This window comes from Xenopus laevis, chromosome 7S, assembly GCF_017654675.1.
Source record: "Xenopus laevis strain J_2021 chromosome 7S, Xenopus_laevis_v10.1, whole genome shotgun sequence".
NCBI lineage: Eukaryota > Metazoa > Chordata > Amphibia > Anura > Pipidae > Xenopus > Xenopus laevis.
Genome location: NC_054384.1, coordinates 50,920,220 through 51,049,066, shown reverse-complemented (window position 1 = coordinate 51,049,066; position 128,847 = coordinate 50,920,220). Strand labels below are relative to the sequence as shown.

Sequence of the window (128,847 nt, the reverse complement as noted above, 5' to 3'; positions counted from 1 at the left end):
GGTCTGTAGAATATAACAATAACTAATACTTTATTTATAAACTGTTATTTTAACATACATTCATTAACAGTTATCATGTATACTCCCTGTATTACATTCACAGATAGCACATATTTGATCCAGGGACTAGTCAGGAAGGAATTGTTCCCCCTCTGAGGAAAATTGTCTAGGTTTCAAATGGGGCTTTTTGCCTTCCTCTTACGCAGGTTAAAATAGAGTTAAAAGCTTGAACTTGATGTATGTGTCTTTTTTCAACCTAACTTACTATGTTACTATGTTAACTAGGTGAAATTTAAACTACATTTCAGTAACATCTTGAGAGCCTAAGATAGGAAATGTTAAGTCAATTGTGCCAATAAGTGAACTAGCTACATTCTACAATTTGCTGCCATTGCTTATTTACTGTTATATATTATTTTTACAATCACATATGTATTAAATGAGGTAAATAAAGTACACACACACACATACATTTGTTATATGATGAAGAAAAATTACTTAAATTATTACTTAAATTACAAACTATTATTTTAAATGTAGTTCTACCATCAACTAAATTATGGATTACTGTAAGTTTGCACATGACTTTTTCATTTAAAAATACTTTTTTCTATTTGTCATACTTAGTTCTTGGATCTTTTTTGACTTTAGAACTTACAGGAGGCTAAATGATTGCTGGGTAAGTCCTGACATCTGAAACACTTTTATCAGGTGAGGCATATTTTCACTTTACACTTACTTCAACCTTCAGTACTCTTCAAACATGGTCATAATAGAAATGAACTTATTAAATCAGACTTTCCCACCAGTTATTTACTCTGAATACAAAATTTCTGTTAATTAAATAGATAGTTACTAAAACCACGTGCAGCGATAAAGTAGAAATCATTATGAAGGGATTGTAACCTGTCCTTGATCTATTTTTTCTATTATAGAAGAGGAGGCTGTGTAAAAATAAAACATGTTTTATTTGTTTCATTTATAATATGAATCAATAATAAAATAAAAAAAGTTTTTTTGTATATTTCAAGCCTGTTTGTTAAACAAATTCAATCCAATTATAATAAGAACAAATAGAACTTCCAAAGATCCTTTAAGAAAACATATCCTGCCTGTAAGGAAAATGAGTGATTCACAGAGCAGAAGATAGGGATTCTATTGCACAGACTATAGACAGTCCCTATGAATTAATAGACCAGACCCCCTGGGAAGTTACAACAGAGGGGATGCAGAGACTGAGAGCAATGGGATGTATGTCTGGTATCACTCCCGTTCCTTTACCTGACAGAGGGGTGAGACATGTAGTGGTTGACTGGGGGGGGTCCTGACATGGCTGCTTTTACACCATTGATTAAAAGAAAATTGCTTATCACAGCCCCAGAACAGTTAAAAGCCCCTCTTTTCACTATGTTGAGTGCTTTAGAAGCAAAAGAAGGAAGTACAATTTATGATGCGGCTGTGCTCTTGGGTCTAATGGGAGAAATGAATGTTGACAGAAGTGAAAGGAAACAGCAACGGAGTTTAGCTAAGGGGGGCCAGGAGGGGCATACATGTGTTAAAATTACTCGCAGACAAATGTTTCTAGATTTGCTAAACAGTGGGGTTCCATATTGATGGAAAGGAGACTACATTTCTGCTCGCTATGTGGAGGGAACTAACAGCAAAGGGGAAGTTGAGGCCAGCCAAACCTAAAAAGGTTGCCCTCAGTGATGTTGAAGAATTAACTCCGTCATCTCCTCCTATAATTGACTTAGATGAGGAGTTGAGCCCAACCCCATTAACTCTTCCCTCCACATTGCCATATGCAGAGTGTAAGAATCTGTTAGATGACATGAAACACACCGAAGGGAATTGGTGGCAGTTGCCACAGCCAATAGACTGAAGGGGTGGCAGATTCCCAGGGCCTGCCATAACAAAAATCAATGCTAAGAAACCTGGGGATCCATGCCCTTACATACCAGTCACTTTATATTGGCAGGGACACAACTCATTCCAAGGTACAACTCAGCCAGACCAACAAAATGCAGTTGCAATGACTAAAGGGTTGGGAGGCAAAGCTGCTGTTGCTGTACCTGTTGGAATGCAATTATGTAAAAGTCTTATTTTTGAAGCACAAATCTTTATTTTCTTAGTACCAGATAATATTGTGGGAATTAATATTTTTAACCCTTTCCCTGCCAGCCGTTTTGTCCTAGATGCGAACATCTACTGCCAAGCAGTTTTTAGATATTTTGCACTCTTTCACTTTAAGGGCCTTTCTTGGGGCGGTCTTTTAGTTTACCCAGGAAAACAATATATTGTTTTTTTCAGGACAACCTGAACTTTCAAAATATGCAAGAATTTTGGTGTAGTTCTACTTCTGTAAAAAAATATAGGCTTCTAAGTGTCCAATAAAATGAAAAAATTCATGTTTCACAAAGAACAATCACATATATCAGAAACATCATTTATTTTATGTACGAGAACACAGCCAATTTGGAAAGGTCTATGTCTCCTGAACGCGGCAATACCAAATATATATAGTTTTATGGAGATTTCTCACTTGTATAGATCAAAATCTAGAAGCAGTACACTACCAAATTTCCAAAGCACCGCTCCCCAAACGGCATACTTCTGATTTCAAGGCCAAACATTCCACTAACAGTAGGTTTACCCTAGAAAACTACCCATTATTAGAAAGAACAGATTCTGGTGAATCAAAAATGGGTAAATATATCGTTGTACTCCAAACTACCAAGTTGCAATTGTTTCCTAAAGTTATAATGTTTTATAGAAATTGGTGAATTTTTTGAAAAATGACCTCAAAGCTTCCAATCTACAGAATCATATCTTCCACACATCATTAGGTATCAATGTAAAGCACCCCAAATATGAAAGCCTGGGGTCCACTGAACAGTTTGATGCCCAATATGTATAGGTGTACCCAAGCATGTGGCATATAGGGGCCCTAAAATGTAGACACCTCATTTGAGCTATCGGTTCTGTAATTCCAGATACTGCAAAATCAACACATTTGCATCGTTTTGGGGGGGTGTAAAAGAAGAAAAAAGTAAGTTCACCCCAGAAAACCATATATTTTCGGAAATTACACATTCCCACGAATCTAAATTGGGTATGCATGTCTTTGTACTCCAAAGTACCAAGCCGCAAACCATTCCTAAATTTGGTGATTTGGGCGAAATTTACAAAAATCACCTCAAAATTTCTAGTCTGCAGCATTGTATTACCCACATACTTTTAGGTATCAAGAGAAATCACCCCAAATATGAAAGCCTAGGGTCCTCTGAACAGGTTGATGCCCAATATGTATAGGAGTACCCAAGCACGTGGCATACAGGGCCCCCAAAAGGAAGACCCCCATATGGTCTGTCATTTCAGATACTGCAAAATCAACACATTTACATAGTTTTGGGGGGGTGTAAAAGTAGAAAAAAGTAAGTTCACCCCAGAAAACCATATATTTTCGGAAAGTACACATTCCTACGAATCTAAATTGGGTATGCATGTCTTTGTAATCCAAAGTACCAAGCCGCAAACTATTGCTAAATTTGGTGATTTTGGCGACATTTCCAAAAATCACCTCAAAATTTCTACCCTGCAGCATTGTATTACCCACATACTTTTAGGTATCAAGAGAAATCACCCCAAATATGAAAGCCTAGGGTCCTCTGAACAGTTTGATGCCCAATATGTATAGGTGTACCCAAGCACATGGCATACAGGGGCCCCAAAAGGAAGACCCTCATATGGTCTGGCATTTCAGATACTGCAAAATCAACACATTTACATCATTTTGGGGGGGTCAAAAGTAGAAAAAAGTAAGTTCACCCCAGAAATCCATATATTTTCGTAAAGTACACATTCCCATGAATCTAAATTGGGTATGCATGTCTTTGTACTCCAAAGTACCAAGCCGCAAACCATTCCTAAATTTGGTGATTTTGGCGACATTTCCAAAAATCACCTTTTTTGGTCTGTCATTTCAGGTACAGCAAAATCAACACATTTACATTGTTTTTGGGGGGTCAAAAGTAGAAAAAAGTAAGTTCACCCCAGAAAACCATATATTTTCGTAAAGTACACATTCCCACGAATCGAAATTGGGTATGCATGTCTTTGTACTCCAAAGTACCAAGCCGCAAACCATTCCTAAATTTGGTGATTTTGGCAACATTTCCAAAAATCACCTCAAAATTTCTACCCTGCAGCATCGTATTACCCACATAGTTTTAGGTATCAACAGAAATCACCCCAAATATGAAAGCCTAGGGTCCTCTGAACAGTTAAATTGCCCAATATGTATAGGTGTACCCAAGCATGTGGCATACAGGGGCCCCAAAAGGAAGACCCCCATATGGTCTGTCATTTCAGGTACAGCAAAATCAACACATTTACATTGTTTTGGGGGGGCCAAAAGTAGAAAAAAGTAAGTTCACCCCAGAAAACCATATATTTTCGGAAAGAAACATTCCCACGAATCTAAATTGGGTATGCATGTCTTTGTACTCCAAAGTACCAAGCCGCAAACCATTCCTAAATTTGGTAATTTTGGCAACTTTTCCAAAAATCACCTCAAAATTTCTACCCTGCAGCATCATATTACCCACATACTTTTAGGTATCAAGAAAAATCACCCTAAATATGAAAGCTTAGGGTCCTCTGAACAGTTTGATGCCAAATATGTATAGGTGTACCTAAGCATGTGGCATATAGGAGCCTAAAATGAAGACCCCCCCCTCATATGGTCTGTCATTTCAGGTACTGCAAAATCAACACATTTGCATCGTTTTGGGGGCGGCAAAGTTAGAAAAAAATAAGTTCACCCCAGAAAGCCATATATTTTCGGAAAGTACACATTCCCACGAATCTAAATTGGGTATGCACGTCTTTGTACTCCAAAGTACCAAGCCGCAAACCATTCCTAAATTTGGTGATTTTGCTGACATTTCCAAAAATCACCTAAAAATTTCTACCCTGCAGCATCGTATTACCCACATACTTTTAGGTATTAAGAGAAATCACCCCAAATATGAAAGCCTAGGGTCCTCTGAACAGTTTGATGCCCAATATGTGTCTGTGTACCCAAGCATGTGGCATACAGGGGCCCCAAACGAAGACCCCCATATGGTCTGTCATTTCAGATACTGCAAAATCAACACATTTACATCGTTTTGGGGGGGCAAAAGTAGAAAAAAAAGTAGGTTCACCCCAGAAAACCATATATTTTCGGAAAGTACACATTCCCACGAATCTAAATTGGGTATGCATGTCTTTGTACTCCAAAGTACCAAGCCGCACACCATTCCTAAATTTGGTGATTTTGCTGACATTTCCAAAAATCACCTCAAAATTTCTACCCTGCAGCATCGTATTACCCACATAGTTTTAGGTATCAAGAGAAATCACCCCAAATATGAAAGCCTAGGGTCCTCTGAACAGTTTGATGCCCAATATGTATAGGTGTACCCAAGCATGTGGCATACAGGGGCCCCAAAAGGAAGACCCCCATATGGTCTGTCATTTCAGATACTGCAAAATCAACACATTTACATCATTTTGGGGGGGGCAAAAGTAGAAAAAAAGTAGGTTCACCCCAGAAAACCATATATTTTCGGAAAGTACACATTCCCACGAATCTAAATTGGGTATGCATGTCTTTGTACTCCAAAGTACCAAGCCGCAAACCATTCCTAAATTTGGTGATTTTGCTGACATTTCCAAAAATCACCTCAAAATTTCTACCCTGCAGCATCGTATTACCCACATAGTTTTAGGTATCAAGAGAAATCACCCCAAATATGAAAGCCTAGGGTCCTCTGAACAGTTTGATGCCCAATATGTATAGGTGTACCCAAGCACGTGGCATACAGGGGCCCCAAAAGGAAGACCCCCATATGGTCTGTCATTTCAGGTACAGCTAAATCAACACATTTACATTGTTTTGGGGGGGGGGGTCAAAAGTAAAAAAAAGTAAGTTCACCCCAGAAAACCATATATTTTCGGAAAGTACACATTCTCACGAATCTAAATTGGGTATGCATATCTTTGTACTCCAAAGTACCAAGCCGCAAACCATTCCTAAATTTGGTAATTATGGTGACATTTCCAAAAATCACCTCAAAATTTCTAACCTGCAGCATCATATAACCCACATACTTTTAGGTATCAAGATAAATCACCCCAAATATGAAAGCCTAGGGTCCTCTAAACAGTTTGATGCCCAATATGTATAGGTGTACACAAGCACGTGGCATACAGGGGCCCCAAAAGGAAGACCCCCATATGGTCTGTCATTTCAGGTACTGCAAAATCAACACATTTATATTGTTTCGGGGGGCCCAAAGTAGAAAAAATAGGTTCATCCCAGAAAACCATATATTTTCAGAAAGTACACATTCCCACGAATCTAAATTGGGTATGCATGTCTATGTACTCCAAAGTACCAAGCCGCAAACCATTCCTAAATTTGGTGATTTTGCTGACATTTCCAAAAATCACCTCAAAATTTCTAACTTGCAGCATCGTATTACCCACATACTTTTAGGTATCAAGAGAAATCACCCCGAATATGAAAGCATGGGGTCTTCTGAACAGTTTGATGCCCAATATATATTGGTGTACCCAAGCACGTGGCATACAGGGGCCCCAAAACGAAGACCCCCCCATATGGTCTGTCATTTCAGGTACCGCAAATGCAACCCATTTACATCATTTTGAGAGGGGCAAAGTTAGAAAAGAGTAATTTCACCCCAGAACACCATATATTTTTCGGAAAGTACACATTCCCCCGAATACAAATTGGGTATGCATGTTTTTGTACTCCAAAGTACCATACTGCAAAGCTACGCTAAATGCTGTGGTTTTTATGACATTTCTAAAAAATCACCTAAAAATATTGTAATTGGCTGCATTTTTCTCACCCAATTTCTTACATACAATTGTAAAACACCCTAAATATTGATGCCAAGGGTCTACTGAACAGTTTGATGCCCAATATGCAAAGATATACCAAAGCAGCTGGCATGTGCGGACCCCAAATACAAATAGTGCATATGAATTTTCTCGGCTGCCGATTCGCCTTCTGTGAACAAAGACCTTTGACTGCGCATTGTGTGCCACAAGACCCTCCTAACGGCACATGGACCCCCAAAACCATATATATTTGGAAAGTACACATTCTGACTAACCCAAATTTGCTAAAAATGTGTTTGTACTCCAAATGATCAAAGAGCAAATGACGCTAAAAAAATGTAAGGAACAACAATGAAAGCATAAAAATCCCAAAAATCAAATACAATTAGGCAAATCAATAAAATAACAAAATAACTGATCCAACGGTGTGGTTAGTGGTCAAAATGCTTGATCCACTAGTCACACTGGTAAAGCAACAGTTATTTAGGGAATAACAAGAAGGAAACTGGTAAACTGAAGAACTAAAAAAAAAAACTAACAAAGATCCTATAAGTGTGTGTTTGTGTATACATGTGTGTGTTTGTGTATACATGTGTGTACAGCTCTGACAAGTGTATAAGTGTGTGTATATCTGTATGTGACTCTGTAAAATACATAAAAAGCCAGTAAATTAAAAAAAAATATATACCTTTAGTTATATGTGTGCTGTGTATGTGTAAATGCATGTATGTATGTGTGATTGCATGTATGTGTGTGTGTAACTGTGTAAATAGAAGGGCACTTACAGTTTTTTGGAGAAGAAGGGATCAGAAGCAGATCTGCAGAGATCAACAGCAGGAAGTGCGTGGGCGGAGCTTCACACGAGGTCGGTCCAGGAAGAAGCAGCACAGTGGGAGCAGCATTCAGCACACAGGATCAGGTAAGAAGTCGGGTCCTGCGACAATTGCAGCACAGGACCCGACTGGCAGCCCCCTAGGCTAGTTGTTTAGGGGGTGGAGGGGCCAGGAGAACCTCTCTGCACTTTGATTTTTGCAGGAGTGCAGAGAGGCAGCTGATTAAAGAAAGAACGTAGCTCCTACGTTCTTGGCACTTGCAGCCTTTTTTTAAAATAACGTAGGAGCTACGTTCTTGGCAGGGAAAGGGTTAAGGTACAATATTTGGTTATATGGTTGGAAACATTTATTGTTGGAGTCAAGAGTTTCACTATAAATGCTGTAATGCCCATTGTGTATGACAACATTGAATGGACTCCAATTCACATATCACCTCCACCAAACCAAGTGAACCTGAAACAATGCCACCTTCCAGTTGGTCAAAAGGAGATTACAATGGCAACTGAGATGATGGTGGAGGTGAGAGTTTTCAGACTGGTAGTCAGTCTATTCAGTGCCCTAATGTGGCCAGTAAAAGAGACAGATAGCTATTGGTTTTTAACCATTGATTACAGAGAAGTGGATAAAGTAGAGTCTCTTTTGGCCGTATCAGTACAAGAAATGGTAACAGCCGTGGAACAAGTGACTGATGCATTTACCAGTTTGGTTACAAATCAAGGATTGGCTCAAAGTATGACTTTCATGACCATTATATGGACTGGTCCAATCAAAGTTATTCCACAGCTGGTTTTGGACTGTACACAGCACATCACTGGACTGTTTTGTTACTGGATACGTTATGTGCTACTGACTGTTTGTTCAGTTTACTTTGTTATAAGGAAAAAGACTGTTTTTCAGTTGTGGGAAAAGGACACAAGTGCTCTGCAAACTGCTATGGAAGAAAAACAATTCCTTGTACTGTACACTGCCCTGCAACCCGATGAAGGAACTATTATGGATGTACCTGTCACAATCGGGACTGATTTAGCAATATCTGGATGGGTAAATGGTAACGAAATGAACTTGTGTGCAGCTTTTTCAGAGAAACTCACTTTCCAGAAGTGGAAATTGTATCTACAAGTAAGGGGGGGAGTGTCAAGTAAATCTCAAGTGTCACAGCAGATGTCTGGATTAGTTGGATGCGATAACTTTGAGCAACCCGTACTGACACTTTCTCCATCTACCATAAAGGAAGCAGTGACATCGGAGGACTTCATTTTATTGTTTACAGATAGATCTGCCACTATTATTGCTGCCAGACAATGACACATCTGGACTACAGCTGCTTTCCAACCTACAGCCCATCCAACTGGAGTGGGTGGATCTAGTCAATATGCTGAATTAATGGCAGTAGTTTCTGTACTGGAGGAAACACAAGGTTTGTTGAATATATATACAGATGAATGGACAGTGTTCAAAGCTTTGACTGTGATACATATTATAGGCCAATGGATACATGAGCACTCTGGACATCAAGTGGTTCAAGGCGCTATGGACTATGCAAAGCATAAAGGAATACCTTTAATCACTGTACTTGCTAAAGACATTGTGCAACAATGCCCTGTATGTCAGAAAGTAAAGAAAAGATATTCATTACATAAACTTTCTAGAGTATATGGAACACTACTGACAATGGGACTAATTTTACTGGAGTATATTGGGTGTTTCTTATATCATATTATCCGCAAGACACAGGATTAACTGAATACATTAATGGTTTGTTAAAACAGCAGGTTAAACTTTTGGCTCCAACTCATACACTCAGGGGGGTGGAACAAGGTACTGTTATGGGTGGATAATGGGATCATGGAATATACTGCTGAGAGAAAATGTGTGTTTCAAGCTAGTAATGATAGTGTGGAATGGGAAACTGAACCTGTTTGTGAGAAAGGTCTCTTATATGTGCAGGGGGTTATGTAACATCTTTTTGGATGTGTGTGAAGAAGATACTAATCTTGTTTTATCTTCCAGCCTACTATGAATAGAGAGGTCAATATCCTAAAAACATGGCTGGCAAAATGGTTATACCTTTTCTGATGATTTGTGTGCTCTGATGTGATATAACGTTTGGTTTATGGCAAGAGAACTCGATTCTACAAATGCTTATACAGACTGCAAAGCAGCAAAATGAATCTAATTATTGGGGGCATTGTTAACATGGACTGAACTAAAGGACTCAGCTGTGGTGATCTGCGCTCAGCCTAATACTGTTTAGTTTGTAAAATGCATCAATCCTTTCATGTGGATGTGCCAATCATCCAAGGTAATCTGCACAGTCGATCAGCGAAAGGAGAGCACTTCAGATGCAGATTTACTGCTTAAACTTCTTTATTTATTTAACTGCCAGACACAACATGTTTCAGGCCATCACTTGAGAAAGGGCTGTGATGGCCTGAAACATGTCGTGTCTGGCAGTTAAATAAATAAAGAAGTTTAAGCAGTAAATCTGCATCTGAAGTGCTCTCCTTTCGCTGATCGACTGTGAACTAAAGGACTGTTCTTAATTTCTCTTCAGTGGTTAATGCTTCATGGATGGATTATTGGAAGTAAAATCATATGAAAACACTTGCTTATTGGACTATGAAAGAAACAAATTTGGTGGATAAACAAAGTTTTCCATAGAATAAGACACCAATTATTTACTACTGATGATATGATATGGACTTGGTTTGCATCTTGGACAGGGTGGGGCATGACATTCTGAACAAGTGGGTGCATGTACCTTCATCTCTGATAATGCGGATATCATTCTATGCCACATTGAGTAGGTTAAACTGTTGTAGGAAAAATCTAGAGCTATTGCTAAGGATGGTCAATTATTTATTTTATGCTTATGTTTGGCTTTTTCTATTATTTTGAAACTGATTTAATGTATCAAGGCTAGTACCATATCTGACAAGCGTCAGCTATTGCCCATATGTGCCAATGCTTTTGAATTGAATTCCTATCATACTTCTCTGTGAATCAAGGGGTGGAATGTAAGGAAAATGAGTGATTCACAGAGCAGAAGATAGAGAGAATAGAACAACACCTTAAAGATGGCGTCTAGAGCTTTTGGCAATTCAAGGAATGTGACACTGGTTAATGCTTGATTTTCACCATATATAGTATGCTAAGTGTAGTTTTTACCATATATAGTATGCTAGCTGCTAAAATGTATAAATCTTCTTATATCCTGTGTGGGGGAAACATATATAAAGCTTCATTTGGGGGGAGGCTCTTTGACTTCTGCCTGGACTTCAGAGTGCCTGGTTATGTTGGAATTGCTGCTGAGCCATTTTATGGAGGGGTCCCTCAGCTAAGTATCAATAAATCTCTTATGTTTGTTTTACTTGTGTGTGTCAGTTTAATCACTCTACAGACTGAACAAGAGCCCATCACAATACACTGCCTCTTTTACTTTATAGTAAGAAAATGTAAAATATATTACTTTAGCAGAGAGCAGAGACAGAAACTTTTTCAGAATGAATTTTGTGATATTTATTCCAGAAACAATATAAAGAAATTTTAATTTTAAAGATAAATCTCTCAGGTCAAAATTCTTTCTTGCCCCTAGCCTGAGATGCTCAATACAAAGGAGGACAATGGAATGCAAACAGAGCCAAGCCTATGATTGAACCACATGACTGGCAAATAACCAATAATACCCAGTTAAATGTTGCCTAACGTAAAAAAAAAAACTGTAGTAAATGATTACATCACATGAGGGGACTCTACACTAACATATGTAGTAACTTAAATCCAAAGTGAATAGAAGAATATAAACTGTCAATATAAATAATTAAATAAGAAGTGTATATTCCAAGTGGGACAGCACAAAAATACATTTTTCTTTTTTGATTATTCTTCTTAAAACTATTTCATATAAAATGCATCATCAAGAAATAAGACATTTTCTAAATATAATCAGTTAAGAATTCTGACCTGTTTCAGAAGTAATCAAGTAACTATTTACTATATGCTCAAGAAGATAGAAAGGCGGCACTCCGTTTAAAAAGAATGGTGGTTTATTGCAACAGGTCCCAAACCAACATCACCTGATGCGTTTCAGGAACAACTCCCTTAATCATAGGTTTACAAGTACAATTGTGTCACTTCCTTAAATAGGCCCTACAACAGCTGCCTTTCCAGGAATTGTATGGAAATACAATGTCAAAAACCATATATTATCTTCCCAATGTATCTTGTATTAAAGGAACAATGTAAATACCTAGATATAAAACACTCTTTAAGTAAATTACAAGTTTCTGCTGGAATAAGCGTAGGGGCAATATATTAAATACATAGTAAAAAGATGGAGCATAAAATGTGCCAGTATTAATACATATATGAATATATGTGGACTATTGTGAGTTAAAGGAGAAGGAAACCCCCTGGGCGCAAAAACACTCCCCCCTCCCCTGTGTTGCTTCCCCTCCCTCCTCCCCCCTGGCCTACCTGTCCCGCTGGGCAAATGCCCCTAACTTGTTACTTACCCCTCTGCGCAGGTCCAGTCCACAGAGTTCACAGACGCCATCTTCTTCCACACGATCTTCTTCCTGCTTTGACCGGCGTTTTTGGCGCATGTGCAGTAGGAGCATTTCGCCGGTACGGATCTACTGCGCATGCGCCACAAGTCACAAAGTTTTCCGATTTCACTTTGTGACTTTTGGCGCATGCGCAGTAGATCCATACCGGCGAAATGCTCCTACTGCGCATGCGCCGGTCAAAGCAGGAAGAAGATCGCTTGGAAGAAGATGGCGTCTGTGAACTCCGTGGACTGGACCTGCGCAGAGGGGTAAGTAACAAGTTAGGGGCATTTGCCCAGCGGGACAGGTAGGCCAGGAGGGAGGAGGGAAGGGAAGCAACACAGGGGAGGGGGGGGTTTGCACCCAGGGGGTTTCCTTCTCCTTTAACCTAGCTACAAGACCATTATGTTAGTGTTAATATTAAATGTTTTAGGGTGATCATAAACTGTCGCCTATCCCCTATATCAATATAAGTACATAAGGTCATGTCTCGTATTTAGACCTTTTGGTGTTCTGGTATCAAGTTCCAAAATCCAAAATACCACTCTTAAATTCAAGTGGCGCAAGGTATGACCTTCTCTCAGAGGAGTCTTCATCTGCTCTATAACCTTCACATCCAGGTCTTGTATGCCTCTAGGGGAACATAGTAAGAGGTAGTTTCAGACATGTAGAATTCAGTGGTAAGCTGGCAGAAAAACTGGACTTCACTCCAAAATAGATGCAAATTAAAAGTTAATTTGCATCTATTTTTGGTGTGAAGTCCATTTTTTGTGCCAGCTTACCACTGAATTCTACATAGAATGGAGCAACCCAAGTACTGTTTCATGCAACACTTGCATTCCAATAGATATACTATCCGCTTAGAGTTACAGTTATAAAATCCTTTGCCTTGATAGGTCAGACCTGTAGCATTAGATGTAAAACCACTGCTTATATCAATTACCCTACAGGTTTTACACTTTGCAGATCCACACTTAAATGTGCCTTCAGAGGAAAGCCAATCACCTCTCTGTTTGGGTACAGTCGAAGAGACTATGCTAGGTGCTAGTATATTGCCCAACGTGGGGGCTTTTTTGGACACAAATTTAATTTCATTGGAAGATAATACTTCATGTAGTTTTTCGTCACCACCCAAAATCGGGAGGTATCTCTTAACAACTTTGCAAATTTGGTTGTATTCTTCACTATACTCTATCACAAAATAAATTCTTTTATTTTGACGAAAATAAGTATTCTTATTTTGTTTATTTTTGTCTGTGTTTTTCCTTTCTGGGACTAACTTACTGGCTTTGTCGTTAGAGTTATTGATAAGGTCCTTAGAATAACCCCTTCTATGCAGTCTTTGAGACAGTTCTCTTGACTGTGAAAGGAGCCTGTCTGACTACAGTTTCTGTGATAACCTACAAATTGGCTATACAGAATTCTCCGCAGGGTGTGTTTTGGGTGGCAATTATTGGCTTTCAGTATAGTATTTCCTGCTGTGGGCTTATGGAAAATCTCAGATTCGATCCTTCCCTGGTCTCCATTAACTATTAGCTTCAAGTCCAAAAAGTTGATCTCATTAATGTGATATTCTAAAGAAAATTTTAAATTAAGCTTGTTGTCATTTAAATAATTTTGAAAATCCACTATCAAATCAAGGTGACCACCCCAATAAATTAGAGGTTGTCTATAAAGCGACCATATCAAATTATGTGACTACGATAGGGGTTATAACATCCAAGGATGCGTGACCGCTCCCACCAACCCATGTATAGGTTGGCATAGGTGGGGGCAAAAGATGCCCCCATGGCAGTCCCGCATCTCTGGAGATAGAAACCCCCATCAAAGTAAAAGAAATTATGAGTGAGTAAAAATTCCAAAGTCAATATAGTGAAATCAATGAAATCTTGTGTAAATTGGTATGACATATATATTTCTGCTATAGCACTCAAACGCATATTGTGTGGTACAGAAGAATATAAGGTCTTGACATCCATAGAAATCCAACAATAGTCACCTAGCCAGGTAATTTATTTTACTTTGGACAATTGGTGACCAGACTCTCTTAAGTAAGAGTGTAAGCATAAAACTAGGGGTTTAAGGCTAAAATCCACCCAATACTGGCCACAATGGGTCTTCCCTCTGGTGAAGTTAGCAGATTTGCGGATTTTGGGAAGGTGATGGAACATGGGGACCACTGGGGAGGGATACATGATGAAATAAGACATGTTATAAATATAATCAGTTAAGAATTCTATATTCCTCTCGGCATCTGTTTCTTTTTATTCTCTTATCATACAAGAGTGAGAAGTCTGATTTTGAATGCCAGTTGGCTCTAATATAGCCTTTGCGCGGTGCTCCCCTAAAACATGTACAAGGGCTGACTGTTTTAAAATCACTAGAAATCCTATCCCTCACATGCAGGATTTGTGCCAAAGTCAGTTATTTTGTTAGATTGTGTTTGTGCTGGAATCAGTTGTGTGAGCTCTAACACATGCTAGGAAAGGGCAAGTCCCCAAAAAGATACTTAGGCCTACGCTGTTACTCAAAATCAGACTCCCAACTCTTGCATAAAGATAGATGAATCTGATTTTATGTTTCAAATGGTCTCTCATTTGTGAGTAATTCTGTTTAAAACTTACATTAGTTGAAAGATTTGCTTTTGCTCCCTATATCCTTGAGCAGGTACAGTATGGCATACACAGGCAGAGTATGGCAGCCACAGTATGGAACACATAGGCACAGTAGGGCAGGCAGAATATGGCACACACAAGCAGAATATGGCACACATAGGTAGGGTAGAGCAGGCACAGGTAGAGTAGGGTAGAAGACAGGGAAACCTTTCAGGACCACATTAACAGTGACACAGCTCTGCTCTTACAGTGTGTCTGAGGTGTGAAGAGGTGAACAATGTGGGTGCTGACAGTCTGAGGGGTGATCAATGCAGGGTTTTAGAGGTGTGAACAAAGCAGCTCCGAACGGGTGTGAACAATACATAGAATTAGGCGAGGGCCACATGGGGGCCAAAAACAGGTAGGCAATGTGTGATTTTATTTCACATTTGGAATGAAACATGTTATTTGTGGACTTTTTATTTATTTATTAAATTGCTGAGATTAAATATATTTTAGTGTCACTGTTTTACATGTTCAATGAGCTAGAACCACTCATTCACTATAATGGTAGTTACAATAGCCCAGACAATTAGTTGTTTGTATAAAGATAACTGGTCCTGTAAATTCTTTGACATACTGTATAAAGAAATCTTTCTCTTCTGCAGTAAAGGGCAAAGAGCAGAGGCTCGCCATCCTGCACAGGCGGCCTCAGGGTGACACTTGTTTCATTTAAAAATATACAAGCAGTGAGAAAGATGGGTATAATCACTGCAGCACAAAAGGGTATGCATCAGATGTTCCTTAGTAATATCTCCTTTACTGCTAATTTGCATAAATGCATTACAAGGTTAGTTTTATATATGAAATTGTTATGAATCTTATAATTTAAAAGGAAAATACACTCCACCCCTTACAGTTCCACTAATATACCCAAATCCCAAAATTCCACATCACATTAGTTATAAAATGCTACTCACTTCCTCCTGAGTGTAATCTTAGGCCACACCTTGATTTGGGTTACTGATTTACTCTTTATTCAGGATAAAAAGGGCAACGTTTTCCCTGCTGAATTACTAAAAAGCTTCCCACTAATGGACAGAAGCTGTGTGAAACAATCTATGTCCTGCAGTGTCTGTTGTAGAAACACATTGATTTTTACCAGATACGAGTGAAAGGGTAAATGCCCCTAATGATGGTTGTGTTTATTGCGGGACACTCTCTTGTGAAACAGCCTTTAAATTATGTGTAGCATCCACTAAAATATTTAGAGGTGTTTCTTCTGTAATTGTGTACATTTATTAATGGAATACTGCATTGGCTATTAATGCCTTCAATTTAATCATGTGATTTCTGAGTATTTCCTTGATTGTTGTGTATATTAATATTTATATAACATTGCCTGTTCAGTGCAAACATAGTTTTAATGCCTATATTTAAGTACTTGTGACATCATAGGAAAAAGGGCTTCAAGCAATATTCAGGGGTGAACAGATTAAAACTAGGGCATAAACAGTCACACCAGGGCTTTTTCATATAGGAAACTTTGTAACAAATGTTGACATTATTAAGCCTGCCTATTTTCCAGTAATGATATAAGTTCAGAGGTATTAATACTATGAATATTTAACATTCATGCAATAAACAAGTACATAGTAATTAAAATGCTAAATTGTATGCAAATTGCTAACATTAAAAGTAATTTGTGTGCTGTGTTTTAGTAGGTGTGGATGAAAACTGTATAATGAATATATTGTTTAACGATATATCTGGCAATGAGGTCTGCAAGTAGGCGGTAAATTGCAAGAGAAGAAAGAGAGAAGCCACTTTCCAGGACCTAGAACTGTCTATCCAAAAGCCTATGTTGTTCTGCCTTCTGTGTATATTGCAAACATGTATTAAATATTAACTCTGATGTTGCATGACCCCAAAAATAACAGTCTAGACAGAAAGCAGACACCAAAAACCTATCAACAGCTGTTTGACTTTGGATATCCTGATCTATCTTGAGTGGGTCATCAGGCAAACTTTATTTTTAGTGGTGCATAAATTAATTAGGTGCATTTAATAACCAAAAAATCATTAGATTTCCCCTTTAATATCAAGGCAATGCGCCAGGGAAGCTCTTAATAGTTCAGAGGGCCATAACAGGCTATTATCCTTGTGTAATGCTATTACAGAACCAATTAGGTACCATTATGCTGTTTTGGCCTCTCTTTTTCTGTTTATGCGATGTGATCCAATCACTAGCCTCTGACTTGTTCCAGGCTTGGGTACCTCAGCGTTTGCATAGAGCCGGGAGCTCTTATCTATCTCTCCCTGCCTCCCTCCATTCCTCCCCTCCCAGCATCGCTGTTAGTCTCTGGTGCCCTTTAAAAAGTAATTGCTAGGGTCCCACTGCATAATATTTACAGGGGAAAGAGACCATAAATCCAGGGACCCCATGCTGTGAACAAAATCAAACTTTGTCTGTGCTGCAAAACGTATCTCCGCGATAAGCGCCCCTAAAATCACCCACACTGTCAATTAGAGGACTGATTGCTAGTTACGTGCCAGCAGCTCGGATCCTCTGGGCACCCAGAAAATCTCTGCCAGAGACAATAGGGGAAGAGGTGGGGTAGCTACGTTCACAGGGAAACAAGCTTTGGGGTCTATATTGTACTTCTCTCATATAAGGGTACCCCGATAACCTTCCTCTTATCCTCTTAAATGGCACAGTGGTCCACCCAGAACCCCCACTGTCATTGTCATAAACCCTCTTGTTACAGACAGGACGAAAAGGCTAACACACATTTCACTTAATAAGAAATGGTCCCTTTCTAATTTTAGAACCCAGCAGTAACATGTAACCAGGGAAACAACGATAATTCTAAACCCTCAAGATTTCCCCTCAAGTATCAACTCAACGATCAAGTCCAGTAGCTCCCCCTGGCCCAGAGCACCACAAGAGGAAGCCTTTGAAACTGCTTCTGTAGAAGTGACGTGCTGTACCTCGTGACTCATTTGTGGGACCTGGCAGACCTATCCACATTATTGACTGAACTGCGCGTTGCAAATAATCCGATTAGGGCCAATTATGCGTGAGATTATAAAGGCAAATTCTGGAAGGCAAAACGAGCAGTGCCAGTCGTATTCTCACAATTGCCTGTTCTTTAAGAGCCGGAGTCCTTCTACAGTTCAGCACTGCAAGTCGGACAGCGCCTTCTCCTCAGCTGCACTTGGGCTCCAATTTCTAATCCTAGAACCTAGTTCAGTCCATTATATTTTGTCCCACAGCGCCGAGCTGTGGTCCTACTTCATCTAAATTCTAACTCGTATTTCTGGACTAGCATATTCCTTATTACAGCCAGCTCCCTGCTCCTTTTGGTCACCACCTTCCAAGTTGTTTTATCTGCCGATTATTATCTGTCTAGAAGTAAACCAGTACTCAGTAGGTCACAGATCGACGTGCCGGTTAATTCCTATGTAGCCTTTTAGGAATCACTACTGCAAATCCAGCCATTGATTTCCAGCAAGCAAGTTCCTAGGCTCTGTACAATTTAGGAGCCTGAGTCCAACGCACTGCCTCCAGGTAACCAATTTTTGCTATTTACTTTAGGGTGAAGACACAGAGAGCTACTAGTAGCAGGTACTTGTCATGGCTACAAAATAGAAAATAGTGATAATTGGCTTTAAAGCAATTGGCAGTATTGTCTATGACATGGTATTTTGTAGCCACAAAAAAAGTAGCTCTGGAGCGAATTGATTGTGTGTGTTACATTCCCTGCTCTTGGGCGGGTTAGTACAGTGCACAGTCTGTATTAAATTGTGCAGCTTTGTATATATATATATATATATATATATATATATATATATATATATATATATATATATATATATATATATATATATATATATATATATATATTATCGTTTACTTGTTGTTTATATATTAAAGTAACCTAGGACAATTCTAAGAAACATATCTTACTTTAGATGAAATGATGAATCTTTCTTTGTTTTTGCAAACATTCTATAAACTAACATTGAGCTTCGGTGACACTGGGGTCTCTTTATACGAAATGTATCTTTGATTTTAACCAAGTTTGGGAAGCCATTCCTAACAATCTCATCAATTAATCACATCCATTTCCTCTCTAATCTTTCCCACTTTGACTCTCTGTTCTAAGCTATGGCACGATGCATCCCAAAGGCAACTTGTAGGATTTATTGGGACTATACCTGAGTTTAAGATATATATCCAAATATTTATTTATAAGGATGTGGTGCTTTATTTTGTATCTGCTGTAGTTTATGTCAGTATACACTTCAGTATTTATTTGGAACACGGGCCGGCAGATTAGATAAATACAGAGTACGGAGGACATTTTTGCTTTTTGCCAGGGTGCATTCCATTATAAAAGAAGTGGTTTTTGGGACTGCTTCCACAAACAAATGTTTTGACTAGTCTTGATTGTGCCTTGTGTCTAAAGTGAATTACAACATAGTGGAAACGTGCTCCTTTATTAGCGCCGCATCAAGATTTGTGTCACAACCTAGTATCAAGTCTGCTATATCGCAAAGTATATAAAAAAAAACTTTGGTCTCGCGTACCATTTATGTCTGAGTATGTCTGTAGAGGTTGTATCCAGTATGCAAATGATTGTGAGTCAGAACACTGTAAGCTTCTGTTCTCTGCTGCACACTCTTTTATGTTTACTAACTTTGTCCTTCTGTAATTTCTAGGTGCAGCTCGGGGAACATGTTTTATTTTCACTGCCCCCCTCATCTGGAAGGTGAGTCCTCAACTTTTTCATGCCTGCATCATGTACACTTTTTTCTCTTCTATAACAGTGACTTGTTTTACACGTTTTCAGTTAGGTACCGGCATAGATTTATTAACATAGACCCACAATCATACCCAGGCTACCCAGCATTGAATCTTTCCTACAATTCAACTGCTCAACCCAGCTTTACTCTATCCCGGTTAGGTAGATACCAACGTAGATTATTAGCACCTACCCACAAACACAGCCAACGCTGAACCCCTCGTTACTACATTCTGACCTGTGCTCTTGTGTTTAGCTGGTAGAGTTGCTGATTACTCATAGAGCTGTTTGTCCCTCTGTCGTACAAGGCTCTCTAATGTTGCATAAAATATGAAGCAAAGCTTTAGCGAGCCCTCCATTCTTTCCAGTAAAAGGCTGGGGGAGGTAAATGGATGTCTGCAGGGCGAAGTCTGCTTCTCCCACCTGCTCCCCGGAGCCTGAGGGCAGAGGAGCCAAATCTGGCTGCACAGATGTTCAGTGTCCGGGGCCCTGTCGGGCCCTCCCACATCTGACACTGACTGTGCCTCAAAACAACAATCTTTAATGAGGTTTGCAAACATCATGTAAACATGAAAAGATCCTAGAAGCCCTCCGGCGGTGGGGTCAGCAGCAAATAACCCACGGCACGCAAGGGGTTAAATTATTCGAAAATTAGCTATCCCATATCCTGCCATGGGCACTAACAGAAGAAAACAGCAAGCTGCTAATGAATAAACATTATCAATTATGGGCTTTAATTAAATATTTGGGCATTTAGAGAATGCGTGGACGGGTTTCTGTTATACAGAAGAATGTCCCAATTACAAGGACGTCTGTTTTTTTATTACTTGTATGCAACGATCCATTTCTACTGGTCGGGAAAAAGCTTTCACGTCGTTATTTCACGTATTTCACACGATATTTAGGCCCAGGAGACGCGAAAAGTACACATAGGCATTCAATAGGAGGATCTACATACAGTGAAGAATTATTCGTTTTGATACAATTAGGCGGTTGTTCGTAGATACACGTCCTTCTCGATCTCTTTCGTATAGTTTTTTTGTTTTTAATTAAATGAACGAAATATATAAAGATAAATACAGTTTCGCGCATTCTGCATGTCTATTTCTTCTATAAAAATACACCCTGGTGCATATTTGTATAGTGTTTTTATCCATCGATCTATCTGTATATACTGAAAGTCTGCTGGTTAAACCCATTTATTAATAGAAGTCGGTATGGGATTTTCTTTGAGTTGCCATTGTTCCGAATGTTATGGTGCAGTTTAGAAGTAAATGTCTGGTACTATATATCTATGGTTGAGAGGAGGTTCACTGGCATCCAGATCTAAATGAGAGATTAATGCAGAGAATCGCATATGGGGGGGGGGCGAGGTATTTATTTAATATTTAGGATGGGCATGAGGTGTATTTAAAATGTAGTGCCTTGAGGCTAAGGGGTGAACGCAGATGGGACATTCCAGTTTGCAGGCTTTTCTCTCAAAGTACAGAGTTAATGAGCGGCTAGTTACAAGTGGAAACACACTGTCTCATACAGTCAGAAAGAGAGATATTTCCACTTTTCTGTTATAATAATTTAGTTGTGCGACTATTCAAATTAACATAGACTGTTTTGTTGTTCTACATTCGAAAAGAACCTCTGACTGCTTTGGCCTGGCTTCTGTGGGCTGCAGAAAATGAAGCCACTGATCAGAGGGTTATCCTTTGCAGAACAGCTGGATATTCTGCAGTGAATGATGACCCGATGATACTTAACTAAGTACTATTGTTAGTTAACAATTTTTTTAAATTGAGCAGGCAGATTTGGATAGGTATCGGTGGTAGGTATTAGTGCTGATTACATGGAAATTTTGTAAAATAACAGATTTAAAATGTTAATTGGGGTTACCTGAGCTCACCCTCCTGCCCCCCCCTTCTCTCTCAGTAGGTTCGCCTCCTTTTGGGGCTCACTCTGCCTCAGAGTTTGACGATGGCTTTCTGCGCAGAAAACAACGGAGGAACCGAACCACATTCACACTGCAACAGGTACCTGCAACGATTTAGCAGCCAGCGATCCCCACTTTGCAATGGTGTGCCAGCGAAACAAAGACTTTCGGCTTTCAAGCGATCTTGGACGTCCAGTCCATAGATATTCATTCCATCTGAGCTCCCTGAGCTTGGCTGGAGGTCTGTTGATTTTTTAAACTAATTTAAACCTAACCCTTCATAGCTTTTAGATCTTACATTTCCTAAATGAAAGAAATTGTAAGAAACAACGTTCACTATATGTATAAATGGATTACAAACGATCACTGTTTTAAACATATTTGTATCTGTAATAACTACTGAAAGCAATTTCTAAGACTCAGACACAGTTTGAACATTGGACTCTCCTAGAGGTGCTGCTTACTCAAAAACCTAGGGGGCAGGCCTTTAAAGGGATACTGTCATGGGAAAAAAAAAATTTTTCAAAACGCATCAGTTAATAGTGCTGCTCCAGTAGAATTCTGCACTGTAATCCATTTCTCAAAAGAGCAAACAGATTTTTTTATATTCAATTTTGAAATCTGACATGGGGCTAGACATTTTGTCAATTTCCCAGCTGCCCCATGTCATGTGACTTGTGCCTGCACTTTAGAAGAGAAATGCTTTCTGGCAGGCAGCTGTTTTTCCTTCTCAATGTAACTGAATGTGTCTCAGTGGGACATGGGTTTTACCATTGAGTGCTGTTCTTAGATCTACCAGGCAGCTGTTATCTTGTGTTAGGGAGCTGCTATCTGGTTACCTTCCCATTGTTCTTTTGTTTGGCTGCTGGGGGGTAAAAGGGAGGGGGGTGATATCACTCCAACTTGCAGTACAGCAGTAAAGAGTGATTGAAGTTTAACAGAGCACAAGTCACATGACTTGGGGCAGCTGGGAAATTGACAATATGTCTAGCCCCATGTCAGATTTCAAAATTGAATGTAAAAAAATCTGTTTGCTCTTTTGAGAAATGGATTTCAGTGCAGAATTCTGCTGGAGCAGCGCTATTAACCGATTTATTTTGAAAAACAATTTTTTTACCATGACAGTATCCCTTTAACTACAGCTATCCTGAGGACTCCTAGCAAGAGGAATGAAAGTTCACTAGAAACATGTGTATAATGTTAATTTAGCCTAGAACATTTATACTTATAAAAATAACCTATATTCAAAAAGTCCTGTTATTGTTTTCTTGTAAGGGCTTTTTGGGGGCAGTTCATGAAAATCTAAGCTCCAAATAAACAAAACAAATTGGGGGATGTTGTTTAGAGAACAGTTAGAAAAGATAATTGAACACAGCATAGGTGAATGTCAGGTCAAATTAATCTTGCTTTGCACTTTTTGCATTAGTGGTGCTTTAAAAATATTGGATAGGTTTGTATTGCACAGGCACTACCCAGTCAGTGTATTTCAGGTGATTAGAAAAAACTTCAAAACTGGGCAAATGATCTAGGAGGGAATGAGCAAGACCAGACTCACAGGAGAAGTGCCCATGTCATTCTGCATGTTGCCATACTGGACAGGACTTTAACACTTTTTTTTACAAATGTGCAAATGTTGATTAAAATCCTGCTGGAATCTTCAATGTCATTTTACATTGCTTTCATACCTTTTCCTTTGCTGGTGATGCTAGGGGCTGAATATTAAAGGAACAGTAACACCAAAAAATCAAAGTGTTTCAAAGGAATGACAATATAAAGTACTGTTGTCCTGCATTGGTAAAACAGTGTGTTTACTTCAGCAACACTACTATTGTTTACATAAACAAGATGCTGTGTAGCCACGAGGGCAGCCATTCAAACACCGTGTATCCTGTGCCTTTTCTCCTTTTTCAGCTTTGAATGGCTGTCCCCATAACTACACAGCAGCTTGTTAATATAAACTATTGTAGAGTTTCTGAAGCAAATAAACCAGTTTTACCAGTAGAAGGAAACACTAGATTATATTACCATTCTTTTAAAACACTTTCTTTTTTTGTTGTTACTTGTCCTTTAATAAATAGGGGCCTGTTTATGAATATTCAATTTTTTTTTAATTTTTTTCATGAATCATATTGTTTCTCCAAAAATTATTGTTTTATTATTTATCTAAAACTTAAAAAAAAAAATCAGATTTATTAAGTGTAAAATCCTAATACAAAACTTCAGAAAGTAAAAGTGATCAAGGTCCTATAATAGTCCTATAGAAGAACTGTGATGATCCAATTGTACCTTTTATAGACATTCAGGTTTTCATATCTTTTAGTTTAGCTTTTTTTTTTCATTTGTACATTTTATACTCAAATCTTTTAATAAATTACAAGACATTCGTGATTTTAGAACATTTAATTGCAGTTTAAAAAAAAAAAACGCTAAAACCACTACAATACAATTGTTGAGGAATGGACCTTCCCAAGTACACAGGGTACACGGAAAAGGAGCAGACGTTCCTAGCAAATCACAACATCCAGAAAAATATTTGTGCAATTCTTGCCATTGTCATAACATTTCACTGAATCAGTGCTTACTATTTGCATTAACATGACAGATGCATATTACAATGATATTGGTTCTATTTACTCAGTTCTATAGATTTTCTATTTACTCAGTTCTTGATGTTTGGGAGACATTTTGTTGCCAGTTCTTTGCACCATACAAGCAGTGTTCTAAAAAGGGTAAAATTTGCCACATCTACAATATATGGCATCTTTTTTTTGTGTTCTATGAGCACTACTTTTCAATTGCTAGGGTATAAAGAGAGAGAGACTACACACACAGAAAACAGATTTCTGCCCATAAAAGAATGTACATTCTGCTTGTATGCAATTGGTCAAATTTAAAAACTATACTTTTCAGGGATAGGCAGCTGACACCATGGACATTTGGAACAGTTGGAACTATATTTGCATTACAAAATACAGTATCTGCAACAATGATTCATGTTTGATGTTTAAATGTTATATGTGATTCATTTGTCATGGAAAAATACTTGTGAACACATTCAGTGAAGACAAAAACTTTTTTTTAATGGAAAAACACCTGAAACTGAAAAGATAATACAAAGTAAATAACCGGGCATATATACATTGATTTATTAGAAGCCAGCAAGCTTATGATTAGGAAAGGGGTTGCAGGGGTAGTAAGTCTGGAACTCAAAGGTCCAGCATAAAGACTATGAAGATTTTCATTCATCCAGGTCATGGTATATCTAGTATAGGTAAATCTAAAAACAACTGGACGATTACTCAGCAAGTCCAGTTGTTTTTAGATTTACCTATACTAGATAGTCCAGCATAAAGGTTCACTACACAATACACAGCAGCTAATTCAGATGGTTCTAATCACTGGCCAATATATTTTTACTGTTAAATAATATAAATAATAGAGGTAGGAATAAGATGTACTGATCTTTTCTGACATTAAATTGTAAGCAAGATTGAAAAGTAAGGAACACTTCTATTAAGTGCATGTTGCTCATTAAATTAAATGCAGTCAGTGCAGCCCTTCTAGCTGTGATTTCTAGAAGTGTCATTGGTTTCTCACAAGACATGGTAATGTAACTGTGATACAAAACAATGTCCAACCAATGTCCAATTTCATAGTGCAGTAAGGGAAATAGTGCAGTCATTAAAAAAAACATCTGTTCCAGCACAATTATAGATTTTTTTTTTTACTTAAATGGCAAATATTAAAAGGAATGTTATAAACATTTTTCATTTATTGCAAATTATACATGCATTTAATATTTGCAGAAGATAGTGCAAGGTTGGTAGAAAACAAGAGGAAACGTTCCTGGTATATGCCACTTTTCTTGCTGCCAATCACCTGCTAGAGAGCAGAAGTAATGTAGAGCAATGTTAGCAGCCAGCATAATTAAGGAAAGAATATGTAGTTTATCTTTACCTTGTTAAAACCCACTCCCTGTAAAGCTCTCTTCCCTACCAATATCACCTTGTGCTGTTTGCTTTAAAATCTCCTTGTAATTAGCCGGGGAAAACCTTGCACTGCTAATATTCTGTCTGTTTCCTTGCAGCTGGAAGCCCTGGAAGCTGTGTTTGCCCAGACACACTATCCTGATGTGTTTACCAGAGAAGAACTTGCAATGAAAATTAACCTCACTGAAGCCAGAGTACAGGTACATAACACAGATTAAAGAGGAGCACGGTGGGAATGGAGGTCATTTGTCCTTAAAAAAACTGACAGTAAAAGCACTATATTTGCAGGAATTAATAATGTTGTGGTTTTTGCTTTGAGTTTAAAGCCATGTGGGCCTGAAGCACCTGACACAGTATGGGTTAAAGGCTGTTTCCATTAATGAATTAAATTATTAAAACATATAATAAATTGAGTTAAAGTCCAGCAAATATATCTAAAGAAGCTCTTTAATCTTCATTTAGATCTACTGATCTACTGCTTCAAATACCTGTAAATAAACCTTAAATGTTTTGCAGTGTCACATAGATTAGGCATTCAGGCTTCTACTGAATATGTAAGTCTGAATGGAATTGTTTTTGAATAATGCATAAAGATAGCTGATACATATATCAGCTGATACATGTTTGTGGGTTTAAACACTGCTTTGGTGCTGTTTTGCACTTAAATTATTTTGCTCATAGATTATTGGAAAATACAACAATTTAGAAAATATCAGGAATCACATGAGACTCATGTCTTAATAGTTTTTTTTTTAGTAGATTTAAGGTATTGTGATCCAAATTTCCTTCTTAGGATACCCTGGATCCCAAGCATTTTGGATCTATAAATAATATTTGGCCAAACCATTGTTACATAGTATTGGCACAGTGATGCAGCCTTTGTCTGCTGAACCTCTGCCTCTGCAGGCCCAGGTGTATAATCTGATCATGGGTCCCAAAGCTAAAGGTGGACCTTCCAAACAAGTGGATCTCACCCCGATATGCCCAACTTGAGTTGGATGATATCGGGCCGGTCACAATGAGCAAAATATGGTCAGATCGAGGATCACATCAACGAACTGATGTGGCACTCGATCTGCCTGGATTTTTAAACCTGCCCGGAAGCCCACCAGAGGGCTCCATATACTGCCCAATAACTTAATCGCTTAATACTTTAACGGTGGTATCAGTCTAATGTGGTCCTGTGTGTGGGTGGCCAAATCAAATGCAGGCTTCACCAAATGAGCGGATTGGGCAGTTTATGACAATTTGTGCAGGCCTATTTATTAAAAGTCAGATTTTAGTGGTTTAAGAGGTTCTCATAACCACAACTAAATTCACAAACTGTAAAACGATGATTGTCATTGAAATTATTAAAAGATCTGAATATATAAAAATGATGAACGATGCAGTAAAACATACTAATACCTCAAAAACCTCTAAAAATTTAAGTTTTTCAGAGAATTCCTAGCGGAAAAAAAATCTGAAAACCTCTAAAAGTCTGAACAAATTTAAAGTGGTCCAATAAGATGAGCACAGCTCCCATTGACTTCTATAGCACCTCAACAACTTTTATATGGTGAAGTTTGGTATTAAAGGCTTTTTTATGTTTTATTCACTTACTAAATTTAGCATTTTTAGAGTTTTTAACAACTATAAAAATAGCAATTTGATTGTTAGTAAATGGGCCCCAAAGTTTGCTTACATTGGCTGAACTAGGCTAACACTAGAAATGAAATATGCAAGCCCTACATTATTCTGGTATACGTCACATGTTTCATACAAGAATAACTGCTGCAAGGCTTCCTTTAGTATATGCATTGCTGTTACTATAATAGACAGCAAACCATCCTGTCTTTCCTCAGATGAATGCAGTTCTTTCAATACTTTTGGTAGTAAGACCCTCACCAAAGCCACAGATTGATCAGGCAGGGAGGGAGAGTTCTCAGTACTTTGTCTTGGCAAGCTTTCTTTTAGAGTCAGCAAGGGCATAGGGCACTGAACAACGAGGGGGTCATTTAAGTATAGAGCACAAAGATCTCCAATCATAAAACTTACAGCAAAGTGCATGGATTTTTTTACCTGAATATTGGGTTTTCTATCTATCATGCATGACTGGTTGTCTCATGCAATACAGTGTAGAATGCAAGATTTATATGTGCTTGCTTGACTTGCTGTTCACAAATTAGTTTAGGAAGTAAGATATAGGAATTTCATGGGCATATTCCTGCCTCTTTAGTTGTATGCTTCAGGGCAATTGTTTATTCTGAATCACTGCAATCACTGTTATTTAAGAGCAAATTACCATGCTCTGTCCGACTGGGCTAGAATTTTGAAAACTTATCGTAAAGTATTCATGCACATGTGCAGAGTCTTTGCATGCTGTGTCTTATGATAAATAAGAACGCAACTTCAAATGAATGTCTATAATTAAGTGTTTACACACACACAAAAATTGTCAGGACTATTTTTAGATTGAAAAAAAAAAATAGTATATGACCGTTAGGAGCACAATTCCTAATACCAACAGGTGGGGAACGTATCCACCTTTAAAAGCTCAAGATGGCATTGAAATCAAATAAATAACACTATTAGTATTAAGAATTCAGGCTGTCATGCTATTTTCAAATTGAGCTTTAAAAGACATTCTGTTGGAAAGGTGTGAAAAAACAACTTTCTTTTGATGCAACGAGTTTTGTGGCTTTTTGCACCTAGACCACCTATCGACTACGGTGAGCTATAAATTGATTACGTGATTTTTTACTAAATCTGCCTGTCTTTACACCCAGGCCTTTTTTACCATTTGGTATGATTCTTAGTCTTACCTTTATAATACTTTGTGTTTTTAAACCGTTCATGTCCTTTGGAGTAATTTAAACATCAAATGAATGCACAAAAATGCTGGTAACTGCTTTGATTGTACTCCACAAAATGTCTTCTTATAGAAAGTACATGTTCCTTTTGTTCATAATAATACTCAATGATCACACCAGTGTGCCATAGGTAACCCATTTTAAACAGGCCATAATTGGACGAGGATCCGATTTGGCATAAATTAATTGTGTAATTCTATGAAACACATATACTGAAGTCTGAGCTATGTGAATCTAGCAGAGTATTTCGTTAATGCACAACATTTGGTATCAAACTAATTTAAACTATTGATCAACTAAATAATGTTGCACTTTAAAGTATGGACTAGGCTGAATATCCAATGCTGAATTGTTCTGTTGAATGCTATAGCCTCTTTCTAATCTCCTGTTCTACCCTGGACATAATGTTGCTGTGGTTTCCCTTCTCTCCGACACGCTCTGGATATCAGTTCAGAGAGCACATTTGGCCACGAGAGCAAATGATGGCTATCTGTCACTTTCACCATGCACTTTAATAACATCAACATAATGTGGAATATTAAATTAGCTTGATTAATCGGTCATTCATAATTAACTAGTGATAATGTTCTACACTAATTTGTCTGCGTCTCTAAGGTATTGGATTGCAACAGAGACATCCATTTCCTTGCACTGAAAAAAAAGGAAGAGAAAGCAGTGGCTCTCAGAACAGGCTCAGCATTATTACAGATTTCTGCATACTGCGTCTGTTAGTCCTCTGTGTGTCCTGATTGTGCCATCACTGGTAGAACACTGTGTGGAGGGTTAAGAACATAATTTGTCATTTGTTTAGTAGTGTTCTTTGTTTTTTAATTCATAGATCTGTGTTTTTCCATGGCATTCTGCATATCTGGCATCTTTGTAGGTGACACAGTTCTTTGCAGTTTGCCAATCAGATTTCACATATAGTATCATCGCTATTAAATGGAAATTTCCATTTTTATAATATAGTGTCTTCTGCCTTTTAAATCAAAATATAATAAAAAAAATAACAAAGTTAGTATATCCAAACAGATACTTAAATTATTTTTATTGCACGGTGCCTCCGTGACATGTATCACATTTATGAAAAGTTGCATAGTAAGCACACTGTATGTGGTTGGAAAGAGGCATACAATAGATGACTAAATAACTGCCTGCCTGTATGTGATTCAAGTTGTTGTATGTGTTAATTTACACAATAGCGCACTGTGATGATTTAAATGTCCTCGGATCTTTTCAGATTCCTAGGTCAGTTACGTATATAATCTAAAGCTGCATCCTTTCCAGGAGTTCCCCAGTCACACAAATTGAGATAAATCAGATAATTAGTGCCATGTACAGGGGGTGGGGGGACAAGATATCAGAACAATAACAGAGTGGTCCTGTGTAAAGATTTAGATCCACATGGATCTACATGGCATTGGCAGCCATACATACATATGACATTTTGAAACTTAGAAATTGACTGTAATCTTAGATTCATGAAATTATATATGGGTAAGACAATCAGCCTTGGACAACATATTAAAAAATACACCCCAGTAAGTATACAACAAGCAGTCAGTGGAAGATTGCCAGTGCAGAAAGACTTTTAGTGGTGAATGTCTTAATTATTCTCCTTACATAAACAAATGAATTTCTGCTGCACCGATTGTATTTCTGTCCCTTTATGTTGAAATATGTAATGTTTTTAAACTAAGCTAGCAAGTTGGTTTCACTTAACAGAATCAAAAGATTAGGGGGGATGGTATTTCACTTTTTTATAATATTTGGAGCACTGTACAAATGGAAGGTTTAAAATACACATTAAAGGGGTTGTTCACCTTCTAAACACTTTTCAGTTGAGTTGTTTTCAAATTGTTCACCATAAACAAATTGCTTTCCATCTTTTATTTTTTACCATTCAACCAAAGTTTAAAGCTGAATGTTCCTGTCTCAGTGATCCAGGAGCAGATTCTGAACTGTTACAATTTGCTACATTTAGTTGATGCAATTAGTTGATACATTTCTCAGCAGTATCTGTGGAATATTAGCAACTATTGTATGAATTCTAACAGCTGCTTTTAATGAAATTCTGGGATTCTGCCCAGCAGGGACAACGATAACAAATGTATCAACTAAATGTATCAATTTTGCATAGTTAAAGAGTCGGCGACCCCCCCTCCCAGTACTGATTTAGAAGGTGAAAATGCAACTTTACACTTCAATATTAGAAAAACTGTCACAATTAGAAAATAGAAAGTAATTGGAAAAATTCTTTATTTCCGGTGAACTATCTGAAACCAACTGAACTGAAAAAGTGTTTGGAGGTGAACAACCCCTTTCTCTCAAAATACTTTCCTTCTTTTTACTCCTGAGCCTGTTTAAAGAGAACAGCTTAAACGTTGTGAAACAATTTAGAATTGTATTATATTATGATGAAACACAATGCTAGTACTAATAGCACAACTTCTTAAGAGGTTCTGCAGTAGCTGATGTCTCACGTGTACTTTGTGTACTGTATCCAGCTCATATTGGCAAGTCATTACATTTGCTGCTTGGTCTCAGATTTAAAGTTAAAAAAAAATTAATTTTGGCTCATAATAATCCTTTGCCCCTCGGTTACAAAGGTGCAGATTATGGAAATGGAATTCACATTTGGTTTGTGAATGAAGACCAGAGATGAAAAGAGGGGGCTTTAAAATTAGGACCCTCTCAGCCATTCAATGATGATTTATGTGTAACAGCTAACAGCCTTATGTTGTCAAACAGAACCCTAAATAGTGAAATGAACGGATTTCTCCACAGCCCGCCAGTGCAAAGTCATTAAAATATGATAATGAAAAATAACTCAATTAAAGATCCTTCTAGCTCTGACCTTCACTCAATTAAGAGACAAAGCTTCTGCTCAAGTGACCTAAATTTAGAATAAAGATTCTCATTACTCAGCGATTGCGGATGCGTGGGATTAAAGGCTACTTAAATATAATAACGAGAATCATTAATTACTGATAACTAATAAACACCCATACGATAAGAAGATATTGGAACACGGAATCCATGTAACCAATTCACTGCTGTAGCACACACATTACTACTACTACACAAAGGTCTGCCATTTTCTGATTTTTGGTAACAGTATTTTTAGATTTTACTTCCTCATTGTATTGCATCCTAAAATATACGAAAATAGAGTTTTCTCATCATGAAGTAACACAGACAGTTTGGGAGATATTCAGTAAAATTTTCACCTGAGATTTTGCTCATTGCATCACTTCTATTTTTACTCCCCACTGCATTCTTTACTGCCCTTTTTATTTCCATTTATTTACCCCAGTTTCTCCAAATGTGTAATGAGAGTTTAAAACCACCAGAAAAGAACAAAGTCTATTTTCATAGTTAAAAGCGCCCATTAACTTTGGTGTCAATCCTCTGTGCTCTATCTAGTGTCCTAGTTCATATGCAATACTAGTTTGGGGAACAGACCGTGCCACTTTAAAACTCATTTCTTAATTTCTCTATCATAATCCACTGTCTCCAGACAAGATTGCATTGGGCAAAGATAGACACCCTGGCTAGGGTATAGCGTACAGGCACATTTACTAATGGTCGAATATCGAGGGTTAATTAACGCTCGATATTCGACCGACAAAGTAAAATCCTTCGACTTCGAATATCGAAGTCGAAGTATCTACCACATTTCCTGAGATCGATCGATCAAAGGAAAAATTGTTTAATCAAATTAGAATCGAACGATTTTCCTTTGATCAGAAATTTGTTAGAAAGCCTATGGGGACCTATAGGTGGTGAAGTAGGGGGTCGAAGTTTTTTTTAAAGAGACAGTACTTCGACTATCGAAATGGTCGAATAGTCGAACGATTTTTAGTTCGAATCGTTCAATTCGAAGTCATAGTTGTAGTCAAAGGTTGAAGTAGCCAATTCGATGGTCGAAGTACCCAAAAAAAACATTCGAAATTCAAAGTATTTTTTCTTCTATTCCTTCACTCGAGCTAAGTAAATGTGCCCCGTAGTGTGGTTCTGAGGCATATGTCCCAGTTTATGTAGGAATATTGTGAGAAATATACTAACTCTTCTCGGTCTAAAAGTGATGTTTGCTCAAATGAAATAGTAAAGTAATATGATCCCAGATCAGTCAGGATTTCTAGTTTTAGTGAGTAGTAAGGCCCAACAAGAATGGACTATACAAAATTATCATATCCCTTTGTCCGTGAGATACAGGCCACGCCCACCCTCCCCCAGGGAAGACACATCTGCAAGGGCTCCCAGGGCAATGTTAAAATCTGCACCCATCCATGGTTTACAAGTCCCCTTCTGCCAACATCTCCCACACCAGCAGCCTAAAAGGGACATCCGCTGCCTAAAGGAGGAAAAACGGGCTCTCTAGCACACACCAGGCCCGGACTGACAATGTGCCCATACGGGCAATTGCCCGAGGGGCCGCTCTGTTTCTTGGTAAGTGGGCCGCTCCTGATCGTCCGGGAGTCAACTGATTACTGCCCGTGCAAGTCCCCTTCCCTCGCCCTTTTCACTGACTGTGTGAAGCAGTGAAACAGACCTCTCTGCAGCCGTGCTGTCTCCTGTTGTACTTCTCCTAATTATCCGCTCTCTGCTGGCAAGTCTGGCAGGCTGCAGACAGCAGACATGATCAGTGGATTGCAGAGTGTGCATCAATTAGAAACGGTCTGCTGTTTGCAGCCTGCCAGCAGAGAGCTCATAATTAGAAGTACAACAGGAGACAGCACGGCAGAAAGGTCTGTTTCACTGCTTCACACAGTCAGTGAAAAGGGCGAGGGAAGGGGACTTGCTTGGGCATTTCTCAGAGTACTGAAAATTACAAGTTGGCAATACAACAAAAAGGGTGTGGGGCTTGGGTGGGCTGAATTGTGAATCAGAACATTACTGTGTCTATTAAAAATCACATTTGAACATTTTGCCACCCACTCAGCTGGGAATCATGCATGTGTTAAAATGCTGGAACTGGCACTGTGTCCTTTAGGTGATTACTTATTTACTGTTCTCGATTCTCATGGAACTACAGCACTTAGTCTTTAGGAGTAGTTCAAACTTATAAAGATATAGCCAATGCAGCACTGCATAAAAGTAGACATTTGCCCACAATGATGTGGTGCCTAGGCATTCATGCCCCAACAAGACCTTCAGCACATGTAGTAGTTCTACAGAATCTGGATAGGGTTGCTACCTTTCAATAAAATTTGCACCGGCCGGTGCTGGGGGCAGTAAAAAGGGGTGGGATGTGATGTCAAAGGGGGTGGGAGTGATTGCAAATGGGGCGGAGTTGCGGCTTGCATTGGATGTGACATCAAAGGGGCGGGGCAAGACGTCAAAGGGGGCGGTGTGCAACTGTCCAGGCGCCGAAGAAAAGGTAGATTTTCTGCAGATTGGGGCAGGCCAAGGGCTTCAGTTAGGGATATTACAAATTTACCAGCAGCTACATTGCCGGTAAATTTGTAATACCGGCCTTGGCGGGTGTTTTACCGGCTAGGCCAGTAAAATACCGGCCAGGTGGCAACCCTAAATCTGGAAGGGGTAGCACAATAAACCCACACCAGGCCAGTAAACAAAAAGTAGACTTAAATACAACAAACCTTATGTGTTCTGTGCTACGATACTCATAATCATAGCTTACAATTAAATGTGCAACTGACTCATTGATAAATTTCTGAAAATCCCATAGGAAAGTGTAGAAGAGTAGAAAGTGGGTGAGTTGTTTTTTCACTAGCATATTCTAAGAAGCAATGTACCCCATACTGTAATGGTAAACTATTGAATCCTTGTCAATAAATGGCAAATCAACAAAATGGTTAATAAGGACACATTAGATTTGTGTGGTGCCAGTAAAAAATATGTTACTGTACTATAATGTAATAATAATAGTTTGTTAATGACTGTAATATTTTACATTAAGTACAGTTAAGCGAGAAAGGCAGCTCTTTATGCACATAATTTTTGCAGTTTTACCCCAATATATGTGTGAATGAGTACAAAACCATTGTGTGTTTACATGTGGGCTGCTTTGATTTTGTTTGCCCGGGCTGCTTTTTACTCCCAGTCCGGCCCTGGCACACACACAGAGCCGGAGAACAAAACGGGGCCTACCTCCTCGACAGAAGCCGGGGACTTGAGTTTGTACCCAGCACTGAGCTGGGGGCCTGAGCCTGAATATTGTGAATTCTAAGTGCCTTTTTGTGATATGTACTAGCTGGAGCCACGTCGTCTCGTCTCACTGTGTATTGGTATACTGCTGAGATGACAATAAAGTTTACTTCGACTTTGACATACAAAACGATAGCACTTAAAATGAACTAATTAAGAGGTCTGCTCTAGTGGTAGAAGGTCATTGGCAAATGCTTCTGAACTAGTAAAAAAACAATAATTGCTTTTATAAAACAGAGATATATTGCTCTAGTTGCTACTAGATAATATTTCTTTGTTAATTACTCATATTCTGGATACAAGTACCAATGTTTTCCACAACTTCCTTTACTAAAATAGGTGTGGTTCCAAAACCGCCGAGCAAAGTGGCGAAAAACTGAAAGGGGCAGCTGTGATCAAGAAGGAGCAAAGGAAACAGCCCCAGAAGTTATCACTGCTGGGAGAAATATCAGCCCCCCTTCTACAGTGGAGCCTGTGCGAGGAAAGAAAGAAACCTTGGAAGCACACCAAAGGTAAATTAAGTAGGGCTTTCTCAGGTACTCTCTCTGAACATGAAGGGATTCTGAAGATATAGGGGCAGAATTACTAAAGTGGCCGTAGCTAGCAAAAAGTCACCAGAAATCCTATCAGCAGGGATGCCTTTATTTTGCTTCCTTGTGCATTTTTAAAAATAAGTGGCCAGTTGGCCACTAGTGATGGGCGAATCTGTGGCGTTTCGCTTCACCGAATAATTAGCGAATTTTCACGGTAGTTTCGCGAATTTATTCGCCCACCACTAGTGGCCACTTCAATCATTTGCACCAACATCTCTAATAAATTCATATATAAGAGCTATATGAACCCCCCTATTCAAATTGACCTTACTGTAAGTGAACTAACAAAGTTTCGCTAGGCGGAAACAAATGTGAAATGATAGCTGTGACAAATTAATGCTAGTGAAACTTCACCAGGGTTCGGCTACAGAGACACAACTTTGCATTTTAATGAATTAGCGTAGTGGTAGTGAATTTGTGCCTGGCGAAGTTGTGTGAAGCCTTCGCAGGCGAAAATTCACCCTTTAGTGAATTTGCCCCATTTGCCTGGTGTTTCACACAGAGACCCAAACTGTCCCCCACAGCCCACTAAATAGTGGTTGTCCATGACATCTTACAGCAGCCCCTCTGGCATTTGCCAGAATCCACAGATTGCCATTCCAGGCCTAGGTTTTGTACTTGATTCTGGGGTGGAATTAGATGTGATAGAATAGGCAAGGTAACTGATGGCAGTCACTTTTGCCATATTACAACTATTCACTTTATATTTTATTCTGTGCTCTTAGGTGTCTGTCCCATGACCGAGATGTGGGTTCTGCAACTTCTTTTTTTCCCTCTTGCCTGCCTGGATCTCTCCTAAACACAGCAAGTTATGCTCAAGCTCTTTCACATGTGGCTTCTCTGAAGGGTAAGGTTCCATAGCTCAATCCTGGAGGCTAGAGTAGGCTAGAGTAAGTGCAGGTAATGGGGAACTTGCTTATGTCAGATGAATTCCAGGTTATTAACCAATTCCTGGTAGGATTCACATTACATTACAGTTTAAAACATTGTTTTTAAACTGCTGGGAAAGCCATGATGTGATTTTGTCTTTACAGCAAAACTTTTATTTATTTATTCTATTTTTAATTCAGCAAGAAGTGTATACCAAAGCACTAAAATCTGGCTCACTTTAAAATGGCTTATTAAGATGCTTTTCATGTCTTTCTTTTTGACTGGCACAGAGTTCAGCACTGTAGGCTTCTCTACAGACTATGTACTGTATATTACCATGCACCAATCTGTGCTGGTGGTGAGCAGGATGCACTGCTAATTTTGTGGTCTTTTATTAGAGATTTCCTGTCCTTGCCATAACTTATATCTAAAAGCATTGAGTGCCTGTGGATTTACTCAGTCCTTTCGCATTCTTTAATGGCTGGAAGCATCCCACGCCAATTAATTAATAGCAGGCGCTTATTAATTGAGCAGCAGTAGGACTTATACTCAAACAGTTTTTCTCAGACCTCAGACTGACTGTATAATGTAATGTGTTTGTCTCATACTATGTTGCTATATATGTAAAATTCTCAATCCTGGGAAAAAATAGTTTCCAAATACTATACAAGTACTCACTAAATTTTAATTGACAGCATTAAATTGCTGCCATGTCAGCAAGCTTACAGGATATACCTTTCCTGTGTGCTGCCTTGATATTTATACTATAGTGCACTTAGAATAGTCTGTTTTGCAACCCAAAAATTTATATAGCATAAGCAAATCATATAATGAGAATTATCTAATTTAGAAAATACTAGTCTCTCCATAGTGTCCAGACCCATATCTTAACAATGACTGATCTTTCCCAAGAAGGAAATTATGTCAGTAAGCTGCAGGACACATGGAGAAAGACAGCAGTTTTTTGGGAACTATATATATCATGAAAACAAAAACAAGTATATAAGCTTGATGTCATGAAAATAAGAAATGTCCTATGTATAGGATAATGAATTAAAATGATGTACTGTTCTGTTCTTGAAATGATCAAGGTACTCTTCTCTATTCGTCTGTCAGTAATATGTCTCTCCCTACATGCAGGCTCTGTGTTAGAGTTGTTTATACATCATCTAGGCAAAGGGAGCACAGGCCAATAATGTATTAGAGCTAAATTTCCATAAAAAAATATGACACATAGAGGGTTATGTAATAAAAGGCACTAAGTTTTCCCAGGAACAATAACCTATAGCAACCAATTAGCAGGTGACATTTACTGGTCACCTGTTTAAAAGCAACCTTTGCTTGGTTTACTGCAGTGCCTTTTATTACGTATGGGGGATAAAGCCTGTCTGTATAGAGACAGACTGCAGAGAGGTTATTGAAGAGTAACTTGAATATTTAAAAGACAGTACAATATGGTACCAGTATTAAATGTATGTTTGCAAAAGCAAGAAATCTGACAGGTAGAATGGTAGAGCTGGAAGTGCTGGTGCTGGAGGGAAAATATGACGTGACTGGTGTGGCTGAAACATGGCTGATTGAATAGCATGACTGGCCAGTTAATATCAGTGGCTATACTTCGTTTCGGAGGGACAGAGGCAATAGAAAAGGAGGAGGGATATGTCTGCTAGTTTGGGTAAAGTAATGATAATGGGGGATTTTTATTACCCAGATATTGACTGGAGCAACAGTACTGCCAGATCAGTTAATGGGAAAAAGTTTATAAACTTTTTGCATGACAATTTTATGGCACAGGTTGTTGAGGAGCCAACCGGAAAAAATGCTATTCTGGATCTAGTTATCTCAAATGACCCAGAACTTACAGCAAATGTGCAAGTCATTGAATCCCTGGGTAATAGTGACCATAATTTTATATCATTTAATAAATATACACTTGGACAACAAAAAACACGAATTTAAGAAAAGCTAATTTTTGTGCCTTGAGGGCTGCCCTTCAGAGCATTGATTGGGGCAACAGAAATGGATGTCATTTAAAATGATATTAAGGGGCAGATTTATCAATGTTCGAGGTGAATTTCCAAATGAAAAAAATTCGAATTTCAAGCTATTTTTTGTGTACTTCGACTAGGGAATAGTCCAAATTCGATTCGAATTTGAAAAAAACTAGAAAATTCGAATATCGAAATTTATCATGTACTGTCTCTTTAAAAATTCGACTTTGACCATTCGCCATCTAAAACCTGCTGAATTGCTGTTTTAGCCTATGTGGGACCTCCTAGAACCTATTTGGTGTCAATCAAAGTTTTTTTGGGAAAAACTTTGAATCAAATGCGCTATTCCTTCGATTCGAACGATTCAAATTCGCCCAAATACGGACCTATTTGATGGAAAACTGACCTATTTCAACCCAAAACAACATCGACTTAATTTCGGTTGGTCTTTTTGAATCCAGATTTCAAAGTTTTTTTAATTCCAAATTTGACCCTTAATAAATATGCCCCTAAATCATTACTGTTCTCAATTTATTCCCTTAAGGAGTAAATGTAGGAGCTCTAACAATCACCCTATGTGGCTTAATATAGAAGTAAAGAAGTTAATAGGACTATAATAAATGTTGTAAATCAGCAATCCAGAAGGCAAAGAAAGGAAGTGAAGAGTACATTGCGGCGAGTAACTAACCCCAAAAAGACTAAGACTAACTAAGACTAACCCCAAAAATATTTTTAAAATATTTTAATAAATATTAAGTAAAAAGATGCAGGTTGAGAGTGTTGCTTCATTAAATAATGGTACCAGTATGGTTGTAACAGATACAGAAAAAGCAAATGTGCTCAGTGTCGGACTGGGACACCAGGGGCCCACCCAAAAACATTAGACCAGGGGCCCACCAAAAAACCTTAGACCTCTCTCAGTACTATTATTCTTCCTCTCCTCACTCAACCTCTATTTTCCTAGTCTCTTTTCTTTACATACTATATATTATTCAATCTATTTAGCCTCTTTGTTCTCATAGAAATAAGAAATGACCATGAAATAGGCCAAATGTTTAGCAGCATGAGGACCAACTGACACCTGGGCCCATCGGGAGTTTTCCTGGTATCCCTGTGTGCCAGTCTGACACTGATGTGCTAAATCAGCTCTTTTCTTCAGTGTATACAATAGAGAAGTCTGAGTTCCCAGGCTCACTTCATAGCTGCACTGATGGTTCAGCTCAATCTAGTCAGTGGCTGACTCAGGATATGATCCATAAAGCTTTAATAAAAATGAATGTAAACAAGGCTCCAGGGCCTGATGGCATACACCCCCAGGTTCTAAGAGAGCTTTGTTCAGTTTTAGACCAGCCCCTATTTCTGATTTTCTCAGATTCGCTTTCATCTGGTATGGTACCTATGGATTGGAGAAAAGCTGATGTCATTCCAATATTTAAAAAGGGATTACGATACCAGCCTGGCAATTATAGGCCAGTAAATTTGACATCTGTGGTGGGCAAATTATTTGAAGGCTTGTTAAGGGATCACATTCAAAATGTTGTCCTAGTGAATAACATTATGAGCAGCAATCTGCATGGCTTTATGAAGGATAGGTCTTGTCAGACAAATTTGATTGCTTTTTATGAATAGGTAAGTAAGATGCTGGACAGTGGAGGGCAATAGATGTGATCTATTTGGATTTTGCCAAAGCGTTTGATACTGTACCCCACGAACGACTGCTTTCTAAACTAAGGCTCTTAGTGGGGTCCCTCAGGGCTCGCTATTTGGTACACTTTTATTTAACTTGTTCATTAATGACTTAGGGGAAGGTATTGTAAGTAATGTATCAGTGTTTGCAGATGACACAAAACTATCCAGTCCAATAAATTCAATCCAGGATGTGGCATCCTTGCAACAGGATCTCGACAAACTGGCAATCTGGACAGCTAAGTGGCAAATGAGATTCAATGTTGATAAATGTAAATACCCTAATGTAAATAAATGTAAATACCCTAAAGCTGCCCATAGGTGTAAAGATCTTTAAAAGATCTTTTCGTTATCATGAGACCACGATTATCTCGAAACGATCGTTTAAATGTATGATTTGTCCATCAACTAAAAAGACCATTTCAGGTGATATTGCTAGGAAAACTGAGGGTAGCTGCCTGCTTGGCCCTGCACTGGGACAGATACATTTTTTTTAACCTGGCCGATCAATTTTCTGACTGATGTCGGACAAAAAAATCGTATGATCGTTCGATTCCCACTAACTTCGCGATAATTTGACAGATTGGTCGGATTTCGTTAAAATCGGTCATTCAACAAAGAAAAATCTTTGCATCTATGGGGACATTTAATGGTACTGCACTAGGCAAATCCATTATGGAAAAGGACCTTGGAGTCCTTGTAGATGATAAGTTTGGCTGTAGCAAGCAATGCCAGTCAGCAGCATCAAGGGCAAATAAGGTCTTATTAATAGGGGCATTAAATCACATCAGGAAGCGGTCATTCTTCCACTTTATAGAGCACTGATAAGGCCCCATCTAGAATATGCCATACAATTTTGGTCTCCATCACTCAAACAGGACATTATTGTATTAGCAAAGTTACAGAGAAGGGCAACTAAGCTGGTAAAAGGTATGGAAAATCTTAGCTATGAGGAAAGACTGGTCAAATTGTTCACGCTGGAGAAGAGGCGTTTAAGGGGTGATATGATTATGTATAAATATATAAGGGGATCATATAATAATCTCTCTAATGCTTTATTTACCAGTAGGTCTTTCCAGCTGACACAAGGTCACCCATTCCGTTTAGATGAAAAGAGGTTCCGCCTAGATATTCGGAAGGGGTTTTTTACAGTGAGAGCTGTGAAGATGTGGAATTCTCTCCCTGAATCAGTTGTACAGGCTGATACATTTGATCAGGGGTCAGCAACCTTTACTATCAAAAGAGCCATTTTGCCCCTCTCCCACTAAAGAAAAATAGTCTGGAGCCGCAAAACATAACACAGCTTATAAACTTTTTTAACCTTTTTTTAATTTTAACTGTTACAACAACAAAATACAACAAACAGAAGTGCATTGTGTATATGCAGGGCTACTTTGAAATAAATTAAACACTGAATAGCCCTATTAAATGCTAGTGTTCTCATCTGTTTAATGTGACTTCTGTTTCTGAATCTCCATGATGATCGTCTCTCTCTTGTCTTGAGTGTGTGACCGCAGTAAGGACCATGATGAAATCATCTTGCTGTGGCTCCTGGGACGTCTATACAGCCCTCGCACCTGCTGGCGGCTTCTTGAGTGTGCTTACTGCGGTCGCACACTCAAGAAGCCACCAGCAGGTGCTAGGGCTGTAAATACGACCTGACAGGCAAAGCCGCAAGACTGAGCCGCAGCAAGCAGGATGAAGAGCCGCAGGTTCCCTACCCCTGCATTAGATAGTTTTAAGAAGGGGTTGGATGGCTTTCTAGCAAGTGAGGGAATACAGGGTTATGGAAGATAGCTCATTAGTACTCAGTACAAGTTGATCCATCCAGGCACTAGTTCGTTTGCCATTTTGGAGTCAGGAAGGAATTTTTTCCCCTTCTGCAAATTGGAGAGGCTTAGATGTTACCTTCCTCTGGATTAACTGGCAGTTAGGCAGGTTAAAAAAAGTTAAAAGGTTGAACTTGATGGACGTGTGTCTTTTTTCAACCTAACTTACTATGTTACAGCATTTGTAATAATAATAATAATAATGTGAGCAAATTTTAGTTAGGGTTGATATTTTATTAAATTGACCTTAGTGCAAGTATAAGTTTTTGTTAATGGAAGTTTGTTGCTAACCTAAATTTCAAATGACCATTAGCTCATCAGTATACAATAAAGTGCAGGATCTTGCAATCAAGATATTTTACCAAGAGCTCTAAATAACTGGATCTGGAGCAGTTTCACTAAGCATATTAATGGCTCAATATGGCAAGTATTATAAGATACGGAGGAGGACACTTGCGAAGCAAGTCATAACTGCTCATAGAGCTTTATTGGGGTCATGTCACCTTTCTCAAGCCTGCTTACACAAAGGAGCCTGCCAATTCAAAACTGTACAACTGGACAGGGTCCTAACTTTTTTTAAGAGCTCTGTATGTTCTTTGTATGACAATATCTTGCCCTCAGATATGTTAAAAAAGCTGCCCACTGCATGGAAAAAGTACACAGCACTACTAAAATATTTTGTTTCTATACAAATAACTTTAATTGTGGGTCACTATGACCCCACTTACAGTTTAAGTAAGAAACAGACATACAACTGAAATATGGTTGGAGAATGACTACTTGCTTGCTGTGGTGGTTCAGTTGTCGAGGGGCATACCTGGTTGTAAAAGTGAAAAAAAAGTGATTTATTTAGGTCACATAGAGGCAACCTTTCAGGCATTATCTTACCTTTTATCAAGGGGTTGATAAAGGGCAAAACAAGGCATGAAACATTACTTGTATGTGACCTAAATTAATATTTTTTTCCCCAGGAGTCCTGCAGTATTGCTTCTTCTACGGTATATACTTAACCTCTGGCACAAGGTTTTGACTTCTCAGTGCCCAATTCAGGATTAAAGCATGGTGGATGTATACACACACAAACCCAAATTTATGGCTAGGTCACAAATGCCCAGCCATGATTTTAATGCCAAAACACAGAATTTCCCCCATAACTCCAGCATCATTATGGTTGTCTTGGGAGTGGTGCCTAATGCAATTGTGTCAAAACTGATGCAGTTGCTGTCACATCTTTGATGTGTATCAGACCCAGTGTAGGACTGGGCCAGCGGGACACCGGTATAAAAACACATTGTGGGCCCCATCCGCCCAGACCCGGTCCTTTCGCGGAAGCTGTAAGCAGCTTCCAACCTCCCTCCGGCGAAAGGAGGGGGGTTGAAGTTCAGGGCGGAGGGCCAGAGGGTGCTTTTGCATCTGGGGTGGGGGCCAGGGGGTCCCCAGTCCGACGCTGATCGGACCCTTATATTCTCAATATTCTGAGTCCAGTTGGTGTCATTTTTAGCATTCACCAGATTGATGGGTGCTCTCTATTCTTTTGGCAGAACTTCAGAGTTTTATTGCAGGCTGCTGTGGTGCTACTACTTGTTTAGTCTGTCGTTCTCCTGTGTGAATAGACACAACTGTGGATAATTTGAAACAGGAAGCAGGAAGAAGGCAGCAGCCTGGTATTTTCTGCACAGCTGACTGTGGCCAAATTTGTGGACTTGCAACTCTGCATGCAGTCATAAATGACACCTATGATATTTTACCACTAAATCTTTATTCTAATATACTTTCTGATATTTGATAATTTTTGCTCTCCATGGATGTTCTCTGGTAGCACACAGGTTAAAAATCACTGCATGTCTTTCCAGCTGTGCTTCATCATTGCTGCTTTCAGACAGTGCTGGGGTTAGATGTATTTTCCATGCACTTTGGGGGCATGCCAAGGCTGTAGATTATTTGCTGGACTCGATGACGCAGGTGAATACTGGTCATTATAATTTCTTACTTTGGGCTCTGACAGATGAGCGTTTGAAGCTGCGCTCCCCTGCATTCCATTTTTATGCGTTCAGCCACAGGGGAGCGCAAGAGTAGACGCATTCAGTTTTTTCAATGGGGCTGTACTCACACAGGCACATGTAGGCGCCGAACGCAGGTTGAGACACAACATGCTGCATTTTTCCTGCGTTCGGAGCCTACATGCGCCTGTGTGAGTACAGCCCCATTGAAAAAAACTGAATGCGTCTACTCCTATGCTCCCCTTCGGTTGAACGCATAAAAACGGAACGCAGGGGAGCACAGCTTCAAACACTAGTCTGTAAAAGTCCTTAGTATAGTTAATTGTTGTAAGCACAGAGTTAAATTTAATCAATGCTCTGCTGGACTTTAGCTCAGCAGGGGTTAATAAGTGTTTCCAGTGGTCGATTTGTTTGCCTGTGTACAGCGCTTTGATCAGAGGTGGGGTGGTGAGATGAAGTAAAGTGGGGGACTCTTCCTGTCAGACTCTCAGAATTGATTCCCCCTCCCTACAGGGAAACTGGATTATTACATTAATTATTAATCTGTTCAGATGATCTCACCACGAGTTGTTCTGATTCAGCATTATATTCCCTGCTAATGGAGCAGTAAGCGTTTCCCTTCCAAAATTTCCAAAGCCACATGAGCAACAACATGTTTAAAATAATGTTTCAATTTTGCAAGGATTTATAGTCACCAGCAAGCCATACTTTAACACTTATTCTTTGAGCCATATTTTGAACATATTGTCAGTCTTCTTAGGATACAGTCCCTTAATATGTAGTTTGGACGTAGGCAGAATTTCTGAACATTTCTCAGAATTACTCCTCCCAATTCCTGTCCAGATGTAAGTAGGGTCGAAGGAAGTGATACATCTCTCTGCCATCAGTATGGTTATGATCTAGTCTGTGTCTCTTTACTTATCTTTGTCATTTGATTAAAAAAAAATGAGAACCTATTAAAACTGCCCTGAGGAGATTATTATTTTACTGATGAAATATAGTTGATAGATATTACACAGGCTATGTATGCAGTAAATCCAGATTATTATAGAAGCTTTAAGTATGATTTCTTTGAGGTTGCTTCAGTATAAAGTTATTATGTCTCTACACTACAGATGCTCCCTAACTACGGAACTTCACTTCCCTCCAAGGTGACCCAAAGCTGTGAGAGGGGGGACTGTCTAAAGCCATTTAGAGTGGTTAATTGGATTAAATTCTTATTTCATTTCCACTGTTTGCATGGAGGCTTAGCTTTCAAGCCAGTTCAGTTATACACATTTAGGGGGGTTATTTATTAAAGTCTGAAGCCAAAAACTCCTAAAACTATAAAATCCAAACTTTTAATGGAACAAAAAAAACCTTGAATTTTTCAAGATTTATTATACACAGAGGATCGAAAAGACCTACTGAGGTTGTATATAAGTCAGTGGGAGAGGTCCCTATTCTATTTGGAAGTTTCTGTGGTCTCCGCTGGAATTAGCCAAAAAATCTATCAAAACGTGAAAAAACTCGATTCATATTTTCACTAGATTTTTTCTTGTTTGTCCAATTAAATCATGCTTTTTTAAATAATAAACAAGGTCCATATCGTGGATTCTAGTTTAATTGGACTTTTTTATTAAAATACTCCTATAATGTCCTATATATACTTTTAAATACCACAGTATGGCTGTTAAAATAAGTTTAGAGTTTCATCATGTCTGTTAACATGGATTTAGCTGACTTATCTGTCTTTATTCAGGTGCATATATAAAGAGGCATACAGTATGCATTACAGTATGCATGTATTACACACAGAATTTTGTTTTCAAGCTATCTACTTGTAGTCCACTGCTGTGTTATATTATATCTGCAGCATAGAAGATTTACAGATTCAGACCTTACTTACTATGTTACTATGTAACTTACTATGTTACTATGTTTATTATTCAATGATCTACAGGATTTTACAATTAAACTAATATGATAATGCCCACCCTATTTAACAAGGCATGATCTCCTTTCTCTCTTGCAGGCAGTCCTTTGTGTTCTTGCTGCGTATCAGACCCCTTGGGTCTTTCCTTCTTACCCCCATACAGCTGCCAAAGTCATCGCACAGCCAGTGTAGCAGCCCTCCGAATGAAAGCACGGGAGCATTCGGAAGCAGTACTCCAATCTGCACAACTTCTGCCTACAGCAGGGAACAGCACTGGAGCATCAGCCTCTGCCCCTCTTGAGGGAGGACCAGAGCAACAGGCTGAACAAAATGACACAGAAAAAAATGTATGAGAGAACATAATAGAGAACAAAATGACAACAAAAATGTATCTGACACCCACCGTGATGTGCATTGCCTATATAGCCTGAAAGATGGGGCATGTGATCTACCAAGTTCTTGTCACTCCCTTATGGGGAAAAAAAACAGCAATGTTTTCATCAGAATCCTTGCTTCATCCAACTGCCATGGGCTCCAGACTTGCTTAAGATAATTAAGAGAGGGCTGTGTAATGGATGAGTCCATTGTTCAACACGCAGACTGTTAATATATTAAATGCACCCCTTGCAAACAAAGATTAAGTTTGGGCTTCCAATGCTTTCATGGACCACAGTAGAAGACTTTTTAAATCTAATGGGTATCGGTACGATCATTAGCTGCTATCTATGCTGTGAGAAAATACCCAATTTTCTGCAGGTTGTTCCCCCTCAAACAAGAGCATGGTGGACTGTGCCCCAATAGAATCTTAATATATTAACTATTTATTTATGTATTTTCCCATTCATGACTTGCTGTAGATGAGCCGAGCTTTGATTCAGTTGTTTTTCCTTATTTAATATTGTCTATGGCTTCCCTAAATTGACCTCTTTCCTGCCAAATATCTAAAGGTAATTTATAAGTTATTTTAGTTAAATGTAAGGTTAGGCGAAGAGGAAGACTCTCAATGTATAATATGTCACCTCCTCAAAAACCTCATCTCATCTTATGTATGAAATTACAACCATAGATGATTAAGCATCTCAGGTCTGGCATTGCTAGTTGCCCACTGACTAAACCATGGCTGTATTTGCTATTTATGGTTTACGTTTGCCAACACTTTTATTTATACGTATTTATGTTTTTACATGCATATTGGAAATCATGATTAGAAAGATACTGTACAGTTGGGTGGAAGGTTGCTCTCTTTTGTTTTTCCTTATACAACTGCAAGATATTGCTAAAAGAGTTGCTTTAACCTCCTTACTATCAGACAGCATTAGGAGACAGCCTTGGAGCTCCCTCCACTGGAAAGACAATATTCTACATATGCACTTTAATGAATAATAAGTATTGATGCAGTACAATTAAATCCATACTGTTGAAGGCCTAATTACAATTTCGGACATAGGGGATGTCCTTAAGGGTTGCCATTTGGTTGGTATTTTGCCAGCCAAGCTAGTAAAAATAATGCAAGATGCCAATATTATTAAAATGAAAGAAAGCTAATAAATATAAGAGGATACTTTTTGAGAAAAGGTGGTTGCTCTAATTTTCTAAATGTCTTGTTTTGGTCTGCCATCAACAAATACTCATGCCCCAAAAATCATAGAGAAAAATCCATTCAGTTCATTGCCCAGTCCTAATATTTTAGGTTATTTCACATACTTTATCCTACCAATAGTCAAATAAAAATATGGCTTGAAAAATTTTCTGATGGGTGATTACATGCAGATACGTCTTGTTGGTTTATGTATGGCAACAGTCAGCTATAGGCAGTATAAACTAACCCCTGTAGAAAGGAGGCAAGTTTGCACCCACGCACAATCTTTCCTCTTTTGAGATAGAATTGAAAAAAATCTATAAATAAAAGAAACAAAAGGGCATTGGCACTCCCTGAGTCATTTTTCATAAATATGTTTCTGAGAAAGGCATTATAACATTTGTTTTTCAACCAGTTTGTAATGCAGGTAGTTGCAGATACTACCAGCTGGAGGAGCTGCTTGCTTTGATTATAAACACCCTTAATGAGATTTTACATTTAAAAGGACCACCTTAAAGCTACATCCTTTAACACTGTGTATATGGTTATTTTTTTTATATTATATATTGACAAGTCACATATCATAAAAGCACATTGCATTATTTGTACTGAAAATGTCTGAGTCTGACTATAGTTGCTAGCTTTCTTTCTTCTGAACAAAATTAAGATGTCAAATACTTGTGTTTTGTAAGAAAACTAGGGTAACTAGACACACTTTTTAATGTTGCATAGTTTCAATAGTAGTGGAGGTTAAAAAAACATGTTTGTCAAGATTACACTTTTTTCCAAAGTAAAGAGGAAGACACTATGGGGTAAATTCACTAAGCGCCGAAAAGGCGCTAGCGGCGCCTTAGCCGCACTTCGCCATACTTCGCCAGGGCGCCACTAATTCACTAAAATCCGAAGCTGCGCAGAGGGAGGCGAAAGGTAGCAAAGTTCCGCTAGCGTTAATTCGTCAAGCAAAACGAAGTTACGCTACCAATGCCTAATTTGCATATGGCGCCAAGTTAAAGTACAATGGATGTATATGTAGCAGCAAATGCATTACACTACACAAGCCTGGGGAAGCTTCATAAAATAAAATAGAGTTGTTATTTTGCCCTATACATGTACCCAATGTATAGTTTAGGTGCCATATGTTAGGAAATGTAGGGGGGAAGGAGGGTACCCCCAAAGAAATTTATGATCTTTTTCAGCCTATCACCCTTAAAAAAGTAAAAGACGCCAGCGTTTTTTGGGACTTCAACTTTCTTGAAGCAAGCCCTATCTACTTTATTGCACTTCGCCTGGTCTGAGGTGGCGAAGGCATGTCTGGCGCAAGAGGTAACATTCAGTAAAATGCGCAAGTTAGTGAATTAACGTAGTTACGTCCCTTCGCCATTGCGCATCTTCATCTGGCGTAAGGGTGCAAAGTAGCGCTAGAGTAGGTCCACTTCGCAAGCGAATTTATTCTAGTGTTAGCCACTTTGCCCTTTAGTAAATTTGCCCCTTTATTGTTTTAGAAGTGGAAAGCATTCTTGCTTAGATTTTAAAGGAGAAGGAAAGGCTAAAATTAAGTAAGCTTTATCAGAAAGGTCTATATAAATACACCAGTAAACCCTCAAAGTAATGCTGCTCTAAGTCCTCTGTAAAAAAAAAAAAAAAACAGCATTTCTTTCCTTCTATTGTGTACACATGGGCTTCTGTACCAGACTTACTGTTTTCAGCATAAATAACCAGGGCTTGGTCTTAAGCATGCTCAGTTTTCTCCTCTCTCCCTCTTCCTCCTCCCCTCCCTGCTGTAATCTGAGCCCAGAGCTATGAGTGAGCAGGGAGAGACTCAGGCAGGAAGTGATGTCAAAACAAGCTAATATGGCAGCTGATATCCTAAACAAACAGCTTCAAGAGCAGTTTTCTCAAGTATGGTAAAGCATTTTGCAGAGTAAATATAGTGTTATAGCTTGCACTATTGAGGTTAATCTATTGCAAATAAACTGCTTTGGTAGCTCTCCTTCTTCTTTAAATATATTAGCTTTAATATTGTGTCCACCTCCAAAATTATACCCACTACAGAAAACTGTGGTACACTCCAGCTACTAAATGACCACTCTTCAGTAGACACAAAGTACCACTACAACCAATAAACTTTAGACTGGGATGCAATGTCGGACTGGCCCACCGGGATACCAGGAAAACTCCCGGTGGGCCCAGGTGTCAGGGGGCCCTTGTGCTGCTAAATATTTGGTCTATTTCATGGCCATTTCCTATTTCTTTGAGAACAAAGATGCTAAATAGATGGAATAATAGATTACAGTATGTAAAGAATAGAGACTAGGAGAATAGAGGTTGAGTGAGGAGAAGAATAATAGTACTGAGAGTGGGCCCATGGTCTATGGTTCTTTGGTGGGCCCCTAGTTTAAGGTTTTTGGGTTGGCCCCTGGTGTCCCAGTCCGACACTGCTGGGATGTAGTCTTTATAGGACACTCTATCAAAAGTCATGGGAATATAAGTAGATCACATTTACTGCAACCCCACCTCATATAAAGCAAGTAAATATGTTTGATATCACTTGTCCTTCATAAAACTATGCACATTATTGCTCGACATTCCATCCTCCAGGTCATTATCCAGGTAAATGAGTTTTCCTAATAAACTTTAAAGGAACAGTAACATCAAAAAATTAAAGTGCGGAGTTTGCCTAGCAACTTTAATGGACGCATAGGAGAAGAGCTCCGTGCACGAGGGAGATACAGATCCTCAAGGGGCAAGTCTAAACAGCCCATTGCGGGCTATTACTTTGGCAGAGTGATCCCTCCAAGTCATGGGCCAGAAGAGAAACCAAAAAAAAGAACAGAAAGCTGTCTCCACTTATTTTATTCGAGCATCGCAACGCTCCTCCGCCATCTTGGATTCGCCGCAAGGCCCGGAATCGCAGGCCTCTGTTATGACGGAGCCGCAGGGTGAGAGCATTCCGGCAACAGCCACGCAAATTCGCGAAATGCTGCAGGAAGTGAAATGCACACTCCAGAATGATATTCGCCGAATGTCGGATGAACTCCGTAAAGATATCCAAGACATTGGCGAAAGGACGGCTCACCTGGAGGAGCAAATAACCGAATTTGCGGAGGCCCATAATGACCTCGCGGACTCGCACACCAAAGTACAGGCGGAAACAGACAGACTGGCCGACAAGATAACAGACCTAGAAGACAGGCCCCGCCGAAACAATTTGCGGCTTAGAGGGATCCCTAAAGAGATTGGCCCGCAGGACCTAGAGCAGCACATACAACAGCTGCTGGCTGCCATTATGCCTGACTCCCACCAGCTGGAACGTGAACTGGATCGCATTCATCGGGTCCCCAAACCCAAGGCGGCCCCTGATGCAGTGCCACGAGATGTACTGGCGAGGTTCGTCTTCTTTAAAACCAAGGAGAAGCTACTATCGCTTGCACGGAAAAAAGAGGGATGGCCCCCTGATTACCAAAAACTGGAGATCTATACGGATCTATCGCCAGCAACACTACTAAAGAGGTAAGCCTTTGCTGAAACTACGTCTCTACTACGCCAACACAATATTCCGTACAGATGGGGTTATGCGGTAAAGTTGATTTTTCGCAGTTCTTCTGTTTGATGTTTTATGTTTTGCTGATAACCATGTTTTATTATACTGTTTTTTCTAACATACCTCAGTGGTATCACACAATTGCAAAGTCCTATGTTTTGCTTAACCATCGTAATGTTGTACTAAGAGCAAGCTATGTAGAAACTGTTGAAGTATTTCATCATACTATAGGGGTATTCCAGCGGGTAAAGCAACTGACCAATTTGATGTGATGACACGTTTTTATTCTCTGAATGCTAGAGGTTTGAATAACCCCGCAAAGGGAACCAAGCCCTCAGGGATGCTTTTCAGGCCAAGGCTGATATACTTTTCTACCAGGAAACGCATTTCTGTGCAAAAAACCCGCCACGGTTTTCAGACAGGCATTACCCACATAGCTACCACTCGAACTCACAAAACAAAACTAAGGGTGTGTCCATTTTGATATCCTCCCGCGTGTCATGGCAACTATTGCAGTCAGTTGTGGATCCCGAAGGCAGGTATATACTTCTCATTTGTATGATTGACAATGTCAAATATACCCTGATAAATATGTATGTTCCAAATGATAATCAAAGTAGATTCCTGACACAAACTTTTACCAAACTGCTCAATAACAGACAGGGGAAATGCATAATAGCTGGGGATTTTAATCTCACCCTAAATCCCCACATTGATGTTCATAGAGCAGATGGTAGGGAGGTAACGAACAAGACTCGGCTAGCCCAGGCCTCCAAATTTAGAGCACTTTTACACAACTTCACCCTGATCGACGTATGGAGGGCTAAATACCCCTCAGCGAAAGACTTCACACACTACTCCCCTAGATTCCAAACACACACTAGAATCGATATGTTCCTCACCGATTTACAATCCACCACACAGGTCACCAATCCCTGGATTGGTCTGCGAACGTGGTCAGACCACGCCCCAATCGGTATGGACCTTCCCATAAATAGACTAGCTGACAAACTTCCCTGGAAATTGAACAATACATTGCTACAAAACGAGGAAACTATGAGATATATTGAACAGAGGATAATAAAATTTTTCAGGGAAAATAATCCTAAGGATACCAATTGGCAAAACAATTGGTTAACGTACAAAGCAGTTTTACGAGGTGAATTAATAGCCAAGGCAAAACAACTTAGGAGGCAAAGGGAAACGGAACAGAAGATGTTAGAATCTAAGTTAGCAGACCTAGAAAGAAACCTGATACAACACTTTAACGCAAATACCGTCAAAATACAGTACTAAATTGAACACGATTTTGGCTGCTAAAACGGCGTACAGAGTACAATGTATGAAACAAATTTTTTACACTAAGGGAAACAAAGTTGATCGATTATTGGCAAATTTGCTACGACAAAAACAAGCTCAGAACAGTATACAATACTTAAAGGACGCTCAAACAAAAATAACTGACCCTAAACAAATAGCAAATAAATTTGCGCTTTATTATAGGAATTTATACAATATAGGCTCTGATCCGGCGAATTCTAGACTACTTCCTGAACAAATCGAAACATATCTGAACAACTTAGACCTCCCTTCACCAACCCCCGCAACAATTGGAATCCCTTAGCAAACCCATCCAGATTGAAGAAATTCAAAATATCATTAAAGAACTGAAACTTGGTAAATCTCCTGGCCCTGACGGCTTTACGAATCAATATTACAAGCTATACCTCGACATATTGTCCCCGCATTTACTTAAATTATTCCAGAACATCATGGATACAGGCCTGATTAATCCTGAGTTCTTACATGCCCATATAGTTACCATCCCTAAACCGGGCAAATCCCAAGATCAGTGTCAAAACTACAGACCCATCACTTTGCTTAATACTGACCTCAAAATATACTCTAAGTTGCTAGCTCAAAGGCTTAACTTGATACTGCCCTCTCATCAAAAACGATCAAGTGGGATTCATACTAACCAGCTGATAGCTCAAGAAGATTTCAAAATATTTTACACTTAACTAAAACGCCAGCCCTATTGCTTTCCCTGGACGCAGAGAAGGCGTTTGACAGGGTAAACTGGGAATATATGAAAGCTACATTGGCCAAATTCCAGCTTGGACCAACTTTCTTAAAAGCTGTCTCCCCACTATACTCGTATCCGACAGCTAAAGTTTGTACCAAGGGAGCCCTGTCAGACGCCTTCGAGCTTACTAATGGGACTAGGCAAGGGTGCCCTTTATCGCCTTTGAACTTTGCCTTAATGGTCGAACCTTTAGCCCAAAGTATTAGGGACAATCAGGATATAAAGGGCATCCCCACACCTGCAGGGCAACAGAAAACTGGTTTGTTTGCAGACAATATTCTCCTGGCTATTACAAATCCCTTAACCTCTTTACCTAATATTCTCAGGGAACTTGACAGGTTTCACACAGTATCATGGTATAAAATCAATACCGCAAAAATGCAGGCTTTACCCATTAACATACCAAGGCGGGTTTTGGAAGGCATTACATTACACTACCACGCCTTTGAGTGGCGAGATTCCTATATCACCTATTTGGGAATCAAACTACCCAAAGACCCCGACATGATATTTAAGTTGAACCATTCCCCATTGATAAAACTCGCTGAATTAGAATGTAACAGATGGCGAAAATAAACAATTTCTTGGTATGGGCGCATAATGGCTATAAAAATGAATCTTTTGCCACGAATCTACTCCTAAACACCCTACTAAACACTTGGCGACTATACAGAAAACTATAAATAGATTCATCTGGCAGCAAAAACCCCCGAGAATGGCCTTCTTGACTACTCAATATTCTAGATCTTCGGGTGGATTGTGAATACCCAATGTTAAAGCCTACTATATTGCCACTATATTGGAATCAGTTGTCCAATTGCACGCGGAAAAGGGGAACAGAGTATGGGTGGATATGGAAGATCAAATGACAGGAGATAATACATTAATTCACCTTTTCTGGATGCCCAAACATACCAGACCACCAATGGACTGTCTTTTACCCACCACTAAACTGTCCATAAAAATCTGGGACTCTATGCAGGCAAAGCTTAAGTTTGGTACCTTTCCCTCCTTTTTATTGCCTTTGAAAGCGCTGAAATATTTCATCCCACAGATAAACCTTAACAGCTGGTCTACTGCTGGGATTTCCCAACTAGGAAACCTTTACCAGTTATCAAAACTGCGTTGGTTTGAGGACTTGGTGCAAACCTATGGTCTACAACAACATCAACTGTATATATTTACCCACACCAATATGGGACTTAGCCTCTAAATGCAAATGAACAATACTAGATAACCAAGGCCATACATGTAAAATTAAAAAGCAATATTTATTATCACCATGCCAAAATGACTAAAACCTCTTGACAAAGCCGCAGGTAGCGGCGAAACAGCTGTCGAGGTACAGCGCCGCAAGGGGAACCTTGAAATCCCGCTTCCCTTCTCTCCTCTTGAGGATACAAGTGACTGTGAACTTCGGTTGTGAGTATGGAGCGTTGAGCATTCGGTGTAGGAGGTAATCCACTACGGTCAGTAATTTTTCTGTCTTTGATCAGCGGTCTGCTGCAGTGTGGTTGGACGATTATGACAGCATAGCGATTGCTATACCATCAAAGTATGGGGATCCGGATGCCCATTGGACACACATAAGTGATCCCTTCTATTCCAATGCTTCATTTTTCTATCATATAGCCTTAACTATTCTGGGCAACAAATGTTTAACCCCACACCGGCTCCGCCCTCACATACCGTTATACATTATACCACCTATTAATTTCACTGGATCAATCATCTCTTCCGCTACTAAACTGAGTACTCTATTGGTGATTTATACTACGGATGCGATAATGTATCGCTTTTCTCTTTTGATGAACATTTGATTACGGATCTTTCCAGATTGATGCTCCGTGCACCTGATCAAAAGCTTGTTACAACTGAAACAACTGGAGGCCTCCATTAACAGCGTGCACGCAGCCTCTCCCACCATATTGTATCTATTAGTAATTAAATAGGGTTAATGGGATTTTCACCCCCAAGCAGCGCTGCTTATTTTAAATGGTTTTAGTAATTTTGGCATGGTGATAATAAATATTGCTTTGTATGGCCTTGGTTATCTAGTATTGTTCATTTGCATTTAGAGGCTAAGTCCCATATTGGTGTGGGTAAATATGTCAATGTAAAGTACATGTGGACCCCTCTCTAATGCAGGCTACTAATTAGCCATTACCGATTGCATGCACCTTGCTTGGGTTAAATGGGTACTTAACATCAACTGTATACTTATGGGCAAATCATGCATTTTCTGCGTACCGCTGCTGTGGATTACAAGACTTTACGCACTAAGACATTGATGGAGTGCCTCTGTAGTAAATTCTGGAACGGTAAAGCGATATTGTCGGATTGCTATAAAATGCAACTATTTGGTGAGGAACCTCAAAAACTTCCTTACATGGATAAATGGGAACAAGAGCTTCAGATACAGTTCTCTCCAGTTCAGTGGTCCGCTTGCATTAATAGGCCTAAAGGTGCTACCCACTGCACCAACCACCTGGAATCTCACATTAAAGTGGTTGGCAGATGGTACCTAACACCCTCCAGGATAGCAAAAATTTCTCTGAATTACCCTAACATGTGTTGGAGACAATGTGGACAACCAGGTACGACGCTCCACATGTGGTGGCAGTGTGTAAAAGTCACAGCTTTCTGGACAGAGATTTTCGATTTAATAAAGGAGATACTCCACAGGGAAATACCCCAACTGCCCCAGATAGCATTACTCCAAATTTACCCAGTACAAATTTCAAAAGCTGAAAGGCGCCTTCTGTTTCAGATATTCAATGCAGCACTAACTCTTATAGCGAGTACATGGAAGACACCAACTACTCCTTCGATACAGCAGTTAACCAAACAGATAGAATCAAGGAAATGTATGGAATTTTTGGCGGAAACTGACCCGGAAAAGAATCTTCAAATCATACAGACATGGGAACTTTGGACTTCCTACCAGCTTTCCATATCCACCTAGACTGTTCAGCCCAAATCTATAGTCGAGAAGGCCAACTCGCATCCTCTGAGGTCCACGCATAAATGTTATGCTAGCCATTTCTAATTGCATGATCTATATGTTCCTTAGGAATAAGGGGAGTGATTGTAGTATAATCACTGTTTATTGATGCATAAAAACCAATATTATGTACTTGCTCATTGTACTTTGCAAATTTCACTGTATACCACTACTTTTTCTTTCTGCTTGTCTTCATGCCAATAAAAGCAGTATTGAATTTCAAAAAAAAAAATTTAAGTGTTTTAAAGGAATACAAAAATAATGCAGTGTTGCCTGCACTAGTAAAACTGCTGTGTTTGCTTCAGAAACACTACTATTGTTTACATAAATAAGCTGCTGTGTAGCAATGGCATCAGGTTCAGGTTACAAAAGCAGATATGCTCTGTAGAACTTAATGGTGTTATCTGTTATCCAATATTTAACCTGTGCCATATAGCTTTTTTCAATTTCCACCATTGCTACACAGCAGCTTGTTAATATGAACTATAGTAGTGTTTCTGAAGCAAGCATACCAGTTTTACAAGTGCAGAGCAACAGTACATGATATTTTCATTACTTTAAAACACTTCATTTTTTGGTGTTAGTGTTCCTTTAACTTCCTCAATATAGCTGTCAGATGTACAGGGCTATTTTTGCTAAAAAGGCAAACTTTTTAAACGTATGGAATATATCAGCTTTCCTCCAATCTACCGGTTTCATACCAGATAAGCGGGAGTCAAAGAAAAAGACAAAATTGCCTAGCTTATTCCATTTTAGCACCATTTAGCACTTGAGCCCTATTTACACTAATTTAGATTAATTGGTGATTACATTGTCCTATGTTAACCACTGAAAATATGTTTGGAGTAAACTGCATGCAATATGAGCACTGGCTCCTCTGCTACATGTAATGAGAAAAATAATTAAAGGGTAAGTTCACATCTTGTAAATGTCTCCTTGCTGTCCCTTTTGCCAAAATAATTATTTTGGAAATAGGAGGTTATTTAGTAAAAAAAAATCACTTGTGTATTTAGTTGTTATAGCATGAGCTTACAAAATAAAAGGGGCCTTCGGTTTCGCACCAGAGTCTTCCTGCAGAAACCTTATTCAGAGATTGCCAGAGAATTTCTCTGGAAGAGACAGGGCAGTATGAGTTGCTGCTACTAATGCTTTGAATGTTTTGAGAACAATCTTGCTCTTTGCATCCCAGGTCAAAGCTGTATTTCCCAACACCTACAGTTACAAATGTAAATTTGTTATGGCATACACGCCTTGACCAGTAACCAGCCAACCTTGCCTTCCTACCCATACACCCCTTGTAACTTTGGCTTAGTAATGTTATTGGCTATTTGAGCACTCACTTTGAGGTTCTTCAGTATTGCAAGTTGCCTCCTTAGATTTTTTGAACTCGGATTCCAAATATAAAATCCATCAGCATTTTACACAATAAAAAGATCATTGAAAAAATACAATGTTTTGTTTTCTAGTTGGTATAATGACTTTGTTGGCATGTTTATAATGATTCCTAATATTTACCTTGACACCCAGCATTTAATTTTTTGCACTAGCTGTGTAACATATAGTTCAAGAGGTTTTAAGGCAGATAACATTGGCCAAGTCAAAAGAACTGCAAGAAATAAAAAAGTTCAATTAAGTTATAAACTTCCAAATTCACCTTTCCAATTTAACTGGTATTATAATTATGTGCAGCTTGATGTTAAATGGCTATTTGCAAAATATAAAAAGCAACCCAATCTATTTTCCACAATAAAGGGAAGAAAGTTCCATGTGTAAGATTTTCTTGTGGAACAGACTACGTTAAGCCATTATACTTTCAGAATAGTCATGAATTTTGCTATCAACTGAAAACAATAAGATTGTGAAAATGGTGATGATTTTGTAGTTACAAGTATATGTAGAGGGTATTAATGACTAATATCAAGAAGCTGACACACGTGTCACATCAGTCAATTACTTGTGAATGTTTCAGTCATGATTTCACCATGGGAAAGCTGATCTCCATTTCTGCCAAAACCTAATATGAAACATTGGCTACACAAACAATGACTTCCTAATATTGTTTCATGGAATTGGATCTAAGGTGAGCTTGTCTCAAAAAAATGCAGAAGCAATAATTCTGGGAGATAATGGCCTAATCCAAGTTATTGCCTCTTGTTAATATTATATGAGAAATTATCATCCCCATTTTGTGTTTACAATTGCCTGAAAACTGCAGCAGTCAAAACATCCTCTGGAGTAATCTTGGAGGGTAGCTATGGCCAGTCTAAATTAAACACATTTTTAACTAAATTAAATGTACTAGTTGGTATCTGATCAAAGAACATTGACCAAGTCCAGAGCAGTATTAATATGACTAGCACTGGGCACCATCTCTAAGGAGAAAAATATCTGTAAATCACTGCTTTAGTGCAGGAGAGGACCTTCTGTGGTGCTTTGAGGGCAATTCACTAAACTGTGCCCAGTCTGGTAATAAAAACACAGCAGTGCACTGGCTAATGCTACCAGCTTCAATGAGACCTATGGTACCTTCATTTTTTACTCTAAAATCATTATAGAGGCCAAAATATCTTTTAATTGATTTAAAAAATATCTGATTAATAAATAAGCATGATAACTTGCCATATTGAAATTAGATTTATGTTTTTATATTCCAATGATTCCCTAATTTTAAAGGAAGGGTGTTAAAAAAATATTTGTACATTTTTGTACAGTTATTCAAAACATAACAATGTTTTTCATTTTCCACATGAATATCCTCTTACTTGTCTACTTATTTGCACTGGTCTCCAAGCAGTTTCTAAGAAATATCTAGTAACAGCCATCACTTACTCTTACTTATACGATTTTGAAGATGGTTGAGGAAATTATTAAAGTTATTTATTTTAAAATTAACATGCACCCCCCCTATTCTAAATAAGAGGCTGTACAGAGAAAAAGGATTCTGTTTAAAATGCGTAAATCTGGAATATGCCTACAACCAATCCAAGCAAAGGGCAGTTCGCCATTTAAAGAGTTATTTTCAATCCAGTCCTCAGTGCTAAAGTCTGAAAGTGCACAATATCCTCAAAGCCATAGTTTGATTAAACTCGTATTTCCTGGGAAAGGAGCATAAATAAGTGAACTGCTCAGCAAATTAAGAATACTTAACGTCTGCGCATCTGAGCAGCCGTTACGCTGATTAAATTTTCTGTCCTTGAGGACTTTCAGGAAATTACTTTTGATCGTCAATAATACAATTAAGTAAACTATACACACATTAGCATAAATAATTGATAAGAAATTATGTATTACCACGAAATACTGATTTAATAATTCATGGCTCCTGTATAGTGACTGTGCAGTGCTGGAGAAAGCCAGGCTCATAGTGGGGCAGGCAGTAAGCTGGTGAGCAGAGGGAAACAGCTTCTCAGAGGATACGCATGTACCATCATTGTGTAAATAAAGAGATTGAATTAATCTTTGTGTCCTGTATTGTCATTTTTTTTGCTTAATTTCTCACAGTTGGTTGATGGAATGGAAAAGGCTAGACTGAGTATTAAATAAGATCCTCCCTTGATGAACTAAGCTTTCTCCGCACAGAACTTTTGCAAAAATAATGCACATACTTTTGTACAGCAGGAGAAATAGTAATAGTAAGGGAATGAGTATGACAAAATGACTTAAGTATAGAGATGGCGCGAACTGTTCGCCGGCGAACTTGTTCGCGCGAACATCGGGTGTTCGCGATCGCCGGAAGTTCGCGAACGTCGCGCGACGTTCGCCATTTTGGGTTCGCCATTGTTGGCGCTTTTTTTTGCCCTCTCACCCCAGACCAGCAGGTACATGGCAGCCAATCAGGAAGCTCTCCCCTGGACCACTCCCCTTCCCTATAAAAACCGAAGCCCTGCAGCGTTTTTTCACTCTGCCTGTGTGTGCTGAAGAGATAGTGTAGGGAGAGAGCTGCTGCCTGTTAGTGATTTCAGGGACAGTTGAAAGTTTGCTGGCTAGTAATCGTTTTGATACTGCTCTGTTATTGGAGGGACAGAAGTCTGCAGGGGTTTGAGGGACATTTAAGCTTAGGTAGCTTTGCTGGCTAGTAATCTACCTTCTACTGCAGTGCTCTGTATGTAGCTGCAGTGGGCAGCTGTCCTGCTTCTGATCTCATCTGCTGACTGCTGCAATAACAGTAGTCCTTGTAAGGACTGCTTTTATTTATTTTTTTGTTGTTTTACTACTACTACTACTACTACTATAAGAGCCCAGTGCTATTAGTCTAGCAGTGTTGGGGAGTGGGACTGGTGTGCTAATCTGCTGCTCCTAGTAGTTCAGCAGCACCAACTTTAATTTTTTTTTTTAATATTCATTTTTTTTTATTTTACTTTTTTTTATTTTACTACCGCTGTAGTAGTGTATAAGTTGACCTTTTAGGCATTATTTGCCCTGTAGGCATTTTTTGCCCAGTGTGTTATTCAACCAACTGCCATCTAGCTGTGTGACCTTGTTCACATTCTGTCTAAATATCCATAATATTACCGTCTCCAGAAAAAACACCGGAGTGACTTTTTTCAAGCAGCCATAATATATTTTACGTAATCCGTATCCATCGCTGTAGTAGTGTATAAGTTGACCTTGTAGGCATTGTTTGCCCAGTTTTTTTGGCCGCAGCCACTGAAGCACAGAGGCCAGAAAAAATATGCCATATAAATGCTGAAAATAGTCATTTTTTGCCATACGTTGACTCAACGTATATGGCAAAAAATTACTATTTTCAGCATTTATATGGCATATTTTTTCTGGCAACTGTGCTTCAGTGGCTGCGACCAAAAAAACTGGGCAAACAATGCCTACAAGGTCAACGTATGGCAAAAAATGACTATTTTCAGCATTTATATGGCATATTTTTTCTGGCAACTGTGCTTCAGTGGCTGCAACCAAAAAAACTGGGCAAACAATGTCTACAAGGTCAACGTATGGCAAAAAATTACTATTTTCAGCATTTATATGGCATATTTTTTCTGGCAACTGTGCTTCAGTGGCTGCGTCCAAAAAAACTGGGCAAACAATGCCTACAAGGTCAACGTATGGCAGTTGTTTAAAGAGAACAGTAGATTACTAGCCAGCAAAGCTACCTAAGCTAAAATGTCCCTCAAATCCCTGCAGACTTCTGTCCCTCCAATACAGAGCAGTATCAAGCAGATTACTAGCCAGCAAACTTACTATCATCTGTCCCTGAAATCACTAACAGCTCTCCCCCTACACTATCTCTTCCAAGCACACACAGGCAGATTTTTCAGATACATTTTTGCCCTTGATCCCCCTCTGGCATGCCACTGTCCAGGTCGTTGCACCCTTTAAACAACTTTAAAATCATTTTTCTGGCCAGAAATGTCTTTTTTAGATGTTAAAGTTCGCCTTCCCATTGAAGTCTATGGGGTTCGCGAACCGTTCGCGAACCGCTCGCATTTTTGCGCAAGTTCGCGAATATGTTCGCGAACTTTTTTTCCGACGTTCGCTACATCCCTACTTAAGTACAGCAACTTTTCTTTATGGCTTGGAAAAGGGGTACAATGGTTACAACTGTACAAGGTCCCTTCAATTCTTGGGAACTTCCTTTAAACTCACTTTATACATTATAATAGAACTCTAATATTTTAAAGACATATACAAAAGGCACATGGCACGGCAGTTAAATGCATGTACTGTATATCAAAGCCATGCATATTAAGGACTAAGCTGTTAACGCCTACCTGTATGTGTAAAAAAAACATGTGTATGTAAAAATGCACAATGACATGTACCCAACAAACATATGTGTTAAAGGCATGGGATTTGAAACCATTGGCATGTCTCTAAAGCATGTCTTATAGGCATAATACAAACACAATATTAAATGGGCTGTCTGCAATTTGTGAAAGTGACTCAGTTCTCCCTGTAAGATGCTCTGTGCTGCATTGTTAATTGCATGCACAATAATAAAAGATAAAAGTGGAAGAAACATTCCAAGTACTGTTTAAAGTATATTTTCTTTCATGGGCAGAGTCTTCAATCAGTTATCTGTATTTGCTGCTGGGGATTGGCCCCTTTTGTCTTTTTTTCAGCAATATACTAGTTAAATGCAATGTGGTTGGAGCCAAAAGATGGAGGGTCAGACCAACAATTTTTATCCTTTAAAAAACAGTAGCATTTTTTTTATTAGTTATACATCACCTCTTATGAGCAAAACTGGTCTTGGAATCCTTTAAACTAAAGTAACGACAATTTCACATTAAAAACAGACAAAGCAATCTTAATTCATTTTTAGATGAAGTTTAGAAGTTCACCTTTACACTACACTCATTCAAAAGCTGCACCTTGCTTGCACTGTTCTATTTTGCAAATGTTGAGTAGGTGCAGAACTCAGCACTACTGACACAAAGAAGCCCTTTCCTTGCCAACTTTTTATGGATGCAACATCTTTCAATTGTAAATTTGTGTGTGTTTGTAGTATGCTATCATACTATTCATTAAAACAGAGAAAGCAACATCCTTGGACTAAGCGTGCTGGGCGTTGTAGATAAGTGGAGAGCTGCTGGCTCTGCATCATTCACAAAGTGAATTAATGGGCATACCTGTACCTCTACTTGGGAACATGCACATGACTGTGATTCTTCATTGCCAATCGCTAAATAAAAATTTGTCAATCGCTACACAGTGCTAAATAGAGATTGCCATGCTTCTTATAGTTAGGGATGGGCGAATATATTCGCCATAGTCAACTTCGTGGCGAATTTCCGATTTTCTCCGTGGGTGAATTTTTCGCTAAACCGCGGCAAAAATTCGCCACGCGCCTCGTTTCGCCACTCAACAAATTGTAGACAAGGCATGACGACGAGAGTGCGCATCGATGAGGTGTGAATCCTAGAGCATGCATAAAAAAAAAGGCCGCACAACAAACGGAACGTCATCCACAGCAGCCAGTTAGATGTGAGTCAGTGCAAGTGGAGGTTGTGGATTTCAGTTTACTGTTTTCCCTCTTCTGCTTGCCTGCTCACCACCCAATACCCCTTTTTAGGGCTAACTGTCTTTGTCTGTGCTTGTGTGTGTATTCATTGTGGGTATACACTTCTGCTGAGGGGATTTAGTTGAGGGTTTTATTTTTTTTCTCCTTTCCTTCCACCAAATATCCAAACCCCCCCTTATTTATTTTTTATATTTTAGTTGTGCCCACTATGACGGGCCATGAGAGAGGGGTGGTGGGAAGAAGGGTGGAATAGGGAGGGGCGGCCAAGGAAGAGGCTGTGGTGCTGGCCGTGGGCAGGGGCGACCCTGGCCCCTATGCCACCTGAGCCCTGAGGTTCCAGGGGGTCCACAAGGGTGGCAGAGAGGGCCAGTACGCTAGCGCAGAGAGCCTAACTTGCACTCTCTGCTCTAGAAGAGGCGAATTTCAGGTTTGAAAACCGGAAATTCGGCTCTTAAAGTACCAGGAGCGGCATTTTTGACGCCCCTGGTACCTAGTGGGGCGCTGCCGTATGAGGCGAGAGCCTCAACTCGCCTCATTGGCGAAGCGCCCCTGGCCGTGGGCATACAACCCCACAACAGCCCAGCCCATATGCCATGCCCAGTCTGGGCACTGTAGCACAGCACAAGCTGCCAGCACAGCAGTTTCCATCACAGCAGTTGCCATCACAGCAGCAGCAAAAATAACAGCAGCCGCAAGTGCCACAGCAGCAGGTGGCTCTGGGTCGCAGTGGAGCAACTGGCACACATAGGACTGTGCCAGATTTTTTTGCCGCTGCTTCGCGACTCATACGCTCACAGCAGGCAGAGGCGGTGGTAGACTAGCTGACTCAGGCTACCTCGTCTGCAGCGGGCACCAGTGAGCGGCAGGAGGTGGCATCACCTGATAGCTCAGTGTGGGATGACACCCCATCCCTCTTATTTGATCCTGAGGTGGACTTGGGCCCAGACACCCAGGATCTTTTTGATGATCAGGCAGGAATGGGGGAGGCATTCATGTCTGATGAGGAGGTCATGTCACAGCCCACATCAGTAGGGGATATTGGGCAGGGTCCCCTTATGGCAGGGCAGCAGGTTGCTGGTGTGGGGTCAGACACCAGCATGCTGGATCTGAGTATTTATGCCATGTATGAGGCAGGGTCTGGTCTGGGGGAGGATGATGACAGGGACAGACCCTGAGAGTCGGCTCAGGAGGATAACAGTAGCAGTTCAGGTGGGGAACTGTTTGTTGTTGATGAGGATGAGGATGAAGAGCTGGCTCCACCAAACACTGCTAGAGGGGGCAGGCAACAGGGCAGCCTATGGGCGTACGGATGGGGATCAGCCCCAGCCCTCCACAGCAGGCAAGGCAGTGGCCCGCACTTCAGCAGTGTGGGCATTTTTCACGTGCCAGGCAGAGGACCAGATGGTAGCAGTGTGCCAGCTCTGCCCGCAGAAGGTTTGAGGGGGGCAGGCAGGGTCACATATGGGAACGTCAGCTTTAAGTTCCCATATGAAACGTCATCACAAGATGACGTGGGAGCAGCACCAAAGTGGCAGGTGCTGGTGGTGCTTCCTGTCCACCTCAGGGAAGAGGTGATAGCTCCCCAGACCCTACATCAAGGGAAGAAGATTCTGGGGCTCACAGTCAGAGGCAGCCACTGTGTAGCTCAGCCTCTTCTGCAGACTCAGGTGCAGTGGTGGTTCACTCACCACCAGCTCCAAGCAGTTAACATTGTTTGCGACAACGGTCGCAACCTGCTGCCCGCCATCCACCTAGGCCACCTGACCCACGTGCCTTGCTTTGCACATGTCCTCAACCTTGTGGTGCAGCGCTTCCTCAAGAGCTACCAAGCGTTGGGTGACATGCTGGAGAAAGTACGTAGGGTATGCACCCATTTTCGCAGGTCCCCCACCGCCAGCATAATCTGCCACCCCATCGGCTCATCTGTGAGCTGCCGACGTGCTGGAATTCCATCCTGCACATGGTGGAGTGCCTCCTCGAGCCAGATGACCTGCTGCATCTGGAGGGCAGTCAAGAAGAGGTTGGTCGGGGGCACCTCTTTTACATGGCTGTCCATATACAGACTTGTCTCTGAAGTGATCCCTGGGTCTGTTCCATCAAAGACTGGGATGATTATTGGGTGGTCACTTTGCTTGACCCACGGTACAAGGGAAAGGTGGGGGTGTTCCTTGTACCCAGCCAGAGAGAGAGGAGGGTGGGTCAATTGAGGAGGGCTCTGTGCTCAAAACTACAGTAGTGGAGGCCTTCCCCCAGTCTGACACTTCACAGGCCTCCACTACTCCACACACCCAGCAGAGACGGGGGCCTAACAGCAAAGGTGGAGATCTCATGAGTGTGTGGAAGAGCTGTTTCGAGCCTCAACGGCCAGCAGCAGGCCCAGTCGGCACCCAAAACCACCACCAGCAGTGGGTGAAGCATATGGTGGCTGACTACATCGGGTCAGTCAACGTGCAGGATGCCATTCGACCTGATGATGACCCCATGCATTACTGGGTATCGAGGCTCGACCAGTGGCCAGAACTGGCACAGTATGCTGTGGAGGTGCTGGCTTGCCCCCCTGCCAGTGTCCTGTCAGAGCATGTCTTCAGTGCTGCAGGTGGGGTGGTCACTGAGAAGCAGACACGGCTATCCACTGGCAGCATGGATAAGCTGACATTTATCAAAATGAATGAGGCATGGATAAGCGGGGATATCCAAATGCCAATTGAAGACAGCAGAGACTAGCCTCCTCTCCTCCTCCTATTCAGAGATGTAGCATCATCTCTCCATTGCTGCCCATACTCTCCTACTTAGTAGCATTGCCCATTCCCCATCTGTCTGCACCTGCTGCCCTTGCTGCTGCTGCTAGAGCCTGCTACTAGCCCTAGTAGTACTGCTGCTGTGCTGCATTGTCAGCAATTTTTTTCTGGGCCTATCAAGGCTCCTACTGCTGTTGCTGACACTACTGCTGAATTGTCGGAAATTTTTTTTTTCTGGTGATGGCCTATCAAAGCTCCTACTGATATCGTAGATACTACTGCTGCATTGTCGGCAAAAAATTTTTTTGTAGTTGTGGCCTAACATGGCTTCTAAATATGTTGCTTCTAATTTTGCTGCTTAGTTGGTTAATTTCTTCTGGTTGAGGCCTAACATGGCTTCTAAAAATGTTTCTTCGAATACTGACGCATTGTTGGCTAATTTCTTCTGGTTGAGGCCTAACATGGCTTCTAAATATGTTGCTTCTAATGTTGCCGCTTAGTCGGCTAATTTCTTCTGGTTGAGGCCTAACATGGCTTCTAAATATGTTGCTTCTAATTTTGCCGCTTAGTCGGCTAATTTCTTCTGGTTGAGGCCTAACATGGCTTCTAAATATGTTGCTTCTAATTTTGCCGCTTAGTCGGCTAATTTCTTCTGGTTGAGGTCTAGCATTATGGAGCGGCTGAGGTGCAGGCTACGCCGGCACTATGGTGTCATCCTGCCTCTGAGAAACCTCCAGAGAATCTGGAGTGATTTGAATAGGAGGCACCCCACTTTGGTGGATGAGCTGCGTGTGGAGATAGAAGGTAAAGAAAACATAGAATTCTCTTATTTATCACAACTTGTTTTATAATGATTTGCTATTTTACAGCAAAAATGTATTTAAGTGAATACTTTAATTAGGATTGGAACAGTTGACTTTGACTGACTGTCATATAATTGCAGACAAGTTAGAGAACAAGTAAATGAGCTGTCAAATAGAGAGATTGTCTGCTGCAAAAAACTCTCTTAATGGTTTTGCCCGCCCCATACTTGCCATCCTTATCGATGATGGTTTTCTTGTAGTTACACAACACCTTAGCCTGTATAATTTGTACTGTACAAATGCAAGTGCTGTATTACTCAAACTGAAATTCTTTGATTACCAGCGGAGTGGATCCAAGAAGATCCAGCTAAAGGAGGGGCCAATGAAGAGGCCGATGTAGGGAATGATGGCGGAGAGGAGGAGGCAGCAGAACCTGCTGCGGTTGCAAGTCCTCCAGCACCTCCACCACCGTCTCCATTGGGAGAGGCTGAAGAGGAAGGGGGCATTGGTGTAGTAGCAGCAGCTGATGCTACTATACAAACAGAGGTCGAGCACCACCAGTGCCACCACCACCACTACGACCTCCTACCTGGCCTGGTGCAGTAGGTCACGGAAATGAGGCGGGAGCTTCGTGAAGTGAGGGACCTGCTGCACAGCTTCAGGGAGGATCCTCTTCCTCCTCCTATTATATAATTTTCTTTTTTTAATGCAGCACTGCTGTGCTTTTCTTTTATATTTATATATAATTTTTTTGTTGAAAACGGTATATTTGGAGTTTATTTTTCATTTAACTACTCATATGGTACTTGAAGTTGTTTGGATAATATAACACAATTATGACTACTTACATTTACACATAAATATATGGTTCATAAATATATGGTTTATTGATCTTAATGTGGGATACAAAGCACCCAGATATTATGGGTGCTTTGTATTACATATTTACTGGGTGTAAAGCACCCAGTAAATTTGTAATACCAGCCTCAGCCTTGGTTGGTATTTTATTGGCTAGGCTGGTGAAAATACTGGCTGGATGGCAAACCCACTTGTGCCATTATCTCAGATTAAATATGTGGTTCAGTATGGTGTGTCAGGCCAAAGGAACAATATTAAAATGTAGATACTTGGTCATGACAATGGAAGAATTTAGAGTTGGGTGTATTTTCTGTGAAACAGGCATTTCCAAAGGGGAGAGCACACGAATAGAGTGGTGCAGAAGCCAGAAAAAAGAGGTACGGCTGGCAAGAAGCAGGGACAGGCTACACAATTATAGACGGTGGGAATGTGAGAAGTGCAGTGACACACAGGAAGTGCAAAATGGAAAATGAAAGTAATTGCTGTGCCTGAAGTATAGAGGTGGGGGAAGCAATATATGACTGACAGCTGAGATATTTATACAGGTTTGTAACATGTAAGGATGTTTTATTAAAAATGTATTTGGGTTTCATGTTTAATTTAAAAATAACTATTAGTATATAGCTTTTTATATCTGGAGATATGTCCCCTTTAATGTGACATAATAACTTGTGCAAATATAATTATATTATTATCGTTTCCTTAGGCTTAGAAAAATCAGTTAGAATTTGACTGTTGAATCCAATGATTATTGAGTGCCTGTATAATCCTGCTCTCCTCTCCTGGTCCTATAATTGTCATACAAAAAGCATGCCTTTTAATGACAAAGAAGCAAGAAAGCAGTTAGAAAGTTACAGCTAAAGTGATAAATACATTGGAAAGCAAGTCTGGACTGAGAATTAAAATAGGCCCTGGCATTTTAGGTACACAACTAAATACTGACTTTCTATGGCAGTTTATAGCAGCCCTTCTGGCATTTGCCAGAACCCACAGATTGCCAGTCGGGGCCTGTTGGAAAGTACAGTGCATTGCTAAGTGATTATATAAAGTTTATTAGTGAAGTTATAAAGGCCTGTTTACCAATACAACTGCAAATGCAGGCTGTTTTTGATGACACTGGCATTCTGGGAAAAAATGCTGCATTGTTGGAAAAATCAGAAAACACCACTTTGCTAAATTAGCCCTTACATGTTTCAAAGCCTTTGTAACATGTGTGGTATGCTGGCAAGTTTGTTTACTTATTGGCTGACGTTTGGCAGTTGAAGTTGGTGTTTCTCAGAGCACAAAGAATTTAGCAGTTAATACTTTTTGTCATAGATTTAACCTGGGTACTAAGCTTTAGATTTCAATATTTATGTTTTTTTTTTAATAAATCCCTTAACTCAATACATGAATAATGTATTCAAGAGGCGTTTAAGGAGTGATATGATAACTATGTATAAATATATAAGGAGATCATATAATAATCTCTGTAATGCTTTATTTACCAGTAGGTCTTTCAAGCTTCCGTTTAGAGAAAAAGAGGTTCCACCTAAATATTCAGAAGGGGTTTTTTTTACAGTGAGAGCTGTGAAGATGTGGAATTCTCTCCCTGAATCAGTTGTACGGGCTGATACATTATATAGCTTTAACAAGGGGTTGGATGGCTTTTTAGCAAGTGAGGGAATACAGGGTTATGGAAGATAGCTCATAGTACAAGTTGATCCAGGGACTAGTCCGATTGCCATTTTGGAGTCACAAAGGATTTTTTCCCCCTCTGAGGCAAATTGGAGAGGCTTCAGATGGGGTCTTTTTTGCCTTACTCTGGATCAACTGGTAGTTATGCAGTTTAAAAATAGTTAAAAGGTTAAACATGATACTTGTGTCTATTTTCAACCTAACTTACTATGTTACTATGTTACTATTCTGATTTCTTTTATATTTGTTGAAGATTAAGGCTGATTTAATTTATTATCCAGAATTCTTGTAACCTGGTGTTTCTGGATAAGGGATCTTTATGTAATTTGTATTTCCATACTTTGTCTACTAAAAAAACATTTAAACTTTAAATAAACTTAATAGGATTGTTTTGCCTCCAATAAGGATTAATTACAGTATATCTTAGTTAGGATCAAGGTGCTGTTTTATTATTAAAGAGAAAAAGGAAATAATTTTTCACATTTGGAATTATTTGATTAAAACATGTGAGATGGACTTGCCTTAATTATGAGATTTCTGGATAATGGGTTTTTGGATATCTGTACTAGTTCTGTTGTAATAGTTCTGTATCTGTGAATTATGCACTATTTATCTAGTTACCAGCCATAAGGTGGCGCTTGCACTGACCCATGGCTGTGTATGCCTTTCTGTGAAGCATTTTGCAAATGTATACAAATGCTGCTGGCAGTCTTTCCCCATAACAACTGTTCCATGACAATTTTGCTGGTGGAGTCATTCAAGTTCCACAATAGCTCTTTTATAATTTTTGCATTACACATTACGGAGAACATACTTTATTTTGTCATGTGCCAATGCCAATGAAGAATTTGCAGTTATATGCAGTTGTTTGCAGTTAGAGAGGTTGAATGGGGCACTGGTTATCACAGACCTGTAAAAATGGTTTTATGGATGTCATCTGATTGCTCAATTGCTGTTGATAACTTGCTTTCATGAAGTCAAAGGATGATGAAAAGCAAATTACCTTTCCAGTGTGAGTGCATTAATTTCACTGTCAGGTACCTGAGTTTTACATTTGTGAAATCCACACTCCTCTTTTAAAGTGCAGCAGCTGTTGTTTCGCTTGCCAAACTGACATCTGACTCCTATGCTTGTATACAATACAATTGGCTGGTCTTAACCTCTGTTAGCAAAAAGGAATATTGATTTGAATTTTGCTTTTACAGTGTTTCTGTCTTTGAATTGATACTGACTTAGCTCCTCTTGTAGCACATTTAATAATATATTGCTACTTTGTGTGCTTGGAGCTTTGATTTTTTGGTTGTTAGTAATGACTTAAAGGGGTGGTTCACCTTTAAGGTAACTTTAAGTAAGTTATAGTATTGCCAATTCTAAGCAACTTTTAAATTGCTTTTCATTATTTATTTTTTATAGATTTATAGTTATTTGGCTTTATAGTTATTTGGCTTTTTCTTCTGACTCTTTGCAGCTTTCAAATGGGCGTCGCTGACCCTTTCTAAAAAGAAAATGCTCTGTAAGGCTACAAATGTTTTGTTATTGCTTCTTTTTATTACTCATCTTTCTATTCAGCCCCTCTCCTATTCATATTCCAGTCTCTTATTCAAATCAATGCATGGTTGCTAGGGTAATTTGGACCCTAGCAATCAGATTGCTTAAAATGGTAATTGAAGAGTTGCTGAATAAAAAGCTAAATAACTCAAAAACCTTAATTAATAAAAAATGAAAACAAATTGCAATTTGTCTCAGAATATCATTCTTTACATCCTACTAAAAGTTATCTCAAAGGTGAACAACCCCTTTAAGTTTTTTTTGTTGTTAGATTCGGGCTCATTCACATTGATGGCATTTTGGCTGTAACTTTTTAGTTTTCTTTATCATAAGACCCAGAACACAAGGGACATATTCAAATAAAGGGCAAATTCCATTCAAGTATGTTACAGACATGTTCAGGTGCTTCTCTACTCACTGCAAAACACAGACAGAGAATATACCCTACATGTCATGGCCTACGTATTGGAATTCATAATACTGCTGTGTAAATTGTGACATTGAGAATATACATACTTCGAAAGAACTGGGGGTCATATAGAGATGTTGGAATTATGAAGTTTTGTCTTTATTCAACCCAAATGAATTATGCAACTATTCAACAGTCATCAATGTGAATAAACTATAATATAGCACCTTTTAGTTTATAGGGCATATAAAGGGTTGAATTTCGAATTGAAAAAAGTTCGATATTTTAAGTCAAAAAGACCAACCGAAATGATGTTGAAGTTTTTTTTGGTTGAATAGGTCTGTTTTCGATCGAATAGGTCCGTATTAGGTAGAATTTGAATCGTACGAATCAAAGGAATAGCGCATTCGATCGAATTTCCCAAAAAAAAGATTTTTCAAAGCTCTCCAATTGCCCCATAGGCTAAAACAGCAATTCGTCAGGTTTTAGATGGCGAATGGTCGAAGTCGAATTTTTAAAGAGACAGTACATATATTTGATATTTGAATTTTTTTTTAAATTCGAATCGAATTTGGACTATTCCCAAGTCGAAATACATAAAAATAGCTTGAAATTTGAATTTTTTTCTTTCAAAAATTCACCTTGACCTTTGATAAATCTGCCCCATTATGTCCATCATTTAACAACATAGGTGCAGTTTTGCTCTATTGCAGTAAGTCACAATTAACCAACAAGATTATTTTTGAGAAATAACAGCAGCTCTATTATTTTCACTACTATTTTTTAGGGTATTGCTCAAGTGCCATAATGACATGAAGAATAAATAAACTGAGTAAAGAAATAAAAAGTACAAGCAACACCAAAATAATTAAAAAATAATTCAAAATAAATGACCACATTTTGAGAAATATTAAAATGAAAAATAAAAAAAAGTATGTAAAATAGATAGATACAAAACCACAAAAAAATTATTCAAATACAAAAAAATTAACTTTGCTATATCCCTGCCATTCCTATTATAACAGCTAAAGGCCTATTTTTCATGCTTTGTAAAAAGTGGAGTAAACCATTTTCAGTGATGTTGCCTATAGCAAATCAGATCTTTGCTTTTGTTTTCCAAATCTAATTGCTGATTTAATTATATGAAGAAATCTTGGGTTTATTTATTAAACCTTAAATTTGTCTGGTTGAGTTTTTAAAGGAAGCAAACTAAAAAAAAATACTAGAAGTTGTTACGTTCTGAGGCTGCTAAAAATACGAATCAAAAAATACTCCAGTGAAAACCTGTCTAAATCATGTAGAAGTTAAAGGTAGATGGTCTCAATTGGAACATGTTTTACACCTTCAGGATTCTCCATAATTTGAGCTGGTTTTCATTCAATAATCCGAGTTTTTCAGGAGACAACTCGAAAAAGTTGAGTTTTCGGAGTGCCAATTTTGCCTCTACTTTTTGTCACGTAGATTTTATAGGTACATTAAGGGGAATTTCCTAGCTGCCCCTGGTCATGTGACTTGTGCCTGCACTTTAGGAGAGAAATGCTTTCTGGCAGGCTGCTATTTTTCCTTCTCAATGTAACTGAATGTGTCTCAGTGAGACATGGGTTTTTACTATTGAGTGTTGTTCTTAGATCTACCAGGCAGCTGTTATCTTGTGTTAGGGAGCTGCTATCTGGTTACCTTCCCATTGTTCTTTTGTTTGGCTGCTGGGGGGTAAAAGGGAGGGGGGTGATATCACTCCAACTTGCAGTACAGCAGTAAAGAGTGATTGAAGTTTATCAGAGCACAAGTCACATGACTTGGGGCAGCTGGGAAATTGACAATATGTCTAGCCCCATGTCAGATTTCAAAATTAAATATAAAAAAATCTGTTTGTTCTTTTGAGAAATGGATTTCAGTGCAGAATTCTGCTGGAGCAGCACTATTAACTGATTCATTTTGAAAGAATTTTTTTTTCCCATGACAGAATCCCTTTAAGGGTAAAACAATCCTACTGGGTTTATTTAATATTTAAATTAGATTTAACTAGATTTAAGATATGGATATCCTAATTACAGAAAGATGCATTATCTTGAACACCCCAGGTCCTGAGCATCCTGGATAACAGGTACAATCAGAGAGATCTAATAAGCAGACGGAATATCTCTTGGAAGAACTTCTCTGCTGGCGGACAGCAGGTACAGGCAGCAGGTCATAGGATTTTTTTTTTAATTATTGTCAACCAGGTTTGGGGAGCTAAGCCTTTACAAAGGTCCCAATGGGGACCAAAACGTCGGTTGGGCATACCATGCCATGATACAAATATTTTGCAAAGACCCTTGGTGTTTTCTTTGACTCTATACGTATATTCAGTTTTTACGTGCACAAGGGCAGCTACAGTATATATATATATATATATATATATATATATATATATATATATATATATATAATGATAAACACACAACAAAAACATGTGGCTTCTGCAAACAAGATTGTTACCTTTCCTGGAAAAATGCTGACCTTTCTATTTTATTGTCCTTCCAATTAATAACATTGGAAGCAAACAGTAAGCTTTGTAGAACTATCTGTTTATACATGTAGGGCAAGAATGACCAGCAATGTATTCATTAAGGGTTGGGCAGGGGTGGCACATAGGTGTTCCCTGCCTTTATCTACCCTTCCTGTAACTTGGACAATATTCAGAGTGCTAGTGGATACAGGCCACAACAGGGCTGTATATGGCAGGCAGTAAGAACAGGGTAGCCTTGCTCCAGCTGGTGCTGTGGCCAGACCTGATGTCTAGTAAATGAGCACTGTTGGGACTTATTATTGACAGTGGCTGAATTGCCTTTGTGCAGAAACAATGGAAAGCTCTGATTAGTGCATATTGCTGAGTGATTGCTGCAAATTGCTGCACCTTGTACAAATTTTCCCAGGGTCAGTAGAAGAGCCCCACTCCCCTTTGTCTTAGAAAAATACAGGAGGGGTCATTTACCAAGGATACAGGCTCATTTGGTGTCTCTTAATGCTTCTATACAGAGCACTTGTATTTGTAACCATGGCAGGTGCAAGGGCCCAAGTTGCCAAGTGCAGCTCCCCCAGGCACAAAGGAACCCTTTACTTAATACCTTCCATAGATATTCTTGCTTTCAGTTTAAGGCCACCACTGAAGTATGCAGTGACAGCAGGTTGTATACATACATAAAGAAGCAAAACTCTTGTGCTCCATTCTGTGCCTATTGGCAACAGTTACAAACCGCAGAAGGTACCTGGTGCAAAGTATAGAAAACATGGCACATTTCACATGGTTTTACACCCTTCCCCTGTGTAAATATGTGCAATGCCTACCTATCAACAATATTTTCTTAGTGACTAATATTATTCTTGATGATTTATCTAAATCAGTGCCTCACTTTCTGTTCTGGTATTCTACTGAAAGTTCCATTGCGTTTATCTTTTTCAGGAGTGTGTCAGAGGTTCTGCATAGATTCAATAATGTTATATTAATAGACTTATGCATATACAGTATACATATATAAAGATCATGCAACTCAATTACATTGATGGGTAAGAATACTTGGAACATACAGTAGATTTAGGTTTATGCTTATTGTAGTTTCAATACTGCTTTAGTAGAAACATTATGTTGCTGGCAAATCTGCAGAAGAAACCAATAAAAGTATCTGTAAAGGCACTTTATTTTTACGTCATCAAAATTAGATTATAATCACACATTTTACTCAATTCATAACATTTTCATTAAGCCAACTCCAAAAGGAACAAATAGGTAGAGAACTGTGGTACGTTTTACTTTGTTTACTGTATATTGATACTAATTTATCATTAGAACCCTTCAGGCATGCACTGACAAGTACCTCTTGGGAAACAGAGGAAAACCGATCTCTTTTGCCCATAATAGGCAATCACTGGCCAATGGCTTTAATACTAATAGACTGTAGAGCTATAGAGCCAACTCCAAAAGGAACAAACAGGTAGAGAACTGTGGTACGTTTTACTTTGTTTACTGTATATTGATACTATTTTATCATTAGAACCCTTCAGGCATGCACTGACAAGTACCTCTTGGAAAACAGAGGAGAACCGATCTCTTTTGCCCATAATAGGCAATCACTGGCCAATGGCTTTAATACTAATAGACTGTAGAGCTATAGATATATAGCTAACAGTGAAATTGGTATTATCCCACCTAAATCTGCAACCTTTTTGCCCCAAGCTGCTTAAATGATGAAGAACTTACTGTAATACAGATTGCTGCTTATAGATATGTGGGCCCAGTCAAGAGTCACATTTCTAAAGCATTTTATTTAATAAGTATGCATGAAAAAATGAAAAAAAAACATATTCTTGACTATGGTTTAAGGTTACGGATAAGGCTATTCACACTGTGCATGTTACAAAATACTGTTTTACAGAGGTGCATTTATTTTTCTTGGTATTCTTTCACACTTATCCTAATGATAAATCATCCCACTCACAATAAAAGTCCTATCATGTATAAATTGCCTTCTTGCCTTCCAATTTCACTTCCAATTCCTTCTATCTGTTCACACTACTATTTGCTTCAGTTTGCTTCTTCTAACTATTAATTGCCAAGACTTGTATGACTTGGTAGGGCCACTAGATACAGCATTTAATTAAATTGAATGGATCCCTCCCTGATGAAAGCAGCAAATCCAATCTTGAGCTTGTACAGCAGATTCCAAAGGAGGGCCCAGAGCTCTGTCACTCACTTTATACATGCCCTTTTCAGTATAATACAACAATGCAGAGGTTTTATGTTGGTAAGCTGGAACTGTTCTATATGTCTTTATAGACAGCCAATATCCCAAAAGATTGGAAATTGGCCAAATCCCCCTGTAAACTGTCAAAAAATACGTTTAAAGCATGGATACAAGCAACCACATAAAATATGCTAAGATTTTCAAAAACTCATTCCTTTTTAATTTGGTCATTATTTCTGATCAGCAGAAAAAAATATTCACCATTTTATTTAACGTTTCCATAATGTCCCAATGAATTGGACGATTAAAATAATCTCTTTCTTGATTGGTGGAAATTTATAAATAACTGTCAGATAGTGTTTTTACCTTAATAAAATATATCTAGTCTATTATATTTTGTGACCTCCTGGAGGCAACATTTATATTTTGTAATGTACTAGACATTGGATTATTACAATAATACCTTCATTCATTCATTCATTCATTAATAATGAATCACTTAGCCTCATTTTAGATGCAGTTTGGTAGAAAAGTGCTTCTAAATTTGAGAGGTAGTTTCTAAGCCAGGTCTACATATCTACAGTATAATATATGTTGCTTCTTTCTTACAGAAAAACATTTTAACAAATAGTATATATAGTACCGTATTATTATATATTAAACTATTTTGCCTGTCCAACTTTGCACCTTGGTTGATATGGGTAACATTGCTTATAAACATGAAAAGATTGTGATAGTACATATTGAATTAATATGGAAAGATAATAACATTATCCTCTAAACAAAAATGTAAATATTTGTTTTGTGATAATCAGACATTGTGCATATAGGTGCATGAGATCAGGGAATCATAACCTTTTAAAATTCCATTCAGCAAATACATTCTTGAAAATGATCTTTGTTAATGTAATTTCTATGTCATAACATGAGAAGCATATTATATGAAGCATAGCAATAGAATTTATGTCTGACTTCTTACTTATTTTTGACAGGCTTTTAAGGTAATAATTCTTATTGTATTATTGAAAATACATTTTTTAAAAAGGTATATTCTTCTTTATGCAATGTCCTTGGCGATAGTCATAGCCTTTGCTGCATATAACAAGCTCATGTGTGATAAACTGTCTGTACTTTAGCTTCAAATTATATACTTTGTATATACTTTGTGTAGGTGATGTGTTTCTCAGTTCATGAGGGTTTGCCTAGAATTGTGACAGTATAGTAGCACTCAAGAAATAGCTTCTATGGCAAAATCATCCAAATCCTTCATTGATATAATATCTGGACTTCTAGACCTGCTTGGTATCTTATCCATACTCTGTGGTGTTCCTGACATACTCTGGTCACATGAATAACAAACTGATTCAATGTATTTTTGCCCCTTTAATGAGTTTTCTTCCTCTCCCTCCTCCCATGAACCTCTTAGTTCTTGTTTTTCCACATTAACTGGATCTAAAGACTGTGAATTTCGCTTCAGCAAGGAAATAGATGCCTCTGGCACTGGTGGAAGCCCAGGATACATCATGAATGGACTGCTCAATACCTCAAAACTTGGAGTTTCCATCTCTGAGGTTGGTAAAGGCACCTGCAAATATTTTCCTGTTTCTGGATCATAAAAAGTCTTGATTCGAATGTGAACTGGAATGTCCACTATAAAGTATTGCCCAGAATCTGGATCCTGGAGGAGTTTGCGCTGGGTTACTGGCAAAGAAGGTGTTGAAGATGGAGATACAGATCCTTCTTCTTCCAGCATACTAGATATACAGGAACCAGGTTTTGTGTGTAATGGTTGAGTCATTAATGTAGGTGTAACATTCCCTGGTGATGGCACATCTAACACGAATTCTGCCTCGTGATATTCTACATCCTGCATTTTATGGGGCAACTCAGTTTTCCTTCTCTTTTTGGTTAGACGTTTGGCACGTCGTAGAGCTTTTTCGGTTTTGGGGGGCACAGCAGGTGGCTTTGCACTATTAAGGTTTTGTGGTTCTGCATGAATAGCCTTTATATGTTGTGGTTCTACAATAGGAACTTTTTCTTGCTGATTTATGGAATTATCTGCTGTTTGTGTCTCCATAAACCCATGAAGAGCAGAAATTGGTTTCTCAGGGGGAATTAATGGCATTGTCCCATGTTTGGTGTTTACACTTGCTGTTGTTGGGCTTGGAACATCTTCCAGCCTAGAAAGTGCTGTGGTAAAGCCAGAACTTTGAGTATTCACAGACATGGGGCTGGCCACCATGGAACATGTCACACTTTCTGACATAGGACTGGTTATAGTAGAACAAACAATGTCCTCTGTAAATGCTACTGCATCTTCAAATTGCAGTAGGCCATTTTCAAGGGGACAATATAGTGCATTGTCTGTTGGAGGAGAATTAGCAGCCTCTCCATTTACTATATCTTTAATTGAATTGTTTACATTTTGTAACACCAATGTATTGCATTCAGGCGATGGCCCTGTGACTTCAGAAACACATGTTTCAACTGGATGAAAAAAGTGCCCTTCAGGCTCAGGAAAGCCTATGTTTAATGAGCTATTCTCTAATTTGCTTAACTCAGACTTCTCTGTTTTGTTTTTTCTCCACTCAGAACCAATAGAGCAGAACTTTTTCCACAGTTCTAGAGTTCCAGCATCCCCCTTATGTGTTTTCACAAAGTTATTGTCAACATTTTTTTGCTTAGGGATCTCTGATGCTGGACGTATACACACCAACTCTCGTACTATTCCTTTAGAATTTATATCAGTATTTTCATCATCTTTACTGTCCTTTAAATATCTATCATTTTCTTCTTCTTCTCTTAGCAGTCCTCTGTTATCAGGATTTATGAGAGCATCTGCTTTCCTAAAAGCTAGTGAATCTTCTGAAAGGCTCCTTAGAAGAGGCAGCCTCACTGACCTTGTCACTGGAGAAGACTTGTGAACAACTTTGTTGTCTTTTATGCGAAACAAATTTGGTTTGAACATTGTGCTGGGTTCTGGTTTTTGATGCTCATCATCACATGCTTTTTCATTAAACAGTCTCTCACTTGCCATTGCTTTCTCATCTCCATTATTTGCAATATGAGTCTCCAGATTAGCACTGTCATCAACACAGCTATTTACAGCATAATATTGCAGCTCATCTTTTGTCACAGCTTTGCTTTTCTTTAGTTGTTCCTTATCTTTATTTTCAAAGGGTCTATCCATTTGTTGCAGTGTATGGGACAAACCTTGGCTAAATGAATTAGCTGTATTATTTTGATCTAATACAGCATTTTCATGTACATCTGGAACCCCCAGAGATTCGCCAAAATTGTTGCCTGTATTTAATGTCTCTGAAATGGTTTCTAACTGCAAAATTGTCTCTTCTGTTGACTGAACCATAAGATGATTTTTGTCAGTAACATTTTTGTTGACACCTATGTCAGTTTTGTGATTGAAATTTGGTAAACAATCTTTAGTATTTATTAAATTCTGTTCTCGTTGATGGCTTATGTCTGACCCAGAAATTTCTTCTGGAATGGCCTCAGTCTTGTCACGGAATGCACCGTCTTTGACCATTTCTGGAGAACTCAAAGACAAATAATTATCTGCTGCATTTCCCGGTATATCAACTTTGTGCTCATTTTCCATTTGTCTTGACTTCCTCAAAGAAGGCTTAACAGTTGGCATTTCTTTCTGTTTAACTTTATCAATACTGACATCAGGAATGCTAAAGTTTGCATTCTCCTGTATCCTGGCATTGGCAATAATACTATTTTCTTTCCAATGTCTTACTGGTGGGGCTGGACTGTATGTGCTCTTCACTCGTTTACGCATATCCTTTAGATTGAATAACAGACCTGTTGCTTTAGATTTGTAATCATCTCTGTTCCGGTACATACTGACATCTTTTGGATCTCGTTCTTTGGACACTAAGACCTCAGCTGGTGGAGGTGTTATTGCCATTGGTTGTTCCTCTAGAGCTTCCTGAATGTTTTTTCTTGTTATGACAGGAGTTAAAAGATTGGTGATGTTGAAAAATGAGCTTGTTGGCTTTTCTTGTGATAATTCTTCTTTAGTTTCAACTGTGAGCTCATAAGATGATGTAGAAGCATCTTTTATATCCAAATCTGCCGGCATAATAGATTTCTCAGATTCTAAATTCTGTATGGTTTTTTTTCTTCTCCATGGTGGAACTAAACTGACACCTTGGGGAAGAGGATTAGAGTCTGGAGTAACTGTAAATGATGTTGAATGTAAAGACTCTTCAACTTTCTGTAAATCTTTTAGCTTGTGTCTTTGCTCTGATAAATTTGGTGATCCCATTGCTTTTTCAACTGTTTCCCTTTCTATTTGTTGTATTAGATTTTTTATTCTTCCTGGAGAGGGTATATGTTCAGAGAGTACTGAACTATTTGATGCTTTATCTTTCCTTTCTGGTTCCCTTGTCAATTGTGAGGAACCATCTATTGCCTTAACCTCATTTTGTTCAATAAGAGGTGGTTTTACATTTGTCACAGTGTCTAGGCTCTTACATATTACTGGATCTTGTGTAGATTCTAAAGGTGATTTCAATTTATTGATGTTAGAGGCATCAGTCCAGCGTACTTGTTCTTTTGAAAATGGGCATCCCACATCTATTTGCATCCCCTCTTCTTGATTCCTATGGCCTTGCTGAACTTTTTGGGTTCCAAGCCTGTTTTTATATTCTCTACCTTGCTTCCCTGCTCTTTTGCTGGGTAATGGAGGAACAGCCCTTAACATTTGTACTGCATCATAGCTACTGGATGCTGTAGATGCAGGTGAAGTCCAGCCAAACTCTGCTCCAGCCTCTCTTGCCCGTATCCCTGGTATCATTCGGGATAATAAAGGAGAGCTGGAGGATGCAGATCTATAAACTGGTGGTGTTCCAGGAAGTGAGCCATCACTTTCTTCACCTAAACCTACCTTTTTGTGGATGTCACTCCATGACTTGAAAACACTGTTCTTGCTGTGAAGAAAACTTGTCTTCCTTGAAGGCTCCTTCAGCATCTTTTTGGGTGTATCTAGACATGGAGATTCCAAAGAACATGGCGATCGTGAATGTTTATCTGCCTGAGACTCTAAAAATACATCCCTAGCTGTGCGCCGCTGTAATTTGGGACTGTCATGAGTTGCAATTTCCTCCTGTTTGAAAGGCTCTATCTGCTCAGTCTTGATTTCGTCCTGCAGATTGGTGTCACAGAATTCACCTTCAGCACTGAGCAGTGCTGTCTGGGAGCTTTTTTTCAATGGCAGCTTTGACTGTATATGTGAATCTTCTGGTCTTTCATTCTCAGTGTTGTCAAAAGTTTTCATTAAGGATGATACTTTGGAGCGTTGCTTGTATCCCCTTGGTTCAGGTGCACATAATTTATTGGTGTTGACCTTTACACTGAACATCCCGTCTCTCCTGCAGTTGAGTAGTGGTTGGAATGTTGGTGCCCACTTCCCACGATGACCTGAAATTTTGGGTAACTGAGCAAGTGGCTGAGTCTTCCTGACTGAAAGGTTAAATATTCCCAAGTGATATTTATTAGAAAGTGGATTCCCCCTAATGGGAGATGGAAGGTGGGGGACATCATTATATTGCTCTTCTTCTGCAACACACAAGCTTCGAAAGGCACGGTCTGTGAAGCAGCTCACTTCCCTGTCTGTATCATCCATAACACCCACACTACTTGCTCCTTGTCCATCGAGAATCTTCTTGTGCTTTTTGTATCGAAGCATCTCTATAGTCAACACCTCTGTAAGTAATTTTTGTTTCTCTTGATGCTTTAAATGTATTGCTAGACTTGTTAGATTCTTCCTGTGAGAATGAAATAAAGCTTCTATAAATATGCAAAAAAAATAGAGAAATAAACAAACAACCCCCCAAATACAAGACATGAGAAGGCTTATAAGGGAAAAAATAAATAAAAAAAAAGATAACATATCATATGAACAACATGACATTTACTAGAAATATGTTATATATGTTCTAGTATGTCATCTGATGTATATTTTATAGAGGTGGATTGAGTCATAGTCTAGAGCAGTCTGCTGTACAGATGAAAACAACAGATGTCAGCAAATAAATCAATGATATTTAATATAGTGAATAAAGTACCCCCTCTTGTAAAATATAAGGATATTATAAGTTACCGAGGAGTTTCTTGACCATATAAAAACATATCTATATATATGGTTTTATACAGGTCATGGAACTCCGAGGTAACTTCTAATATAATTATATTTTGCATCTGGGGGTACTTTATTCACTATATTAAATATCACTGATTTATTTGTTGACAAATAAATAATATAATAATATAATACATAAGTTTCAATGTCATGTGACAGAAATGACACCAGAACTCACTGTTTATAACTTATTACATCAAAACTCACCATTTTTAAGGATATGATTTACAGGATATTTATGGCTCTTTTGTATTATATATATATAATTTTTCTATAAAAAAATATATGGAGCACATATAGAGATAATAAATGTTGTCGGTGAAGGCAGGAGTTTCAGCCATGTGATTCAAAATAGATAACTATAAAATAATCTTCTTTATTTATCTGGTTCTGTCCATAGTTCATCAACACAGGATCTAGTAATTGTGAAGTCAATTTATGCAGTTAAACTAAAATAAAGATTAATTGAATAATTTAGATTGTACAACTCCTGGAATACATTTGGCTGTTCTGATATAATTAATATATTTCATTCAAAAATTAAGATTATATCATTAGAACTTTAACATTGCAGGTCACAAAACACATACTGGTATTTGGTCTTTTATGACACAACCACTAGGTTTGTCACTTTTTCCAAAAAAAAAACCTACCAGCCTTTCTATATTTTTACGTTTCTATTTCATTAATTACATTGGCATCAAGCATCGTTTTTACTGGTACAATCCTGATCAGGTATCAACACCAACAAACATTAATTTTAAATTATGTACTTCAAATCATGTGACCACTGTGTTTTGGCAATTAGATTAAGGTGTAACCTCAGTTCTGGGGTTCCCCTTGGTTCCGACTCAGTGGTTCCCATTTCTCCCCAGGTGGAAATTCACAATATTAAAGTCTGTATGAGTCAGCGCTAGAAAGCTGAGGGAGACAAGAATGCAGCAAAAAGGGAATCTTAAGTGTAGCGGGTTGCTATTTGTTGTAGTTCCACACCTTCCCAAAACTTACTAGAGGGTGTCAGATTACTTTTTACATTCACCATGTGTTTGCTTAAAGTTGGGTACTTACAAGCATTTAAGCTTTAAATTACATTCATCAGAATAGTCAGGTTGAGATTCTCAGTGTTTACTCCATGCTGTTAGGAGATGTAGAGTGCAGATAATAGTGTAAAGCCTATTATTAAGTAAAAAATGTACACATTTGAGAAGTCTTAAAAAAAAAAAAACACATTAAATCTCCTCTTTCCCTTTAATGTCCGTGTTACTATGCACATTGGCATTATGGTTTCGGTTCCAATCCGCATTGCTTCGATCCGCTGTAATACTCCTGGGACGCTTGGAGATGAGTAGAAAGGTAGAAACCAACCCAAATTTCTGAAGTGGCCCGAATTTGGCGAATCGAAGTAGCGCTACTTCGATCTACTATGATTTGAAGGTTTTTTAACTTCGAACTGCAATCTCCCAAACTCCCCCAATTGCCTCCATACGGGTTCTAGGAGGCCCCCATAGGATAAAACAGCATTTCGGCAGCTTTTTTGGCGAATGGTAGAAGTCGAAGTTCTAAAGAGACAGTACTTAAAAAAAATTAGATCTTCGAATTTCGAAGTTTTTTCAAATTCAAATCCAAGTTGGACTATTCCCTAGTCGAAGTACCCAAAAATTACTTCGAAATTCAAAGTTTTTTACTTTGAAAATTCACTTCAACCTTTGATAAATCTCCCTTAGTGTTCTATGGTTTTTAGTAGTTTCATGTAAGAGCGAGTAGCGTGAAAACTTTCTGTTTAAATACAAAGCAGCAGGTATATTACATGTTGTTGCCATGGAAACACAAAAAGCTGGAAGAAACCAGGAACTATTAGTCACAAGTGTGACGCGTCTCCATGGCAACAAAGCCCTTTAAGAGGTAAGGGAATACGGACTGCCCAAATGAAGCCTCTGATGAAGTCCCAAATCAACGAAAATCATAAGGCGAAGGCAGTGACGTCATCTCCAAGCGCCCCAGGCGTGTTACAGTGTATGGAAGCAATGCTGGTCGGAGACAAAACCATAATACTAACGTGCATAGTAACACAGACTTTATAGGGAAAGAGGAGATTTGATTTTTACACTATTATATGCGCTCTACATCTCCTCAACCTGACTATTCTGATGAATGTGATTTAAAGCTTAAACTCTTGTAAGTACCCAAGCTTTATCTTGCTGACTCATACAGAGTTTATTAGCGTGTTTTAGCAGTTGCATAGCTGTACTTAATTAGGCACTGTGTCATAAATGTCCATTGCTTTGCCAGTTTACCGGCTTTTAAATGAGAACTTATCCCTACAAATGAATATGCCTAGAAATGATATATTTCATATGGGGAGTTTATTGAACCAGCTTAAAGGGGACCCGTCACCCAAAAAAATTATTCAAAATCCTATTTTATCACATTAGTCAAGCAAAATGAACTTTAATTACTCTATATAAATTATTTGAATCATGTTTCCTTCAGTCTAGGAATTCATAGTTATAGCAAGCAGGCATCAGCCATTTTGTGGACACTGTTATTAAGGCAAGCTTTGCATCATCTTAGAATCTTGTTTGTGCACCAGAATGAGGGACCCGATGTCATCCCCATGCCCTTGCTACACAATTAAATGGTAAAGAGAACGAGGGAACATGTGGAGAGCAGCGAAATCTAGGAAGTGCTGAATGTAAAGTGAAAGTAATTGCCTGCCACGCCTCTATGCCCAGGGCATAAGGTATATAATAAGCTTATAGTAAAATGAGCGCACCGTTGCACCAACTTGTAGCCTTACATAGTAACATAGTAAGTTAGGTTGAAAAAAGTAATACGTCCATCAAGTCCAACTTTTTAACTTTTTTTAAACTTCCTAACTGCCAGCTAATCCAGAGGAAGGCAAAAAAACCCCATCTGAAGCCTCTCCAATTTGCCTCAGAGGGAGAAAAATTCCTTCCTGACTCCAAAATGGCAATCGGTCAAGTCCCTGGATTAGTCTTAGAGATTCAGTAATGATTTTACACTGTATATCATTTTAAATGACAACCATTTCTGTTCTGTGTTTTTAGCTAAAAACATAATGCCCCAATCAATGCTCTGAAGGGCAGCCCTCGAGGCACTAAAATTAGCTTTTCTTAAATTCATGGTTTTTGTTGCCCCAGTGTATATGTTCACTATGACTTGCACATTTGCACATTTTGCACATTTGCATATTTTGCACATTTGCTATACATACTGGGTGATCACTAGATCAAGAATAGCTTTTTTTCTGGTTGGCTCCTCAACAACCTGTGCCGTAAAATTGTCATGCAACAAGTTTATAAATTTGTTCCCATTAACTGATCTGGCGGAACTGTTGCTCCAGTCAATATCTGGGTAATTAAAATCCCCCATTATCATTACTTTACTCAAACTAACAGCCTTTCTATTTGCATCAGGAGCTTAGCGTCCTCCTCCTCACTTACATTAGGGGGTCTATAGCATACTCCTACAATTGATTTGCTAGACTCTTTGCAATTGGTGAAGAACTCTACCCGTAAGACTTCTGCCCCCTCATTTTCTAACATAACCTCCTCCTTTAAATAAGCTTTTTAATCCTGCTTAACAAACAGACATACCCCTTCTGCTTTTCGATTGCCTCTGTCCCTCCGAAACAAAGTATAGCTGCTGATATTAACTGCCCAGTAATGTGACTAATGCGACTCATTCAGCCATGTTTCGGACACACAAATCAAATCATATTTTCCCTCCAGCTCTCCCATTTTACCAGTTAGACTCCTTGCATTTGCAAACATACATTTAATACCAGTTACTGGTACCATAATGAACAAATGACATGGGGTCCTCCCTATCCTTAACAGTACAGTACCCCCATCCAAATCTCCTCCATTTTCCCTTCCTTTGCCCACTATCGCATCTAACCTGTCTTCCACTGAATCTTTTACTGAACCCTCCCCCCCACTCCTAGTTTAAAATCTCCCCAACAGTCTAGCCATTTTCTCCCCCAAAACAGCTGCACCGTCATCATTGAGGTGCAGCCCATCATTAGCAAAGAGCCTTTAGCTGACTGAGAAATCAGCCCAGTTCTCCAAAAACCCAAAAACTCTCCTCCCTACACTAATCTTCCAGCCACAAATTAATCTATTTAAACTCCCGATTTCTTCTTAGCATTGCTTGTGGCACAGGTTATATCTCGGAGAAAATTACCTTTCCCTCAACTTTACTTTACACTTCGTTTTTAAAAATTGTTCTTGAGGACTTCACCACCTCCTCTAACTTTGTCATTGATACCTATGTGTACCAAGACTGTCGCGTCTTCCCCAGCCCCTCCCAATAATCTGTCCACTTATTCCACCACATGCCAATAGGGATGGGCGAATTTTTTCGCCTTCTTTTGCCTCGGAAATAACGCCCATGGACTTGTATGGCGGCGTGCGACAAAAAAAAAAAAGGTGCATTGAATTTTTTTTGTCGTCCATAGACTTTAATAGGCGTCGGCGACATTTCGCCAGCAGCAAATTTTTGGCAAACCGAAATTGGTCAAATTCGCCCATCCCTACATGCCAACCCAAGCACCAGGCAAGCAGCAGACTGTTCGGCATGTAGGGTCCTTACAGCATATTACCCTATCCACCTTTCTAATAAGTCAAGAGTGCGTTTATTGTCATTTTATCATATACGTTTTTACAGTACACAGTGTAACTGAAAGCGAAAGCGAGGGATGGGCTCACAGATTCAGAGGGTACACGATGCCACACAGACACAGACAACGGTTCTTACCCAGCAGTGAAGTTTACTGAACAATAATAAACGATAAATAGCTGGGCATGTATAAACAGTCAGATAACAAGGTATAAATCACACAGTAACAGTAATACTGCCTAACCTAAAACTAGCTCCTGCTAAATATTCCCCCACAGTCCGCGAAGCAGCCTGGCTGCCCCTAAATGTTCCTTTCCGGTCTTTGTCTTTGGGGTGCACCCTTAAGTATTGCGCAATACTATTTGTAATCCACAGGTAATGTGTCCTTCTCTTTACACGAGGCTTCCCTATATGCAGTTCCAAGCCCAGCGAAGTATGTCTCTAGCAATGTACTGTAATATACAAAATGTCACTGGTATGCACTATGATGCAGCGAAGCTGCGCTTACAGTTCCTTGCGTGCTTTAAGCAAGCTTTCCATGCTTCCTTCTGGATCCACAGGTCTTTCCACGGCCAAAACCACACAGACAGGAAACCCGGGATCATTCACTGCAAAACTGTCCTGCAGAAGGGAGTCACACATCACTTCCTGTTCCTCTCAGGACTCCACCTCCTTAGATAATCTGTAATGCATTAATCGAACTTGTTCATACAACCCCAAACCTGTAATTACAGTTTACTAGCACACTTGTGGGGTTCAGATCACTCCCCTAAATTAGCCTTATTCACGTTTTGAGAGGTGAATGAATATAAACTTTCATTACTATACACAGCATTGTACTTATTCCATTTCCTTTGCTGCCACCTACTGACTGAAGTGACTAGTACAGGTAATTAAATACAAATATATTGTAGAACATGGCTTCATACCCTTACATGCCACCCCACTAAAACATTGGCGTCCCGACAGCTTCACCAAATAAACTCATCTGCTGCATAGCGCTGAGGGGGAATACCTGACGTGGAGCGCTCCGACCTGCGTAAGCCTAAGTTTTCTGTACTTGGTGTAGGAATAAGGCCCGGCTCCTCCCGGGGTGGTAGAGCATTCTCAGGGGTAGCCTCCGCTGCCGCCCCATTGGGAGCGGGTGATTCACTAGTTTGTGAAGGAAATGTAGTAATTACACACCATCCTACATCTCTTGGAGGTTTCGAAGGTCGCTGCTGAACATCTCCAGAATTGTCTGTCGTGGGGCAACTCTCCGAGAGACAGGGCCTGAGCATGTTGCGATGTAATCTTCGAATCGGTCCATTAGAGTTTTCCTTTTGCAAGTCGTAGACTGGGCCTTCCGGATACACCTGCCTCTTTACAATATATGGTTGTGGTTCCCAGCGGTCATCCAATTTATCTGTGGGCCGTTTAGCACGCACCAATACTCGGTCACCCGGCGTCAAGGGTGCAGTCTGCACCGGTTGGTGATCCCTAGTGGTTAGTTGTTGCAACTTCTCATTGACCAGCCGATATACAGTTCTCAGTTTGTCCTGGTGCTCCTGCACCCATGAGTCAACTGTCCTAGGGGACTCTTCCGACAGTGGACCCAGATTCATTTCGGCAACTTCCTGTCCTGGGCGACCAAACAGTAGCATATGTGGAGTATAGCCGGTAGTGTTATGAACACGATTATTGTATGCCCATAGTAGTTCAGGCAAATGCTCGGGCCAGCGCAGCTTCTTTTCTTTCTCCAGAGTGCGAAGCATCTGTAGAAGCGTTCTGTTGAACCTTTCACAGGCTCCATTTCCCTGTGGGTGATATGGCGTCGTCCTTGACTTCTCCATCCCATACAACCGACATAGCTGCTCCATTAACTTCCCTTGGAAGCAAGCTCCTTGGTGAATGAATCTGCTTCGGACATCCATACACCTGTATGAAGTGTTGACACACTGCACGGGCAGCTGACCCTGCCGTCTGGTCAAGGGTGGGTACCGCCACAGCGAACTTTGTAAAGTGATCAGTCATCACAAGGCAATATTGGTGTCCACTCACTGACTGACCAATCAAGATATAATCAATCAATCATCAAGATTTCCAGTGGCGCCGATGTCTTAATAACTTGACTTGGTGCCCTCTGTTCAGGAGGTTTCGCCAGCTCACATGCTCGACACTTCTGACATACTTCACGGACAATCTGCTCCAACTGCGGACAGTACACTAATCTCTGTACCCACTTGTATGTCTTCTCCACGCCAAAGTGGGCACCCTTCTCATGTCCTTCGAGGGCCACTTTACGAGCCAGGTTACTGGGTATCACCATCTGCCACCTTTCCTCAAGATCAGTAGGTAGAAACACCTTCCGGTACATTATTCTATTTCGGATTTGCAGCTGATCCCACTGTTGCAACAGCTTCCATCCATCTGAGGACAAGCGACTTCGCTCTTCCATTTTGGGCCATATCCCTGTCTTCACCCAATGTTTGATCTTCTTTAATTCAAGATCATCATCTTGCACCTGAGCCCATTCTTCCTCTGTCTTTCCCAGCAACACCGTGTTATGGGTAGCCACCCCACTTGAGCTTGCTATGGGTGGCTGCCGTGGCACTCGGCCCAGATCGGGTGTCTCAGTCCCTTCATTTTCTTCATCCACCTCATCTGTTGGGGCTTCCCAGGTGACTCTGGACAGGGCATCTGCATTTACGTTCTCCTTACCGGCACGGTACTTGATGGTATAATCAAACTTTGCCAGCCTTGCCACCCATCTCTGTTCTAAGGCGCCCAGCTTTGCATTCTGCAGGTGAGCCAAGGGGTTATTGTCTGTCCTTACTAGGACCTTTGCTCCAGTGAGGTACCCCGAGAACTTTTCAGTCATTGCCCAGACCAACGCCAACAGCTCGAGTTTGAAGGAGCGGTAATTTTCCGGATTGCGCTCAGAGTCCCGTAGGGAGCGACTAGCATATGCAATGACTCGTTCTTGCCCGTCTTGTTCTTGGGCCAGTACCGCTCCTAATCCATGCAGACTTCCATCTGTGTAGAGCATAATTGGTTTGTCATACTGAGCATATGCCAGGATGGGGGCACTGATCAGGGCTCTCTTCAACTCATCAAAAGCCTGCTGCTGCGACAACCCCCACGATATGGGTCGTGTCTTCGGACCCTGGGCGGTCCCTCTCAAGAGCTCGTGTAGTGGTCCGGCGATCTTTGCAAAGCCTTTTATAAATCTTCGATAATATCCAGCCAGTCCAAGAAACGCCTTCACTTCTCGAAGTGTCTTAGGCTGTGGCCACTTACTCACTGCCTCTATCTTACTCTCTGCAGGACGAACTCCCTCAGCTGATACAACGTGTCCCAGATACTCTAAGCTTGTTTGAAAGAGATGACACTTCCTCGGTTTGATCTTGAGACCATGGGCACGGAGTCTACTTAACACTTGCCGCAATCTTCTCAAATGTTCTTCAAACGTCGGAGCATGGACTATTATGTCATCCAGGTAGATCAGAATTGACTCAAAGTTCAGTTCACCCAGGCAGTGTTCCATTAGGCGTTGAAATGTACCCGGGGCATTTGTTAGTCCAAAAGGCATTCTGTTGAACTCATACAACCCCATAGGTAAGATAAAGGCTGTCTTCTGTCTATCCTTTTCTGCCATAGGTACTTGCCAGTAGCCACTTGCCAAGTCCAAGGTTGAGAAATACTTGGCCCTCTCTAGTGCCGTCAGGGACTCTTCAATCCTTGGCAGGGGAAAAGCGTCCTTTACTGTGGCAGCGTTTAACTTTCTATAGTCCACGCAAAACCTCAAGGACCCATCCTTCTTCCGCACCAAGACCACTGGCGCCGCCCATGGACTCTGGCTCTCTTTGACTACTCCACTACCTAACATCTGAGACAGCATTGTCTTCACCTCTTGGTAGAGAATGGGCGGAATCTGCCGGTACCTTTCTCGAATTGGAGGAGTATCCCCAGTCGGTATTTCATGTTCTATAACTGTGGTACAGCCAAAGTCCTCTTCACACCGGGAAAAAGTGGATTGAAACTCCCATACTACAGCTTCGATCTTCTCCAACTGGTCGGCGGTGAATTGGTCGGCGTCGATCTTCATTTGCTCCAAGATCCGCCTGCCATTCCATTCAGGCGTGGGCTCTTCCACTGAGTTCTGGTCCACTGCCAGGGTCCAGATATCATTTTCAACTGACCGTAGGGCGAATTGTCTACCTGTGAGTGGTACTCCTTGCAGAACATGTAGCTCAGCCACTTTCTCTCCAGCATGAAAGGTAACTTCATGGTCGTGTATGTTGACACACCGGACTACCACATGACCGTCCATTACTGTCACAATGGTTCTGGCAATCACTGGGCTCCGTCCAGCTTCTGACACACCCAGTGGCTCTACTAGCACTCCTATCCCATTCAATTTCCCGCCAGCCTCCGACAGGCATTCGTATAATCTTTTCCTGTCGCGGGGGTACGATACAAGCTCTTCCATATGGGGCATACACTGCTCCCACTGGCTTATCTTCAGGGGTGCTTTTGCAGATACCGCAGGTCCGGATCAGCCTCTGGAATACCCTCTGGGTAGGCTTGTGGGAAGTCGTTTTCTTCCAGTAGCCCGGTCCCTCCTTTGTAAACAGGAGCTGATCTAGCCCTCTCAGGACATTCATCCCCAATACCACGGGAGCTCCACACCGAGCCGGATTCTCTACCAGTACCACTCCCTTCCTGCCGACGTCCTGTCCACATAGCTTCATCCGCATCCAAGCCACTCCAAACACTGGTATAGCAGTCTGATTTACCGCCGTCAGCTTAATCACAGTACCCTTGTCAGGTTTCAACAGGTGTCCGAAGTGCTTTTCGAAGAACTCCACTGGCATGGTGGTAACTTCTGACCCTGTGTCTATAAGACATCCCACCATCTGTTCTTCAATTTGCACTGTTAGGTAGGGGCTTTCGGCCACCAGGTCCCGGGGGTCGTTAGGAATAGCTTGGCACCTGGCTTCCCCCGCGGTGTGCCCCACTACCGCGAGGGATTCCCGTTTAACGGCGGCTGTTCTGGATGTAGGCCCCTTTGCGGGCATTGACGGGAGATATGTCCTCTTTCTTGACAAACCCAACACTTCTCCGGTTCTCCGGTTCCTGGGAGGGCCCCATGACTGCGCCTCTTCAGGTGGTGTCCGGTCAGCCCAGTGCCTGGGGGAACTTCTCACTCTGGCCTCTGTAGCCGCGGGATATCGAGGGGGACCCATTGGGGCGGCACTCCTCTGCCAGTAATCCGGCTGGACTGGGGCCATTGCTGAAACTTGCAACTGTGCCAACTGTTTCTGGATTTCTCCCAGGGATGCACTGAGTGTCTTCACTGTCTCTTGCAGCTCCCATTCCTCAGAAAGAGTTCTTGGACTTCTTACAGCCTGCATCCTCACGGTGTAAGCCCCATAGGCCTCCTCCTTGTCTCTGGCCACCGCTTCAGCCTGTACCTTGTGAAATTGCAGCGTAGCATCCACCAGGATACGTTCCCTGAGGATCTGGCGGAGGGGAGGACTGCGCAATCCCAGAACAAACTGGTCCCGAAGGATTTGGTCTCCAGTTCCAAGAACATTAGTGCCATTGGCCTCTCTTCTCTGTATGTGTGCCCATATCTCTTGAAGAGCATTCGCAAACTGGGGGATAGTTTCATCTTCAAGCTGGAAGCGAGTGAATAAGCGAGACCTAAGGCTGCCAGTACCGGCCGTTTCTCCATAGATAGGCTCAAGAATTGAGAGTATGGCCTCCAGAGTCTTCCTCTCCTCCTCTGGGCGTAGCATTACAGTGCGTCTCGCATCCCCTTCCAGGGCGTTCAGCGCCACATCGGATTGCAGATCAGGAGTCAAATTGTACAACCTAAGCGTACTTTTAAGGTAAGTGGCCCAGTCTTCTAGCAGCATGTTCTGGCCGTCAAACCGTACTAGCTGGTTCAGTATTGCTCCTGCGGGCAAACACATGGTCGGAGCTACTCTCACGGCAGGAGGGGCAATGGGGGCTATGGCAGGAGCGGCCTCATGACCGGCTGGGTTCTGCATGGCGATCAATGTACCCTGCTCGCAGCGCCAACTGAAAGCAAAAGCGAGGGATGGGCTCACAGATTCAGAGGGTACACTATGCCACACAGACATAGACAACAGTTCTTACCCAGCAGTGAAGTTTACTGAACAATAATAAACGATAAATAGCTGGGCATGTATAAACAGTCAGATAACAAGGTATAAATCACACAGTAATACTGACTAACCTAAAACTAGCTCCTGCTAAATATTCCCCCACAGTCCGCGAAGCAGACTGGCTGCCCCTAAATGTTCCTTTCCGGTCTTTGTCTTTGGGGTGCACCCTTAAGTATTGCGCAATACTATTTGTAATCCACAGGTAATGTGTCCTTCTCTTTACACGAGGCTTCCCTATATGCAGTTCCAAGCCCAGCGAAGTATGTCTCTAGCAATGTACTGTAATATACAAAATGTCACTGGTATGCACTATGATGCAGCGAAGCTGCGCTTACAGTTCCTTGGGTGCTTTAAGCAAGCTTTCCATGCTTCCTTCTGGATCCACAGGTCTTTCCACGGCCACAACCACACAGACAGGAAACCCTGGATCATTCACTGCAAAACTGTCCTTAGGTGCTGCAGAAGGGAGTCACACATCACTTCCTGTTCCTCTCAGGACTCCACCTCCTTAGATAATCTGTGATGCATTAATCGAACTTGTTCATACAACCCCAAACCTGTAATTACAGTTTACTAGCACACTTGTGGGGTTCAGATCACTCCCCTAAATTAGCCTTATTCACGTTTTGAGAGGTGAATGAATATAAACTTTCATTACTATACACAGCATTTCCTTTGCTGCCACCTACTGACTGAAGTGACTAGTACAGGTAATTAAATACAAATATATTGTAGAACATGGCTTCATACCCTTACATAAGGAAACAACATTCCTCTAGGACCATAGTGCTACACACAACATAGATATACCGGACAACAGACAAAAAGTGCAAGTGCAAAAATATGCAACTTCTGCAAGACAGCACAGCATTGTGCAGGGACAGGAAAAGACAGTGCACACTCAGCAGATGTAATATGTTAAGTAAACAATGCTAAACGTCAGACATGATGGGTGTATCATTGTGATATGATAGTAGCAAGAACATGATAGTGCAGAATTATAAAAAAAAAATTTCTTACACCTATTCACCTGAACTTGACCTGCAGTTGTAAAATCAGCCATCCAGTATCACTTCTCCCTGTAATTCATTGTTTGTTATTAAAATTATTTCTAAGGACCTTTAAGAGAAATGAGGCACCCTTATGATGTGTCAGGTCTGACCACTTTTGAGTGACCAGCTGGTAGGAGCCTATATGCAGAGTAATCCCTGAATACTCCCTTGAATGACTGGGAAATTAGCAGAAGCCATAGTAAGTAGAATGAAAATAGGTTTAATGAGCAAAATTAACAAATCCAGCCAGGAATCAGGCACGGAAATCATAGGAGCAAGAAATCACAGGAACAACAGGCAAGATCTGGCTTGTAAACTTTGATGATCAAGCAACTGTAGATATCAAGGGACAGGCTTCTATAGGTCCGTAATTGCTTCATCATTGGCACATGTTGTTAACAAGGCAGATGGATTGAAGAGGAGACAGTAGAGATGCTGGATGCTTGAATATCGATGAGTTCTAGCTCTAAAAGCCCCTTGAGGGCTATCCCAGGATCAGGTGGGTATATGTATTCAAAAGGACTTTTAAAAGAGTTTTGTAGTGCTGTATAAGATTAACTGTCTATATGCCATTGGAAATCAAACACAGCAGAAATCAGATCTACAGTATAAGCATATCAGAATATTCCAGATCGACAGAGTCATCAGGGTTAGGGCTGGTGGAAGACTAGGAGAGTCCACTATACAGGCCGAAGTCAGGGGTAGGCTGAATGTAGAGAATGATCCGAGAGACAGGCTGAGGTCAAACACTGGGAGATCCAACAGGCAAAGGGAACTGGAGGTGAAAAAGGGAATAGAATGGAGAACCAGTCAGGACACGGTCAGGAACAGGGAACCATGCTGAGATTCAGGAAACACATGCTGGAATAAGGCACAGGAATTGCAGGAGCAGGGAATCGTAGAAGCAGGGAATCACAGGAGCAGGGAATCGCAGGAGCAGAGAATCACAGGAGCAGAGAATCACAGTAGCTGAGAATCACAGGAGCAGGGAATCACAGGAACCCACAGGCATGATCAGACTTTTGAGCTTGGATGATCAAGCAACTGTGGATAGCAGGGCCGCCATTAGAAATCACAGGGCCCCGTACAACAAAATTTTCAGGGACTAGGGCACAGATCCCGCCACCTCCACCCAAGCCCCACTCCAACCAGCCCAAAGACCACACAGACGTAAGTGCTAAAAAAGTAACCCCCCCACACACACAAGTCATAAAAAGCTATTGATGGTCAGGGCCCCCTTATAAGTTAAAAAAAAAACATTGGTGCCAGGGCCCCCCTTGCAATTTAAAAAAAAACTGGGCCCCAAAAAATATGTTTTAAAAAAAACATTGGCGCCCCCCTTACAAGTTAAAAAATTGGGCCCCCAAAAATTAAAAAAAAAAGCATTGGCTGGCAGGTGCCTATAGAATATTAAAATAATACATTGGTGGCCAGGGGATTAAAAAAAAAAAAAGTTCAGTAGAATTGAACGTGTGGCTTCAGGACTTCAACTTCGCCTCCTTTCGTGACTTTGTGTCTTTTCGCCGCTTCAGGACTTCAATTTCAGCTGTTTTTGTGACTTTGGGTCTTTTCGCCGATTCAGGACCTTAATTTCGTCTGTTTTCGTGACTTCGGGTCTTTTCGCCGCTTCGGGACTTCGGCTATTTTCGTGACTTCGGGTCTTTTCGGCAATTTGGGACTTCGGCTATTTTTGTAGCTTCGGGTCTTTTTGCCGCTTCGACTGTTTTCATGGCTTCGCCTGTTCGGCACTTCCGCATTTTGGCTGTTCGGGATGGCCGCATAGCTTTGGCGCTCGCAAGGGGGGCCCAGCTCTTTCAAAACAAAAGCACTGCCGCCCCCCTTCATGCCCGGGCCGGGGACACTTGTCCCCCCTGTCCCTTCCTAATGGCGGCCCTGGTGGATAGCAAGGGACAGGCTTCTATTGGTCCTATTTGATTGATCGTTGTCACATGTTGTTAACAAGGTAGGCGGGGTGAAGCAGGTAGAGATGCTGGATGCATCTCCTGAATATCGAGGTCCAGCTCTAAATGCCCCGTGGCCCACAAGATAACCACTGCAAGCATACAGTTCAGTAATCAATTCCCGGCGGTTCCTGACATGATCTATTTGTTCAAAGTTCAGGTCAATTCAGTACCTACCAATGTTCTTTTAATCCTGACATCTACTTCTTTGGTTGTTTCAGAATCTCTATCATGTCCTGCTGCACCACAGCCAACTGAAACACAGCATGGGCAATGATGTCCCTATATGTGGCAGTATCCAACTATTGGAAAGAGTTGTTTGAAAGTGTTTTCATGTCACTGTCACATAATAATTTTTAAGCAGATTATTATTTTCAGAATAATGACGCAACATTTTTTTTGTCCAAATGCATTAAAGTCAATGGCCATTTTTTTCTTAAAGGATAATTCAACCCCCCCACTGTGATAAGTCCCCACTGCCGCCCCCCCCCCCTCGTGGCGACTTTTTTTGTCACAGCACATTTTCTGTGGCACATTTTTGGCAAAAACTCACAGATGGCGGAATACAGAATTTAGCTGCAAATCCATTGCTGGCGAAAAAAATCACTCATCACTACTGTTAAGATTTATTTTTTCTTTAAGTAGAATCAGTTGTCCTGCCAGGGTCATCCCCTGGAATCCCATAAATCCAAGTTATAAATGGAGCTGTATACTCTATAGTTATTCAACACAACAGCTTGCTGTGATGTTCCATAAATAAAATCTCCATGCTCTAAATGGCATGAAATTCCAATGACTACCATGTAATGTAGGGGCTTCCACGTCCTACTTCATATCTCACCGGAAATACTGTTTTTGCTCCCTCACGATCATCTTTTGATGTCCTCCTAAATAACGACTTCTCTAACTCTGCTGAACCCGCTGAGAGCACCATTATTGAACAATGCAACTCATGATTTGCTGTGGAGAAGAGATATTTCACATCTGTGGGTGTTGTCCCCCCTCCCTTTCTGTTATGAATCCTTTAGGTGTCCACTGTCTTTTTGCCTTAGCTATACAAACATTCCCTACCTGTTTGAAGCTCTTGTCTCAGGTCCTGGAGGGGTATGCTATTTGGCATGCTCCCCAATGCTCCTTCTTTTTCTTCCCATCTATAGTTAGGAGTTAATTTTAGTTCTGTAAAGTGTTTCTGTGCGCAGAGCTGATTTCATGAGCTGCGACCTTCAACTATTTCTACACTGACACATAGGGAGGGTTAAGCACTATTTATATGGTGCTTCTGTGAGTAATTTACTTTCAGTGTCTTAAAACATACACACCTGTGTACAACTCTTTGAAATATACTTTATGTCTAAAATCGTGGTTTTGTTTTACTATTTAGCTAGGCATTTTCAGGTGTTAATATAAGCCACATAATTAAAATCAGTTGTGTGAAGATGACTACTGTAAGGATTTTTGCTATTAATTAGTATTAACTTGCAGTAGCGTAACTAGAGGGGGGCGGGCCCTGGTGCGTGACGCGCAGCGAGGAGCAAATTATTCCAAAGTTTTGGAATAGATCTGATGTCAATGCTATGGCATGCATACCAGCAGCTTATTCATTGAAGCTATTGATTTCCCGCATTTGTCAGTGGCACACGGGCTGCCGGGGAGGCCCTGAGGGGGTGCGGCCATGGCCCGCTCGCACCCCCTGCTCCCCGGTAGTTCCGCCACTGTTAACTTGGTATATCTCACATACTGTATAGGGGCAGATTTATCAAATGTTGAATTTCGAAGTTACGTGAATTTTCTTTACTAATAAATTCGAATGTACTCACAACTCAAATGGGAGGTTATTTATAAAAAAAATTGAACGTCTAGTATTTAATTGAATACAAACAACCTGAAAATTTTAATCAAATTTGAATCAAGTTTTCCTCTGAAAAAAAAACTAGAATGTCAAGAAGGCAATTATCATCTTCAAATGGTTCAACAGATCTCTGTTGTATTTGTATTTACCATTCAAACCTTAATAAATCTGTCCTATATTGTGAGATATACCCACCGTACCTATTGTGTTGTATCTTATTTTTATGCTACAATATTTATATATATACTTTGCAACTCCCCTATAGTAATAGTAATAACTATGGTAAGTAATACTAATATACTAATGTTAGTCTGATATAATTTCTATAACATAAATTATTTATATTATAAACTATTTAATATGTTATTATATAGTATATGGACAGTATATTAATCAATAGGCTGATCAGAATAAGGTTTTCTGGGTACAAGTACACTGTAGCACAATCTCTAAATAGGCCCCATTGCCTTTTTGGAGTCAGGAAGGATTCAGAGAGGGGTTTCTTCATCTTTACAGATGAAAAAGAATACTATAGTTATAAATAAATAGTGATGAGCGAACCAGGGCATTTTTTCTCAAATTTATTTTGGATAATATCATTGAAGTCAATGAGCTTTTATCCCAAAAATACATTGGGGTCAATGGCCATTTTGCTGGTGGGTTGTTTGCAGTGAAATTTTACAGTGGTTTCATAAAAATAGTTGCTTATAGCGAAATGTGACATTTAGCTTTGAATCCATTCCTGACAAAGCATTTCTCTTCACAATGTCAAGTATCAACATGGGTAAAGAAGGTAGGAAGCTGAATCTTGCACTATTCCTGCAGTCAGTGAGCAGCTTTTACATCCTGCAAAACCTAAAACCTGTATAGTGAAAATCCTACTGCATTGTACAGATAAAAAAGTGATGCTGTCCATCCTTCATATCAGGCTCTCTCCAGCTCCATGTGCTCTCATTGTGCACAATATAGAGGCCACTGACTGAAGGGAAAAGTGGCAAGATATTCAACCTTCTGCCATCAGGGAAGAACATCCTCGTATAACTAAATAGCCCACAATGTCTTCAACTACTTTATTTGCAGGGGGGCGTGGCCGACAAGCAATGTGAGCGGACGTGTGGTAGCTGAGCTCCGTCTGAAACCCACGCTAATCCGGTAAACATCCTGACTGAACAGGGGTAAATCCCCCTAAAATCGAGCCTGCCAGCTACTGACCGCCTGTAGATGGGCAAAAAGAAGCACAACGTGACAGATATCCGAGCTCATCTGAGGAACGCGGGGAGGCCTAACAAAATGCCCGACACACGTAGGCCAGAAACGCCCAAGGAACAGCGCAGTAGAGCAGTTACACCACCTGCGCCAGTGCAGCCCGCAACTGTGAGTACACCGGCTGTTTCTGCCGAGCTCTTCGATCCTGCACCCTCCCCTTCCCCACCAATTTTAACCCTCCGCAGCGACTCTCCACCTTCTGAAAAAGATGAACCTACCTTAACAGAGGTCGTGGCTCTGGTGGCTGCTCGACGTTTGGGAGAATTGAAATGTGAAAATTCGACAATCTCGCTTTATCCGGACTTTTCCAATGACCTCAGGAAACAGAGGCAGCAATTCACCACTGTTAAAAAGGGCCTCTGCGATGTTGGATTACAATACTCCATGCTATACCCCGCCAAGCTCCGGGTGTCGGCGGATGGAAAGGCACAATTTTTTACAACACCTCTGGAGGTATCGCAATGGCTGGACCGCCGCCCTGCGTGAAATGTCTCTATGTCTGCTCTGTTGTTTTTGAGCACACGGATGGACTTCATATTGCTTGGCCTGTTGTCTCCACGACATATTGATCGCCTGCCCTATCAGGTGTTTTATCCAGGAGATATCTCTCCACACCGAGATTGCAAATATGGATATACCCTGGCTCAGTTCACTTTCTCTCCTGCTAGTGGGAATCACGTAGTCAGCAAATAAGCTGATATTAGTAGAACGTTATCTACTCACTATTTTGATGCCTAAAGTCTGCAACACGACTTTTTCGCTATTGTTTTGATGCTTTGTCTCTAATTTGTTATTGGTGCGACCACTTGTTTTAGGTGCGCTCCCAGCTACTTTTGAATGTTTAGGGATCGACACTTCCCCACTATTGTGGGAAGTAGGGTGGGAAATGTTGGGATTTTCCTTCTTCCCCTCTCTCTCCTTCTTTCTTTTTCCCCTTCTCTTTTCCTTTTTCTATCTTTCTTCGCTCTATAGGGAGAGTCAATATTTGGATTTAATACTATCCAATGGCAGCTGATATAACAGCCATTTCCTGGAATGTGAGGGGTCTTAATGCTCCTCTCAAAAGATCTTTGGTCTTCAATTTTCTGAGGAAATATAACCCCCATATTATATGTCTCCAAGAGACTCATATTTGTAAGTCAACCAACCCCAACCTGATATGGATAGCGAAGATATGGATAGCGAAAGCCTATCACTCCAATTCCAATTCCAATTATGCTAGAGGCACCTCGATCCTCATACACAGATCGCTCCCCTTTCAACTCCTTGACCTCCAAAATGATACAGAAGGCAGATTCACTCTGATTCATGCATCCTTAGCATGCTATCCATATATAATCATAAATGTGTACATACCTCCACCTTTCAATGACTCCCTACTCTATGGCTTACTTTCACGCCTGGCAGCTCTGCCTCTGGTTCCAACGCTGATAATGGGGGACTTTAATGATGTTATGGATATGAGTATGGATCGCCTAACCCTCTCCACTTCAGGGAGGTCAGGCACGAAAGGGTTGAAAGCGTGGGCAGACACTGCCGGCTTGGTTGATGTATGGAGAAATTGTAACCCGCCTAAACGCATGTTTTCCTGTTACTCTAGGCCGGGGTTCTATGTCACGGATTGACCTTGCCTTCGCCTCAGTAGATATGTCCACCAAAATTATTAGAGCTGACTTCTTGCCAAGAGGTGTATCAGACCACGCCCCTTTACTGATCTCTTGGAAATTACACACACACCCTGCCAGTAAAACCTGGAGATTAAACCCCTTCTGGATTACTCACCCAGCTCTACAGGAAAAAATAAAACACTCCATCACTGATTTCCTTCAGATCAATGTTAATACTGCTCCTCTACCATTAGTATGGGACGCACTAAAAGCATATATCAGGGGTGAGTATATCTCTGGAATAGCTTGCACTAAAAAATTGGCAGCACAAATGATGATTACTGTTGAGGACATACTCAAAGAGGCTGAGGAAGGGTACATCCAGGATCCTGGTGATTCCACCCAACTTGCCTATGTAATTGCACAACGACAATATGCTCAGTGGAAATGTGCCCACAAAAGTCAGCTGTATCACAAATTTGCACTCTATGAAAAAGGGGATAAGAATGGCCAGAGATGAATGTAGTAGACCAGCCATTCATGCGGTAAGTAAAAATGACACAGAACTAATTACTGACCCAATAGAAATTAATTTAAACCTAGCGGAATACTATCAAACTTTATATACTTCTAAACTGACGAAATTGCCCTTAGAAATAGCCAGTTATCTACATAGCCTAGATCTGCCCACTCTTTCCCTTGAGCATAGATCTTTTCTCGACTCTCCCATTCAAGAACAGGAGACTTTAGACACTATTGCTACCCTACCCCTGGGAAAAACCCCAGGTCCTGATGGAATTCCGAACCAGTGGTATCTAACCTATGCAACCCTCTTAGCCCCAATCCTAACTGACATATTCAACCTATCGCTAACCACAAAGGCCCTACCTCCCACCTTCAGCGAAGCCACTATAATCCTTATATTGAAGCCAGGCAAAGATCCTCACTCCCAATCCTCATACCGGCCCATCTCTTTAATAAACTCAGATTCAAAAATCTTAGCCAAGATTCTAGCCAAACGTCTAAATTGTGTTATAACCTCTGTAGTGGCTCCTGACCAAGTGGGCTTTATTCCCCAAAAAGCTGCCGAGTTAAATCTTAGACAACTATTTACTAATCTCTCTATCCCCCACTCCAACCCGGGTTCCAGAGTCATTGCCTCCTTGGACAATGAGAAGGCTTTCGACTCAGTCGAATGGCACTACCTCTGGGAAACTCTAGAAATCATGGGCTTCCGGGATAACTTTCTACTTTGGATACAAACACTGTACTCTAAACCCACAGCTAGAATCCTCTCTAACCTGGAACTCTCAGCTCCAATTAGCCTGTTTAGAGGAACGCGTCAGGGTTGCCCCTTGTCACCGGCCCTTTTTGCTCTTGCTATGGAGCCACTGGCATGCTTAATTCGATCAACACACGAGATTAGGGGCTTTGAAATTGGGAACATCAAAGAAAATATTTCGCTCTTTCCTGATGATACTTTACTTTATTTGAATGATCCAGGCCCCTCCCTCCAATTGGCTCTTCAGATAATTAATAATCACACTACCTTCTCAGGGCTTAAGATCAACTGGGCCAAATCTTCACTGATGTATTTGGACCCTTGCGTCACGGACAGCAATGACTCTGACCCTCCGTTGACCAGAGTTGACACGTTTAAATATCTAGGCATCCATATTCACCCACAAATAAGCAAATTCGTAGAATTGAACCTTGACCCAATAATGTCACAATTGCTCAAGTCCATCGATAGATGGCTTAAGCTCCCGCTTTCACTAATAGGCAGGATAAACTTATTCAAAATGAAAATTCTCCCAAAATTTTTATACTTGTTTCGACAATCCCCCATTTGGATCTCGACAAAAATTTTTAAACACCTTCAGAGCCACCTCAATCACTTGTACTGGTCTCCGGGCCCGACACGGGTTAAATACAATGTCTTAACCATGCCTATATTACTAGTGGGTTTGGCTGCTCCAGATATGGGGGCTTATTTTCTGGCCTCCCAGTTGACTACCGTACAAAGGTGGCTCGACCCTCTCCCGGAGGACCCAATCACTATGCTAGAAGCCCACTTGGTAGGTTCCATGGAAGGCCTGAGGAACCTGATATATAGAAAGCCACCTACCATGACTTCTATCACCCCAATGATGGCTAACACACTTAAAGCTTGGCGGGTGGGATCCGCAAGGTCGGGGAAAATGGAAAAGGTATTTTCACCGCATGTACCACTATGGCATAATCCTGCCCTCCATAGTCCGACTACAGTACCGGAACCACATCTGTGGGCCAAATTTAATGTAAAATATCTTGGGGATATTTATAAGGATAACATTCTGCTCTCTTTCCAACAAATTAAGGATAACTTTAATGTACCTAATAAGCTGCTGTTCCATTACCTGCAATTCCGGCATGCCATTAAACAGCAATTTCGTTCTGGCCCACCTACCATAGAGGTACCCCCCCCTTGAAAAGCTGCTTAGGAAAGAAAAACTAGTCAAACCACTCTCTGCTATATACCACCAGATCGGAACGTGTACACTGATTCCCAATGGTGACCTCTATAATAAATGGATTACAAATATCCCTGACCTTACGGTCAATCAATGGGAAATTATCCTTGCCGAATCCATTCAGCCCCTTATTAGATCCAGGGATAGGCTTATACAATTCAAGTATCTCCATAGAGCCTACTACACGCCTCATATTTTGCACAGAATCAACCCCACATTTCCGGATGTATGTAACAAGTGTAAAAGTGGACACGCTGACTTCTTCCATCTGTCCCGTTATACAAAATATTTGGTCCGAAGTAGCAGCATGCATCTCTCAGCTAATGGCACTACTGGTAGAAATACACCCTTCGGTCTTATTACTAAACTACCTAGATGACACTGTTACCTCACGGACGGAAAAAACACTGCGCACCTTTCTACTGTTTTTTGCTAAAAAAGCAATTGCCATGAAATGGAAAGATGACCTCCCACCTACAACCACTCTTTGGAAAATATTGGTTGAGCAAACTTTACCGACCTTGGAACAAATTTATGCAGCTCGTGGTTGTCCCACGAAATTTTCTAAAATCTGGACTCTCTGGATACTACAGTATGAATCCTATACTAATAGGAAACAGTCCCCCCCCTCAACCAGCTCTGGACTGGCTTAACGATCTGGACTTGACTTGATATTACTTGTGTAGAGCTTTTGCCTTATCTGAATAGGTGGTTAGCCCCCTTCTCGGAAACTAGATATGTTCGGAGGCTATATGGTTGGTCTTAACTTGTTCTTAGTAACTATGTGTGAGGTAGGGATCCCACTTCCTTTGTAGTGGATACCCCTTCTTCCTCTTCTTGATCTCCCTTTGACTTGATCTCTTTATCTCTTTTCCCTCTTCTTACTCCTCCCCTCTCATGCTGTTTTCCCCTGGGGTTTAATGTTAAAATGTCCAGTACAATGTGGTCATGGTTATTTTGATTGTAAGTCATTCCACTGTACAATTCTGTGCTGGTAATAAATAAAAGTTTTTTTAAAAAAAACTACTTTATTTGCATGGCTTTCCTGCAGCAATACAATCCTTGTTTATGCATAGTTTAGTATTTTTGTTAAAAAAAGTAAAAGTAATTCTAGTAGGCGTTAAGTGCAATAATAAGGTTTGTAGTCAGTGTCCGACTGGGTGTTCAGGGCCCACTGGTTTTGTCACCTCAATGCCCCCTCGGCCCCCTTACCTCAGTCTCTAGACTAACTGCAAGCCTATGCCTCCTCTCAGCCCCTCCAGTGTGCTGCGTACCTCTTCTTGCAGCCGTGCTTGGGGCGGGGGGGGGGGGCAGGGTTGGGGTGCTAAAAATCTAGGTTCAGAGCAGGGAGTGGGTCTGGGCTGGGCTGCCACAAATGCTGAATTTCCCCACAAAAAAATCTCTGTGGGGTTGCAGGCACTCATCCAATAACAATCTCTGCTCAGCTCCCACACCATTGTTTTGTGAGTGCAGAATTTCAAGTACTAAATTAAATGTGTGCTTATAAAATCTGCTGTGTGAACAAAAACTGTTGTGTGCACAAACAAGTGCAAAGTTTTGAGGGAATATTGCAGACATATACTAAAATATTATGATAAAAGAGTGTTTATAAAGTGCCAGCATATTCTTTGTACAACAAAGGGCGTATTTACTAAACATACAGGTTACATACAATAATTAATAAATACAGGACGTAAACATTATTTGAACTCCACTTCAACTAACTAAAGAACCAAAAGGTATGTATACTATACATCGATAAAGTGTATCAACAAGGAGAAATAGAGGTTACAATTTAAAGATCTCTGACAAGGTCTCTAAAAAGTGTATGTGCTAAACATCAGAAAATGTTACCCTGGAATTTAGCCATTGCCTCTAGAGTCAATCCTCATCAGAAAGCAGACATTTGCAGTTCCACAAAGTTGGAATTTAGAGCAGGGGCACAAAAATACATAATCTGATGTAAGAGGTGGTAAGGACAGTGACGGTATCAAGTCTACTGTCTCCGATGGCAGAGTAGTCTGAAACCTACCCCGATCAGCTAAAAATTTCAATTTTACGCTTTCCATGGGGGGCAAATAAAAAGCCCTTTAAGATGAAGGGCAATGTATCAGTTTGACTGTAGAATTTGTGTAAATCATAAAAAAATGACACACGGCAATCAGGTTTGTTAAGAAAAGTTATTCAAAGTTATGCTGTAAAATGTGGGAATCTGGAAAATGCACCACTGCATTTTCTTGTAAACAATGTAGCAGCAGGGCATTGTGAGATTGGAATCTTGGCTGAAGAATGGAAGATGTTGCCATTCTGCTTAAGAGAAACACTGCATTTCTTTCCTTCTGTTGTGTATACATGGGCTTCTGTATCAGACTTCCTGTTTACATCTTAAACCTCCCAGGCTAGGGCTTGAGCATGCTCAGTTTGCTCCCCTCCCTCCTCCTCTCCCTGCTGTATTCTGAGCAAAGAGCTATGAGTTAGCAGGGAGAGATTTAGATAGAAAGTGATGTCACACCAAGCTAATCTATTGGCAATAAACTGCTTCGGTAGCTTTCCTTCTCCTTTAATATTCATTCCATCATTTACACTTTTTAGTTTTAAAAGATCATCATAATTACAGTGACCAAGGATTTAATGTCAGGGTTGAATATCATAACAGGCATGACAACTGTCACCAGTCTCATCAAAAGTGTTCAGATAATAAAGTCGATTATATTCTTGATGGTGGATTTGGTACCTTTCTTATGGATCAGTTCACTCCCATCTTTTGATATTTAACAGATGTGCCATTGTTTGTTGCTGCTTCAACACAGAAAATGTCCCCTGGATATGTGGAGATATACAGTGCATTTAGTAATGTTGTCTTTACTCTGTTCCCCTTGCTGTCAGTCAGGCACACTTCTCTGTCATCTCTCCTCAGCCCTACACCAGAAGTCTTTTCACCATCCACCAACTCCATGTAGTGGTTCTCTGGCTTGAATGGCTCATCAAATCTTTTAAACTTTTTAATGTTTGTAATTATATGTGATGTTACTCCTGTATCCACCATTAGTCTCTTTGGTGTTAAACTGTTTAACTGCCTCTCACTTATTTTGAAGGAAAATGTTTGCTCTGTGTCATCAGTTGCCCCTTGCATCTGCAAAATGCCTCTTTATGTTTCGGGCTCTTGCAATAGTTACACCACTGTGACCTTCTTTTAAGTTTGCTTGGGTATGCATTAGCTTTACAGCCCTTCTGGTCGCAGTTGTAGCACACAGGGCACAGGGTTAATGTTGCCTCTTTCCCTTACTTTTGTAACAGGACCTTCATCACATTATCAGTGTTTGTGCTGACACAGTATTTCTCAGTGTCCTCAAAACTTTTTACCTGTGTTTTAAACTCAGTAAAAGTCACTTTTCCATCACCTTGTGTGATGTGAATAGCTAAAGGTTTAAACGATTCAGGTAGGCCTTTAAGCACCATTGTAATCAACAGACAATCACTCAGTGTCTCTCCAGAATTTCTGAGTGCTGAAACGGCTGTTTCTGCAAGTATTATATAGTCTGTGACACTTTCATTTGTTAAAGTCACTTTTCCATCACCTTGTGTGATGTGAATAGCAAAGGGTTTAAATGATTCAGGTAGGCTTTTAAGAACCATTGTAATCAACAGTCCATCACTCAGTCTCTCCAGCTTTTTTGAGTGCTGAAATGGCTGTTTCTGCAAGTATTATATAGTCTGTGACACTTTCATTTGCGGCTTTCTGCAGAGATGTTAACTCTGTATATAAGATAATAATCCTTGGCTTACCTTTCCCAGCATAGTGATTTCTCAGGATTTGAAGCGCTTTACTTCCATCATCAGCTGCTTCTCTCATAATCAGAGACAGACTTTTATCATCCAATAATTTAATTAACTCAGCGTTCCAAGTCTGTGTCCTCTGTGGGTTCATGCAGGATGGTTTCTTTAAGATTCATCAAGCGCATGTGGCCTAGAAACTTTGTCTCCCATAGTTCATAGTTCTTTTCATCTTCATCAAATATCAGCCTGCTCCATCGGGTTCCTCCCTCTCTCCTGGGCCCATACTCTGTTGCTATTTTGCTTAACAGATGGGATAACCGGTAGCTCAATCTCACGTGAGCCTGCAGCTTTCTTTAGACAGAGGAGAAATTGCACACAGACACAATGCTTCTCTTGCTTCAAGAATACATAACTTTACTAACACTTCTGCATTAGCAGACAAAGATCATGTCACCTGACACTGTAACAGTATCAAATTACTATGGGATCTGTATGAGTGCACACCATTAATACATATCTTAACATAAGAAGTGCTCCAGAACCAGCAATGCTGAAAGTACAAAAATACTGCTTTTAATTTTAATTAATTCAATGACTTCAGCTATAGCTTAACTAAGCTATTCTTTAAATTTAATTAGCATTACATTTTATTTCATAATGCAAATGGTGGAGTTCCCCTTTAGAAAAACCTTTGTGATGCATGATGAATCATCAAAAGTCAACATACCATAAAAAGTCATCATCATGTTTTTTCATCAGTCTTATGTGTCAGTTGTTTCTTAACAGCTGTAAGCTCTTGTTAGCAGGGCTCTCACTGTTCCATTCTGTCATTTGCTAATTCATTATGACATTACTGTAAAGAGCTGTGTAATTTGCTGATACTATATAAATTAATCATGATGAGAATCACAACCTTGGCACTACATTGTATCTGAAAGCCTTCTAATTTATATCTCATGTATATATCTCATATTCATATCTATATTATATATATTTTTATATAATATAAAAATATAAAAATATATATATATATAATATATATATATATATATATATATATTTTATCATAGTTATCATAGTTAAATTGGGTTGAAAAAAGACAAAGTCCATCAAGTTCAAGCAAAACCCAGCATCCATACACACACCCCTCCCTTCATCTGCATTATAAGCTTTGCTTTCACAATAAAATCATTGCATAAGTATGTAAAGGCAAGGGCCCACTGCAATCTGATCATAGAACAGGAATTTACTGTTGCTGATGCCATATACACAGTGATACAATTATGTATTAAACATTTTCAAGAAATGTATTTTCTCAATCTTCTGTTAACCTACTATCTAAACTAACTAACCATTTTTTTTAATAAATGTAAAAAAATGTGACAAAAAGGCCTTTCATAACTGCACATAAGTCCCAACCTCTTCTTTTTAAAAGTAAAATATACTGTTTCCCATCATGTATTACAGCAATTCTCATCCTATATATGACAAAAAAAAAACTGTGATTGGTAGCAACTATCCTTCCAGAGTCCACACTAGGCCATTATTTAGTCTTCCATCAGGATTTTATTATTAGTTTTTCTGTTTAATGGTTTACAGCTGTTGGTTATCAATTTTTTTTAGGAATCCCTTTTGTGAGGACAAAATTCTTCATATATTTCCCCCCTTCTAATCAGAGGTTGAACTGTAGGGAGTATCTGGCATAAATGAGAATCTAGTAAGGCCCCATCTAGAATATGCCGTACAGTTTTGGTCTCCATCACTCAAACAGGACATTATTGTATTAAAGAGGTTACAGAGAAGGGCAACTAAGCTGGTAAAAGGTATGGAAAATCTTAGCTATGAGGAAAGACTTGCCAAGTTGGGGATGTTCACGCTTAAGGGGTGATATGATAACTATGTATAAATATATAAGGGGATCATATAATAATCTCTTACAATATTATATGAATTATAAAGTGTTTGAATTATTTTCTTTTATTATAAATTATTAAGTGTTTGGATGGGTTTCTTTAGGTTACTTTGTTTTCTTACCACAAAAAAAAACTACCTATGGGTTAAGTGACTTCTGTAGAAATTAACTCTAATTTGTGCATCTGATGGGAATTCATGTAATTCATGTGATTTAGTTGTATAATCACATTTACTTTACAGTGCTACGCAATATGTTGGCACTATATACTGTAAATACATGTTATTAATAATAATAAGAATAATAATACTAATAATAATTATAATGGGAAGATTCAATTGTCAGCTCATCTAGTCCAAAGACTGATGTGAATGATTACACATTTTCTGTGATATATTTATAAGGAATATGCTCATACCACTGGCTAACACTGGCTGTCCCATATACAAAATAATTTCTGATATGTCCTTTAGAAGAGCATTATTTTGGCCTAATTATACATGGATGTGCCACAAAAGTACACTTCCCTTTATTGCAAGAAGTACATTAAACATGCTCTATATTGCTCTATACACCATAATTCACCATGCAATTAACATTTACTATGAAGTGGTTCTGATGTTCTGAGACAGTTTACAATTGGTCTTCATTTTTTGAGGTTTTGAATCATCTAGCTTTGAGTTCGGCAGCTCTCCAGTCTGGAATTTTAGCAGCTATTTGGTTGCTAGTGTAAACTGCTAAAATTCCAGACATTCAGTGATTTGAATGGGAGACTGGAATATTGTTATGTTTTGGGTAGCCGAGGATGAGTAGAGTATAACAGTGCTTTATTAGCAGAGTCATGCAGGCATTACACAACAGTAACTTTCACTTTGACTTTTAAGCTACCACAAAGTATGCACAGTATAAGCATGAGCACAATGACATCTACAGGCCATTTGCATGAGTACCATATATTCCCCCTATAGTAGGAAAGCATTTGGGTAACTGTAATAAACAACAACAATGCATCTTAAAGCAATAATATACATTATTCACATCACATAGTCCTGGGTCCATGTGGGTAGTTTTCTGATTCTCTCAGTACGCCTTATAGGTTCACTTTCTTCAGGCCTATTGCAGTTGATCAGGAGTAGGAAAATGTCATTCATCAAATGGAGTTTCTCCAAAGTCATTCCTAACAGGAGCAAGATGACTTGCATTCCATATACGACCATCAGACAGTTCATATGTGTATGATCCTCACTGGTGTAGTAAATTTAGATTGTCCTTGTATCAGTTTTCCTGGTTTCTTAATTCTGTCTAAAGATCCAGGCTGAAAGTGTAGTTCTCTGGCACCACATTTTCTGTCAGTATAAGCCTTGCATTTGGCTTGGTGACGTTTCACAATGTCAGCAGTATATGATTTTGTAGGCACAGTATTTTGATGTCTGCAACATGTAACTTAGTGCGCATCTGTCTGCCATGTAATAATTCAGCAGGAGATGATTGGGTTGTTGCATGGCACGTTGCTCTGTAATTATGTAGGAACTCTGTTGTAATTACTTTCCAAGATTTCCCAGTAAGATTTGCTGTCTGTAGTGCTTATTTCAGACTTCTGTTGAATCGCTCGATTTCTCCATTTGCTTGTGGGTAATACACTGAAGATTTCCTATGCACAATATTCCTCTCTCTCAGAAAGGATTCAAACTCATATGAGACAAACTGTGGTCCGTTGTCTGATATTAACTCCTTTGGATTACCTTCTCTGCTGAAGACTGTAGACAAAAATGTTATTACTATAGCTGGTTTTATATGAGAAACAAATGCAATTTCTGGCCATTTACTGTAATAGTCTATCAAGGTTATAACTAATCGACAAGCTATAGGAGCATCTGTAAAAGGACCCACAATATCAATAGCAAGTTTTTCCCATGCTGAATTGGGAAATGGTTCTGGTTTTACATTTGGTTTCAACTTAACTTTATGTACAAGGTTCTTGGCACAGCCCAGTGAAGTGTTTTGAAGTGCTTTGTGGTGAAATTTTAGACACTGGCTGTGTGGCAGGCACTGGTGCTGTAGTAATGAGATCATCAACTAATTGTAGGTTTAATGCAGCAAAGAGATCCATTCCAAGTATAGCAGTACCCTTATTCACAATGTAAAAGTCCCATTTTGCAGTATTTGATTCAAATTGTACAGTCAATGGCAAGCAACCAAGCACAGGGATTGGATCCTTTAAGTAACTGAGCAGTTTCAGGGCAGGTGCAACAAGTGGATCTTTTGCAAAGTATTTCAAGAAAATGTCCTTTTGGTAGTATAGAAACAGCTGAAACTGCATCAGGTTAATGGAGTGTCCCTTGTCAGCAGACGCAATACTGACACTGACAGTGCATACAAACTTGTCTGAAATAAATGTACCAGCTCTATCAACACTTAATACTATAACATTTATAGTAGTGACTTCGTGAACATCTTTAGCAGAACTATGGCAGATCTAAGCTGTCCTACTTTTGTGCATTTGCGGCCCCATTTAGCTTTTGCAGGACATGTAACATGATTTGCAGTGTGTTGTGTTGAACCACAGCGAAAGCAGTATTTTTTTTTTTGTATTTGCTGCACGGTTTTGCAGTGTAGGTGAATCCCTTTCCTTAGCACTGTAGTTTGCCTGTGTCTGCATTATTAGGCCACAGTGCTGAATCTCTAATGCAAGGTGAGTTTGTTTTTTCCACTATTTGCCCTCTTAGCATTTCATCTATTAGAGTCCCAAACTCACAGGTAACAACCAGCTCTCTCAAAGCTACTACAAATTGTTCTGTGGATTCACCATTACGCTGTCCTACTTTTGTGCATTTGCAGCACTGTTTAGCTTTTGCAGGACATGTAACATGATTTGCAGTGTGTTGTGTTGCAAATACTTTTTCAATTGCAAATACATTTTTAACTTTAAAACCATTGAAACCGTTTAATCACTGTATGTTGGAAAGCTGCCTAGATACATTAGTAGGCATTTGGGGAGGAGTCCATTTTTTAAGCAGAGCCAAATTGAGAGGAATCAATGTAGATAAAAATTGTACACATTAATGGGGAAATGTAATATGTTGTATTAGCGCAAAAGAAAAAATTCACAAACACCTTTGTTAATGTTAGGAACAATGTTTGCACCATTTTTGACTGATTAAAGACTTCCTCGTAAAGTTTGAGACTAAACTTCTTTTGCGAATGTTCACAATGTATGTAAGAAAATCTCACAATAGCAAACCTTTTTTGGGACAAAATATTTAACAAAACTTCAGGTTCGCAATGCTCAATTAAGAATCGCAATGCAATAAAAGCCGAAACTAAGAATATAACATTGCAACAGGCAAATTTTTATTCACAAAGTTTTGCTCTTTGCAAATTTTATTACATTTCCCCCTAAGGGTCACAGATTGCTTTGATGAATTGGGACAACTCTGTCCATTTTTGCACAATTGCAACTGTGTTTGTAGTCATAAATGAGCCCTATTACATTTTTGGCTTGCGCATGAGAATGAGGCTACCACAGCTACTCTGGAACTTGCCAGAATCTATACACTGACAGTTTAGGGTTGCACCCCCGTGTGTATGACTTCCACAAAAACCTCATTTCAGGATTTCACTACAATGGGCCATGTACCCCTCACCCACGAACTGCCTCTGCCGTTGGGAGGGGGTTAAATTTTTATTTTGAATATTTTTAAATAAATTATATAGGCACTTACATAGGGTGCCTACATATATAAATACAGCCCTGGCTTTAGGTAAAGAAATCGTACAACACATTAACTGCTAGCAAATAAATATAACAAAGTAACAACACAGCAGCCCAATCCGACACACAGCACATGAAACAGCAGCCCTACTTAACCCCCTTAATCACAACACACCTAACCCTTCCAGAGTCAGAGCACAGCAGCACCCTACCAAAATTCACAGTAGCGCAGAGAGCAGCTGCCAGATAATTACAACACCCCTTAGTCACACCATAGCCCAACCCTACCCCCAAAATAATGACAGCACAGATGAAACAGCAGCCCAACCCCCTCAGTCACAGCACAGCAGCATCCCACCAAACAGTCACAGCAAAACTGCTCGCCCTGTAGTCACAGCATATCTAATCTTCTCTTGACGGTCACAACACAGTAGTACCCCCTCCAAAAAGTCACAGAGGCTCCATCCAATCCCACCCCCCCCCAGGTATTCACAGCATGTCACAAATTTTCCCCAGGCCAAATGTTAGACCAAGAGGAGCCACATCAGCTCAGCCACTTCACACTGCTTACCCAACCAACATTAGATGTGTGACTTCAGAAGACCTAACAAAACCTGCGATAGCCACCAGATAAGGTAAAACCAGCAAGAGGTGGGCATTCTTTTAAAAGCAAAGCCAAATGACAGGATAAAAGCACAAACTATGGTTCCCTGGAAAGTGCACACCCAATGATTGCCCATAGGCACATGCCTATGGGCCCTACCCCTAGTGCATGCCCTGTAAGTGGTAATGTGTGTGAGAGAGAACGTGAATATATGAACAAATGAACAGTGCTGCAAAATATGTTAAATACATGTTAATAATAATAATGATTAAATGCTGGGAGCTGTAGTATAGAAACAGCTGGGAAACTACCAGTTTCTCATCTTCTTTTCTTGTAGAACTGAGGAATGGCGATGTTATACCCATACAACCAGATACAGTGCACTTGGATCAGCAGAAGGGCATACTGACACCTGAATTAACCACAGACATACAGGACAATTTACATGTCTTACCCCATTTATTAATCCACCATTAATCCACTATCATCAGTAAAAGACACATTGCTTGTTATAGTAGCCTTAGAGCTTCTACAAAATGATTAAGCTATAAGGAAGGGTATAGTATGATGCACGCATACTGTACTAAAGTAGAAGACCATCTGGCTTTAAAAACACTAATCAAACTATATTGTTTTCAAAGATAGGAAGCCATATGGTTCCTATAGTAAATTGTAACAGTTAAGACTCTGCACCTGGATTATAGTGCTGAGAGGAACATTAAGCTTTTAAACATTTAAACTTTAGTTTTTGGGAAAAAAACACTCAAAAAGTATAGTATAGAGTGAGTGATAACCTTTTAACTAATATAGCAATATGCCTACATGTAATGGACAGTGTAAATGGATGTGTAGATTTATCAGTCATAAAAATTGCACATATGCACCCACAGGTATCCAGTTATGTATAATGCACATTCTCCACTACGTACTACCCATAATAATCAAGTGTAGTGCTGATGACATGATATTCTGTAAACCTTTGCATTAGTTGCATTGGTTACATATACAATTGGGCCACAGTAAATCCACATAGTAAGGGTCAATGAGCAATACTGCAGTGAAAACAGCCAAACAGGTATGGGATACAAGAGAGGGGGATGGTGGTCAGTACAATTTTCCAAACGATTTGTGTCCGATTCCTTAATGGTTGCTCTGTACTGCAACTGCTACAAACGATCCAAGTATAAAAGAAGGAAAAAGGAACTTTAGCAGTGTTACTGCAAACAACCTTTTATTCCAGGTAGTGGTAAACATCACTACCCGGAATAAAAGGTTGTTTGAGGTATGGGATACAGTATTCCACAAAGCATTGGAAGGCCAAAAGCGATGGAAGGCCATCTCCCATTTTAAGTAAATAATTAAAAATTTTAAAAATTAATTAATTTTTCTCTGTAATATTAAAACAGTGCATTGTGCTTAATCTCAACTAAAAATAATTAATCCTTATTGGAGGCATTCTGGATAATAGATCCCATACCTGTATATGCATCACCATAATGCTTACATGTACAAGCATACAGTTTGTGGATGTAATGGAAAGTCAATGGCAAAGATTACCATCAATTATGTCAGTGTCCTATACCTGGTTTACCTGTTGCTAAAGTAGTCAAATTAAAGAGCACAAGTACAAAACAATACTGTATTTATCTTACTGTAACACTTCAACATTGGTGGTAAGTTGTATACAAGCATTAATTTATCCTGAAACCGCAGCATGTAATCAATTAAGTGGATATCATCATACTTTCAGCAGATATCGGGATGGATGTTATATACATAATTGGATTATTTGGGACAGCACGGTGGCTCAGCCTTACAGCACTGGGAACCTAAGTTTAATTCCAGGGAGGGCACTATCTGCAAGGAGTTCATATGCTTATCCTGTGTCTGCTCAGTTAATATTATAGTAGAATCTAATCTGAATGTAGGAATTAGATGGGAAATATTGTACCCCTTGAGGATTTTTAGCTTGAGACAGTGCCCCAACAACAAGAACCTTAGGATTTTTTTAAAAGGGAAAAAGGATAAATTGGACAACAAGCAGGGAAAATGTTAAAGTCAAATAGTCATGTATATTTAACTGACATATTTTATTTTTAAATGATTAAGTATGATCAAAGGCTAACCAGAAACAAGAAGCAGTTTCATATGCTATTCTTGAAAAATTTCAGCAGCTGATTCATCATATGTGCCAACAGACTGATATGAAACATATACCCTGGACTTCATGACCATGTGCCTAATAACATACAGCAGGGGGGATATAACTAGTTTTGACTCCAGGTTGAATAATACTGTAATTTTCTTTGTTCCTCTGCTTTATCATAGTCTGAAATTAATCTTAGTTATTTTATTGTAGATTATCAGAATTATATTGGCTGCTGCACCTGCTAAAACAACGGGTCTGTGAAATATAAAGTGAGAGGAACTTAACTCAATGAACCAAGTGTTTGAGAAAATCCTAAACCTGCTGCCTCCCCAGTATAAAACTGGTATTTGTCAGGGTTAAGTAAGGAGACTGAAAGAAGGGAGAGCAGGCAATTTGCTTAAGCCATACTAAACAAGAAAAAGGCAATGACAGTTTTGACAGGAACAGAATTTGGGTAGTTTAGATACTGTACCTACATTTAAATTCATTATGTTTGAGCTGGTTGTCTTATATAATTTCTAGCAGAAGTTTACACTACCATTTCGGCCTTGATCACAGCACTAAAATATAGCTTAGCTATTTTTTTTATTAATGCTGTTTAAAAAGACAGAATGTATGTATTTTGTACCATCAAAAGATTTGAGGCTTACCTGAAAGTCTACGATATTTCACCTTCTACACAAGAGAATATTATAAATATTTGAAGCTGGTCATAAAATATATTTTTTTATTATTGCCATATATGATGTCTGTTCCTATTGCATAATTATATAGCTTTTTTTTAAATCAAGCATTAGTGTACTTTAGAATGTAAAGAGATTAAACGATAATACATTGTATTAAAAAATCTATTTATAAAATACAAACTTACGTAGACAATGCCACTAAATGGTTAATAAATTGGCAGGTTTGTTACTAGTTTTCTTTATGCCACTTGCCTTACCTGTTTGCCAAATGTTAGAGAACAGAGTCCAGGGTCAAGTTCTCATTGTTCCTTATTTTACTGAAGGTGAAGTCAGTTAGCTCCAAGGGGGAAATTATCAAGTTTGCCCCCCACAGATTTTAGGTTCAGTTTGAGTTAGGGGAGAAAGGCATGGTTATGGGTGCTGCTATCCCAGGAAAGTAGAAATCCAAACTTACAGAAGTGTCGGGTGTCTAGCAGATGGCAGCAGCCTTAGTCTATTTTTATACCTGGCTGTGTCTGGGGCAGCTTTACTCTCACAGTTCTAGAACCAAATTGCTGCTCCTGTCTCCCTAAAAGCTAACAGAAAGGGAGCCTCTTCAGTTACTGTATATAAGGCCAATATGCTCTAAGAACATAGTGGGAGGTGTGTGGTGGTCATAATCAGAAATAACGTGTGACATCATGTCCTAGGAATTTATGCCATGCACTCTGCTTTCAGAAACTCATCTGCCCTCCCCCATAAGCATGGGAAGTCCAGTAATGTGAAGGTGGCACTGGAAAATGTGGTTAATTGTAAGTAAGGTGTGATCTCCAGAAGTGGAGAGAATTTGGAAAGCTTATAAGATATACTCAGTTAATGGTAGTTTGGGGTACCTTCAGATATAGATTAGAAACATGGTTACAGGAAATTAACGTCTCTGGTTCTATTAATATGTTAGTTAGTATATGCATTTGTACAGCCCTACATAGAATATGTTTCTTCTGCATAAGGCTATGGCCACATGACACTCTGATTCTCTGCAGGTGGGGAATCTGCTGCCCCACTGCTCCCCTTCTCTTCTTCTGGCACAACAGATTTCTCAGCAAAAATGCAAAATGTTGCATTTCGGCACCAAAATCCACTGTGTGTGCCTGCACACGAGTGGAGGTAATGATTTGGGGAGCATGCAGTGCAGCAGAGGTCTGTGTTGTTTGACCCTAGCCTAAATGATGTTACCTTTTCTGTATGTTTCCTTATTTGTATTTCACCCTTTTCTTTATGTTACCCTTATCTGGAAAATATGTTTTTCTTCTGTCTTAGTTATTGGGGCAGATTTGCTAAAGGACGAAGTGACTAACGATTGCAAAAATTCGCCAGCGTGACGTCATTCAGGCACTTCACCAATTTACTAACGGGCACAGGCGTCACTTCGCTAGCAAAAGAGACAGGCGCTAGCGATCATTCACACTCAGGCAAATTTTCGCTCTGGCGAATGGACGTAACTCCACAAATTCACTAAGATGTGGATTTTACTGAATGTTACCTCTTTCAACAGACTTTCCTTCATCAGCTCAGACCAGGCAAAGTGCAATGGCGTGCATAGGACTTCCTCAATTTTTAGTGAAAAAATTTTCTAACTCCGAAAAATCGTCTTTTCCTTTTTTCAGGGTTATAGCCTGCAAAGGTCTGTAAAAATTTTTTTGGTTAACCGGGTTCCTTCCTATATTTTCTAACATATGGAACATAAACTATACAGTGGGCTCATGTGTAGGGCATTATAATAACTCAATTTTTTATTGAGGTTTCCTGGACTTCTGTAATGTAGTTTATTTGCTGCAACATATACGTGCACTCAACTTTATCATTTGCCGCAGTATGCAAATTAGCCAATGCTAGCACATCTTCGCTTTGATTGCGGAAGTAACACTAGCGAAAATTCGCCAACGATCGGCGCCCTGGACACAACTTCGCATTTTAGTGAATCAGTGTTGTCATATCGAATTTATACCTGGCGAAGTGTTGCGACAGCTGAGAAGCCATTGCTGACGGATTTTCGCCGGTTAGTGAATTTGCCCCATAGACTTGTTATTCCCAAATTTTAGTAAGGGCCTAAAATGATTTTGCTGTGGAATCCAGCAATACCTAGTTAAATTCCTGCTCTGCTAAAAATGCACTGTAGCAATGCATATTCTTTGCTTTTTTTACATGCAGCATTTTAAAGTAAACATATTTCTTAATTTACCCTTGTAGTTTGCATCTGCGTGCATAAAGATTGTTCAGTGTAATGGATCTTGGTTGTTCTGACTTGTTGGTCTATGTCCTATGAGATTGTACTTGCTGTGCAGGCCGATAGAGTCTTTCTTTCACTCCCACAAAACATGTGAAACAGAGGAGTTTATTTATAACAGAGCCTGCAGGGCAGCACATGGGAGCAATTAAAGAACAGACTGATGTCACAGAGGGATGAAGTAGTGGCTAAATCTGGAGGTGCAGCGATGACAAGTCTGAGTGATGCAATGTGTGGTGTGATGGGAGGTTGTTTACAGAAGGCTGGGCGGGGAAAAACCTTAGATCATGACACAAGTCTAATGTTAATGAGTGACCCACTTAGCTGAACTATACCACAATTTCCTTTCCTTTCCTCTAATCTAATTTATTTAAACAAAAAGGGGGAAATGTAATCAAATTTGCAAAGAGTTAAACTTTGCGAATAAAAATTCGCCTGTCATGATGTAATATTCTTCATTAGGGTTTTATTGCATTGTGAATCTTAATTGCACATTGAGAATCAATTGTGCATTGCGAATTTTTAACACCTGCTCTGCCATTATGTTAAATATTTTGTCACAAAAAATGGTTTGCTATTGCAAAATTTTATTACATACCGTATATACTCGTGTATAAGCCGAGTTTTTCAGCACCCAAAATGTGCTGAAAAACTCTACCTCGGCTTATACGCGGGTCAGTATGCGAAAGGCTGCAAAACTAAAGGCTGCGCTTAGGAGCTCCTGCGTGCTTTCACTCACCCCTATCCTGGCGGAAGTTTGCCTCTCTGACTGCTTCAATGCGTCATCAGGAAGCGCCTCCCGGCTTAGCAGTAGCAACCTGGCACATCCACAGTCATTCAGCTTTTCTTTTCTGCTGTGCAACTTTTTTTTCAACTGCTCAACTGGTGCTCGGCTCCGCTCCTCCCTTGTCACATTCCTGCAGCCGGATCAGATTACTCCGGCTGTGACAAGGAGAAAGCAGCACGAAGAGAACGGGAGTGACTGTGATAGTGTGCGGACTTGAAAAGCAGGAAGGGAGGGGGAGGGAGATCGAGCAGACTTGAGCAGCACAAAGGGGGAGATTGAGCAGACTTGAACAGCAGGAAGGGAGGGGGAGGTTGAGCAGCACAGCATAACGGAAGAGAGGGAGGACTTGAGCAGCACAGCACGAAGGGAGGGTTTGAGGAGCACGGAAGAAGGGGAGAGATGCCTTAGCAATTCCCTGGGATTGTTTCTCTGCCTGGCTGCATGCTGTGTGTGTGTGGTAGGATTTCATCTGGAGCTGGGACAGACTGTGGAGGTGAGTGTGTGCGGAGTTGAACTTGCTGCAACTTTCCTGTCACTTTTGGTCTGGCCACACAACTATATTCAACCTTAGTCTCTCCAGGCCTCCTTCAGCTTCAGCCCCCATGCATTTCTCACCCTAGGCTTATACTAGAGTCAATAAGTTTTCCCAGTTTTTGTAGGTAAAAGTAGGTACCTCGGCTTATACACGGGTCGGCTTATACACGAGTATATACGGTACTCTAAAATTTGCAAAGGCAAAATTTTTTCACTTCGAACTTTTATTCTCATTGTGAATGAATTGCAAATGATTTTTGTGCTAGCGACCAATATTACATTCCCCCAAAGTGTTTTATAATATGATGTTAATAAAAAATGTATCTCACATTGCAGGCTAAAGGTGTCTGTGCCCAAAAAATTCTTCTTTCAGATTAATAAACACATTTGAGATGCAAAATAAAAAAAACTTTCATATCATTTCAATAATGTCATTATGTTCTGCATTATTGGCGTGCAAATGTGAAAAGCTCACATAAACTTCAAAAAATCCTGCTATTAAGAATGAAGGTATTATTTATTATGCGTATAGTAAGTCTGATAAAGAAAGTTATCAGCAAGGCAGTCTAAGGGCTCTTACTGACGAGCGGTTGAAGCTGCGCTCCCCTGCGTTTTCGTTTTTCTGCGTTCAGCCGCAGGGGAGCGCAGGAATAGACGCATTAAGTTATTTTCAATGGCGCTGTACTCACACAGGCGCGTGTAGGCGCCGAACACAGGTTGAGACGCAACATGCTGGATAGGGAGTGACCTGAAGGCAAGTATATTGTACTTTGTCGAATCTCTAAGGTGATGGCAGATGGGTACTTTGTCACCTGTGGAAAATCGCCTCTCCAGTTGAAAATATATTTCTTTGGATAGAAATAAAAAAAAACAAAACAACAACAGAGAAGGTTCAAAACCTGTGCTTTGTCAATTTCTGTATGTGCGAAACACTAATTTAAATATAAGCTCAATGAGAATGTCAAGCTAGAGCTTGGAGTGGTGTAGCCCCAAAAGAGTTCAAGCTGGAGTGGACTTTGTGCTCAACACCAGTATAATAGGGCTTGATTTCCGGTTGTAGGTTCTATAGTTGGACGAGATATAGAGAGCTTGTGAGCTGTAAGTACATCTCCCATTGCCCAAAAATACTTCATAAACCTGTAACAAGAAATGTAATTACTTGCAAAGAACAAATTAAAATACACTGATCAATATTTTTTTTATATATTGTCACAAGACTATTACTGTAATACGTAGTGCATTTAAAGTATTATTGAACTGAAAATAATTTTTAATAATATTGTGACTATTATTGATGTTGAATAACAGTTATTCCTGGAAGTCTCTTGTAACACCTGTTCCGCCTTTGAAACTGTCAAACTGGGATATCTTTGCACTGTTATATGGATCGATCAGGTAGCAGGTATACTTCTAGATGTCAGAACAAGTGCAAAGTGCTAAAATTGGCACAAAATTGTGTTGGCCTATATACTGTTCACAAATCTATTTTGCTTCTAATACATGCCTTTTCTAAATTGTATGTAGTGCCAATGTGCAGATGAATTGCTCAGATAAACAGTGAGCAGTTGTCCACAAATGCTTAGTATAGGGTACAGGAACCCTAAAGTAAAGTAAACCCTGGAATAATAATTTTTACGGTGAGGTGGTGTTACTTTCAGAATGCCGTTAATGACTTGCACCCAAACACAAAACTGACTTGTGTCCTGTGAATAGCATGCTAATGCCATTATTGGCAGACCAACTCAGTGGCACTACCTAATGAATAGAATATTTACATGGGCTGATTTATTAACATAAGGGATGAGTAAATTTTTTTGTTTTGTACAGTTTCACAGCAGAATCAGCGGTTTCACATATGGCAACTTTTTTTAACAAATCCACATTACAATTTTGCCATGCGTTACAGATACCATTGTTATCTCTCCCTTGACTTCCACATCAAGCAATGGTGCTGGAGATTTATTTTCTTCCTCCATCTATCTAAGAATCCCCCCTCATCTATCTAAAGAGTTGTTAGGGCACCATGCTCAAAAGAAATTGGCAACATTGAAGCCATTTCCTGTAGCATAATGTAAAGAACTTCTCTAAAAGAGACATTTATTATGGGGATTAGGATATTATTTGCAGCTTTACAAATTTTTCAGCAACCAGTTTTGCTCATCAGCACCAGATTTGCTCATCATTAATTAACATAGTTGCTAAATTGTACCAGTGCAATTGACCTTGGTAACGAATCAGCAATTCATTATGATCAGTCTTTTACAAGTTAAAAAACCACAGTTTGAAATGAACCAATAAAAAGTAGCAATTCCAGACTGGGCACCATAGGGCTCATCAAAAAACCTGATGTCAAGGGCCCATCTCTCTCACAAACATTTGGCATAGTATGTGCTATATTGTATGAGTTATGTAGGCCTATGGTGGTAATAAGAAAAAAATCATATGTATATTATTGCTCTAGGGCCCACCAGGAGAATCTCAGGTCCGTAGTGCTACTACTTAATAAAAGTTACTGCAGCTGATTTACTAACATAAGCACTAAACTGCACTAGTCCAGTTGCCCATGGCAATCGCAAATCTATTTATTTAGCAGACTATTGCAAGTTAAAAAATGAAAGCAAATGTCTTACTGGTTTCTATGAATAACTTCACTAGTAACATAGCACTCATTTCTCCTAATATCAACCTGTTACACTGTATAGATCTGAGTTATATAATTATAACTCATTGAAACCAGGCTTCACACCTTGAAGCTTAATTCCTATCCACTCCTTCTGCATCAACAGCAATGGCCTGTGTGCAGACACAAGGTACTGATTTTGGTGTGAAAATGTTTACACTTGCAAAATCCCCTCTGTGTGTCCGCTGACAGGCCAATTCTGTACCTGTTAATGCAGAACAAGTGGATGGACTATTTCGAGGATCATTTTAAAGTAGAAACATCATCCTGTGGCAAAGGTCTTACCACAGGTCTGCATTCTTTCATCTGTACATTTAATTCTATGTAGGCACACACTTTCCAGGTACAAAATAGTATGTCAGTCACAGGGGTCTGATTTTCAAACATAGGTTCTAAATTGCACAAGGCTGATGGCAACTGTTCTTGTGCAAATTAGCCCCTTTGTACGTAAATCAGACCTGGGATCCGTAGAAACAAACATATACCAATCCCTCTTCATATTCCCTCTTCATATTCTTTCTTTAAAATTTGCAATTCGATCCATACAAGTTGTATTAGAATAATTTGTATTTAAGTGTGCCCTTTTGTTGGCTTCTGTTTCATTTGCTGTATTGGAGAAACTTGGAGAAGTCAGCAGCTTATTGACTAGTGTATGGCGCCCTCCGATGACCTTCCCTGATCGATATCTGGCCAAAAATTTTCCAGATGTCGATCAGGCAAGTTTAAAAATTCCATCTGATCGAGGAATGCATTTGTTCGTTGATGTGATCCTCGGTCCAAACTCCTATATTTGCAGCATTGTGATCTTAATTGTTCGGATCGGATCAGCCCAGTATCTCCCACCTCAAACAAGTGGATCTCTGCATGTATGGCCACCTTAGCCAATGGCAACTAATTGGCAGATAGCTGTTTTAAGCCGTCTTCAAGAAGAACAATGAAACCAATTATCTGACTGGATGCTATTGGTTACTGCCCAGGAGCAAATTTACCCAGTGTTTATAAAGGACCCCCAGTGGCCCCACATATATATATATATATATATATATATATATATATATATATATATATATATATATATATATATATATATATATATATATATATATATATATATATATATATATATATATAAAAAATAAAAACTGACACAGCACTCCAAATTTTGTATGCAAAGAAGGATATATATTGTAGAAAAACATACCAAAGCCCATAGGGCGACGTTTCAGGGTATACAAACCTCTTTCTCAAGCCAAGGGCATCATTCAATTAACAAGCATTAGTTTACACCTATTTATACAAGGTAACACAGGAAGTTACATATAGCAAATGACATCATTGATGATCCTCACACATTAACCCCTTAATTGCTTAATGTTATCCATGCAGGTATACAACAACTCAACGTTAGTCCACTGCATATCCAAATCCAGCTAAAAAGAAACAAAACAAAGAATAAAAAACAGAAATGAGACCAATGCTTATCCCGTCATAGAAATACATATAGGTCATAGTCCCTATTAAGCCCATCTGGGGCTAACGTGTTTAGTTAGTGTATCCACCATACCTCTCTCTTCCTCAACAATAGCTCTCTATCACCCCCCCCCCCGTTTAGGGGAGGGTACACATTCCAGAACCATATATTTCAAGTCTGTATCCTTGTGTCCTTTCTCCACATAATGCTTAGAGACTGGCAACTTCACATTGCCCTTCCTAATTGTAGATCTATGTTGGGATATGCGTGTTTTTATTTGCAATGTGGTCTCCCCAACATAGAGGAGACCACAAGGACAAATTAACACATAAACAGCAAATTTAGTCAAACACGTATAGTACCCCCTCAGAGTACATTTACGGCCGGTGGTCGGATGCTCAAATGTTGTACCCTTATGCACACAACAGCATTGTGAACATGTGAGACAGGGGAACATCCCCCGCGATTTTATACCCATGTATGATTGTGTCGAGACCTGTTTTTCCTTCGTGACTACCCAACGTTCTTCCCCTTCTATATGACACTAATGGGGGTCAACCAAACTCTTGAACTTCAGGATATGAGGATTGAAGAATCCCCCAATGTTTACGGAGAATGTTAGCCACCATATTGCTACGATCATTATAATGAGTGACAAATGGTATGGACTGTTCTTTATGTTTACGATGAACTTTAGCTTTCCTTGCCCTGGTTTGGGCTCTATCTAGGACATATTTCGGATACCCACGTACAAGGAACTTATTATACATGTCCTTTGACTGCTGATCACGTCTCTCTGGCTGGCTAACTAGCCTCTCAACCCTAGTAAACTGACTAATGGGGATAGAGTCCCTAGTATGCACTGGATGATAGCTGGTGTAATGTAGTAATTGGTTCCGATCTGTGGGCTTCGAATATAATTCTGTAGTAAATGCACTCCCTTGTCTGTTTACTGTGACGTCCAAAAACTGTATAGACCCCCTATCTCTATGTATAGTGTATGCAATATTCGGATGTGCTCCATTAATCTCTTGATGGAACCGGTCGAGTGAGTCCGTGGCGCCCCTCCATATCACAAATATATCATCGATATAGCGCCACCACACCACGACGTGTGTGGTGAACGATATACGACGATAGATGTTATCCTCCTCCTGCCTAAGTATAAAGGAGTTTGCATATGAAGGGGCGACATTCGAACCCATCGCTGTTCCCCTAAGCTGTAGGTAATACTTGTCCTTGAATCTGAAATAGTTCTCACAAAGGATAATTTCCAAAAGTTTCAAAAAGAATTCCACTTCCTCTTCACCATATTGTTTGCTTTCCCTTAGTAATGTAGCACAAGCTTCAACACCATCTCTATGTGGTATAGACGTATAAAGTGAGGACACATCAAAAGTAACTAGTAATAATTCCTCAAAATCTTCTACCTGTACAGACCTCAATTTGTCTAAAAAATGGTTGCTATCTTTTATATATGATTTCCCTTGCTGCACCAATGGTGCAAGGATCCTGTCCAACATGGAGGCCATAGGGCAGAACAAAGAACCTATGCTTGCCACAATAGGCCGACCAGGTGGTTGGACAGGATCCTTGTGTATCTTGGGCAGCATGTATAGTACTGGGGTAACCGGTTTATCAACCACTATAAAATCTCTTAATTCAACAGAGATGGTCCCCTTAGTGAGCATTATAGAAAGAAAATCCCAAATTTTACGCTTTATACGAAAAACAGGGTCATACCCTAATTCCAGATATACAGAACTGTCTGCCAATTGACCTAATATTTCAGATTCATAGTATCCAGTGTCTAATACCACAATCGCCCCTCCCTTGTCTGAGGGTTTAATTGTGATGTCAGAACGAGTTTTCAAATTATTAAGTGCAATAGTTTCATCAGTGGTCAAATTAGCAGGTGCCTTACGACCATCAGATCCCAGACACTGCTCCTTAATATCTTTTTTAACTTGTTTAATATATGTTTCCACAGCAGGGTAAGTGGTGGGAGGCACAAACCTACTTTTGCTGCGGAGACCTAGAGAGTCCAGAGTCAGGGTTTCCCCTGTCGTTTGTACTGCAACATATGGGTTAACTGAGAAATGAGTTTTCAACCTTATTCTGCGAAAAAAAGCATACAAGTCTACATCCAGCTGAAATGGATTCAGCCGCTGTGTGGGACAAAAGTTCAATCCCTTCCCCAATAGCGTGAGTTCAGTATCAGTTAATTGTACCTGCGATAAATTGTAGACTATTTGTCGTTCCTGCGTGATCTCTGGCTGGAGCGCAGAAAAAAAAAGGAGCGCAAACTCCTTTTTACTTAGGCAGGAGGAGGATAACATCTATTGTCGTATATCGTTCACCACACACGTCGTGGTGTGGTGGCGCTATATCAATGATATATTTGTGATATGGAGGGGCGCCACGGACTCACTCGACCGGTTCCATCAAGAGATTAATGGAGCACATCCGAATATTGCATACACTATACATAGAGATAGGGGGTCTATACAGTTTTTGGACGTCACAGTAAACAGACAAGGGAGTGCATTTACTACAGAATTATATTCGAAGCCCACAGATCGGAACCAATTACTACATTACACCAGCTATCATCCAGTGCATACTAGGGACTCTATCCCCATTAGTCAGTTTACTAGGGTTGAGAGGCTAGTTAGCCAGCCAGAGAGACGTGATCAGCAGTGAAAGGACATGTATAATAAGTTCCTTGTACGTGGGTATTCGAAATATGTCCTAGATAGAGCCCAATAGAAAAGAAATCCACGGCACACAGGCTGCTGCAAGCAAGGAACCCCTTGCACGTTTAATCTACAATATATATCCTTCTTTGCATGCAAAATTTGGAGTGCTGTGTCAGTTTTTATTTTTTCTATGATATTGGCTACTTTGGCAGTGCCTTTTTGACTACTTGCACCCAGAAACCAAGAGGGTTGTGCGGCAATATCTTCTTTTTTACAATATATATATATATATGTATGCTTCAATTAATAATAAGCATACAATCCATAATTGACTGGCCAGTCTGCTTAAAAAGGATAAAAACACGCTATTTTTTTACCTCTTAATGCAGGGGTCCCTAACCTTTTTTGGACCGGGGACCGGTGCAAAAAAAAATAGTTTTTTGTCTTTTGCAAGGACCGGGGGGGGGATCGGGGATGGGACTGGCAGGGGTCGGCAGCAAGCTTGTACGCGCCGGTGTCCAATTTTGGCATGCCGACGTCCAATTTGGGGCGCGCCTCGTTTTGCGCACTGGTCTGTGCGGCTTCTGGGCCACGGCCCGGCGCTTGGGGACCCCTGTCTTAATTCATAAAAAAAATAAATCTATCAATACACAAGATCAAAATAAATTACAGTGCATTGTATAGTATAGTATAGAACAATACTATATCTCTAGCATCTAATATATCTATCATCTCCCTCTATCTGTCTCTCACTCTCTTCTATCTATCATTTAATATAGCAATTCTCTCTCTTTCTCTCATCTATTATCTATCATCTATCATCTAATATAGTAATCCTCTCTCACTCATCTATTATCTATCATCTATTTTTCATCTAATATAGCAACCTCATAGTGAAACATGCTTTACTTGTCCTTTAAAGGGGTTGTTCACCTATAAATCAAGTTTTACATTAAGTAGAGAGACATATTCTGAGACAATTTGCAATTGGTTTTCATTTTTTATTATTTGTAGTTTTTTTTATTTTTAGTTATTTAGTGCTTTATTCAACAACTCTCCAGTTTGCAATTTCAGCAATATGGTTGCTAGGGTACAAATTACCATAGCAACCATGCATTAATTTGAATTAGAGACAGGAATATGAATAAGTGAGGGCCAAAATACATGAGTAATAAAAAGTAGCAATAACAAGTTTGTAGCCTTACAGGACATTTCTGTTTTAGGTAGGGTCGGTGACCCCTGTTTGAAGCTGTAAGCAGCAGAAGGCAAATAATTTAAAAACCATAAAAAATAAACAATGAAGAGCAACTGTTGCCTTAGAATAAGCCATTCTATAACATACTAAAATTTCAATTAAAGGTGAACTTCCCCTTTAGCTCAAACAATGCACTTGCAGTCATCGAGGTTGTGAGAGTTTAAGTTTTTTTAAGCTGTTAATGTTTGTTACATCTTTAGTGTTTTAGTGTTTTTGCTTTGCCATCATCTATCTATTTATTATTATCTATTCCCCCCTACTTCATTATATATCTGTGTATTTCTTTGTCTGGTGCAGTTTCTTCAGGAGCAATGGCCTGTAGAAAAACAGCAGAATGTTTTTTACTGAGGTAGCTTTTTTTTGCCACCACTGTGAAAGCTTGTTTAGAGCTCCTTATTCTGTTGATGTTTGTCACAGCTTCAGTATTTGTGATTTTTGCTTTCTACTTGTCTACTTTAACCTGTAGAACATCTATGTTTTTTTGCTTTGTTTTTTCCTTGTCTATATCTTGTCTATATGTTTATCTCTGTCTATGTATCTCTATTTTCTCTCTATTTCTCTATGTATTAACTATATCTTCTCTCTATCAAATGGTGCAGTTTTTTTTTTCCAAGATCATCAGCTATCTATCATTTATAATCTCTCTCTATCACTTGCTCTCTCTCTCTATATATGTCCTTCATCTGGAGAGTTTATTTTTGAAATCTTTTTGAAATCTTTTTGAAATCTTTTTGAAATCTTTTAATTGAGCTAGTTTCTAGCTGCATTAAGCTGCATCCTAACTCTAAGAAAACAATGCCGTTCCAGTCATAGAAGTTAATTTTTATCAGAGAATAGAAATCTATGTGATTTTTGCTTTGCCATGCAGGAGAAATAGAGAATTAGTTCTAAAAAGTCAAATCCATGTGTCTGTGTCTTTGAAAGTTATAAAATCCATAAAACAGAACTAGTGAAGTGTAAAGGCACTTTACAGAATGAATGATGTTAAAAATAATGTCTCTGATTTACCAGTTTAACATTACAAAATAGTTAAGTTAGACAAAACAGATAAAACAGACAAAACAGATATTTTTTAGATCCAGATAACTATTTTGTGAATTTCTGTCAGTCAAATTAGTGAACCAATGAGATGCAAGCATACTTCTTAACCAATAACAAGCACTCTTTAACTGAAGTCCATTTATCTATTCGTTCACCTTTCAAATAGCAACAGTTATTTGGCCAATAATATTAGGTTTCATTTTTTTTCTGATCCTGCAGCTTCTTGCCATGTTTCCCCTCCCCTGAGGCTGCCATTTTTCTAGCACATGCTCTCCAGAATGGATCCTAGGGGTATTAATGTGAAGCTATTAGCTGACAGCATTTTGAACCTTTCAAAAATAGTTGAGAATTTGTCCTCTACAAGCTCCAACACTGGGGTAAGTCTGACAGTGATTTTATTCATTTCTCTAGTGCTATAAGGTGTACAGCTTAAACTTTGCACAACTTGCTTTTTCAGACTTGTTTAGCTTGTGTTTTATAATTTGGAAATATTACTGTCATCATTACATTTGCATATTCCAGCTTTTATTTGAGTTATTGTTCAATAGCAGATGCAGAATTTAAATTTGTTTTTTGATTCTTG

General features: G+C 39.7%; 2 protein-coding genes across 2 annotated transcripts; one reads left to right on the top strand and one right to left on the bottom strand.

Annotated features, from left to right (window-relative positions):
- The first annotated feature begins 19,614 nt into the window (after window positions 1-19,614).
- Window positions 19,615-46,154, top strand: drgx.S (dorsal root ganglia homeobox S homeolog). Its single transcript, XM_018227648.2, has 6 exons — window positions 19,615-19,661; window positions 21,621-21,718; window positions 25,706-25,807; window positions 34,973-35,145; window positions 35,952-36,073; window positions 45,617-46,154. The coding sequence occupies exons 1-6, from the start codon at window positions 19,628-19,630 to the stop codon at window positions 45,868-45,870; spliced, it is 783 nt and encodes a 260-aa protein (XP_018083137.1). The 5' UTR covers window positions 19,615-19,627; the 3' UTR covers window positions 45,871-46,154.
- A 28,244-nt stretch (window positions 46,155-74,398) lies between these two features.
- On the bottom strand, window positions 74,399-116,331 carry LOC108697530 (cardiac-enriched FHL2-interacting protein). The gene is made up of 2 exons (XM_018227649.2): window positions 115,789-116,331; window positions 74,399-81,252 (listed from the first exon to the last, which is right to left on the bottom strand). The coding sequence occupies exon 2, from the start codon at window positions 81,171-81,173 to the stop codon at window positions 76,689-76,691; it is 4,485 nt and encodes a 1,494-aa protein (XP_018083138.1). The 5' UTR covers window positions 81,174-81,252; window positions 115,789-116,331; the 3' UTR covers window positions 74,399-76,688.
- Window positions 116,332-128,847: the final 12,516 nt, after the last annotated feature.

Excerpts from the sequence above, each read along its gene's own strand:
- LOC108697530 (XM_018227649.2), bottom strand. The coding sequence starts at position 81,173 with ATGCTTCGATACAAAAAGCACAAGAAGATTCTCGATGGACAAGGAGCA.
- drgx.S (XM_018227648.2), top strand. The coding sequence starts at position 19,628 with ATGTTTTATTTTCACTGCCCCCCTCATCTGGAAG. Across the intron at positions 21,719-25,705 it reads CCACATTCACACTGCAACAG|CTGGAAGCCCTGGAAGCTGT; the intron begins GTACCTGCAACG and ends GTTTCCTTGCAG. Across the intron at positions 25,808-34,972 it reads TCACTGAAGCCAGAGTACAG|GTGTGGTTCCAAAACCGCCG; the intron begins GTACATAACACA and ends TTACTAAAATAG.